Below are 141971 nucleotides of genomic sequence, written 5' to 3'. Positions count from 1 at the left end.
ATCCCAATTTTCACGTGGGACAACAAAATCACAAATCTAAAACCACACAAAAAATAGTTTGTAAATAATAAAAATGATAATGGCATATTGACATATTATTAACACCACATATACCTGTCTCATTTGTTTAATTGTTGTTGTCAATTTCGGCCCTTTTATTGCCGAAAATTTTCTCGCCATTGAAGAAAAATCATGTTCACACCTTACTACTTGTGTTAGTGATATACGTTAATCACTGTAAATTTTTTAAAAATTATGCTTAATTGTTCCAGGTACACAAGTCAATTAAGATATATTTACTCCACATTTTCACACATATACTAAAGTTGTAAATGTTGTAAATTGACATGCACATACATATTTACAGATACTAGATTAACATAACCTAATGAAGAGTTTTGAACAACACTGTGTTTCTTATTGACAAATATTTAAAAAAAAACAATATCTTATCATCATAACCAACATTCCCAACAATGTAAATTAACAAAATCTTGGCCAATAGTGTAAATTTACCAAGATCTTGTAAACAAAAACCTAAAAATCCCAAATTTCAAAATCACGAAAAACCCTAAAAACTCTAAATATATGAAAAGCTAGATCTGTAAATATACATCATCTTAAGCCAACAATACAAATTTACCCAAATATTGTAGTTAACCTTTGCAATCAAAAGCCAAAAACCCAAATTTCTTGAATCGCGATAATAAAGCGTTAAAATCGAGAAAAAATTGAAAATCCCAAAAACTAAGAATCAACAACACAAATATATAGTCAAGAACACACATTTCAATTTACAAGAGCAACAAATTAACAAACTTTTTTTTTTATTTACACATGCATTCAAAAACCCAGAAAAACCAAGAATTAATATCCAAAACACGAATCAAAACAAAAAAAAAATATCGAAACAATGTTAATCCAAAAACTAATGCACCTTATAAATGTAAATATATTAAAAAAAAAAAACGCACCTTTTAGTCGACAATATGTGCTTCATATCTTAAGTTCGCCGCTGGTTCTATTTTTTCTCTCTTTCGCTTCGTTTTTTTATTCTGTTTCCAGAATGTATAAATGTTTGCATATGTAATTGTTACTGTGTTCAGCATATATGCCTTGATTCTCGCGATTTTTAATTAATACGATATTTGATTTTTTTTCCTATGAAATTTGGGGTAAAGAGTGGGTGGGAAATTTTGTTGGGTATTTACGTCATTTTAGCGGTGTAAATAAAAGGTGGTGGCTATTTACAAAAAATTAACGAAAGATAAACTATTTTACAAAATCGTGGATGTTAGGTGGCTACATACCTAAAAGCCCCTATTAAATATAACAGATATTGACATGTCCAAATTTGAATGGTGGTCTGCCAAGGTATCAGCTTTTGGCTTGACTTGACTTAATACAACGCTGTGTAATTACCATTCCTCTCTTTGACTATAACAGCTCATCGTCTTCATCCATGTCCTCTCTCATGGAAAAAATGATTATTCTCATCTCCTCGGTAATGATCCTCGCTGTCGCCTTAGGACAGACGACACTGCCTCGCCGTAAGGATCGAGGCTTTCTCGGAGCGATCAGGAATGGAAGGTCGGCGACAACATTTTGCTGTTCTCACCACGCAATGGCTGGAATGCCAAGTCGTCGACGGTACTCACAGCCAACGACATCGACAGAAACATGGACGTGCCTTACCGAAGCGCTCGGGTGTCCGCCTTCGAGTTTTGCTACATGGTCCGGGTCGTGTCAGGCCCAAAGATCATCCGCCTCCACTTCTACGCGGTCAGACTGAACGCATCAATGGCGTTCTCGGTGAGGACCGGGGAGTAGGACCTCCTTTTCAACTTCACCGGCTCTCCAGCAACGGTGAAGACAGTGGTGAAGGAGTATATTCATCGTTTTCACTCCGGTCTCGGGGGGCTCCGCATTTGTCAACGGGATTGAAGTCGTGTACATGCCTTCTGTTAGGAATCCCACATTGAAAGTGAATGGGAACTAACAAGAGGTTATAAAGGTCATGGGTTATTCCTCTCATTACCAATTGGTTTTGAGATGGAACCTCATGATACTTTCACATGGTATCAGAGCCCATTAAGCCCAAACGGGTATCCGATCCAATCGTTGGGATTCGGCCCAAGATGAGCGAACGCAAAGAGCCGCTATCTTGAGGGGGCGTGTTAGGTATCTCACATTGAAAGTGAATAGGAACTAACAAGAGGTTATAAAGGTCATGGGTTACTCCTCTCATTACAAATTGGTTTTGAGATGGAACCTCATGATACTTTCACACCTTCCGATCTCTAATACACCGCCGACGCGGCCTTAGAGGGCCTCAAATGGGTTGGCCAGTAAAGCGCCTAATTTCCGAGGAACAACACAACACTGGAGGTGATGTACAGGGTCGACGTGGGAGCAGAGATAAAGACTCCGCCAGAGAAAGACACAGGAATGTTTCGGTCCTGGGAAAATAGTCTCCGTACTTGACTATTTCCGGATACAACATCACATATGTTATACAGAACAACATGCACGTTAAATTCTCTACAATCCCTAACTACACCGCACCAGAAACCGTCTACAAGACCGCCCGATCACTACGAAACCCACTTGATGCTACTTTGCACAGGAGGTACAACCTGACATGGGAGTTTCCGATGGATCCTTGCTTCACCTACATGCTCAGGATTCACTTCTGCGAGATCACCAAAGACATTAACCGAGATCCCTACAGGATTTTTATGATCTTCATAGCCAACCGGACTGCAGCAGATCAAGCTAACGTCATGGCCTGGATGAAAGAGAAGTACATTCCATATTTCAGGGACTACGTGGTAGCCATAGTCAAGGTCGGAAATCAGAACCTCACCCTCACTCTTCACTCAAGATCTTACACCTTATACAAGAACGCCATTCTCAACAGCCTCGAGATCTTCAAGTTGAGTGACAGCACTCGTAACCTCGGCCGTGTCAATCCTAATTTTGCTTCTTCGGTTGCAGTTGGCAAAGACCCACCAAATAGGAAGAACCGTAGAAAACCAGCAATGATTGGCATCATCGCCAGAGTCGCTTTTTGCGTTATTCTGATGGCCTTCGTTGTGGCGTTGTTCCTCCGACGGGGCAGGAAGATTAAGGAAAAATCTCGTTATCTCGTGCCATCGACCCTCTCTGCGGACATCTGTCGATGCTTCTCGCTGGCCGAGATAAACAAACACGACCAAAGGCTTCAACTGCATGCATGTCAATCATCGGTCACGGCGGGTTTGGAAACGTCTACAAGGGCTACAATGATGATGGGACGACCCCCACCCCAGTGGCAATCAAACAGCTAAAGCCAGAGTCCTCTCAAGGGGCCCATGAGTTCAAGACGGAGATCGAGACATTGTTGCACCTCCTACACAACAACCTCGTGTCCGTTATCGGATATTGCCACGACCGCGGCGAGATGATTCTCGTCTACGAGTACATGCCTCAGGGCACGCTCCAGGACAACCTCTACGAGTAAAAAAACCCGCCATTGACGTGGCAACGCCGCCTCGAGGCATGCATCAGTGCCGCCCGTGGGATCAACTACCTCCATTCCAATGCCAAACATGTCTTCATTCACCAAGATGTCAAGACTGTTAGGAATATTGCCCACTAGAAGATGATATTTACTAAATAAGATAAAAAGTTACTATATTAGCATCATATGATTAGTGGGTTGAGGTCTGATAACATTCATAATCAATAACAACTATCATTCATAGTCTCCGTATCAAACCGAATCGCATGCACTACTACAAAATACCTATTAGAAGTCGCTATATTTGCGTCGGGTACATTTTTTAGCGACACATAACCTTATTTTTTGGAGCTCGTTTGACGTGGAAAAGATTAAATTAATGCATTTTAATTTGATTGGGCCATGTGGCCTGGCGTCGCTCGCTTTTTGAGCGACGCCAGGCCACGTGGCATGGGGCGTCGCTCGCTTTTTGAGAGACGCCATGTACACGTGGCGTGGCGTCGCTCAAAAAGCGAGTGACGCCCCTCCCTTTTTAAAAAAAAAATGCATAAGTCGAGATTTCGCACAACAGTTATCACTTTCATCTTCTTCCTTCGACATTGTCTCTCCAAAAACCCCAAAATCCTCCATTGAAGGGCGTCGCTCAAAAAACGAGCGACGCCAGCTCTCTGAGCGACGCCATGTACACGTGGCGTGGCGTCGCTCAAAAAGCGAGCGACGCCCCTCCCTTTTTTTTATAAAAAAAATGCATAAGTCGAGATTTCGCACAACAATTATCACTTTCATCTTCTTCCTTCGACATTGTCTCTTCAAAAACTCCAAAATCCTCCATTGAAACCCTCCTCCACCACCATTACACATCTCCACCGACCACCTCCACCACCATTACACATCTCTAGCACTTTACTCCGTCCGGAGTCGTGGTTTTGGTGAACGTTTTCGGTCGTGACGCACGGGTAAGAGAATAGTTTTAGGGTTTTTAAAAAAAAAAATTTGTTTTTTGTTGTTTTTTTTTTATTTTTTTTATTCTATTTCATGATGTTTTGAGTAAAGATTCTTAGGTTTGTTTTTATTGATTTCGGTGTGAAGGATGTACATTTGTTGTTATTTACCGCCGTCCCCGCGCCCGTAGTCGCCGCCGGTCCCTCCGCCCCTCTTTCGTTCGGTCGCCGTCGTCGGGCTTAGGTAGAGGTTTTTTTTTATATATATAAACATTTTATTAGATTTGTTGTTACATATTTTCAGCCTCTCATTAGCTTGTGGGACGTCTTTAATCCCGTTTTCACTCGCCGTCGCCGCCGCCGCCCGTGTTAGCATCCAAGTAAGTTTTTTATTTTATTTTATAAAATGTCAAATTTTTTTGTACATATTATATATATTGAGCGTCGCTTGAAAATTATGTGTCACTAGATAATATAAAATGATTATTATTTTTTTTTTTTGTGTTTTTGATATATGTATCAATATGTTATGTTTCCTAGTAGTTTATAGACTTTAGACGTCGCTTTTTCTTTGTTGGACATGAATTGTGTGTGAATTTTGTTGTTATGTAATGATTAAATAAGTTATGTTTAGCTAGTAGTTTAGACTTTAGATGTCGCTTTTTTTTTTGTTGCACGTGAATTGTGTTTGATTTTGTTGTGTTGAGATGATCAAATATGTTATGTTTACTAGTAGTTTCGATGTCTTTTTGTTTTTTTTTTTTAAATCGGGTTTAATTTTTTTGTATAGCTTTATTATGGATAAGTTATGGATGTCGGCTCGTAGAGATTCAAACCAATATGTGGATGGTGTGAGAAAGTTCTTGGACCATTGTCTTAGTGTATGTGATAACATAGAGAGAATTCCATGTCCGTGTGTCAAATGTGGGAATTTAAGCTTTGGTAACATTACTACCCTAAAAGAACATTTGATATGTAAGGGTATCGATCAAAGCTATAAGATATGGATACACCATGGGGAAAATTATGTGGCAGAACATAATGTTGTCGTTCAAGATAATTCCGATGAAGAAGACGTTGATGCCCCTTACATCGCTGAGATGGTTAATGATTTGCAAGATGAACTTCAAGACAATCCCGACGAGCTTTATTCTCTTTTAAGTGGCGCCGAAACTCCTCTATATTCTGGTTGTGTCAAGTTCACCAAACTTTCAACCTTAATAAGGTTATTCAACTTAAAAGCCAAATACGGATCGAGCGATGTTATGTTCTCAGAACTTCTTGGCTTGCTAAGAGATATATTACCAGAAAATAATCAGATACCATCGTCTGTATATGTGGCAAAAAAAACTCTAGCGGCTATTGGTTTGGGATATAAAATTATTATCGATTAATAATTATTGATTGTTTATGCAGGTTTAAAATGTCCGACAATGAAGCATCCAGTTCCGATGATGCTGCACCTAGTGAGAGAGCAAAAAGAGATCCAACGAAACTCCCGGCAATAGTACATGCGAGGAGTCAAGGAACTAGACTCGGAGTTGACGTGGACGAGTATGGAGCGCCTATCGGTGATAAGGCAAGAAGCTTTGCAAGCTTTTTGGGTGTTCAAGCTAGAAGAGTGTCCATTCTTTACGATGATTGGCGCGAAGTTCCTCTCCACCTTAAGAATATAATGTGGAACTATATTTATGTAAGTTTTTCCTTTAGTATAAAACTATTTGTATGATGTTTATATAATTGTTTAGTATCTAACACTCATTTTTCAGACAACTTTTGAAATCGACGTTATTTACCGACATGAGGCAATGAAAAAAATTGGAAAAATGTGGCGTAATTTCAAGAATAGGTTGACACGCGAGATCTACAATAACGTTAAAGAAGACATTAATCCGGAAAGTTTCGCAGAGTATCACGAAGATGAGTACGGTATTCCAAAAGATGATTGGATCAAATATGTGAAGAAGCGGCTAAGTTCGGAATTTGCGGTAAGTTATTATGTAACCATTTTTCTTAAATACAATCTAGTTCTAACAATTTACGTTTTGACTTAGTTCTAACAATTTACGTTTTGACTTAATACATGAGGTATATACACTAAAAAAATTATTTATTTTAATTACGGAAAATCGTATATAACTTGTTCATTGATTAGGGACTTGTACGCGAATAATCGACAAGCCGAATATCGATTTGTGAACCCGGAGGAAGTTGCAATCGATGTTAGACCTAAGAGCTTCGATGATCGAGTGAATCATATTGCATCTCGGTTGGATGCTTTGAGAGGAACACAAATGTTGCTTATGCCATGGAACTATTCGTAAGTTCGTTAATGACTTATTATATTTTTTTTTCAAATTGTTTATAAGTTAAGAATTTTTTTATTTAGGAGGCATTGGATACTTTTGGTCATGGACGGAGATGGTCATGTGTACCATTTTGATCCTCTTCATCATGCTATTCAGAGTGATCTAAAATCCGTCCTCTCAACGTAAGTAGTAACTTTTTTTTTATCGATGACATTATACAACTACAATTATATTGTGCATTTAGACTTATTAAACTTATCTTATGTAGAGCGTTTGGAAGATATTTTAACGTGCCGTTGAAGGTCACTTGGCATAAGGAAAAGGTACTATAAAACATACATAATTTTAATATAAACATGTTCATAAAAATGATGTATTTTATCATAGGGCCCGAAACAACCTTCAAGTACGGAGTGCGGATATTTTGTCTTACTCTGATGAGAGATTTGTTTAGAGGGAGATCATTCTGTGATACCCTCGCACATGTAAGTATCTAATTAATAGAGTTTCTTAGTATGTTATGTATGTTTATTAATATGCTTCTTTATTTTGATTTCAGTTGCGATCGTTGCAAACTTACAGTGATACCGCGATGGACGAACTTCGACAAGATTATGCTAGAATTATTGTGGATGGTATGTTGATGTCTTTATATTGAACTATGATGCGTTAAGATATTAAAAGGGTAAAATAATTGTAAAAACTGCGTTAACTGTTATTTTGTTATGTTAAAAAACTTGATTATGAAATTTAGCACGAAAAATTTGAGCTGCTTTTATCTGTTTTCTAGTTGGTTTGAGTATTGTTTCGTCTGTTTTGTTGCAGGAAAATTATAGTGGGAAAACGTATTTTTTAAATTGAAAAAAAAAAGATTTATGGCGTCGCTCAAATAAAAAGCAACGCCAGCCCGGAGTCGCTCAATTTTTGAGCGATGCCAGCCTGGAGTAGCTCAATTTTCGAGCGACGCCAGCCTGGAGTTGCTCAGAAATTGAGCGACTCTAAAAACCCTGGAGTCGGTCAATTTCTGAGCGACTCCAGGCTGGCGTCGCTCAATTTCTGAGCGACTCCAGGCTGGCGTCGCTCGAAAATTGAGCGACTCCTGGTTATAAAGCGACACAAATAAATAGAGCGACGCCCAATTAAAAAAACCCGCCAATCCAACGTGGCGCTTACGTGGAGCGTCACTCGGTCATAAGCGATGCCCAAACCTTTGGGCGTCACTAACATATGCGTCGCTCAAAAAGCGACGCCCAAAATATAACGCGTCGCTTTTTGAGCGACTCTAAAAGGGTATTTTGTAGTAGTGATGCTAGGCATCCGAGATCGGGCGGTGAACTAAAACTTGGTCGATGACTGATATACGCCTGAAAAGCCTTATCTAAAGTCATATATGTGGAACATGAGTGAGGGTTGATCCCTCAGTGGGAGCATTATACATTTGCAGAAGGTACGATCTGGACAGGCTTTGGTTTGGATAGATGCATCATTTAAGGACCATTACGACACAGTAGCCAGGGTCACAAATGATGGTCACAGTGACGCTTGATCTTAATGTTGAAGTGATCACGGACTTCTAGGTCGTGTTACCGGGTTCTTTGATTCATCACGTTAAAGGCAAATGAAGGTTGAATAAATGGATGTTTTGGGAACTCGGGACATGATCGTAGAATGGAAGTGTTTCACAAATACAGAATCCAGCCTTCCTTAAAGAAGGTTAATATTCTTTCACCTAAGGGTTGATTCCAGAACTGATTGATTGTGCACACTTCCGATGTTGGCTTACGTTCGGTTGAATCTTTCGCTGAGGAAGCAACGATGCTTAGGGCTTATATGTAACAAGAAAGGTATAACGGAACAAATTGACCTATCTCGATACGGGCAGAACCTGGAGGGTCATGCTCACGAACTGACTAAATCAGTGGACACTCGTTACAATGAGTAAATATAATTCTAGTAATAAAGGAGAGTGCAGTCTTAGCTTACACGTGGAGTATTGACTAAGATTAGACACATTGATCGAAAAAGAGCAATGACTATTTCGTCTTTTAATCGAATTTGTTAACATTCAACTACTAGGTCCATAGTCACCGATTCGGCTTCGATAAAGGCGGATAAGAACGTTAACGACGACGGGTGAATATGTTTTGTCGTATTTACATATTTAATATTTATAGTTTTTACATGATTCGTGCAGTCATATATTCCATCGAAGTAAAATCGATTTCGCAAATTCACTTAATATTATTCAAGAAGGATCCATTTTTATTTATACTATCGTGAAAGAAAGAACAAAAAAAGATAAAAACATCATCAAATAAAGTTATATTTTTATTCTAATTTGTGGGTTTATGATCAACTTGATAAATTATGGACAAAAATACCGTAAATTGATATATACTAAACCCAATATTTTTAATCTTAGGAAGTATGTGCATCAAATTTTAACATAATACTAAAAGTTTTGTGATTGCTCCTTTGACAATCATGCGCGGGCGGATGTATGTTATTGTATTTACATCATTAATTTTTTTTTTTAATGATCCATATCATCAAGAATTCAAATAATTCGATTTATGTTCTTGTAATTTTTTGTTGGTTTTTAGATGTTACGTGCACAATGAGCGTGATAGCCACTTGCCCCTCTTTAAATATTACGGGTTTACTGCAAAGAGACATTCCTAGTCTCCTACGAAATTTTAGTTTAAAAAATCTTAGGATTTTGTGTGAGTACCTTGCTACCATTTGTGTCAATCATCCCAAAAACATTAATTATCTCAAATTTTGAAGGTAAATGAGAAAGAAAGTGAGTTTTACATGGTGATGGCACAAATATGAGTCCAATCGATGTTGTTAACATGAAGTAATGACTCTAAAGTTATGTTTCAAGTGACGCATTAAACGCATTGATTAGAAAACAATTCATGTGATTATCTAACCATATGAACAACGATAAGATAGAATGGGAGTCTCTTCAATGTCATTCCTACTTAAAGTCATAAAATCTCTTCCATGGGAGTGGTAATTAAACAATTTTGGTTTTTTTTTTTTCGATTCAAACGGAATGATAGAGCCTTAGTGGGAGTCGTATATGGTAACATTGCACGTACAATTTTTGGGGGATCCCATAAAGCTAGCTAGTGTATCGGCCCACCCTATTTGGGGTTATTGAAGCGACTCGCTTTGGTCAATTATCAAGAAGAAAAAAAACACAGTCGAATCGCGCATGTTGGTGTGCCTCGAACCCATGACAATAGAGGAGTGACATTGTTAACCCTTACATAACAAGAGGATTACCCATTACAAAAATTGCGGGTAAAAGAAAAAAAAAAAAAAAAAGATATGATCTCCATAGCAAAAATACAACTAGGGCAAGGGAGTTGTATTAGTGAGATTCAATTAGTATTAGTGAGACGCCCATAAGAGTAGAACAACAGCTCAAAAAGAAAAAAAAAAACGAAGTCCGAAGACCTCAAGTAGCTTATACTACCCCCAATCTATTATCTTGTAGAACTAGTTGTTTCGTTGACCCAATTGCAATCCATTGAAAAAATTATGGAAAATCGTACTCCGTAATGGAATGTTAGTGGATTGAATATTGATCAATATATGTGGTAATCAAATTCAGAAATATTGACTTGTATAGGGTACATGTTGAAGCCAACGGTGGACAAAATAATTTCACTATTTTAAAGCAGGAGGATTATACTTTTGAAAAACCTTCCAAACCATTACGTATTCATTTAGATTCGTCGGTACCAACATGTTTTTAGGAAGTACCAAACCATTATGTATACAGTTTCTATAAGTTGGGAATAGATTGTAGTAAATAAGGCATAGGTAACATCATACGCTTCATATCCTCATTAAATTGCTGTGAACTTTGCCCACATTCCTTGATGACCAAATCCGATCATAGGGTTTCGATAAACTTCTCCACCTTTGACTTTTTTCCACCTATATCAAAATAAAAATTGATTAATAATTTAATGGAAATGATGAGTATGTGAATAATATAAGTTGTATATACGTACGTATATTTGGTTACTAAGACATGCAGAAATGTGGACAAGAATACTCTTGCATATTCTGATCCCGGGCATTGTCTCGCCCCTCGACCAAATGGCATGAAATTCTTCGAAACTGCTTCTGAATCAAGTGCCTATTTTTCATTCAAACAACACCACAAAATTCATATAGTAAACTACCGAGTTTGTTTGTTGTAAATGAATTGATTTGTTTTTATAACAGAAACAGATCGATTACCTTCCAACGCCATGGATCAAATTTGAGGGGATGAGTGAAAGTATTGGAACTTAAATGTTGAGAAGAAGTTACTAGCATGATAGTCCACCCAGCGGGGATTATAAAACCTAAAAAATATTTTTATTCAGCTGTAAATTTTTGTTTTCTCAAGTTGATGATGTTGTGAGAACAATACAGGTTGGAAAACTAATAAATTACTTCCTATTACATTTTGTAACAATATACTAACTTTTTACGACTTAAGTCAACTTTGTAAATACATAATTCGATACCAACTTGGCAATTTGCCCAAAATTTGCTGGATATTATTATATGCATTGTTAAATAATTATATATATATATATATATATATATATATGTGTGTGTGTGTGTGTGTGTGTGTGTGTGTGTGTGTGTGTGTGTGTGTCCGTAGAGAGAGATTATTATATTGCATGTCAGGTATGTAGAGTGGAGTATTCCAATGAAGAGAAATAATGGAAAGATATTTCACTAAATTAATCAAGTTATTTTTGAGCTGCATAAATCAAGTTAAGGATTATATATCAATGCCTTTTATTGGGATATCTTTCACCGCTCTACGCAGTAATCCGGGTAGAATATTTGTCAGCCTCAGTGTTTCATTGATAACCTATAAATGAAATATATATCATATGTAAACGTAAAGTTGTAGCATAAATATATAAAAACAAAAAATTGATTTTGATTGTGACTAACTTGATGTGTAAAAGTCAAGGATTTGTATTCATCCCATGAGAGCGAGGAATTTGGGTCAACTCTTTGGTTCACAACTGATTCATGCTCAGCCTGGTAGTTATTAGAAACTTATATTAGTATATTAATTATTTTTTACAAAAAAAAATATAAACAATTTATTTTACCTTCAACTCTTGTAACGCCAAGGGGTTTTCTTCGAGAAATTTTAGGAGCAACGGAACGACGGCTAAAATTGTGTCGGTGGAGGCGAAAAGCGTGACATAAACGAAGTGGAGAACGAAATTTTCCGATAGAAATTTCTGCGAATCCATGTCCTTGCTGAGCTGGTCAAGAATATCTTCTTCGTCTTTCTTTACCATTTCTTTGCGTCTCTCCGTAATCATATCCCTCAGCAGCTTAAATACTTTTTCTTTGCCCTGCACATATATTATGTTTATACGTACACATTAATATGTCATAAATCGAATTTGGTTTTATTAAGCGCGCGACCATAGAATTATGTTGTTAAAATTGAATATAATTACATTGGTGATGAATTTATAACGTTAACTAACCATTTTACCATAAGATAATAAAATCACTTAAGACGTATGATTTTACCGGAAAATGTATGCATTTCTTATCAGAAAATTTGATGAAGATATTAGGAAATATGGTCATATGCGTCAAATTTTAAAGCTTAAGAACTACTTATACCGGGGGGAAAAATTAAGACCAATCCGTAACACTCAAATAATATACTCTTTCCCTGATTTCTATATAATTATTATTATCTTATTTGTTTTTATTGATATTGCTGATCTGATATAATTATACTGTTCTTTTTGTTCTTTTTTTTTTTTTTTTTTGTTTTAAATAGATCGGCTATAATTGAACTAACTTTAAATTCACTCAATAAACATAACATTTACATGCAAGTAGCATAACTACATGGCTTCGGAATGTGTGAACAAACCTCTAAAAACTAAAAGTCACTCTTTGAAAAGGGAAAACAAAAAAATAAATAGTTGTTTATCATCTTTTTATTCGAATGACGACACCGTTTATTATTCTATATACTTCTCTATATGTTGCCATTTTTTTTCCGATCAGCTAATTTGACTCTGTAATCAGATTGATCAAACTTTGGTCTCAATTTGCAATATTTAGGGAGTTTAAAACTAACATCACGAGCTATATGACATCAACTAGATTTACTGGGAATAAAATAAGTAAATTAAAACTGATTTTTCTTCGTCTCCCATGTCAATACCCAGGTTTTCTTGCAATAGAATATATAGTTTACTATGAATAGAAAAATTATTTTCAAATAATATCTATGGATCGACCGCGTACACTTAAAAGTACGCATAAAATTTTACATTATGGTGGTAAAACTTCTACGAAATCCATTACTTTAAATAGGTCATGAATTTTATTTTTTGAACTTTTATTTGCCATAAAAGATTTCATTGTTTCCAAAGCTGTTGACGAGAAGGAAAAAAAAAGACGAAATTTCACAAAGGTTTAACAGCACTAAAACGACTAGACCAACTAAATATGATATCATAAAAAAACCCATGAGACCTAAGCGCAAAGCTGAACTTACTCGAAATTTCGAAATTTTTCGATTGTTTTATATATCTCCAAATCTCAAATAAACTCCCACACAAGTAAAGATGACACCAGGAATCATTAACCAAACAACCACCGGCCAAAAAACGCATTAAACATATCTACCTCGTGCTTTATAAATAAGTTATTTAAAAGTTATAGATTATAATGTAATGAAACATATCATATCTAGAGTCTAGACACAAATTTATAACATTAAATTGATCGTGACCTTATTTGGTTCTTATTCTCTTTCATGAATTACATAAATCATAATTGATTTAGAATATAATATTTTCTCAATTGGAAATATTCTTACACTCTTTTTGGTTTGAAGTGCTATGCTTTTTTTATTTTTTATTTTTTATTTTTTTATTTTTTATTTTAATATCACAAGAGGTTATTATTTTTATTTCCTACTCAGTTGTTGTGGCCAGTGCTGGTTGTGGCAATAAGATCTTCACTCTCGTCCATTTGAAGCTCGATTATCTTTATTGTTTATTAATAAGAAAATAATAAAATTATGAAGCATGTTGAGATTTTGTCTTGATTCCCTGGGAGCACATTATGTCATCCAATGCGTTGGCAGATTGGCCCTCTAATAATTATAAATCCTACCGTTTTACGATCGAATTAATTATCATTCAGCGAAACAAAATAATAATAATAATAATAATAATAATAATAATAATAATAATAAATGGGGTACGTACTTGATCTAGCATTCTTTGGGTGCATGATTGATCAATGATGTCTCAGCTTACCTACTCTAACAAAATTGAATCAAATTGCGCATAACCAATTATGAACCATGTTCAGATTGCGTTTTTGACGTGCTTCTTTAATGCACCTGATCACAATAGAAAAAAAAAAGAATAAAAATATCTAACAATAAAACACATAACCAATTCATTAAGTGTTAATCTTTGAATTAAAGTATTGTATTTAAATTTTTTAATTACATTTTTATTGATATATAGTAATATATTAATTAAGAACAGTATTACATTTCGATATTCTAGATAGTGGTATGGGTGATATTCAGTCTTATATGGATTTCTTTGATTACATAAACCAATATCAAGAGGTTTCATTTAAATTAGGAATATATATCAAGGTATAAATATAAATCGAACAGTTTTAATTGTTTTCACAAAAAATATTCTTAGACTACGATTAGTTATATGTTCCTAATAATTCAAGTTTAACTTATTAATTACTAGCATATTTTCTTTAAGAATTAAATAAAAAAAAATAGAGTGTTTAAGCCAATCTCATTGAATACGTTAATTTAAAAAGGGTTAAAAAATGTTAGACCAAATAAAACTACAAAACAAGAAAATCTGCTTAGATAGAAAGATCAGGGAGTTTTAATAATCAACTCTTTGAACTTCCGAGACAAAGATTAGACATTCGCAAGTTCAATCAATCATTAGGGATTATAACATGTCATGTCATCAAAGTGCTCGTGTGTCGGTTGAAAAGTCGCCACACAATCGAATGATAAGCTTTTCCATTCAAGAATCATGCCTAAATATGGTACCTGGACCAATCTTTACGATTTGATTTGAAGAGCATCGTCCTAATTAAGAATAATAGAAGGAAGTTCGATCTAGTTGTGGTGAAAATTTCAAATGACCACCCTCAAAGAAAAACTAAAAGTAGTCCCGAGAATCTAGTTTTCATGAACAATCGCTTCGATGAAAACTCGATGATATTTCTTGAAGGACAACAAACGAAAATCTCAAAATCCCTTAGCTAAAACGCCATAAAAATTGTTCCCATAGGAGACAACAAAGCGAAGTACCGAAAATCTGGCCACAACTAATTGCAAAGTCACCCGGTGTTACAAAATAATCCAAAGCTTCTTGGAAGGGATATTTTGGTATTTTATTTTCTAGCTACAACCACAAGTATTATTTAGCCTTGCAATCTATAAATTTTAAATATATATGTTTATTTTTTTCAAGCTTAGTTATTAGTAACTGCCTGACAGTTATTAATAACAGTGTAGGTCCCTGATTGCAGAACGTACGATCTTTTCTTTTATTCTCATCAACAAGAATACTCCAGACTCTCAGGCAAACTGCAATTGGAAGACCACCATTCTTTTGTATTTTCAATCCATGGATTCAGGTACGCTTCCGCTATTAAGATTTATGGTTTGGTTTCTCTTTAATTGAATTATGATTACTTTAGGGATTTAAAATTCCTAACAATTGGTGGTAATGTTGACGTGGCATAAAATGAGTGGAGGAAGATAAGGCAAGAGATAAGACTAATAAAGCATATCTTCGAGAATTACAATCCATGCCTTCTTTATAAATTCTTTTCAAATAGATCCTGAAAATTGTTACAATTATATCCTTCATCGCCTAATTATATAATTAAATCCGTAACTGATCGGACTTTTAATTATATGCTTCAAACCGAGAATTTTCTCGTTCGTTCTCGATTAATTCAAATATATTCAAGGTTTCTCAGAATTAATTATCGTCATTGAGAATTTATTTTCTTAAATTAAATTCCGGAATATCTCCTCGGAAAATAATTTATTATTCGAGACGAACTCGATAATTCCTTTATTTAGTCCGAGATTTCTCCTTAATAAACTTATTATTCCAAACCCAAGATTATGGAAATAATTCTTAGAAAATTAATTACATAATTTTCTCGTCTTTTTGATGAACTTAATTAATTTACAACATTAATCTTAAAATTTCGAGTCGTTACAGGTAACATCATACGCTTCATCCTCATTCAATTGCTGGAACTTTGCCCGCATTCCTTGATGACCAAATCCGATCATAGGGTTTCGATAAACTTCTCCCCCTTTGACTTTTTTCCACCTATATCAAAATAAAAATTGCTTAATAATTTAATGGAAATGATGAGTATGTGAATAATATAAGTTGTATATACGTACGTATATTTGGTTACTAAGACATGCAGAAATGTGGACAAGAATACTCTTGCATATTCTGATCCCGGGCATTGTCTCGCCCCTCGACCAAATGGCATGAAATTCTTCGAAACTACTTCTGAATCAAGTGCCTATTTTTCATTCAAACAACACCACAAAATTCATATAATAAATTACCGATTTTGTTTGTTGTAAATGAAGTGATTTGTTTTTATAATAGAAACAGATCGATTACCTTCCAACGCCATGGATCAAATTTGAGGGGATGAGTGAAAGTATTGGAACTTAAATGTTGAGAAGAAGTTACTAGCATGATAGTCCACCCAGCGGGGATTATAAAACCTAAAAAATATTTTTATTCAGCTGTAAATTTTTGTTTTCTCAAGTTGATGATGTTGTGAGAACAATACAGGTTGGAAAACTAATAAATTACTTCCTATTACATTTTGTAACAATATACTAACTTTTTACGACTTAAGTCAACTTTGTAAATACATAATTCGATACCAACTTGGCAATTTGCCCAAAATTTGCTGGATATTATTATATGCATTGTTAAATAATTATATATATATATATATATATATATATATATGTGTGTGTGTGTGTGTGTGTGTGTGTGTGTGTGTGTGTGTGTCCGTAGAGAGAGATTATTATATTGCATGTCATGTATGTACAGTGGAGTATTCCAATGAAGAGAAATAATGGAAAGATATTTCACTAAATTAATCAAGTTATTTTTGAGCTGCATAAATCAAGTTAAGGATTATATATCAATGCCTTTTATTGGGATATCTTTCACCGCTCTACGCAGTAATCCGGGTAGAATATTTGTCAGCCTCAGTGTTTCATTGATAACCTATAAATGAAATACATATCATATGTAAACGTAAAGTTGTAGCATAAATATATAAAAACAAAAAATTGATTTTGATTGTGACTAACTTGATGAGTAAAGGTCAAGGATTTGTATTCATCCCATGAGAGCGAGGAATTCGGGTCAACTCTTTGGTTCACAACTGATTCATGCTCAGCCTGGTAGTTATTAGAAACTTATATTAGTATATTAATTCTTTTTTACAAAAAAAAATATAAACAATTTATTTTACCTTCAACTCTTGTAACGCCAAGGGGTTTTCTTCGAGAAATTTTAGGAGTAACGGAACGACGGCTAAAATTGTGTCGGTGGAGGCGAAAAGGGTGACATAAACGAAGTGGAGAACGAAATTTTCCGATAGAAATTTCTGCGAATCCATGTCCTTGCTGAGCTGGTCAAGAATATCTTCTTCGTCTTTCTTTGCCATTTCTTTGCGTCTCTCCATAATCATATCCCTCAGCATCTTAAATACTTTTTCTTTGCCCTGCACATATTATGTTTATACGTACACATTAATATGTCACAAATCGAATTTGGTGTTATTATTAATAGAACAGTAAATTATCTTATTTATTTGTAATCACCTTTACACATCTATTGTAGGCTGTGCCGGGAAAATTGAAGGGAAACGAAACAAAACCATCCGTGACATTAGAAAATATCTCGCTTAGGTTTTCAGGTGATTTTTCTGGCTCATATCCGATCAGCCTCTTTGCGATAAAATTTATGAGCACCTACATTTTCATCAAAATTAAATGAATGTTAAAAAAGTACTATATGCACGCATCACGAAATTAATTTCATCAAAATTAAAAAAAGGACTTACAACAAGAAGGGCTTGTCTGATTTCAACGGAGTTGTGAGTGTCATCATCAATATTAGACCAAGAATTTAGGGTGTCTTTTACAATATGTTCAATTTGAGGGAGCAACTTTTGCTTGATGGTCTCAGCCCCAAAGAGTTTGAGCAAAGTGTTCCTTGTGTACTTGTGAATGGCTCCAAGTGAGTTCATTTGAGTTTCGCTGTCCAAACCAATGATCTTCGAGAACGTGTCAAAGTACCAAAGCTCCACCAGATTTCCTTCTTGATTAAGGATGTAATGGTTCACTTCTGGATCTGTCGACACCACAATTGGCTGCCCAATTATACTTGTGCGAAATATTGGTCCATATCTGTTTAAACAACCATTGGGTTTGTGAGAAAAAACGTGTTATTCTTTAGGGTATATTATTTAGCACTAACACAACTATATATATATATATATATATATATATATATATATATACAGGAATGTATTGATCTAACCTTCGGACTCTAGTTGTGATGAAAGGGTGAGAATCAAGAGAGTAACTTTTGACAATGAGACCAAGAGCCTCTCCGATGAAAGGCAAACCCATCGAACCAGGTGGCAATAATAATAGTTGATCTCCATCACTTCTCAACTTTGGAACTCTTCTTGAAAACCAAATCTTCCTTATCATCTCAACGAAGCATGTTACACTTAAGCCTACCACAACCATAGCCAATGTGTTTGTCCACATTTTGAGTAATTGGTGTCTTTTTTTTCTGTTTCTTTTCTGTCAGAAGTAATATTCGATGTCTTTCTAACCAAGTAGTTGCGGCTTTATTTATAATGCATGTGCGAGTATCGGTTTGAATTGGTGGGGTTCACATCTTAATTATTGCCTTTGTTTGTATTAGCATATATATATATATATATATATATATATATATTAATAATTATTATTATATATATTTATTTAGGATCATTTATGGGGGACATGCATGAGCATGGCCAGGCTTTTTTTTTTACATCAAGTCAGAATATCAGATAACATTTTGTTTTCAACCAAAATCCAAAAATGGCATTCCTTTCACAACTGTCTGGCTATAATGAAATTATAGGTAACATGATTTAGAAAAAAATACTTATATAATCATTTAAACCATCGCGGATCATCACAAATTAACAAAAAAAAGATTTAAGTACTTTCAGGGACATTTTTATAATAAAAAAATAGGTAAAAGTCTAATTTGTCTCACCCAGAACGGGGACCATCCAAACGCTATTATTTATAATGCTATTAGGGTTATAATGCTATTAATTATTTATAATGCTATTAATTATTTATAATGCTATTAGGGTTATATATACTCATACTAACTGTTAATGCCTGAAAATGGATCAACACGAAAACCAGTCCGCGGTTCGGTCTAGGGCCGGACCCTATGACCGCGCGGTGGTCGAACAGAGAAGTTGTCTAGGCACTTGTCGTCTCCGCCGCATCGGAAAATGGGTTTCCGACGACTCTTCACCTGAAAAAGAGAGAAACGTGAGCTAAAGAACTCCGGAGGGTTTTCCTCCGGCGGATACTTCGACGCTCAACATTAATACAAGTGTCTTGCTTCGAGGTTCTAGAGAGAGAAAGTCTCAGATGAGAGAGAAGCAGAGGTTTTGTAAGTTATGAGAGAACTTACCTCCAAATGGGAAAATTGGAGGTACTTATAGATGTGATGTTGAGTCGGGGTAAAACCGTCATTTACTCGGGCTCCCCCTTCAGACATGGGGTAGAGGTCACCCCTGTTCACCATGAGGGTGGAGGTCGACCCTGACATCCGAGGGTGGAAGTCGACCCTGGCTGCTATGAGTGTGGAGGTCGACCCTGACATCCGAGGGTGGAGGTCGACCCTGGTCGCTGTCAGTGCGGAGGTCGATACTGACATCCAAGGGTGGAGGTCGACCCTGGTCACCATGAGGGTGGAAGTCGACCTTGATCTCTGAGGCTGATGAGGGTAGAGGTCGACCCTGGCCGCTATGAGTGTGGAGGTCGACCCTGACCTCCGAGGCTGATGAGGGTAGAGGTCGACCCTGGTCGCTATGAGTGCGGAGGTCGACCCTGACCTCCGAGGCTGGCGAGGGTAGAGGTCGACCCTGACCTCCAAGGCTGGCGAGGGTAGAGGTCGACCCTAGACGCTATGACCATGGGGTCGGCCCTTGTCGCTGAGGTGAGATGCCATGGAAGGGTGTCCCCTTGGAGGCGAGCCGGTCTTGTTCTCAATTCCGGGCTCTACTCCTTGGACCGGGCTCGCCTTGCTTTCTCGCTCAGGTTGGGCCTTAATGTTTTTTGGATGGGGAAAAATCCCTCATAACATTAACCCCCCAGTTTCTTGGAGGACTTAGTCGTTCAAGAAACTTCACGTGTCCCCGAGGTGGGTTGGTGCCTGCCCGGTTTTATCCCGAATGCCTTTGATTTATAGTTCGAGTGCGTTGATGATGAGCGCTCTCCTTCCGCCTTTCCTTGTTGTTCCCTTTTTATTTATTATTTTTTTTCAGCTTCTTAAGCTTGATTTAACTTTTCTTTTGGTATAGCGCGGTTTGTTTTGCGCCTAGTTAGACAACGACTTTTGGGGACGGTGCAGTCGATTGTGCACCTAGTTGGATATTTACTCCAAATCTCTTTTGTGGTGTTCAGACGGTGGAATGAGAGTTTTCTTTATCCTTTATTTTTGGATGTCATCATACCGTGCTGAATATATTGCTTGCAGTAACATGTTTTTTGGTCGTCCCTCTGCCGTTCCAACTTAGTCTCTCGGTCTTCCTATTCGAAAATTTCTCTTTGTAAAGGTGTTTTTTAGACGTGACCCTTCTTGTTGGGCTGAGCATCTTTGATTTCTGGGGTCCTTATTTTGTGTGAGTGTCATGTGGGTACCTCGCCGCTTTCCTCGTTGTCGGGCTGGGCATCTTGATGCCTCGAGTCCCTGTTCGCGTGAGTGCCTCGTGATGACTCGCCGCCTTCCTCGCCATCGGGCTGGGCATCTTTGATGCCTTGAGTCCCTGTTCGCGTGAGTGCCTCGTGGACGCCTCGCCGCCTTTCTTGCTGTTAGGTTGGACGTACTTGACGTCTCTAACCCGCGTGAGTGCCCCGGAGGATGCCTCGCCGCCTTCCTCGCTGTTGGGTTGGACGTACTTGACGTCTCTAACCCGCGTGAGTGCCCCGGAGGGCGCCTCGCCGCCTTCCTCGCTGTTGGGTTGGACGTACTTGACGTCTTTGACCCGCGTGAGTGCCTCGAAGGGCGCCTCGCCGCCTTCGGACGTACTTTACATCTCTGACCCGCATGAGTGCCCCGGAGGGCACCTCGCCGTCTTCCTCGCTGTTGGGTTGGACGTACTTGACATCTCTGACCCGCGTGAGTGCCCGAGAGGGCGCCTCGCCGCCTTCCTAGCTGTTGGGCTGGACGTTTTTTATGTCTGTAGTCCATGTTCATCATCAACCCCCCAGTTTCTTGTGGAATCTTGCAGAGATTGCGGAAGAAACTCTATGAGGCTGACTTCACCGTCGTTCACGTGGTTAACTACAACAACATTTTTGCTTTGCGTTTTGCTGCAAGATATTGAGTGGGGTCCTTACCGCCTTCCCTCGGTCGCCCTTGCGGATAGTGGTGACCTTCGTGTTTTCAAGTTGTCGTTGTTCGACGGTCTGGGGTCGCCAACTAGCTGGGCTCCCTTGGAAGTTACCATCTGTAAGATGAATTCTTTAAGCTGACCTCCTTGTATGAGGTCATCGATTTATCTTCTCAGTTGGAGGCACTCGATTTGTCGCTCAGAGCTCCCGCATCTCCCTCTGAAACTATGCACAAAATTCATTAGCTCGCCGTCGGGGATAAGCGGTATCGCCGCGGGGGGCGGCGCAACCACCCGTCCTGTGTCCCTAACTGCCTGGCTTGTTGGCACGTCTCGATGGGGGAGCGGGTTCTCAAGGGGTGTTCCCGCGTAGTTCGTGGATTCCGCCCTCCTCGGGGGAGATTGGGGTCGTGGTATGTAGCGACTCGAAGTTTTAAGATTAATCTTGTAAATTAAGTTAATCAAAAGGATGAGAAAATTATGTAAATTAATTTTCTAAGAAGTTTTTCCAGTATTTTTGGATTTGAAATATATTAAGGTAAGGAGAAATCTCGGAATAAAATAAAGGATTTATCGAGTTCGTCGTGAATAATAAATTATTTTCCGATGAGATATTCCGGAATTTGATTTAAGAAAATAAATTCTCAAGGACGAGAATTATTTCCGAGAAACCTTAAATATATTTGAATTAATCGAGAACGAACGGGAAAATTCTCGGTTTGAATCATTTAATTAAAAGTTCGATCGGTTATAGTTGAAGTCACAAAATTTTGTGACAATGACGTGATTGTAAGGTTTTTCTGGACTAAATTGAAATAAAAAGCTTGAGTTGGGGTTGGTTTACAAGCGGTGGAGCTAAGAGGGATTTATTTGCAAGAATTTGAAGAAATTCTTCTACACTCTTCTTCTCCTTTTCCTTTTCTTCTTCTTCTCTTCATTTTCGCTCGGCCACCAGTTCCAGCCCGAGACCGCGCGCGCCCCGCCGAGGAAAGGAAATCGCCGCGAGCTCGCCGTGGCCGCCGCCTGAGAAAGAACCGCCCGGAAGGTGAGGGGACACTCCGAGAAGATTGAATCTCCCGAAAATAAGGTAAAGGAACTCAAACTCGAAATGGAATTTTGAGTGAATTAGGGTTTGAAATCTAATTTGGGAATTTTGATTTCAATAAGAAATTTCGGGAATTGATTGACATTGATTGATTGTTTAAGCTTGGTTGTGATGTTGAGTACTCGAATTGTGAATTGAGTTTGGTTGATTGGATTTATTTCTTGAATTTTTGGCCGAATTTCAAACGAGTTAGGGTTTGTTCATATGGTAATTTGGGGGTTTTGATTGTTGAGTGAGATTTGATGATTTTGGACTGAGATTGTGCTACAATTTATGTTTGTGATGGATTATTTTCGGATTTGTGGATGACTGGTTTCGGTTTTGGATTTGGCCGTGTGTATATTCTTTGGCCGTGTGAATTTAAGTCTTGGCCGTGTATACCAGCTTTGGCCATGTGATGTTTGATTTGAAATTATGGTTTTTGGTGATTACTGATTTGAGATACTTGAGATAAGTTATTGACAGTTCTGAATTTGGATAAGAAAAGAATGATACTTGTTTCGGTAGAATTATTTTCATATTTCATTATGGAAATGAAATTAGACTCGTTCAAGGAATGCGAGTTTTGGATTTTATGGTTAGAAATGTTTTTGGATCCTACGATTTTTAAATCGTACGTTTGAATTTGAGTATTATGGATTACTCATAAAATTCTGATTCAGGATCGGTTTGATTTACCGTGATAGGACTCAAGACTGAAAGTCGTTTAGATGGTTCACGGAGTAAGTGAACATTTGGATTCTCAGTTTTAGTGAACGATCAGGTTCACAGGACGAGCAACAGAGACGCTTATTCTCGAGGTAGGTTATTATAACATTTCTCTCCTAATTTTATGGTTTGGCCTCAAGTATATATTATTTTCGAAATGAAAATGTTTGTGAACGTGCCACGAAACCCAGAACCGTTTTTAGAAAATGTGGCGGAACTTCAATTCGATATATCCGATAATGAAGTTGAGAATATTTTCGATATTATACATATATCCCGTATTTACGAAAGGAAATGTTTCGTATATCCTGGACAAGCCGGTTTCACATACACACACATGTTTACGGCGCAGAGATTGCACCTTGCTCTGATCAGAGGACTGCCACGGGTTAAGTTGGCAGGCGGCTCAGGAGATAGTACACGTTTTAGAAGTATCTAGGGACACATTTAAATTTCTGTCATTTATATTTCTGCAATTTACTTTTCTGCAAGGTATACTTGTACGTGTATGGTGATTTACACGTGACAAGAATAGTAATATTATAAAGCTAAGTATTATTTTCGAAAATCTTTTTAAAATCAAACCATTATTATAGCACCTACTGGGCCTCAGGCTCACCCCTATTTCCTCAAATTTTTCTTATACTCAGGAAACGAGAAGAAGGGTTAGGACGACCTCGGAGTTTTTACGTCGTCAAGTTTTTTTGAAGTTTCAGTTTCGTTATCTAGCAGGTCTGTATATAAGCTTTTGCTTATAAAAGTTGTTATATTTTCGCATTCTGTTTTGTTTATCTTTGGATCTGTAAAGTGAATGACTGAGTATGCAATGTGGTATGTTTAGTTACTCTTTTAGTGTTTAATAAAGTATGTTTAATATCGCTTATCTTCACTTAGTTCACGTCTCGGTTTTCGGGGCGTGACATGGTATCTCCCATTGTCGGTTTAGACGGTGCCTAAGGTCTTCGTCCCTGCCCTCTCGCCTGGGACGTTGACGCGGCGGGGCTAGTGGAATCGGCGGGAGTCGCCGCTGTCTGCCACTTCTTCCCTGCCTACGAGGCGGGTGAAGGCCGACTGTCGGGACGCGTCGGTGTACGCGACGGAGTGCGCGCGTGTGTTTTGGGGAGGCGGGTTCTCGCGGGGCACCTAGTTGAAATGTCAGGGTAGTGCCGCGCGCGCTGAGTGCACTCGCGATCGACATCCCGGAGACTTGGGTCGGGAGCGTCTTGCTGGTATGTCTGGGCGGTGTGGCGCGCATTGGGTACGCTCGCGTTCGGCACCCTGGAAGCTTGGGTCGAGGGCGTCTTTGCTTTCGTCGGGCCTAGGATCACGCCATTCGCGGACGGGGTTGGAGGTCACGCTCGCTTGGGGGGCGTTTTGAGCTTGATGTTGGCGGGCTTGGACTTGAGCCCGAGTGTTGTGCGCGATGCTCCTTGCGGGGCGAAGGGCAGCGTTTTCGGAGACGCTCACGCGTTTGGCCATCTTGCGTGACGAGTTTCCAGCCACGCTCTTAGGGTACCTAAGGTGGTTGATTCCTCAAAGTCGCGGAAAATGGATTTGCCGGTGGGATCTCGTGGTTGTTTCTCGAAGCCCTACTTCTAGCGCCAAAATGTTAATGGCTGAAAATGGATCAACACGAAAACCGGTCCGCGGTTTAGTCTAGGGCCGGACCCTATGACCGCGCGGTGGTCGAACGGGGAAGTTGTCTAGGCACTTGTCGTCTCCGCCGCGTCGGAAATGGGTTTCCGACGACTCTTCACCTGAAAAAGAGAGAAACGTGAGCTAAAGAACCCCGGAGGGGTTTTCTCTAGCGGGCAATCCGACGCTCAACATTAGTACAAGTGTCTTGCTTCGAGTTTCTAGAGAGAGAAAGTCTCATATGAGAAAGAAACAGAGGTTTTGTAAGTTATGAGAGAACTTACCTCTAAATGGGAAAATTGGAGGTATTTATAGATGTGATGTTGAGTCGGGGTAAAACCGTCATTTACTCGGGCTCCCCCTTCAGACATGGGGTAGAGGTCGTCCCTGTTCACCATGAGGGTGGAGGTCGACCCTGACATCCGAGGGTGGAGGTCGACCGTGGCTGCTATGAGTGTGGAGGTCGACCCTGGCTGCTATGAGTGTGGAGGTCGACCCTGACATCCAAGGGTGGAGGTCGACCCTGGTCGCTGTGAGTGCGGAGGTCGACCCTGACATCCGAGGGTGGAGGTCGACCCTGGTCACCATGAGGGTGGAAGTCGACCTTGATCTCTGAGGCTGACGATGTTAGAGGTCGACCCTAGCTGCTGTGTATGTGGAGGTCGACCCTGACCTCCGAGGCTGATGAGGGTAGAGGTCGACCCTGGCCGTTATGAGTGTGGAGGTCGACCCTGACCTCCGAGGATGATGAGGGTAGAGGTCGACTCTGGCCGCTATGAGTGCGGAGGTCGACCCTGACCTTCGAGGCTGGCGAGGGTAGAGGTCGACCCTGACCCCTACGAGTGTGGAGGTCGACCCTGACCTCCAAGGCTGGCGAGGGTAGAGGTCGACCCTGGACGCTATGAGCGTGGGGCTCGGCCCTTGTCCCTGAGGTGAGATGCCATGGAGGGGTGTCACCTTGGAGGCGAGCCGGTCTTGTTCTCAATTCCGGGCTCTACTCCTTGGACCGGGCTCGCCTTGCTTTCTCGCTCGGGTTGAGCCTTAATGTTTTTTGGATGGGGAAAAATCCCTCATAACACTAAGTTGCGGCTTTATTTATAATGCATGTGCGAGTGTCGGTTTAAATTGGGGGGTTCACATCTTAATTATTGCCTTTGTTTGTATTAGCATATATATATATATATATATATATATATATATATATATATATATATATATATATATATTAATCATTATTATTATATTTATTTAGGATTATTTCTTTTTTCCTTTATTTTCTTTTTTTTGTTGTATTAGGGTTATATATACTCATACTATTATATTTATCTTTAATGCATTACCATTCAGATTATCTCTTTTATTTTCGTAATCCCTAAATTTTCATAGTATCAGAGCCCTAAAATCGATTTTTCACATTCGTTCACCGTTAAATTGTCACGAAATTTTCACGGAATGTTCCTGACACATATTCTTTCATTCCGAATGGTTGGATTGTTGTTTTGAGTATTTTAGGTTTTTCTGTCGAGTGAAGAGATGAATCGCGAATTGGTGTCTTTTTTTGTGTCAGAAGTAATATTCGATGTCTTTCTAACTAGGTAGTTGTGGCTTTTGTATAGGTCCATTAGGTAAATAATCACATTTACGGTTTGGCATTACTAAATAGTAAACGTTTCATAAATGTTAGACAAATAGCTACTTTTATATATTTTCAGACGTAAATTTTAGGTAAAGGACCACTTTTATTTATAGATCACGTCATTTTTATGACTATTTACTTAAAATTTATTAAACATTGATTATATTATAATTTCAAACGTTTTAATTGATTAGTTACCTAACACGTTACACGTTGATATTTATAATGCATGCAGGAGTGTGACTTTAAATTGGTGGGGCTCGCATCTTAATTATTGCCTTTGTTTTTTTTTCTTTTTTTGTATAAGTTATATACCTATATGGTCTATCGGAGTTTTTTGAAATTATGGGTGTAGATTGGTGGGGCTCACATCTTAATTACTGCCTTTGTTTGTCTTTTTGTTTGTATGAATTATATACTTATATGGTCTATTGGAGTTCGTTGAAATTCTTGGTGTAGGTGTAGGTTTTGAGGAGAGAGGTTCTTAATTTGGTCTAATGCCTTTTTTTTTTAGTTTATGCATGTGTCTTTGTTTATTGGTTTGGTTAGTAATAAACTATTATAGTTAATTTCTGATTTAATACCGTATTTTGAATTGATGTAGATTTTATATCTGGTTTGTGGCCTGATCAATTGAATAATTTGGTGCATGTGAGTATGTTTTATGCAAAAAATAAGATGATATACCATAGAAATATAAAGTTAAATTATTATTGAGAGTTTGTTAGTGTTAGTGTATATATTTATAATTTATTCATGTAATGTTTATCGTAATTCCTTTTACAGATAAAAGAAGATGAAGACATGATTAAAAGCCAAACAGTTTAATTAACTATTTGAATATTATGTGGCGTAAACATAAGAGAGCAACAAGCACATATTTCTTACTTGTGAGGTCTTTTCCTGCAATTGTGAAACTCCAAAATATTTTTAAATATTGTTGAAATTTCCGTTTTAGTATTTTAGTAGTTTTAAATTATATATCTTCTATTTATTTATATATATATATATATATATATATATATATATATATATATATAAAGATGGTGTGCGTGTGACAAGTTTATATGTCTTTTATTTATTTATATATAGTTTTTTTTTTGCAATTACTAAATCACTCTCTCTCTCTCTCTCTCTCTCTCTCTCTCTCTCTCTCTCTCTCTCTTCCGTGGATTTATTTTTCTGGTTTTTTTTTAATCAAAATTTCAAAAATCCATATCTTTCTCATATGAACTCGAAATTGAGTTATTCCAAATCCTAAAGATTCGTGGCGACGAGAGCCTTCAAAACTATACTCGTTATTTTGGATGAAAGGTCATGTCAGCAGTCATAGAATTTCATCGTAATACACCATTGGTACATTTTCCGATCGTCGGTGAGAGGTGGTCTTCACTGTCGATCTAAACATAAAATTTACGATTAGGGTGACTAACGCCCTCATATATATATATATATATATATATATATATATATATATATATATATCTCCTTTTCTTATTTTGAACCATATTTTTCTCTCTTACATGCTCTCGAACGCCGATTATGTGTTCCTTTGATCCGCGTTTTTTAGGCCAAGGCATAATAAAACTTCAAGGTCGTCATTATCGATGTCCTTTCTTCTTAGTGCTGCACGGCTCAGATACTCCAAGCTCTGTCTATGAAAAAAATAAAAATTTCTGTTATTTTTTCCTGGAAATAATTGGAAATTTTTTGATATGTTCTGGAAATAAATGAAAATTTAATGAATATTTTTGGAAATAACTAGAAAAAAATTGATGAAGCATATTTCTTAAATCGTGTTTAATTTTTCATCTTTTTCGCTCAATTTTTTAAGTTATTTCTAGATTTTTGGTTTTACAGAGAAAAAGCGTAGAAACAAATTTATGGAAAATTTATTTTTAATTAAGAAAGTAGGTTGAAAGTTTTCTAGAAATTCGGAACCCATAACCTTGTCATCAATTGTTGAATTTTTCGTTATTTATGTTTTATTTTTTTAATTATAGCACGTTTAATATGAGGATATTTAAGTCAAATATAATTTTCATTGACTATTTTAACGTTTGCAAATGTTAGCTACATCCAAATTTTGAAAGTTATTTTTTCCTACAAGTCTAGAAGGCTCATAAAATAACTTTGCGTGAATTGATTTATGACACAAATAGAAATGTCATTTGAGTATTTTGTATTTTTGATTATGTATTTCTTGTATCTTTCTTTAAAATGAAAAAAAAAATCATTTTTTTCTCAAGTTGATTTTACTAGATTTGTTTTTTGGTCCATTAGGAAAACATTTGACATTGTTAAATAGTCAACATTTGATAAATTTTAGGTAAATAGCACTTTCAGACGTAAATCTTGGGTAAATAGCCATTTTTTATATATCAAACGTTGGCTATTTATCTAAAATTTACGTATGAAGTGGCGCTATTTATCTAAGATTTATCAAACGTTGTTTATTTAGCAATGTCAAATGTTTAAATTGGCTATTTTCTTAATTTTTTTGTTTTTTTTTTTCTTGAGGATTTCCTTTTCTTACTAGGGTTATCATTGTTTGTGTTCATCATATCAATGTTCTATTTACATATCGCTTTCATATTGACACCTTAGTTTTCAAATTCTCTTTTTATGCATTTTTTTATTAGTTCGGTTTATTGGATTTTCATTGTTCATGTTCACTATATGAATTTGTTATTTTTTTATATTGACACCTTTTTGTTCTTATTTTCAAATGATTTTAATGGGTGTGTACCACAGCTTAGTTTGTTTCGTATTCAAATTATTATTTTGGGTATATTTTAAGGTTTTTTTTTTATGAACTAACCATTCCAAATTTAGTGTTTAGCCAAATGGTCAAGGTTTCACAAGTTGATTTGATGCATTTTAATCACTTATAATGTAAATAAAAGTACTAATATACCTTTAACTATTTTCAATATAATTAAACTAAGTTTCTAAAATTTTAATCCATTCCACTTTCTGTATTAATCCACTCTTCGATAAACAAAAAAAAAAGAAGATGTCAAAAACTTTAATCCTAATTTTAAAAAAATTAATCCACTATTCGATAAATCAGAAGAAAAAAAAAGACGAAAAAGATGTCAAAAAATTAAATCTTGCTTTCACAAAATTTAATCCACTCTTCAATAAACCAAAAGAAGAAGTATAAGAAGAAGAAGATGGTGATGATGACGATCGACGATAAAACCAGCTTTCGATCGTTAATCGGAGCCTTTCAAGCCGCTCTTCTCGTTCTCATATTTTTCGATCAAATCCTATCTTAATCAAACCCTAAGTCAATCCATCATTGAACCACCACCACCGCCGCTGGCCGTCGCTCTCGCCGGAAGATGCGAGCAACGCCGACGAATCTCCGGACGAGGCTCGACTCTCCATGGACGCCTCATATTTGAATCAGAACCCTAAAAAAGCTTCAAGCAAAGAGGATTCTCCGAGATCGGAAGCTTCTCACCGACGCTAACACTGTGGCTTGGATGCGATTAGAGGCCTCGTCGTAGCTCGCCATCGAAGAAGATACACGCAGGTTTGACTCTGACTAGTCTCGAGGAGCCAGGATGATTCCGATGCCAAATATTTTGCCGGCGATGGAGTCGCCAATGTCTCGGATAGTACGATATAAGTTGCTAGGAGAGAGAGCGAGGAAGAGAAAGCTATGGTTTTTTGGGAGTTTTTAAAATAAAAAATTTAGCAATATAAGCCACATAAACATAAGTGTTTGTGTTTTAGCCAACGTTTTGTAAATTTTTTGTAAATAGCCAAAAACTGTTGGAAATATTTCGTAAATAATCATATTTACTATAAATTTACTCTGCATTTTTTTTTATAGCGTAAATAGATTTATGTGGCTATTTACAAAAAACTAACAAAACGTTGGCTATTTCAAAATTCTAACATTTCATGTGGCTAGATAGCCAATGGACCCTTTTAAAATTTTGGTTATTTTGTCTTAATTTTAGAAAATTGGGCTATCTTACCAAACTTGAATTTAAGAATGATTAGATAGCCGCAACACCCATATTTTAATTCATTCCTGGACGCTCACTGAGTGTCTTCATCTCATATTAATTTAATTACATATTTTGTTGATGTTTATTAAATTATTATTTCTTGGTATTTTGCGCCTGTTTAGTTCTCATGTAGATTTTCACTTTATGTGTTCATCGTATCATTTTGATATTTACGGCGTCATTTTCATATTGATAAATACTTGTCAAAATTAATGAGTTTCTATATATGCACATTGGCTTTTTTTATTTTTTATTTATTTATGATGATTCTTGCAGAGAGAATGAGAGATAAATGGAAAATGAGAGTTTCAGTGATTAGTTATTAAATTCTGAGTTTATCTTGCGTTCTAATTAAATTCTGAGTTTATTGTTGTTCAATATTTAGCTATTTTGTTCGATTAATTGAAATTTTGACTAATTTTCTAAACATATCTTTACTACATATATTAACTAGATAACCCATGAAACATTACTCAGAATTTTGAGTTTTCACAGGAGCAAAAGCGTTTGTCCAAACGTGGGGCCAATCTCTACCAAGCTATTTATTTGTACAAATTTACATATAAGGTAATTGATAAAGATTGTTAGGTCGAGTATAAATTATTGAAACAAAATTTTTGTTGATGGTCCACCTACGTAGATATTACTATAAACGTACTAATTGCTTATGGTCCAAATGCATTTATAAATTCTGCCTAATTTTGTTGAAAGTTTTTCTGGCCCTTTGCTAATCGGGGCTAAAACTCCGGAAATTAAAAATGCAAAAATAGGAATACAACTTGATATTATCATAAACGCTCAGAAAATATCATATTCGTAAAGCAAAAACATAAACGTACTCCCATTCCCATTAATGTAGAAAATATATCGAATTAGTCAATCCGAATTGGAATTAATTGTCAAGTTATCCATAACTCTTTAGAAAAAACCCCTTTATTTTCATCGACTCCTTTAGTTTGTCCACGGTTCGGTTCGGTCCGATCTAAAATCGGTCAGAAAATCAAATTGAATCGGTCTAAACGGTTTTAAAAAATTAAACTGGATCAGATCAAACTGGTTAAAAATTTAAACCGTTTCAGACCGTTTTAAATCGGACCGTTTAATTTTGACCTATTTTTATTTATATTTTTCTTAATAGTAACTGATCCGGTCCATTTTTTGACATTTTAGATCGGACCGTATTAGACTAGAACGTTTTATACCTAGTTTTTATTATTTATTTTTAAAATACTAACTGGTCCTATCTGGTCTATACCGCGATTTAATAAATTTTTACTGGACAGACCGTTTAAAAATACTTACCGGACTGGACCGGTGAAATTTTAAACCGTTTAAAATCGGAATGTTGATCTAAAAATCAATGGTCCGATCCGGCTTACAATTTCACCGATTTTTTACGCCACCCTATAATTTTGTACTAAAATATATAACAAATTGACTAAAGAGACATAAAATTAATTGAAATTTTAATTAAAGCTAATTTCATAGAGCCTATTACATACAACAGCAAAAAAAAAAATAGTTTGCAAAACGACATAAAATGCCTAGACTTTCTTGTAAAACGATATAGATATATATGTATGTATGTATATATATATATGTATGTATGTATGCATATATATATGCACGAAAAACAGTTGGATGAGATCGAGAAATGAGGATGTTTAGCCTTTGTTTATCCAAAAATCTGTTATTTCAATAAAAAGAAATCCAACGGAAATGTTTGTCTTTGGAGCTTCGTGAAAAAGATCACTTAGTCTCGACTTCTTAATTATTATTAATGAAATCTAGCTCGGCAGTTCGTCACCTCGCTAGTCTGTCACCTCACCTAAGCCACCTCGTCTAAGCTTCACATCGTCGCGCCGTCACTTTGCATTTCCTCTTGACATGCGTGTCTCGGGAACCCTCACTTCTTGGAACTCATCTCACTTGGGAAAAATGTTGCATTTATTGGTCATTATATTTTCTATGTCTTGTTCTGTGTGTAATATTTATTATTCTCTATTTCCTAGACGTAATTATTACACGTATTTATTACACTCTCATGTATCTAGTCTATTCTAATGTATCCACCATATGTATAAATAGGTGATACAATTTCATATCAGAAATAAGAAATAACATTCAAAGTCTAAGAACACTCTCTCTCATTTCCGACTCTTCTCTCTTTATTTCTACATGGCATCAGAGCTCAGAAATTCAATCATCATGAACTCCTTCGAAAACTCATCCGCCCTCAACACCACTTCGACCACCTCGCAGACCTCGCCCACTCAGTCTCACTCTGAATCCTTTTCCCAACATATCACGAGCCACAAACTCAATATGGCCACAACTTCCTACAGTGGTCTCAATCCGTGTTCATGTTCATATCGGGACGAGGTAAAGATGACTACCTCACAGGCGTGGCTACATCTCCGAAGATCGAAGATCCGGCGTTTAAGAGTTGGAAGGCAGAAAATAACATGGTGATGTCCTGGCTCATAAACTCTATGCATCTCGAAATCGGAAAACCTTCCTCTTTACCCAACGGTAGCGGAAATCTGGCAAGCAGCTAGAGAAATCTTCTCAAACTCCGAAGATGTGTCCGAGCTGTTTGAGACTGAGAACACTCTCCACGACCTACGTCAAGGAGAGATGTCTGTTACTCAGTTCTTCAGCTCGCTCACACATCTATGGCAGAAGATCGACCTCTGCGAACATCATCACCAGTGGACCTGCCCCGAAGACTCGAAACTCTACCGCAGGATAGTGGAGACCAAACGTGTGTTTAAACTATTATCCGGACTCAACCAAGACCTCGACGAGGTCAGAGGTCGGATACTCAGTACAAAACCACTACCATCTCTCCGTGAAGCCTTCTCCGCGGTCAGACATGAGGAAATTAGAAGGAAACTCATGCTTGGAGTTATCCAATCGAGCTCAATTTCGGGTTCATCCTCAGGCTCGTCTACCCTCACCACGCATGGAGACGAAGCACTTGCAGCTCGCGTCTCAACAGAGAGACCTCACAAACCTCGCCCCTACTGCGATCATTGCAGACGACCTGGACACCTTCGAGAAACCTGCTGGAAGCTGCATGGGAAACCACCAAGCTCGAAGTCAACCCGACACACTAAGGATCCGAACTCAGTCAGAAACTTAGTATCTACCTCGACCGCTGCCTCGACCTCGACCTCGGACTCCTCTCCCTTCAGCAACGATCAGCTCGCTATTCTCCAGATGCTTATCCAACAAGTCCAACTCAGTGGAGAACGCTCGGGCATTGGTCCTCTAAGTAACTCCCCTAGAGCCTTCCCTCCATGTAAGCTCAGAAAATCCCTCAGCATGGATTGTCGACTCCGGTGCCTCTGATCACATGACTGGTAATCGAAGTCTATTCACAACTTACTCTGTTTGTAATAGAAGCATATCAGTCACCATCGCCAACGGAGCCAAAACTCAAGTCACTGGTATTGGCACCGTGGTCTTGACGAAGTCCATGAGGCTAGAATCGGTGTTCTTTGTTCCTCAACTACAGTGCAATCTCCTATTTGTGCATAAGATCAACAAAGACTCTAAGTGCCGAACTATTTTTTTTTTAAGTTCATGTGTGTTTTAGGAAGAGGTCACGGGGAGACAGATTGGTAGTGCCGAGCTAAGTACCGGACTCTATGTCATCAAGCCATATCAGCCCGTCATGTGTCAACTAGCCCAATATTCACCCCAGTATAAAGAGATCATGCTCAATCACCTTAGACTAGGACATCCAAATTTCATGTATCTCAAAAGACTGTTTCCTTCTTTGTTTATCAATAAAAATATCAATTTCATTCAGTGTGACATGTGTGAGTTCGCTAAACATACTCGAAGTTCATATCACTCCACCTCGTACAAACCATCTCGCCTATTTGCCACAATTCACAGTGATATATGGGGTCCTTCAAAAGTTCCCAATGTCACTGGAATTCGATGGAATCTTCTCTTTGTTGACGACCACACGAGACTCAGTTGGATATACATGATTAAACAAAAATCCGAAACATCCAACCTATTCAGAATCTTTCACAAAATGGTCCAAACACAGTTTGACACCTCCATTCAAATTGTCCACATTGACAACGCTCGAGATTACTTTAACTCTGAGCTCGATGATTTCTTCAAAAAAAACATGGCATAATTCACTCAAGCTCGTGCGTTCACACCCCGCAACAAAATGGGGTAGCCGAGCGAAAAATCAACACATTCTCGAGGTCGCCTGAGCTATCATGTTCTCCTCAAACGTCTCATCTCATTTTTGGGGAGAAGCAGTCCTCACAGCCACCTACCTCATAAACAGAATGCCATCTCGCATCCTTGGCTACAAAATCCCAGCACGAGTCCTTCTCAAGACATATCCTCATTCTCGTCTCATCTCCACACTACCTGCGAAAGTATTCGGCTGTACAGTCTTCACCCATTCTTATAACCAAGGTAAACTAGAACCAAAATCACTTAAGTGCATCTTCCTTGGCTATTCAGCTACTCAGAAAGGCTACAAACGCTATGAACCCCGGTCACGAAAATTCATAGTATCCATGGATGTATCTTTTCATGAGTTAAGTCCTTACTTCGCCAACTCAGCTTGTTAGGGTTAGAATAATGAAAATGACTTCCCAAATTGGCTCATCATAAACCCATAATTTACCTCACCTCATAGCCCACCCAGGTCGCCACTTCCCACGAACACAGTTCTCCCAAGTCCGATCTTGCTTCCCTCGCCCAGTCCGCCTCTGATTCCCAGCTCGCAAACCTCTTAATCTTCTCCATGCGAACTGAACACCTCCCAGAGTCCGATACAAGCTCGCGAACAGGATGTCTCTCCGAACATGAATCGCGACACTATTGAACAAGGTATAACACTTCATCTCCGGACTTACCTATTGCATTGAGAAAACCTGCTCGGTCGTGTAGTCATTACGGAATGGAGAATTATGTGTACTATGAGAACCTATCTACGGGCTACCAAGCCTACGTGGCGAAGCTAGACGAAGTAAAAGTGTCACAAGCCATCGAGGAAGCCCTTCAGATTCCAGAGTGACGAGATGCTAGTCATGCCGAGATCCAAGCCCTCGAACATAATGATATGTGGGATATCGTCAAGCTGCCACCAGGCAAGTGAACTGTTGGATGTAGATGGCTCTTCACCATCAAACACAACCCAGATGACACAGTGGAGAGATTCAAAGCTCGTCTTGTCGCAAAAGGATACACTCGGGCATATGGCATCGACTATCAAGAGACGTTCACTCCAGTCGCGAAGTTCAATACCATCAGGATCATTCTTTCACTAGAAGCCAACTTAGATTGGTCTCTCATTCAGCTCGATGTGAAGAATGCTTTTCAGAATGGCGAACTAGAAGAGGAAGTCTACATGCAAATCCCACAGGGATTCAACAATGATCAAGGTACCAACAAAGTCTGCAAACTCAAAAAATCTCTATATGGACTAAAACAGTCCCCTCGAGCGTGGTTCGGAAAATTCATCAATGTGCTCAAGCGTTGCGACTATGAGCAGAGTCAAGCAGATCCGACACTCTTCTCAAAGATCTCCACACAAGGCAAGCACACCATCCTTAATGTGTATGTGGACGATATAGTAATCATCGGAGACGATCTAGAAGAGATCAAGAGACTGAAGCAAACTTTGTCATCTGAGTTCGAAGTCAAGGACCTCGGCAACCTACAATACTTCCTCGACACGGAGGTATTTTGATCTGAAAAGGGCATCTCTGTTTCCCAGCGCAAGTACACTTTGATCTCCTCAAAGAGGGTGCCCGGTCGGCCAACGGGACCGATAGCGTTGCCGGATCGCGCCGGGCCGGTGAAATTGGAGTTGATCAATATTTCTTTTTGAATAAATCCCATTTTTACCCCCACTGACTTGTACCTTTTTTTTCTCAAGGAAATTTTTCCATTCGAGTTCTAGAACTATCGGAATGGTATCCGGGATCCGGAATCCAAAATTTTAAGAAAATTTTTATTTTCCGCCGCTTGCTCGAAGTGTTAAATCTTTTCTTAACCCTAGATCCATTCCAACAGGGACCTCCCACTTAAATTTTCAAGAGTAGTAAATTTTTAATATAAGTGATATAGATATAGTTTTGAAAACATTTTGAAAAACATATTTGATTTGGATGACAAAACATTTTCAAGTTTGAAAGTCGAAACAACTTTTCAAAATTCAAACTAGTTGTTATAAAATCTCAATTTCAAGTAAATATTTAAAATATCAAAAAATTTCAATCTTACACATTATGTTTATTATACACGATACATTTCGCCCTCTGGATTCGAAAATGTTGCAAAACTCAACTCAGAACTCCGACACGTGTTACAAGGTCCCATTTCCGTCAGTATTTGGACGTTAAGTTGTCACGTGTTTATCACGTGTGTGGAGTTTAAAGGGTATAAGAGTATTTTTGTTTATAATGAATATTTTTAATATTTAAATATTGTTATCAAATTTATTAATGGTTACCGAATGTAAGACAGAGTGCTGAAGTGGCTATGACATCTCAACAATCCACGTGAAGTCTATTAGAAGTAGTGGTAGTTTTGTAATATTGTATTAGCGTTGGTTCAAGCTTGTTAGCCTTAACCAAAGTCTGTTAGACAATGTATTAAGAGTTTAAAAGACAGTTAGTTAACTTGTTCAAGCCAATAAAGAATTTGTTGATTTCAATGTCATCTCTCTCGTTTCTTCGTTCTCTCTCGTTTCTTCATTCCCAAATCTCAACATCGTATCAGAGAGGGAAAATCCCCAAATTTTCTCCGACGATAGCTCCCTCAACAACGCGGCGACGCTTCAGAAGCTTGACCGTAACAATTTATTGTCTTGGCGAAAACAAGTCCTTTTGGAGATCAAAAGACATCGACTTCAGAAGTTAATCTCCATCATGATCCGTCCGCCGATGAAGTTTATGATTCACGAGGATGAGATCACCGATAACATCAGCACCGAATTTCTCGATTGGGAACAACAAGATTAGTTGATTCGGTCTTGGCTATTTTTCTCAATGACCGATAACCTAGTTTCTAGGTTTCTGATTTTCGAAACCACATCACAGTTGATCTTATCGCTAGAGCTGATCTACGGCTCTCAGGTCCGTGCGAATGTGTCTCAGTACAAATTGGCGCTACAAAATGCGAAGAAGCATAGTCTCTCCATCAGCGATTTTCTCTTGAAGGTCCGTAATTTCGTTGATCTTCTTTTTCTCGTGGGTCACAAAACTACAGAGAAAGAACACATCGACGCCGTGCTCAATGGCCTCCTTGAAGATTAAGAGATGTTCGTGACGTCAATCAATCTCCGCACGGAGCCCTACACCATCTCGGATCTTGAATCTCTCCTTCTTAATCATGAGGTTATGTTGGAGAGAAAAAATAGAACAAGAATGATGTTCTTCGTCTATCCGCAATGACAAATCTTGCCAGGACCAACTTTCAACCTCACCGCCCCTACAACAACAATCAATCCTCGTCTGCAAATTTCAGTCAGCAACAACGTTCAGATCATTCAAACCAGAGCTTCAACAACAACAATGGCAGAGGCGGCTACTCAAATAGAGGTATCCATAACAGCGAGGAAGAGGTCGAGCGAGCAACTAGACGACTGGAAATGGATTTTGGCAACACAATCATGTTCAATGTCAAGTGTGCGGAAATATTGGACATATAGCAACACAATGTTTCTATTAGTTCGATCGATCCTTCGGTGGACCTAGGGAATTGAAAAATACAAGCCTCTCAACCCCCATCTAAGGCAACATAGCACATCTCAGTCAGGGTCAATGAGCTCCAATGTCTTCTTCTCCTTATCCCGATTCGAGCTATCAAAGTAAAGACTTCTTTCAAGATCAAGGACTCTATGATATGCCTGCAACTACTTCAAGTTTCCAAGAACAAGGCTGATACACACCAAAAGACAATGAGTGGTATCCAGATTCCGGCGCTACAAACCACATCACCGTGGATCTTGGCAACACACAACAAATAGTGTGTTTCAAGGAGCTGAACAAGTCCACATGGGAAATGATAAGGGTGTTAGCATTCTTATTATTGGTTATTCTTGTTTTCAGTCTCCATATGTGCATAACAAGTTTCTCTACCTAAAACAACTCATTCATGTCCCACAAATAACTAAGAATCTCATGTCAGTCTCTAATTGAATATAATTGTTTTTTCTCTGCTCGCTCATCGCCGATGGCCTCATAAACCAATAAATGTAATTTGTAACCGATAGAATCAAATCATTGGTGTCAAGTGATAAGAAAAGGATTACCTTAGAAAAAAAAATTAAGTTACTGATTCTGGCATCGATAATCACGATTGGAAACTCGAGAATTTCGAACATGCCCTATAAATCCAACATAATAAATTAATCATAATCTTTTAAATACATTTGCTAATGAGAGATTAATTTGAAGATCCCACAAGCAGTTACGTTGAACTTAGCGAAGTGAAAAGATCACCAATATACTAAAAAAATGTGTATAACAGTGACTTTATTCTTACTGATTTTGTTTTAACTCTAATCACATTAGTTTCTTGACTACAAAATAACCATATCCACGACCAAAAAAAAATCCATCACCAATCAGTATACGAGACTAAGATGAGTATCTTGGTTTAGACATTACATCAAACAATTCGCGTGCATAGAGAAATGATGAGCTTTACCCTTACTGTTCCTTGAGTGAAGTACAAACACATGGGTTTCCAACTATTCTCTCAGGACTTCGAAAAAGATGACAAGGCTGATATCTTTCATTCCCAACAAAGAGTTGATCGAATGAAAGCATGTCTCTTCAGGTTCATAGAGTGCAATGGCACAGCCCTTCAAATCCTGCCTAACTCGGCCAAAGCTATTGAAGAACTTTTTGACTTGCTGGATGAATTGACATGTCTTTTTTGTTAGCAATATTAGAATAATATTTATGGGATAAACAGACAAATTGCAAGAAACCAAGTAAAAATAATTTTAAAAAAACTAATAAATTTCATTTGAGAAAAAATAAAAATAAAAATAGACAAAAGGAAACAAGATGTAAAACCGGATAAACCTTAACCGGTATAAGGACAAGAAGAAGAATCGGAAATCAGAAAGCATCAAGGCCCGTTGGACTTTTTTTTTTAAGCTTTTTATCACCCTCCACTGGTGCTGGATTACTTGAGCGAAATCCGCCTTAGGATACAAGAACAATTAGATGAGCTTAGTAGCACTCGGCTTAACTACGACGAACAAGAACCAAAGTGCTAGAAGCTATCAGCTACAAAAGAAAGCAAACAATTTCAGAGAGAGAGGGGGGAGAGCTATGAAACTTATTGATTTCGGTGTTTCTAGAATGAAAATTCAAGCCTCCCTTTATAGGCAAGACTAGCACGGTTTCAAGCTAAGAACATTAAGACTCACCTTAATTGAGCATTAAAACAGATGTTACAATCGTTGGGAATCAAATGCTCTGAATACAAACCGCTCAAGATAAATGCAGAATGAATGCACGGTTATAACCATGTAAAACTGTTCAAAAATGCTTTTAAATACCAATTAATATTTATTTATTAAAATAAATAAACATTACGGAATGAAAAAAAAAATTAGGCCCAATCCAACCAGCTGGCTCGGCCCGCCCGGATGCGACGCAAGTGGTGGACATGGGCTTCCCTAAGACATTTCCCCTCTACAAAACTGGGTAACCTTTGGGAATCCAAACTCTTTTCTACAAAATGCGTATATAAACACAACAAAATCCATATCTCTTCCATGTGGGACTTTTGTATGTACATACACAACCACAACACATTCAATTTCTTTCACAAATATTGGTATTTTCCAACACAGGTATGTACACACACAACCACAACACATTCAATTTCTTTCACAAATATTGGTATTTTTCAACACAGTTTGAACATCAATTTCTCATTCTATGTAGCATTTGAAAGTCCAGATCTATTGTGTAACCTGTCTTGTTAGATGTTGTTAGGAACAACTAAAAGAACAACAAACTACAAGTAATGAAAGCAAGTAAACAACACTAGGAATGGTAACCCAGTTCGGCCTCAACTGCCTACTCTGGGGGGATTTAGATCCCAATAAAAGAGTAACTCCACTAGACAATAGAATGAGTACACACATGAATACAATGGATGATCACCTTCCACTATTCCTAACTCCAAGCTATTTCTATGGAGTCACTAACCTAGACTCCCCCTAGATTTGAGCTCCCCTCACTTTTCACTCTTACACTCTCCCAGTGTTTTATTTCATTACGATAACACTCCCCCTAGATCAAACACTAGGACAGATGGCACACATCAGGACGAGAACGGACAAAAAGCTGTCAGGAAGGCCACGTCGTATCCTGGCATAAAGAGACAAAGGATGTTCTCTGTGATGCAAGAGACAACACTCGGAACAATAGGGCTGCCTGAACCAAAACGCCAACCTCAAAGTAACAACAACATTGATTTTGGAAAATAAATATTCAATCTTATACTCGTCGCAACGAAGAATAAAAATATGCTGGAATTAATCAATTCCGATGAGTGAACCCCACTCAAATCTTAGTCACAAATCAGCCACTCACATGTTAATAAATACCCTTTATTAACAATATCTCCAACATTTCTTTGCACATGCTGGGCTATTACTTGCTTTGTACCAAATTATTCCTTTTTAATACAAATTTAATTTCTGAGCAAGAGAATTATCGTACCAACCTGGATTTCAAACTTTGAATTAGCTGATACTTCTTTACTTTACTTGCTTCTTCTTCTTCTTTTTCGCAGCGCTTATTACCTTGCCTCGCCATCTTTACTTCGATTCACCGCAGTCTTGGCTTGGATTCGCTGATCGCCGAGTGTTGATTTGTGTGCTAGATTGCTTCGATTCAAATTGTTGCTTTAACCCAATTGTTTGTTGCCGATGGATTTGGGCTCTTCGCCTCCAACGAATATGCAAAGAAGAATACGATGTAAAGTAAAAAATTTGATACGCGGCTTGAATATTTTTTGCCAACAAAGTTCTATTGAACAGCCATTGAAAGTGTGTCACACCCGTATGCATATTCAACATGCAAAATAAAGATCTATCAATTCGAATATATTTGATTATATTGGCGAGATATGTTAGTTGGTATCGTGTGTATTACTTGTCTCATAGTTATTTGGCTGAACAAATAATGTGTCAACATTATAGCTATTTTGACTGAACAGACAATGTGTCAACATTTGATTGGCTAAGCTCTTATGAACAGTAAATTACGATACATATATACACTATTAAGGTAAATATATATAAATAAAGAAGCAAGAATGCTTGTAGGTTCTTATAGATGTGCAAGGTATCGTGGAATCAAGGCTAAAATCTCAACAAGGCTGAATCAAACTCTTATTTCGCTGTGTCACACGGCCTTAGTCTTCAATCCTTGCGAAAGAAATTGAGCCAATAAGAATTAAGCACACAATTAATTCATTGAATTATCACTTAATAATATAATTCAATAAAATGAAATATGTGTAAATTCAATCTTGACCGAAACGGCATATGCCACGTAAGAGATGCGCGGCCATGTTGAATCCTTGCTATGTTTTCATCTATCAATCACAATTTTACGCTTAATTAATCACATTTAATTAGTTCAACTATTGTAAAATCAATATTTAAACTTGTGTTATTTCTCATTAAATTCCACGGCCATGTTCATTAGTATAACCTATGGTATTTATTTCCTTTGACATCATATGATAAACATCAACATCATATTTTTAGAACGTCCAAAATATTTCCAGAATTTTTTTCATTTTATTTACACGAATATACTGTAAATATGCTTTGTATTTACAATGAATATACTGTATATAAGCTTTGTATTTACACGGATATACTGTAAATATACTTTGTATTTACACGAATATACTGTAAATATGCTTTGTATTTACACGAATATACACCATCTGAACAAAAACGAATCATCCTATTCTGTACAACCAAATAACCATTGAAACTCATCTTCCTCGTCACGCAAATCACCGACCATCTTCCTTGGGCGTCGGAGCCTTCTCGCAGGCTTTTGCAATCCCGACCATGTAACAACCTCGAATCATGGTGTTCCACATGTAGGCGTTGGGGCTGTGGACACCAACTTTTTCCCTTCGATTTTGAAATGCAGTTCATCTCTTTTTCCCGGATTGTGAACCTAATTTCAACGGAAAAAACCATCTCATATTGGAAGAAGAACAACCCATAAACAAAAAAAAATCATGTACAAACACACCCCTATGAGAAAATCGTGTTAACTGTGAATTAAATCGGCTACAAGCATACCTTTTCTCGTTGATTTCGTTAGTCGTCATCGTTCGTCCGATGATTCCATTTTTTTCCTCGTCTTCCTCTCTTTTTTTCTCTCGGCTTCTTTTTTTTTTGGGTAAACAAAATGAAGAAAAGTGGCGTGTTCAAATGGGTATATTCGGTTAATCCACAACCTTTCCTTGATTTCCGGGAATAGTTATGGCCGAATATTTTGGTTTAATTTTTTTAATATTTGGTGTGTAAATGGGTGGGAATTATGTGAGGACATTTTGGTATTTTATTAGGCCGTAAATAGGTTGTTGTGGCTATTAACAGGAAATTAACAAAACGTTGGCCAAATCCAAAATCTCTATAGCCGTGTGGCTATATAGCTATATATTAGTTAATTCAACATATCTTAATTCTTTGGCTAGATGGAGAAACTTTATGGGCACATATGAACAAAGTTTAAGATCAAATCATTGGACTAAAAAATTCACAATTTATTTTTCTAATATTCATTCATAATGTAAATTGACTTCACTAAAGAATTGATACTGAAAATATCTCAGTTCATATGTTTTAGTTTTCTTCTATGCACTACTAGCTACTATAATACATTTGGATCCATTGAATATCTTTCAAGTTACAGTTTATCCTTCATATATATCATTAACTATATGAGATTTATAAAATTACTATTTTACCCTTCTAAAAAATTCACAATTTATTTTTCTAATATTCATTCATAATGTAAATTGACTTCACTAAAGAATTGATACTGAAAATATCTCAGTTCATATGTTTTAGTTTTCTTCTATGCACTACTAGCTACTATAATACATTTGGATCCATTGAATATCTTTCAAGTTACAGTTTATCCTTCATATATATCATTAACTATATGAGATTTATAAAATTACTATTTTACCTTTCTAGTTATTATTTCATTCAACTCATTTGCTTGTGAACAAATATATCACAATGCTTGATTCAATTAGTTCTCTCAATTGAATACTAGGCCTAGTTAATTTATTCAGACTACAGGTGATATATATTGCAATTCAACAATCTTATTCATGAATTCCATATCAATGAGAACTCATAACTCCAACATGACTAAGTCGTTTCACCAACCACATACTCATAAGTTCTTAATTAATGAGGTACCTTGATCATTGGCTCATCAAATAAAGATGACTAATCATAAGTGATTACGTCTCATTTAACGATTTAGGTATGCTTGAGTGTATTCATACATAGTGACTCTAAAAGTTAAATAGCTTTGGATTTTGGTCTTAAAAAGTGCTCTAGTCTTATTCAATATCTGCATAACATATCTAAGAAAAATTATAGAGTCTCGTAATCTATATGGTTCGTAACTAAACATGCATGAGTTCTACTGACAATTACCTATTTGAATCAATTGTCTAATCGCTCCTAATATTGTGAATATTACTCTCAAACAACTATTAGAAGAGATAGTATGCAAATGTGAATCTTTTCGTGTGTCGTGAGTTGTTTGATGACAAAGACTAATATCTCATATCACATATTTAAATAGAATGAATGTGTTCCTTTTAATGATTTAATTTTAACTTTACATCAAATTGCATTTGAAAATACGTAGTTATTATAACATCTACTTGTGGGCTTGCATTTAAAAAGACACATTACATTCAAGTAAAAAGACCAATCGCATCTACTTGTGGGTAAATAAACCCAATAGTTTATCTTAGTGCAAGACATTGTTTTAGCAACCGTTGTGTAAGCTCCGTAGTATAAGTCTAGCATTAGTAACCATCATCGGTTGATCACATATTCAGAGGAATTTTTACCGTATCTTTCCACATACCATAGCTTATATTTTTGTGAATTTGACGTGCATTCCATCGCGATCGAATCCGATGGTAGGGTCTCTGTAAACATTTCCCCCTTTTGTTTTAGTCCACCTAAGTGACACCAACAATTTGAAAATAAATTATTTTAATAAACTTAATTTATATATATATATATATATATATAAATATATATATATATATATATATATAGTGTATAAGACTATTAATACGTACGTATATTTGGTTACTAAGACGTGTAGAAATGTGGCAATGAACACTCTCGCATATTCCGATCCCGGGCATTGCCTCACCCCTAGACCAAATGGCATGAAATTTTTCGAAACGGTTTCCGAATCTAGTTTCTATTTTTTCATCAACACAAAACAAAAAAAAAGATATGAAACTTTTTATTAGTTATACATGAAATTTCTAATCTAATTATTAAAATAAATAAAACTAATTACCTTCCAACGCCATGGGTCAAACTTGAGGGGATCAGCGAAAGTGTCGGAACTTAAATGCAGAGACGAAGTAACGACCATGATACTCCACCCAGCTGGAATTACAAAACCTGCAATATATATATAGTATAATGTTTATTTTCTACAATTTAAGTTGCTCTATAGGTAAAATTCAATTGATGTATCATATGTTATAATAATAGAAAATGTTATATGATGATCATTGCCTTTTATTGGGATATCTTTCAGCGCTCTCCGCATTAGTCCAGGTAGAATGTTTGTCACTCTCAGAGTTTCATTGATAACCTATTCAAAACACACACATTTTTTTTTTAAGTAAATACAGATAACTACGTATAATTAATTATATCATCAGAAAATCAAAATATATTATTTTCATAGATATAATTAATTTCTAGGCCAACTATCTTAATCAAGAAAATTGTACAACCAAGGCAAGACATATGGCATGAGCTGATATTTTGGCTAAATGTTTATGAAATTGAGTTATAATTTTAATTCATGATATTGAAGTATTTCAAACAGTTTCTTATACGTATATTTTCATGGTTAGAAAAATAACAAAAAAAAATATATAGTTTTGACTAACATGCTGAGTAAAAGCTAGCGATTTGTATTCGTCCCACGTGAGAGATGAATTCGAGTTACTTCTGCGGTTCACAAGTGATTCATGCTCAGCCTGAAAATACAATGTAATATTAACTGAGAATATATGTTATATGTATGTAATTATTATATGTAATAATAATAATAATACCTTTAATTCTTGTAACACCAAGGGGTTTTCTTCGATAAATAAAAGGAGTAATGGAAGGACAGCTAAAATTGTGTCGTTGGTGGCGAAAATAATGGCATAGATGAAGTTGAGAATGAATTCCTCAGTTACGAATTTCTGAGAACCCACCATTTCGTTTATGAGTTGGCCAAGACAATCTTCCACTTCTTTATTTGTCCTTTCGTTGCGTCTCTCTTTTATCATTTCCCTCATCATCTTAAAGAATCTTTCTTTACCCTGCAGAATTTAATATATATGCATAAATATCATTGTTGGTTTTTTTATGTTTGAACCATTTGATCCAATAATTATTAAAAAAAAATAATAAAAAAAAACTAAACACTTGAAGTTCTATAATAGTTAATTGATTTTAGAAAATAAAATTTTGATGATGATGTATTCAAGTAGTCGATGTTTGGGAAGTATTAATCATTTTAGTATAATCTTGATTTGGTGTAAGGAAGGAACTTTCAATCATTTTTATAGGGTTTAATACACGTAATTTTTTCTTAATTGATGCGGTTTTGGCCATGTTAAACTTTAACATCATGTATCGTATTTATTTATGCCTATATTTCTGTGTGAACATTAAATTATTCAATCACAATCAGCTAACTTAAGTATAACTAAACTAAATCTATGATACATGAAGTATATATGCGTAAAGAGTTCGTTATGAGCAGCCTTAGGTTCTGTTATATTACTATTCAGAATATTAAGACTTGATAAAATAAATAATTAAAAAAAGAAAATCAAGGGTTTAGGTTTGACCTAGTGTTATGAGACTTAGTTACCTTCATACATTTATTGTACGCTGTACCTGGGATATTTAGAGGAAGTGAAACAAAACCCTTCATAACATGAGCAAATATCTCGCCCAGGTTTTCAGATGATTTTGCTCTATCATATCCGATCAGCCTCTTTGCAATAAAATTTACTTGCACCTACATTTTTGAACCACAGAAAAATAAAAGGTGTTAGCATGGAAATGAGTGTCTTTATATATATGATTAGAATATGGCTTATTTGTATAAGAGATCCTTCCATTTTAAGTATCTTAAAAAAATTGGTAATATTTTTTTTCTTGGCATCAATAATCTCTATAATTCTTAAATTTTGCCTTACATGATCCTTATATAAAATTTTCGTAATTGTTTTTTATAGAATTTTCGACGATGTCTAAAATGTATGACCACGTATTTAAAACGTCTTATTCAATTGTGGTTTTTCCCCATAGAATGGCCATTTTACCATAGAAAAAAAAAAATACTAACATCACGTAGGTCACGCACTAGAGACTCCGTCTAAAAAATTTGCATGTGCCAAAATATTTAATTTCAATGACTAGTGGTAAAGGAAAAAAAGAAAAGACAAATATATGCAAAATCTATAAAAATTGAGAGTCGGCGAGTGCAAAGACGTGTTAGAATATTTAGGACTTACATCGACAAGGGCGTTTCTGATGTCAACGGATGAGTTTCCATGATGAGTTGACCAAGTATTAAGGGTATCTTTTATAATGTCTTCCATCTGAAAAAGTAAATTTTTCTTGAGGGTCTCGGCCCCCATGTGCTTGAGCAAAATGTTCCTCGCGTATTTGTGAACTCCGAATGAGTTTATTTGACCTTCGCTTTCGAAGCTTAGGATCTTTGATAGCGTTTCGAAGTACCAAAGCTCCACCAGATTTCCTTCTTGATGAAGAATGTAATGGTTCACTTCTGGATCTACCGACACGACAACTCGTTGACCAAATATTCTTGTGCGGAAAATGGGTCCGTATCTGTTTTATCATAAAACATGAGTTTCACAAGCAGTTACAATTTTAGAAGAAAATGAAAATTCCGTTTATAATTTTAGGTTCTAGCCATAAATTGTTTTATCATGTAAATGGTGCCAAATTGTTATTATTATTACCATACAAATTTATATAAGGGTAATTATCTTATATAACTATGGGAAAGGTGATATTGAGAGTGTCAAATTTTGGCTATTTTACTATAAAAAAAATTACAAACTATAAACTTTTACTAGTTTGTATGTCAATTAGGTTTGAAAGAATTTTTGCCTATTTTTCCATATTAAGTTGGCTAATATGTAGGAGGATATCCATATTCAATCATTACGCATTACTTTTACATTTAGTAATAAATAAACAAAAATTGTACATTTAATTCGAAGATATCTGTGTTTCTAATATATATATATATATCAAATTAGGTTTATACCAATTCTCTTACTATTTTTAAATTTTATTGCAAAAGGCTTTTTACAGTTTGATAAAAATATACATATAAACATATATTAAATATAAAAAGTCGAAGCTTGTGACTCTAGTTGTGATAAAACGTGGAGGATCAAAGGTAGGGCTTCTGAAAACAAGACCAAGAGCCTCTCCAATGAAAGGCAAACCCATCGAGCCAGGTGGCAATAATAATTGTTGATCTCTTTTTCTTGATAACCACCTTTTCCTTATCATCATCTCAACGCACCATATCACACCTAAACTCAGCCCCAAGACCATTGCAATTGCACTAGTCCACATTTTGATCATTGTTCTTTGATAATATCTCTCTTTGGTTTGGAATTGTGTTTGCAATCAGTGTATATATAGACATATTTATGAGCCAGAGACGTGCTTTCTTTGCTTGGCCGTTTTGCAAGTGGAATGGGATATGACACGTATAGCTGATAAGTCAAAATGAAACTACTTCTTTTGTACACATTTCATGACTAGTCAAAGTCGAAGTCTCCTTGTTTTGTCCGAATCCAAAAACACTACATTGACGACTATGCATATATACCATGTAATTAGAATTGGAGAAATCTTCTTCTTCTACTTCTTTTTTGCTTTTTTCTTTTTTTGCGATAGGGAATCCGATGAGTTCGGCGTCGAACTTTGGATATGAGAATTAACTTTAAGCCCACACTTTAGTGATAAGTGGTTTAGAAAATCAATTTCTAGTCTTTTAGTTTCACTTGAGCCCACACTCAAAATCTTACTTAAATATCTTTAAGTTTGGTTACTTGATGTTAGCAATATTGTATTAATATTGATGGAAAAATAAGACAATTTGCATGGGAAGAAAAAACACGTAAAACCAATTACATATAAACCGGAAAAACAAATCGGAAAAGTAGTCGAGGCCCGTTGGACGGTCTCCTTGAAGCTTTTTATCGCTCTCCCACGGATGCTGGACTAAACGAGCGAAAGCCTCCCAGGATACAACGACTTCAGAGGCAAGCTTCGCACCAAAAGACTTGACTCTCGGCGAACTGGAACCTGTGCGAAAATATCACCACGACAAAGAAAAAAAAATCTGGGAGAGAGGGAACAGTAGGAGATTGTGTTTGTTGGTGTGTCTTCTGAATGAGAGCTGAAGCCTCTTTATATAGGCCAAGGCATTTAACGCAGGCTATTACATCCAGCCATTTAACTCACCGTTTTTGTAATCAAACCATGCGAACCGTCCAGCCATTATAATCCCACCGAGTAAAGGTGGTAATTAACCCAATGTTTAATTCCCAACGTAACCAAACTTATGGAATTAAAACAAAATTGGAAGTGAACTTTGCAATAAAAAGAAAGCCCGAGACCGAGACAATTCCCGAAACCCGAGCCCGGCCCGGCCCGGCTCGGCGGCGGCGGCGCGCGTGTGTGTGCGCGAGGGGTGAAGAGATAACCCACCCACACTCTCCTCTCTTGCACTTGCTCGACCACTAAAGAAAGAGGATAGTATTTAAGCACTACCACAACACACATCCCCAACCAATGTGGGACTCTTGGTTTTCACTTCCACAACACAACAACAATTGTGTTTCTTTAGCCTACTTTGAGCATCAATTTCTCATTCATCTTAGGTCCGATTTTGGCAAACAAATATTCAATTTTATAGCCCTCGTTACGAGGAATCCGTATCACTTGGAATTATTCAATTCCGATGAGTGGAACCCACTCAAATTGTTGCCACAAATCAGCCATCCACATGTTAATAAATAATATTCATTAACTTTATTCCAACAATCCCCCACATGAATGAAATTGAGACGACAATTATAAAGACATGACTCGATGTGGTGATAAATTCTACGGTCAATACCAGTATAGGATAGGTAGGCAGAGCCTTTGAACCTTCCCTCGGAAAGATATGCCATCTTTACTGACTACTCAGTAGACACGTTATCCTTGAACTGTTAGTCGTTTTGTATAAACGATAAACATATCCCCCACAGATATCTCCCTGACACAGGTTCAGTTCTCATGGTTATGTTCATTTTGGCCCTGAACATCAGCCTGGTTCTGCAAGAGTTTCTAAAGAATTAAGCCCAATTAATTCTCTTTCGAAGCGGCCACACTTCTCTCTCACATAGGTGATTCTTCTATCAAGAGTAATCCCGCATTACTCATTCGGAATCTCAACAATCCGATTTCACAGAATCATTAAAAGCTCTAAGCTTAACCTCGTACGGGAGTCACTGTTTTAATATAGGAATAGGACTTGGGGTTTTCCCCCACAGTGACCTCACATAGCCTTTGACAATTAGGTTGTCCCTTTGAACCAAGATCTTGGGATCTCCAGTCATCATGCTTGGGTTTCCTTTGCCTTGGCTTTATTTTCCATGGGCTTTAGCCCCATTCCTTTGGATGTCTTCTCTACTTGGTCCCTATTTAACCCTTTGGTTAGCGGATACGCAATATTCTCTTTGGACCTAACATAGTCAATACTAATGACTCCAGATGAGAGAAGTTGTCTAATGGTATTATGTCGTCGACGGATATGTCTAGACTTACCATTATACATCACATTATGTGCCCTAGCTACCAATAGCAGATTGGTTATCACAATATACAGATATTGCAGGCATAGGTTTTGTCCAATTAGGAATATCCTCCACAAAGTTCCTTAGCCATTCAGCTTCTTCTCCACATTTATCCAATGCAACAAACTCAGATTCCATCGTGGATCTTGTTATCACAGTTTGTTTGGAGGATTTCCAAGATATAGCTGCACCTCACAGAGTAAATACATAACCACTCGTGGCTTTTGAATCTTGAATATCAGATATCCAACTTGCATCAGTGTACCCTTCAATTACTTCAGGATATCTTGTGTAGTGTAGACCATAATCACGAGTGAATCGTAGATACCTCAATACTCTTACGATTGCTTTCCAGTGTTCAGCACTTGGATTACTCGTATATCGAGCTAGTCTACTCACGGTATAGGCTAAATCCGGTCTCGTGCAACTCATCAAGTACATGAGACTGCTTATCCCTCTAGCATATTCAATCTGAGAGATGCTTTCACCTTTATTCTTAGATAAGTGTTGACTAATGTCTATGGGAGTTCTCGAGACTCCAGAATCGTCATTTCCAAACTTGTCTAGAATTTTATCAACATAGTGTGTTTGATCCAGTACAATCCCATTGGGTGTTCGGGTAATCTTGATCCCCATAATTACATCAGCAATTCCCAGATCTTTCATATCAAACCTTGCGTTCAATATATCTTTTGTGGATTGGACCATACGATCATTACTCCCCACTATGAGCATGTCATCTACATATAAACACAGAATCACATATCCATGTTCAGTGGTTTTAATGTACACACATGTGTCACACTCGTTGATCTTAAATCCATTTGACATCATAACGTTGTCAAATTTCTCATGACATTGTTTTGGGGCTTGTTTAAGGTCATAAAGCGACTTGACTAGTTTACAGACTTTCTTTTCTTGTCCAGGTGCAATACAACCCTCAGGTTGATTCATATAGATCTCTTCTTCGAGATCTCCATTAAGAAAGGCTGTTTTTACATCCATTTGATGAATTTCAAGATTGCGTAATGCAGCAACTGCAATTATCAATCTAATAGAAGTTATTCTCGTCACAGGAGAATATGTATCAAAGTAATCAACACCCTCTTGTTGTTTATACCCTTTGATTACCAGTCGAGCCTTATATTTATCAATTGAGCCATAGACTTTCATCTTCCTCGTAAAGATCCACTTAGATCCAAGTGTTTTACTTCCAGGAGGAAGATCAACCAACTCCCAAGTGTGGTTTTGCATGATAGAGTCTATTTCACTTCTTATGGCTTCTTTCCATAAGTGACCCTCAACAGAGTTCACTGCCTCTTTATAATTTAGAGGTGGAGCCTCCAACATATAGGTGGAAAAATAAGAACCAAAAGATTTTTCTACCCTCGCTCGCTTGCTTCGTCTAAGTCCCTCAGACTCTATCTCTTCTTCAGACTCTTCATCATTATCTTGAGTTATTTCCTTAATATCCTCAAGAGATTGGTTTGATGAACTCGGTTCAACTTCCTTAGACTTATAAGGAAATACATGTTCAAAGAACGAAGCATTTTTAGATTCCATAATTGAATCGTTGTGTATATCGGGGTTTTTCGAGTCATACACAAGGAATCTATATGCATTACTATGGTGTGAGTACCCAATGAAGATACAATCTACAGTTTTTGGTCCTATCTTCATTTTCTTTGGAGCGGGAGCCATTACTTTGGCCAAGCACCCCCACATTCGCAAGTATTTATAGGAAGGTCTCTTTCCCATAAATAGTTCAGACGGAGACTTATCCTCCTTCTTTCAGGGTATCTTGTTCAGAAGGTAATTTGCAGACAAGATCGCTTCCCCCCACATTTCTTGGGGTAACCCAGAACTTAACAACATCGCATTCATCATCTCCTTGAGAGTGCGATTCTTACGTTCGGCCACGCCGTTTGATTGAGGAGAATAAGGTGGAGTGACTTCGTGAATAATTCCATGTTGTGCACAAAAGGCACCAAATGGTTCAACATATTCACCTCATCGATCACTTCGCACTTTCTTAATCTTCTTATTAAGTTGATTATCAACTTCTAATTTGTATATGGCAAATTTCTCAATTGCTTCATCTTTGCTTTTAAGCAAATATACATAACAATATTTTGTACAATCGTCAATAAAAGTCACAAAATATTTATTACCACCTCTCGTAGGCATGAACTTTAAATCACATAAATCGGTATGGATTAAGTCGAGAGATTCATTACTTCTTTCAACACTATGAAAGGATGTTCTCGTTAGTTTTGCTTCAACACAAATTTCACATTTATGATTTGAGTCAATATTAAACTTTGGAATACATTCCAAATTAATCAATTTCCTCAGTGTGTCATAATTTACATGACCTAGTCTACCATGCCATAAATTAGATGACTCAATCATATAAACGGAAGAAGAAGTTTTATTCATTTCTTTTGCCTTGATGGTCATTACATTCATTTTGACCATGCCATTCTTGACATAGCCCTTGCCCATATACATACCATTTTTAGACAATACAAGTTTTTGAGACTCTAAAACCATCCTAAATCCATGGTTATCCAGCACAGTCCCAGAGATAAGATTCTTCCGCATATCAGGCACGTAGAGAACTTTGGTGAGCTTCATCTCCTTCCCAGAGGTCATCTTCAAAAAGACTTCACCTTCCCCCTTGACTTCAGAGGTAGCAGAGTTGCCCATGAACAACTTTTCTCCATCTCCTAGCAGCTCAAGGGTGGAGAAGGAGTTCTTGTCAGCGCAGATGTGGCGGGTTGCTCCAGTGTCCAGCCACCACTCCTTCGGGTTCGAGTCAATCATGTTGACCTCGGAGACCACAGCGACGAGGAGGTCATTATCATCCTCCACGACATTGGCCTCCTTTTTCTTCTTTGGCTTTCTACAATCGGCAGCTCGGTGACCAACTTTGTCGCAATTGTAGCATTTACCAACAATCTTTTGTTGGTACTTCTTCTTGAACGTCCCTCCCTTGACTCCAAGCTTGTGGGCGTGCTTCTTCCCCTTCGAGTTCTCGCCATGTTCGACGACATTGGCTCGCTCGGAGACGGTTCTCAGTCTTTTATCGGAGCCACGGTTGTCTTCCTCGATTCGGAGGCGAACAACCAAGTCTTCAAGACTCATCTCATTTCGCTTGTGCTTGAGGTAGTTCTTGAACTCCTTCAACCCCGGTGGCAATTTCTCAATTACGGAGGCAACTTGGAAAGACTCGCTAATGGTCATTCCCTCGGCTTGAACCTCATGGAAAATGAGTTGAACTTCTTGCACTTGACTCACAACGGTCTTCGTGTCCACCATTTTGTACTCTAGGAAGCGACCCACAATGTACTTCTTAGAGCCCGCATCCTCGGTTTTGTACTTTCGATCCAACGAATCCCAAAGCTCTTTAGACGAGGCTTTTGAGCTATACACGTTGTATAAAGAGTCGGCGAGACAATTTAACACGTGGTTACGACAAAGGTAGTCGGATTCGTTCCACCCCACATAGGCCCGAAGCACTTGTGGGTCGGCTTCACCCTCATGAGGAGTGACTGGAGGATCTTCGGTCAAAAACCGAGCAAGTCCTATGGTCGTCAGGAAGAAGACCATCTTTTGTTGCCAACGTTTGAAGTTGAGCCTGTCAAATTTCCCCGGCCTCTCGGCCGACATCACCGTGGGAGGCCCTCGAGCCACATCCATGTTTGGAGCATCTAGACCCAAACCCGCTATCGGTTGAACGAGACCCGCGGGTCCGTTCCCGGCCGTAGCCGCCACCAAGCCTTGTCCCAAAGCCACGGGGATTCGACCAACGTTGATCAAGTTTGGCGGGTTGTTCACCAAGGCAGGATTGTCACCGACGTTCCCTCCAACCTTCACGTTCATCGAGTCGTTCACGTTAGCCATATTTCTACAAAAAGAAATCCAGAATTTAGTAACCTTCAAAACAAATCCGAAAATAATGAAAAATCAATTTTTTTTCCTTCCTCGCAACCTGTCTCAAACTAGTTAAAAAAGCTTCAAGATTGTTAGCAATATTGTATTAATATTGATGGAAAAGTAAGACAATTTGCATGGGAAGAAAAAACACGTAAAACCAATTACATATAAACCGGAAAAACAAATCGGAAAAGTAGTCGAGGCCCGTTGGACGGTCTCCTTGAAGCTTTTTATCGCTCTCCCACGGATGCTGGACTAAACGAGCGAAAGCCTCCCAGGATACAACGACTTCAGAGGCAAGCTTCGCACCAAAAGACTTGACTCTCGGCGAACTGGAACCTGTGCGAAAATATCACCACGACAAAGAAAAAAAAAATCTGGGAGAGAGGGAACAGTAGGAGATTGTGTTTGTTGGTGTGTCTTCTGAATGAGAGCTGAAGCCTCTTTATATAGGCCAAGGCATTTAACGCAGGCTATTACATCCAGCCATTTAACTCACCGTTTTTGTATTCAAACCATGCGAACCGTCCATGCAACGTTTTGCATTAATCCCACCGAGTAAAGGTGGTAATTAACCCAATGTTTAATTCCCAACGTAACCAAACTTATGGAATTAAAACAAAATTGGAAGTGAACTTTGCAATAAAAAGAAAGCCCGAGACCGAGACAATTCTCGAAACCCGAGCCCGGCCCGGCTCGGCGGCGGCGGCGCGCGTGTGTGTGCGCGAGGGGTGAAGAGATAACCCACCCACACTCTCCTCTCTTGCACTTGCTCGACCACTAAAGAAAGATGATAGTATTTAAGCACTACCACAACACACATCCCCAACCAATGTGGGACTCTTGGTTTTCACTTCCACAACACAACAACAATTGTGTTTCTTTAGCCTACTTTGAGCATCAATTTCTCATCCATCTTAGGTCCGATTTTGGCAAACAAATATTCAATTTTATAGCCCTCGTTACGAGGAATCCGTATCACTTGGAATTATTCAATTCCGATGAGTGAAACCCACTCAAATTGTTGCCACAAATCAGCCATCCACATGTTAATAAATAATATTCATTAACTTTATTCCAACACTTGATATTCTTCAAGAATTCAAGGGAAACAAATATTGGAACGAAGAAGATACACCTTCCTCAAGATATTCCTCGTTGAGGTTAGTGATGTTCTTGTTTTACTCGGTATGTTCAAACTTGCATCTATTCTTTGTAGATTGTTCAAAAGGTGCTTGATGAATATAAAGTTGAATTTTTTTTTTTATAAATTATGTCACGTTGGTCACGATTTTAGTTCTTATAAATCCATAATACACGTTCCAACACTATCTTACTGACATGCCTTCACTAAACACTTCCAATTGCACATTTACGTCATTCGTGAGTCAGTAGCCTTACAAATTCCAATTTAATGGTGGGCATGATTGATATGGTCCTTCCTTTGGATGTTGAGTGGGTACAAATACAATGCAAATAGTGACTAATCCACCGCCCATTGCCATTCCAATTTCATGCAAACCTTTGTGTTACCTTAAACGACAATTGTTAAACAATCGCATAAGCTCCGTAATGTATGTCAGAATCTCTAGTAGTGCGACGTCAATGATTTATTGAAAGTGTTAAATTATGACTATTTTACAATAAAAGAAAATACAACTTTAGTTATTTTAATTAGAACTTATTAAACCTTTTACTATTTTATTTATCAATTAGTTTTGAATGACTATTTTGTTTATTTTGTTTTTTCATAATAAGTTGGCTAACTTTAAAAAAAAAAAATCTTGATTTGTTCGTTTAACTTGAGGGAAAAAAAATCAATTGGAGGATCCGTATTTAATCATCGAGAATGTTTATGAAACTTACTCTTACCTTTACTAATATGCAAAAATTCTGCATTTAACTCGAAGACTTTAGTGACTCTCATAATAGATTATATTAGGTTTATACCAATTTTTAATATGAGCTTAAATGATTTGTAAAAAGTTTTTATAGTTTTATCAATATATCTGTTGTTACGTTTGTGTTAGCTTATTTTTCTACTGTAAATTATTTTGGAAAGATGTCGGTTAATATGCTACAAGATATATTGAGACATCTTGCCCTCTGAGCGCAGACTGTATTTCTGGAAAATTTCTTATTTTACCATAATGTTTTGCGGGAATCTTTACTCGATGGTTCTTCACGTGTGTATGAGTAAGGAAACCCTAGATTGGCCTCATGCCTTGCTTGATTACTATAAAAGCCGTGCGCCTCTCTCATAGTTGTTCTAGATGCACACATCAAACTTTTAGGGTTTTAGACGTGCAAGATTGGCAGACTAAGAAGCTAATCGTTTGATTCGTGTGGTATAAATCTCTAAACATTTTTCCAGAGATCTGAATGTTTGCGAGAGTTTGGGTTTGTGATTGCAATTGAAATCTTCACGTGGATTGATATTGAAGGTGACCAAACATCGGGAGCGTGTTTGAAGAAAGGAATTGAGAGGGGCCTCAAATCCAAGGGAGCCTTGTTTTGGTATTCACAGGTAGTAATAGTAAAATGGCATTGAGTCTGGTGTTGTTCATATAAGTAATTGGTTGTACTATTGACTACTTACTGTTTTAGTGAATTCCTTTCCATTGGACTGAGAGCCCCCAAGAGTAGGTGACGTTGCACCGAACTGAATTATCATTCATTGTGTCATTTCTTTTAACGCATTGTTATTTATTATCCATCGCTTGCTTCAAAACAAGTTGTCGAACACATTGATTCTGCATTGTGTGTGACATCTTTCTCTATCTAAATAGAATTTCAATATCATAAAAAATGTATAAAAAAAAAAAAACTATTGAGCACTATAATATACATACAAACATGTACATAAAAAAAGTGTAACCTTGTGACTCTTGGTTGTGATAAAAGGGTGAAGAGTAAAAGAGAAAGTTGTGAAGTTGAGGAGCATTACGGAAAGAGTGTGGCAGCAAAAATCCCAAGAAGCGTGGCTTCTAAAAGTTGATGGGAAGAATTATTTTTTTCATACACCGACAATCATTCGGGGTAAGTAAAAATTCATCGGAACTTTGAAGTTAAAAGATGGGTCATGGATTGATTCGAGATCCTCAAATTGGTTGGTATTTGGAGAGGAAATTTGGTGAGCTCGTCAAATCTTCCCGAGCCGAAGTTTCATGCAGAGTCAAAGGGGCCTTGTTGAGTCAATAGTATGGGATAGAGATAATGAGTTGTTTGAAGCTGTCTCTTTCGATGGAGAAATAATGAGAACAGTGTGTGCGATATATGATCTTAAAGTCCCGGGGCCGGATGGTCTCCAGGGGATCTTCTACAAGTGTTTTTTGGCTAATAGTGAAAAGCCCTTTAGTGAAGTGTGTGAGTGAGTTTCTTTTCCCTATCAAGACGCTTAAGGAGTCCATAAGCTTTGCTCACATGGCTCTTATTTTCAACACCAGAGGGCCCGACACCTTCTATAAATCCAAGTCGATAAGCCTTTGTAACTTTGCATTCAAAGTTATCAAAAAGATTAATACATTTAGGTTAAGGAAGCATCATGACGCTATGATCTATCCCTTTCAACGGCTTTCGTTCCGGGTCAGTGAATAGCTAAGAACACTATCCTTGCTTAAGAAGGGGTAAACAAAATGAGAATGAAGAATGGTTACGGAGGTCTCTTGGAAATCAAGATTAATATGAGCAAGACGTATGACAAGATAGAGTATTCTTAAATTTCTGGAGTGTTTTGGATCATAGATTTTTTAAAAGACTATTAAAAAGATGTATTCACACAGCCTTTAGGTCCATTTTGTTTTATGGGATCCCTTTTATGAAAACTTAACCTCAGATGGGTTTTAGGCAAGAATATCATCTCTCCCCTTAACTATTAGGCCAAGTGAGTTCTTATTACACCCCACTTTTCGGGACGTGACAGCTCTAATTATAATCCTACATTGTAGGTCGGTATACACCTTGCTTGATATATTAACTTTGATCCAAATATATAAATATGCTAAGATATTGTAATTTTCAACTTGCTATTTGGGGAAACTCGGCCAAAATCTCTCTCTCTCTCTCTCTCTCTCTCTCTCTCTCTCTCTCTAGATGCAGGCCGAGACTATCTACGTGGTTTTATGGTTTGAAAAATTGATTTCGAAACATAGAGTTCACATGAGCCCACATTTGAAATTCACAACTAAAACTCCCGCGTGGTTAGCTTAGTGTTCATAAACCTTTATCTTCTTGAGGTTATCTTGGTCTTCACTAAAAGTTTAAGGGACTTAGAGAAAAGTACGAGCAACTTGAAGATCTAATCCAAGACGTGCATCAAATCCAAAGCCATCACTCAAGATTGGTACTTTCTATTAAAATTCTAAAGTGATCACCTGAATTTAAGGCTTACATATTTAAAAGATTGATTTTTAGTTCATTTGTAGAAAGTATTTTTTTTGCGGAAATCACGTTCAAAATATTTTACAAAATCATATAATACCTTCATACATGTCCGGGTATCCAGTCTGGATGACAGCCCGCGCGAATTGCAGACATACTTCAGACAATCCAGCTAGTCGAATCAGATGTCGGGTCCAAATTTAAATAAGTCCACTCTTCTATGAGACTCGTTTCTTTGTTAACTGTCATATAAAGCTTAAGCTTGGGATCACAAAACTTACGAACCGAGTTTGGCATACGTTAGCCGAGCTCAATGTTCGAATCGAATTAGGCTTTAAATGTCTCTTGTGCTCGAGCTCGAGGGCTAGGTTTCACATGTTTGGGCTAAAAATTCAAGAGTTCAAGGTCCAATTTTTTTTTTTTTTTTTCTGAAAAGAGGACGAAGTCCGAAGGTGACAAGCAGAGTCGTTTTCTTCATTCATTGACAACCATTCAGCGTAACTGAGAAATTTCATCAAAACTTTGAAGTTAGAAGATGGGTTGTGGATTGATTCAGGATCCTCAAATTGGTAGGTATTTGGAAATAAAGTTTGGTGATTTCTTCAAATCTTCCAAGCCAAAGTTTCCCGCGGAGTTAAGAGGTCTCATTGAGCCGATCATAGAGGTAGATATAATGAGCTACTTAAATCTATTATTTTCGAGGTGAAAATAAAGACAACAATGTAGGCAAAGCATAATCTTAAAGTCCCGGGTCGGATGGTATCCAAGGGATCTTCTACAAGCCTTTTTTTATGCTGTAAGTGGGAAGCTCTTTAGTGAAGTGTATAAGTGAGTTTTTTTTTTTTTTGGTACTAGGACACCTGAGGAGTCCATGAGCTTTTTTCACGTGCTTTTTATTCCAAGGACCGGAGGGACCGACACCTTTGAGAAATCTCAGTCAATAATTTTATGTTAAAAGTTATTACAAGGATTAATACCTCTAAGTTGAGGAGACACCTGGAAACTATGATCTCCCTTTCAATCGGCTTTCGTTCCACGCCAGTGAATAGCCGAGAACAAGATCTTTGCTCGAGAAAGTGGTGGGCAAGATGAGAAGGAAGAATGGGTAAGGTGGTCCCTTGAAAATCAAAACCGATATAAGCAAGACGTATGACAATGTGGATGACAGCCCAGGCGAAAATTACAGACCTCGGACAGTCAACCTGAGCGAGTCAGGTGTCGACTCCAAGCCCACTCTTTTGTGAGACTCACTCTTTTTTTTTACCGTCATCTAAATCTTGAGTTTGGGATCTCGAGACTCCCTCTTTTTTTAACCGAGTTTGGCTTACGTTGGCTAAGCTCAATCTTTTCATCGAATTCAAGGTTTAACATTTTTCTTTTACTCTAGCTCATGGGCCAGGTTCCACATGTTTGGGCTAAAAATTCAAGAATTCAAGATGTTATATTACCTTTAATTTTATATAATAAAAAATAGATTAATATTTGTTATGCCGTTATTTTCACATAGTGTAAATAACACCCCGAGAGCAAAAAAAATGAAACATCAAGCCCATACACAAGGCCCAAGCCCACAAGGAAATTCACGCGCCAAGCTCCGAGTCAACAATCATAAAATGTCTTTCAAAAGAGACTCTCAAAGAATGTTTTCAAGTGAGACTTCTTGACAAATCTTCAAGACAAAACCACAAAAATGACCACCCGGTCGGTCAAAAAAGAAGACCATCCGGTCATCTTCACTCGCCCAAGACCACCCGGTCATTTTCACTCGGCCAATATCACCCGGTCATCTTCACTCGGTCAAGACCACCCGGTCATCTTCACTCGGTCAAGACCACCTGGTCATCTTCACTCGGCCAAGATCACCCGGTCATCTTCACTCGGCCAAGATCACCCGGTCGTCTTCACTCGGCCAAGATCACCCGGTCGTCTTCACTCGGTCAAGACCACCCGGCCATCTCCACCATCCAATCAAGTACTTTTCACCAAACTCTTGGCTCCTATAAATACCTCACTCATTCACAACACAAGGTAAGTTTATCTCAACTTGTCAAAACTCTACAAAAATCACACCACCACTTTCTCTCTCTAGAAAACATAGAGACAAGTACAAATCGTTTACCAAAAACACAATACAACACGACTAATGTTGAGCGTCGGAGAACGAGCCGAGGGAAAACCCTCCGCGTCCCTCTAGATTCACATTTCATTTGTGGTTAGGTGAAGGTGCAAGGATTCGAAGACCCGGCGAAGAACACGAAGAACGTAGAAGATCCGAAGACCCGGAGACTTGAAGATCCGAAGACCCGGACACTCGAAGACCCGAAGATTCGAATAACACGAATACGACAAGAAGAAAAGAACTTCACCAAACTCAGCCTACGTGCGGTCATAGGGTCCGGTCCTAGATCGAATCACGGACGATTCTTAATGCTAATCCAAAAACGCGATTAACAATATTTTTAATTCCATAGAATTACTTACAGTTTGTTCTAGATCTTTAGTTCGTAAAACCTTAATTTATATATAATATACTCTTATCCGGTCCCCTGATTATTATTTTGTTGCCAAAATTTTTGTTTTTTAAACTTGTTTAATTTGTAACAAATTAGGATGAAATTAAAAAAAAAAAAAAAAAAAACAAAAAAAAATTAAAATTAATGACAAAATTGTTCAAATTCAATACTTGTATGTAATAATTGTTCCTAGTATTAGAAAGATAGTAATAACAGTTTAGATTTTATAAAGAGATTAAGAATATTTAGTGAAGTTTGATAGACTACTGACCTGAGAAGACAGCGAATCGAAGCGAGAGAGAGAGAGACCGTTGGAATGAGAATGAGAACAAGAATTTGACGAGGAAGATAAAAAATAATCCCAACTCTCAGTCTCAAAGAACACTAATTTTATTTTTCAAATTTTGAAATCAGCTCAGAAACATCACTCACATCCCATCATTTGATGCCTCTCTTTCCTTGCGAGTATATAATTATTCGCATATCTATTGTGTTTATCCTCCACCAATTCCTAGATCCTCTTTCGTCTTCTTCTTCTCCGATTCGCTTGTCACAGTAAGTGTTTTTTTTTCTTTTTCAATGTTCTTGATCGTCCGTTAGATTTCCTCTTTATTAGATCCTAGACTTGCTAAGTATAGTTCTTCGCTTTACTCTTTCGCTTCTGTTCTTGGTGATTACACAATGTGAACTATAAACTAGTAGTTGACAGTGCTGAATTGGATTACTTGCAAAATGTTGGCGTTTGATTTGATTTGATATTCATGAAATGTCTTGGCGTGTTTAACTAGTAGATTGATTATAGGTAAACTAATATGACTCACCCGAACTCGGATGATGATGATGATCCTATGCCGCTGAAACCGGAAAAGAATCGCAAATCGAAACTGAAGAGATCGCCTCTGTCGAAAAAGAGGAGGAGATTCCAGAGGAGACGCGATTCCGAGGGAGAAAATGAGCGAAAGAAGAAGATGAAGAAGAAGAAAGCGAGTTCGTCGGAGATCGATGAAGCTGCTCGGCTGCAGAGAAGAACGAGGTATCTTCTGATCAAGATGAAGCTTGATCAGAATCTCATCGATGCTTATTCCGCCGAAGGTTGGAAAGGTCAGAGGTAATACAAGATTGATCTTTTTATTTAACAAGTTTAAATATATATGTGTTTTTCGAAACTATCTTATGTTCTGTATCACTTGAGATCGTATAAGGTTCGAAAAGGAGCTTCAAAGAGCGAAGAAGCTTCTTATCTAATACCTGTTCTGTTCGTACTTTGGTTTTCTCGGTCTCGTGATTCTTTATGTGTTGAGTCGATTTTTGTTCGAACAATTTCGAAAACTTATTGTCGATGTACACCAAAGAAGTTGGGGCTTATTATTTTGGGTACTGTAGTCGAGAAAAGATTAGGCCCGAAAAGGAGCTTCAAAGAGCGGAGAAGCAGATTTTGGAGTGCAAGCTCGGGATCCGAGACGTAGTTCGGCAGTTGGATTTGCTCGGCTCAATGGGAAGCATTGAACATTCTTTGATGAACCCGGACGGCTCTATTCACCATGAACACGTATGTAAATCCACCTCGCCGATTTCAAGAACTAGAGACATGTCAAAAAATGGAATGTGTTTGAAATATAAATAATTGGTTGTTGAGAAACACTTACATCATTGAATGGACATCTTTGTAGATATTTTGTGCGAAGTGCAAGTCAACCGAAGCATTCCCGGATAATGACATCATACTCTGCGACGGGACTTGCAATTCTGCTTTCCACCAAAAATGTCTCGACCCTCCGTTGGACACCGAGAACAGTAAGTTTTTTTTTTGTTTTTTTTCTCTTAATCACCGAAAAATGTCTCTCGGTTTTTAACCGTGAAATCGGCAATTTCTTACAGTTCCCCCCGAAGATCAAGATTGGCTTTGCAGATACTGCGAGTGTAGAGTAGAAATCCTCGAAACGCTTAACGCTCATCTCGGGACCCATTTTTCTATGAGCAATAGTTGGGAGGTTAGTCTCTCTGTGCTTTCCGATCTGTCGTGATCAAAACAATGATTTTTTTATTATGGAAAAAAGGACATTTTCGAAGAAGAAGCTTCGATTCCGGAAGGTGGAAATGCTTCCCTGAACCCGGATGACGAGTGGCCTTCGGATGATTCAGAAGATATCGATTACAATCCCGAGAAGAAAGAAAATAGCGGCGCCGCCGAGACCGACGATAATGCGGCGTCGGAAGATGAATGTTCATCTTACTGCTACGCCTCCGACGAATCGAGCGATGGAGAAATAATGTGTGGCCGAAGGCAACGCCGAAGTATTGATTACGTCAAGTTACATGACGTAAGCGGTGAAATGAGATAAAGTAGGTAGTTCTATTTTCAATTTTGTCTGATTTTTTTTTTTTTTGGTATCGTAAAAGGAAATGTTTGGAAAGGACGCGGAGCCGTACGAGCAAATGATGAGCGAAGACGAAGATTGGGGTCCCACGAAAACGAGAAAGCGAAAAGCCAACGACGCGGCTCATACTCTGATGACTCTCCACGAGACCGAAAAAAACAGTTCAGACAACGGAAACGGAGAAGAAGACACCAAGACGGAACTTCCTCTCGATTCGCAGGCTAGGAAGTCTTTTTTCCGAATTCCCGGGTCTGCTGTGAAAGTACACGCTTAAATCATAAGTCTCTTTTGTCACACACTTTCATTAAAATTATTAGATTATTTATTTACTTATTTATTTATTTTTTTGGGGTGTCAGAGGCTACGCGAAGTCTTTGCGGAGAACGAACTTCCGTCGAGAGATGTGAAGGAGAGCGTTTCAAAGGAGTTAGGCCTTGACCCCGAGAAGGTACGTTTCCAATTTTTTTTTTACTTCCCCGTTTCAGCATATTGACTCTTTGATGATGTGGTGATCTTTCAGGTTAGCAAATGGTTCAAAAACGCTCGTTACCTAGCTTTGAAAACCAGAAAGGTGAGTGATCCACTACATCAATATTATTATTATTGTTGTTATTAATATATCTGTTTTCTGATCGTTGCGATGCCATTTTTCTTTTTTGGGCCGAAAGTCAACTGTTCAGGCGGAGAAGGAGAACGAGGCTCCAGCTCCGGTGAAAAAAGACGGCGATGATGTCATGATGATATCAGAGAACTTCCAATCCAAAACTGTGGTTAAGAAGAAGCCAAACCAGAGAAACCAAACTAATTCATGGATTATGGCCTCTCACAAGACCGTCAAGGTATAAACAGCCTTTTAGGCTCATTATTTATACCCAATATTTTAAATGTATATTTCCGAGTTTTGAGTATCTTCTTCTTGAATTCAATTACAAAACTAAATAGATAAAAGAGAGAATAATAATTTTGGCTAGTTTTTAGAAAAATCGTTATCTATTTTTTCTCAACTGTTTTAGTCATTTAGACTAACACTCTATGTATAGATCGAATTCGAAATTATATAATCAGGCTTGTATGTAACGAAGAATTTACTCAGCAACAAGTGCGTGTTGATCGGTCAATCGTAATGAACTTTTCTTGATATTGGTTCAGGATTCGACTGAGCTCGGCGAGGACGTCACGTTGAAGAAGCTTTTGAAGGAACGAGTCAAAGAGAAAAAGAAAACGGTCGAAGTCAACTGTGGTTGCAGAGAAGCGGAAGCGGAAATGGAGAGACTGTGCAGAGCAAAAGAAAGAGTGGAAAATATTAAGCAGAGATTAATGAGATTCCAAAATGGGAAGGCTAAGCAAAAACCAGACGGGTGTGTTATTTATGTTCCAGTTGCAGAATTGCATGAAAAGCCTTGATCTTTGCTCTTCTCTTAGTATATGTATATATATATATGAACAAACAATGTGATGTTTGAATTAGCTTTTTGTATAGCATAGTTATATAGGTTCATATCAAGCATGGAAAACATTGGGTTTTCCCTTTTTGGCAAATGCCGTTATTGCTTCCTAACTTAAATTGTAAGAAAGAAAAAAAAACAAAAAAAACAAAAAAACGCTTTTGTCTTTGCTTCTGCTTCCAGTCTTTGTTCTATTCAGTATCTATTTTGAAAGGTACTTGTTATGCCGTTATTTTCACATGGTATAAATAACATCCCAAGAGCAAAAAAACGAAACATCAAGCTCATACACAAGGTCCAAGCCCACAAGCAAATTCACGCGCCAAGCTCCTAGTCAACACTCATAAAATGTCTTTCAAAAGAGATTCTCAAAGAATGTTTTCAAACTAGACTTATTGACAAATCTTCAAGACAAAGTCACAAAAATGACCACCCGGATGGTCAAAGAAAATGATCACCCGGATGGCCAAAGAAAATGACCACCCGGTCGGCCAAAAAAGAAGATCATCTGACCATCTTCACACCCGGTCGTCTTCACTCGGCCAAGACCACCCGGTCGTCTTCACTCGGCCAAGACCACCCGGCCATCTCCACCAAACCAAGTACTTTTCACCAAACGTCTTGGCTCCTATAAATACCCCATCCATTCACAACACAAGGGAAGTTTCTCTCAACTTGTCAAAACTCTACAAAAATCACACTACAACTCTTTCTCTCTCTAGAAAACATAGAGACGAGTACAAATCGTTCACCAAAAACACAATACAACACGACTAATGTTGAGCGTCGGAGCACGCGCCGAGGGAAAACCATTCGCGTCTCTCTAGATTCGCATTTTCTTGTAATTAGGTGAAGGTGTAAAGGTTTTGAAGACCCGAATACTCGAAGATCCGAAGACCCGGACACTCGATGAACGCGAAGAACACGAACACGTGAAAAACACGGAGAACGCGAGATTCAAAGGGTTGAAGACTCAAATAAGCAAAGACTAAAGAACTCAACGAAGAACGCGAAGAACACGATGAACGCGGAAGATCCAAAGACCCGGAAACTCAAGGACCCGGAGACCCAAATATCTGAATAACACAAACACGACGAGAATAGAAGAACTTCACCAAACCCAACTTACGTGCGGTCATAGGGTCCGGTCCTAGATCGAACCACGGACGATTCTTAGTGCTAATCCAAAAACGCGATTAACAGTACTTCTTTATACTTTCTTTTCTTCTATTAGGAAGATAAATAGTAATGAGAATTTGGAATGTGTGACTAATAAGCTATTTGTATTTGTTGTATTTTTCGGGTCAAATTTGGCAAATTCAACTTAAACCATGGCCCTTGTAATATTAAAGAAAATTACATTTGTATATTGGATGATTGGTAACTATATATTCTAAAAATATTATCCAATGAAATTATTCATGTCTACCTATTCGTAAAACAAACAATTAAAAAATAGGCTTCAATGAAAATTTTGTCATGATACTATTCTAGGAACTAAAATATATTCCGATTCATAATGGAACCGTAACAAAATTTCGATTTCTGATTTTTTTACTACCGTGAAACCGAAGTTTTGGTGGAATAAAATGCAATATTTTTAACAAAAAATTGGCCATATAAGCCACATTAACGTTGGTAATTGTGTTTTAGCCAACATTTGGTTAATTTTTTGTTAATAGCCAATACGCCTACGTGGCAGGATATTAACTGTTTTTTTGTTACTTATTTGCCCTTATTAATTATCATCACTCATTATATGCGGGAGTTTTTTTTTAATTTTAAAAAAAAAACTGAATTGGAAAGTAGTTATATAGGAAAGTAGTCATGTAAATTGACTCAATAAAATCGCATTAATTATGACGCTGGTTTTTTTTTTAAATTTGGTATAAACTGAATTGAATAGCATTTATTGTATTCCCAAAATATTTTGACTTGGTTTGAGAAAATTATGCGAGCTTATTTACACATTATCTGATGTTAATTGATTTGACAGCTTATTTACATGACTAATAAACTGTAAATAAATTTTGTATTTATTGTCTGTTAACAGACTTCTGCAGATTGTAAAATAAACCAGTATATTTCACATGACATCAATTTACATATAAATTAATCAATTTACAGTGAATATACTGTAAATAAGCTACGTATTTACACGAATATACTGTAAATATGATTTCTATTTACACGAACATACTGTAAATAGGCTATCTATTTACACGAACATACTGTATTAAAAAAAAAACCATAAACTTCTCTCAGCAAGAAATTGTCGATTTGCACAATTTACAATCCAGTACAAATTATTGATTAAAACAGCAGTACAAGGAAACAATCAACAATATTTCATCAAAAATCAAATAAAAAAAATAAATTCTGAAACTCCAAATCATCACAATCCAGATCGTAAATGGAAAATATTTCATCAAAAATCAAATCAAAAAAATAAATTCTGAAGCTCCAAATCATCACAATCCAGATCGTAAATGGAAAGCTGAAATTTCATCCAGATCTGATACCTCTGCCACACGAACATCGTCCTTCTCGAAATCATCGAGACATAAATCAAAATCTCGATTTGGAGTGAGACCTCAAAGGTGGGGTCTAAGCAGAGGAAGAAGAGGTCAGAGAAGGTGGAGATAGGAGGCGGAGACTTTCCGATTTAGAACCCAAATCTTGAGCACCTCAGTTTCTCGCGAGACTTTCCCTACCTCTCGGCCGCGGCGGCGATGGCGAGATCTTCCCCTCGTCGTCGTCGTTTCACATAAAAAGAAGAAGAAAAACAAGTGCACGCAATGGCGGGGAAATCGGCGGTACGTGATCGCCGCCTTCAACAGCCAGCTTCCGGGGACGGTGTTCATTCCGCTCACGCTTTTCGCCGCCTCGCCGCCGGTTCCGGACCACGTTCTTACCCAGGCGTTCCAGATCGGGACGAAAGAGGTTCATCCAGAGACTCGTCTCTCGCGGAGGCCTCCATCGCCGCCGCTTCGTCCACGATCGAGTTCCACAGCGCAGCCTCCTCGGCCTCCCGATCCGTCGCCTCCGAGCGTCCTCAGTCCGCCTCTGAAGGCACGATGTCGCCATGGATCCCGGCCATCCGATGCAGATGTCTTCTGGTTCCGCTCTTTTTTTTTTTTTGGGATTTCGTTTTGAATTTGTGGTTGAATGAGAGAGAATATTTCGTGTATCTTTGGTATTAATTAAGGAAGAGCGTAATGATGGCCGCGATAACCGCGGTAGTTATTAGCCGAAATATTGATTTAATTAATTTATTTTGTAGGCTGGGCGGGAACGGTTATGAGGACATTTTGGTATATTTGTAAGTGTAAATAAATTGGGCTGGCCATTTACCCAAAATTAACAGAATGTTGGCCATATCCAAAACTGTATATTTATATGAGGCTATTTAGCTATATTACCCTATTTTTAAATTAGTGGCTATTTTAATTTTTTTTTTTCAAAAATAGTGTTTCACAATAATAAAAATTATTTGATATAATTTTTCATATAAATGGAACTAAGTACACATTTTGTTTATTAAACCTCTAAACATGAAACAAAATATTTTTTTGACAAACTTGAAAAAGAGTCGCCCATTTGCAATATTGCAATCTATTTCTAAAAACAAAATAAAAACAAAACCTCCTTTGACTCGCTCAATTCACGCCCATTTGAAGACGAATTTGAGTGAAACGGCAAAGCACGCAGAGTCAACCGCCGGTCAACCCTTTCTCCGCCGCCGCTAGTCCCTTCGCAGGAGCAAGAGAAGCTTAATCAGGTACAAATACTATATTTAGGGTTTTATGACCGTTTTAGGACCTTCAATGATTCTTATTACCATCGTTTTCGGTGGTGACCTTGATTTCAGGTCTCTCTCAGATATGGCAAACGACGCTCTCGGCTTTATGGCTCTTGCAATTCAACAGGTCACTCCGAAGATCGCTTCAATTTTTTTTTTTTTTTTTTTTTTGCCTTCTCTTTTTATAATTAATCAGAGAATAATCTGGTACACAATACAACAGGGTCAACTCGCCATGGACGACCTGGAAGTGCCTGTGGGTTGTGTGATCGTCGAGGACGGTATCGTCATTGCCTCCGGTAGAAATCGCACCACCGAGACCAGAAATGTTAGTCCATAAATCATATGATTGTTCGTCTCTAGAGAAGCTATCGTATTTTGAATGTTGTTCGATATATGTGTGTGTATATATATAGGCCACGAGGCACGCGGAGATGGAAGCCATAGACGAGCTTCTGGGCCGGTGGAGAAGCACGGAAAAGCTATCGGAGTCGGAGATTGCAGAGAAGCTCTCGAATTGCGATCTCTATGTCACGTGCGAGCCTTGTATCATGTGCGCCTCCGCTTTGTCCATTCTCGGTAACTCTCTCTCTCTCTCATATCTCCGATCAGAGCTCAAGCGTTTCGGATTTTTGTTTCATCGACTTCAAATAACGAAGATTTGTGTGTGCTACAAATCGATGACAAGTAAAAGAAAGATACGATGAAGAAGAACACGGAGATTTAACGTGGAAACCATTTGGGTGTATTTTTTTCATATCTCCGATGAGAGCTCAAGCGTTTCGAATAAATGAAGATTTTGCGTGTGTTTTTTTTTTTTTTGTAGGTATAAAAGAAGTTTTTTATGGATGTGCGAACGATAAATTTGGCGGTTGTGGATCCATATTGTCGCTGCATTCAACTAAGTCTATCGGGTAAATACATACATAAATGTTTATCGTATTTTTTTATGTTGATTTTCTTATTATTTATTGAAGCGATTTGTGATGTTTATAGTGGGAAGAGTTTCAAGTGCAGCGGAGGAATAATGGCAGACGAAGCGGTGTCTCTTTTTCGGAGTTTCTACGAGCAAGGCAATCCAAATGGTAACATGCTTTTTTTTACTTTGATGAGGTTATTAGTTTTGAGTTTAAAGGCTCTGAAACTAGAGATTAGAAATCTCGTTTGATTAGGAGGTTATTACTTGTGTTAGAAAAACTAAGTGGAAAAACACAGTTTGACATAAGTTGTATCGGAAGCCAGATTTAACACAAAACCAGAAATAACTTGCGCATGAAGTTATCTCGTAGTTTAGGCGCCAAGAACACGCGATTTATCCTTGGCTTAGGTTAAAACATAGCTCTCATAACTTTGTGGTTAGTTTCTATTATTGCTTGTGCAATGTGGATACTTCTCTTCTCAATTTATTTGATAATTGATCGAAATATTTTGGATTATTTTTTTTGTCTAACGAGATAATTACTTGATCTATTTCTCTTCTCACAGCTCCGAAGCCTCACAGGCCCGTTGTGCGATGAAAAAGGCACACAATGTCTTATAACTTCCAATGTTATCAAAGCTAATCGTGAGTAACATTTATTTTGATTATGCAATTCTATTTATATTGATTGGTTTTATTATGATGGAAAGTAAATACAATCAAATTTAATATATATATTGATATGGTTCTATGGGATGTTATTTATGTTAAAGATAGAATAGAGAATCCAATCAATAGAACCTTGGATTAAAGAATATGATATCATGAGGCAAGTTTATATGATAAACGTGAGTAAAAAATTTAATATATTGTAATATCAGTCTATAAATTTAATGATTTAATTGGGGGTTAAATTTTATTTATTTATTTATTTTCTGTTATAGGTTCATGTTTGATAATGATGTCTAAGCTCTAAATCTCTGTTCTGTAAATGCGAGTCTTAAGTATTGAATCTGATTTTAATATGAATAAACATGTTGATAAACGATCAAATCAATGAATGTAGGTGAAAAAAGAGTGTTGAAAAGAAGAACAAAAAAAAAACAAAATTCAGGCGAATCATGTATTGAATTTGCTTGTGATATTTAGCAACTATATCTCTCGCATACAACAAAATTTCCCTTTTCCTACGAAAAAACTAGAAACTATGGCTTAAGCTCTAATAGGCTCCAAAAAACAAAAAAAAAACCCTCCTCCGTTTTCTTCTAGCTAGCTAGTCTTTCATCTATTGGCTCCCTCATTGGCTTTAAATTTAATATTGCAAAATAATAATAAAAAATAGGAAACAAAAAAGTGGGGCCCTCAATGATCTCAATAAAAAAAGTGAGAGAAAAGTAGTAATTTATTCCGAACCAGCTTTTTTAGCTGTCAAACCGTTAATCATGCTTCGAATTTGGCCTCCTCACAAAACGCCCCTGAAAATCACAAAACTACACATTAATTTTTATAAAAAAAAAAAAAAAAAAAAAACGACATGCTTATCATATCATACTACAGAGACTAGAGAGAGAATCTGAAGAAGAAAACAAGAAATGGATATTCTCTGCCGCTCTCAAAATAAATCCAATATTTGTTAGATCATGAGTGATGATTGATTAGAGTATAAATTCATTTTTTATTCGTAAAACAATCCACACGTCAGTCATTAAATAATCGGTTGAAAAAAATAAAAATAAATCCAATATTTGTTAGATCATGAGTGATGCACTTTTAAACACAAAACGATTTTTGAATAATAAAATAAATCTAGATGAAAAATAAAAATAAAACCATGATTGAGTGTAAGACTAAGACTCCAATTCTTGCCGTTAAAAGAAATTAATTTTGGGGAAAAAATACAAGCTATGTAGTACTCTTGCAGCAACTAACAAAATTGTTGTTTTCAATTACAATTCAAATATAAGATTCTATTTTTTTTTATATCATTTAAGAACTATACAGTTAATAAATCATCCAGTAAACTAATAGATATGTATTCTAACTATTTACTTAATTAACATTTACTAATTAAACAAATGCTATAAGGCCTCTTAAAGCTTATTAATTAATCTGACAATTTTAGTATCAAAAGTGGTTAATTTTGATTAATTTTGTTTATTATTAATTAAGTATTTGTTAAAATGAAATCCATAGGTGTTGTGTAATTTAGCTATTTATAATTTTGATTTATAGGAGAAAGAAAGAAAACATTATCTAAATTCTAAAATGTGATACCCTTTTGTAAAGTAACCCCTAAGGTGTCAGTAAACAGAAGGAGAGATAAAACTAAAAGTGAGTGAGTCAGGGAGAGTGGGACCCACTCCCACAAGCAAAAAAAAAGAGAAAGAAAAAAAAAAGGCTGACCTTCATTCTGGGCCGTCGATCTGCGTTGACCTTTCTGACTTGGTATCGGATGATCTTCTTGGAGAAGAGTCTGGTCCGGCGTTTCTCTTTGTACCTCAGAACGCTCGCCTCTCTCACTCCTCTCCTCTCCCCCGGAAACAGCTCTATCTCCGCCGCCCGAGCCTGCGCGCGTTCACACCAGCTACGATTCAGTGTTTCGCGGCACACGATACCAGACCAATAAAATAGAGACAGCTGTCGAATTGACTTCATTTATCCGCTTTCATTGAGCGTTTTCTTTATTCTTTTTCTGGTGACGACAATTGAATATTCTCTTTTTAAGTCGTATATAGTTTGTAAAAACCGAATTAGATTGGGACTATAAAACAATTAGAAAACGCAAGAAAGAATGTGGAATGTAATTTTTTTTTTTTTTTGGCCCGACATTTTCTATATCTAGTGGGTCGTACCACGACACGAGTAAGTTAACATTAAACTCAAATTTTAAGTGTTTTTTTTTTCAAACTTATTATTCTGTGTTTTCTTTTAGTAATGTTAGCGCTAGAGCGGTTTTTCTGAAAAGAAAAGAAAATTAGTGTTAGAGTGAGAGTGTTAAAATTGAAAAATAGACGAATTATTGAATTGGAGAGTTTCATAATCTGAAATGAATACGAGAAAAAACCAAAAAAAAAAAAACCAAAATCTTATTTTAACCTAATCTAATAGTAATCTAGTAACTTAAAAACTTTTACTCAATTTATTTCAATTTCAAAATTGATTTCATTTTCTTCGACTTTGATGACTTCCTTGATGATGTCAAAGTGGGACCTACAGCGACATCGTCGTCGTTCAAGGTTCCTCCGGCGAGCCCTTCGTCGGAGAACGCCGAACCTTTTCCGGACCACGCTCTCAGCACTGCGTCGTAATTCAGGTTCAGCGACAGCCCTACTCCGGCGCCAATCCCCTCCTCCGCCGCCGTCTCCACCTTCGCCGCCTTGGCCTTCTTCATCTTCTTCTGCTTCGCCGGCGGCGGCGGCGGAGGAGGAGGAGCGCGATTCAACCGCGGAGAGAGCTCGAGCATATCCACCGCCGGGAAGCACCACCAGTTCGCCGCCTCGCCGCGGAAGAAATCGCGCCGCAGCGCCGCCGCAAACCCTAACCCTAGCGGCCGCGGCGGAGAATCGTCCTCTTCTTCGTCGTCGTTTGCGGCGGCGAGGTCTCCCATGATGGTGTCGATTCCCCGCCCGGCGTCGGCGGAGGAGTCGTCGTCGAGGAGCGACTCGGCGTCGAAGTCGGAGTCCGGATCCGTGGCGGCGGCGGCGGCGAAATCGAGGCAGTCGGAGGAGGAGTAATCGGAGCGTGGGAGGAGGCAGCGCGTGGGCGGCGGTGGCGAGAACAAGAGGTGGTCGTCCTCGCCGCAGCGGCGGAGGAGGAGGAAGGGGATTCCGGTGCCAGCGTGGCACTTCGGCGAATCGAAGAGGTTGGGATACGAGGCGGAGAGAAGCGCCGCCGCCTCGTTGTAGGTCTGGTTGGGCCGTTTCCGTGGAGTCCTCGGCTTCCTCGTCGCCGCCACAGAGCACGGCGAGGATGACGTGGAAAGCGTCGACGCGGCGGAGGACGAGGATGACGTGGACAACTCGACGGCGTAGGCCGCTTTTCCTCCGCCGCCGCCGCCGCCGGAGAGGCAGGTGGACAGGTGGAGGTGGTGGTGATTCCGTGGGAGCAACATTATGTCTTTCATTTTTTTTTTTTTTTTTCCTAATTTCAATGGTCAAAGAACAGAATAAAAATAATAATTCATTATTGCTCTCTCACACTCGGATTAGTAAAACCCTAGCCTGGACAGAGAAGACTCTAAACCCTTGTATAGAATATAATAGAGGAAAAACAGAATCGGAGCGACTAGAATGTTTTAGAGGTTTTATAAATAGAAGAGAAAAAGGAGAGCGATTTTTTTTATCTTTTTTTGAGTGAAGAGTATGTGAAGTATGAAAATGAAGAAAGAAAAGAATAGACAGAGAACAGAGGAAGAGACAATTCTAAGCCTCAGAGTCTCTGCTTCTTGTGAGGACCACCACTCTCTGTTTATTCATTGTTTATTTCATTTACCACTTCTCTCTCTTCTCTTTTTTTCGATGTCAAGCGGTTATATAAATTAGTCAAAATAAGATTAATTTAAGCTCGATTAAATTTAATTTCAACGAACTATAAAGAGATAACGTAAATTTTATGAAAACTAAATTAAAATTAATCGAGACATGATTAAATTTAATAAAAATCTGTATTTTCAATTGACTATTTTGTTATACCTAATGAAATTATGGTTATTTTACAAAAGTGCTACTTCATACCTTTTTTCAATTATTATTGGGGTTTTAATTTTACCGCTTTGCCTCTTCTTTCTTCCGTTTTCTTTTTTTCTTCATCCCATAATGAAGAGAACTGGAATCTGATATCTGAATATTGACCGTCTGTTTTTTCTTTACCGCGAGTTAAAATAAATATTAAAAAAAAAAGGTTACTTTATTTTTATTTGTATTCACGTATTGATTATTATGGCTTTGTTTAGTTAAACTCACGCACTCGAAATTCATGCGTATCTATTTGTAATTTGTTTTTGTTATTCATCAGTTTAGATACGCGAAAATGGATCAAGACAAAAGGAAACTCCTAGTACTATTTCGAATCAAATATCCCTTTTATGATAAAAAAAAAAATGGCAAATAAACACAAATTAGTGATATTTTGATTGCATTGTTTCAAGTTTCAACAAGTATGACCATTATATCGACGTAGTATTACATTTGTATCCCAATAATATTTACATTTCTCATTAAATACTTGTATGGTATCCAATAAAAAGAAAAAAAAATTTAAAAACTTTCACTATGTTATATTAATATATTCAACTAATTAGGACTTCACTAGTTATTATTATTAATTTCCCCGTGAAGAATTGCGACAAAAAGGCAAATAGTTCGAGTTGTTTGTCTTAAGAGTTCGTACTAGTGGCAATATACGTAAATAGTGGAGCGTGAGAAGGGCAAATCGGTAAGAAAAGAGTAATAATGTATGGATGGGTCCGATGAGATTAGTCCAAGTGTGTCACCCATACCACCTGCAAAGCCGATTTCATGGGAAACAAAGACCCTCTTATCTGATGACGTGGAACCCTCCCATTGGACGCCTCAGATATAGGGCTGACGTGGCGTCATGTTGATGATATTCACGTGCACCAAGGTGAGATTAAATCTAAAAAAATATAGAAAAAAAAGGGGTAAGATTTTTGTAATACTACTAGAGGTATCGATCCCCCTATTATTTGAATTTTGAGGACATTTTTTTTTTTAAAGGAAAAGGAAAAAAAATGAATTTTGATTATATTATATATGGCGTGTGTGTCCTTTTGCCTTATTAATATGTGTGGCAGATGGGAATCATACGTTGAGCTTATTAGCTTCAATGATTTGTGATTACAAAAGATATGATCATATGGCCCTCTTATACCACTTGTGATTACACCAAGAAGATAATAGATTTTCTCAAACTATTTTTGGTACAAGAAACAAAACTTCTCTTTGCTACCCCATTGGTATGAATTGCCTTTACAATAGTAAGATAATATAGAAAATAGTATTAAGTATAACACGCGTACTTATATAATAGGGTCCAGTGACTATTTAATCATCCGTTAGAAATTTTGAAATAACCAACGTTTCGTTAATTTTTTATAAATAGCCACGTAAATTTATTTACGGTATCAAAATAATAAAAAAAACGCAGAGTAAATTTCTAATAAATATGACTATTTACGAAATATTTACAATAGTTTTTGCTATTTACGAAAAATTTACAAAACGTTGGCTAAAATACAAACGCTTATGTTTATGTGGCTTATATCGCTAAATTTTTGTATATAATATGTATTGTTATTCTCTTTTTTTTTTAAAGATAAATTAGCTAAAATAATTGTTTTAATATCTCATTATAATAAAAACTACATAAACACCTTCAAATCTTAAATCATCCACTACCGAAACGGTTTCAGATGCCAATTGTATTGTCCATCACATAGACATCTTCAAATCTTAGATATCTTCCACTACACTTGTGAAGACCGCTAAGAAGTGGAACCATAAAATCCAACCAAACTCCCTAAATTTGAAAAAAAAAAAAAAAAAATCATTTTCTATTAAACATAATTATGAACATGTATATAAAAAATTACAAGTTGAAATATAACGACTTTGAAAAACCGTTTGTTAAAAATTACACCCTCAAAATATTCAATGTTCATTTCTCTTTTGTGATATTTAAATCGTTCGTTTTACTGCAGACAATCCTCTATGAATTTATGGTACGGGTAAAGAAAATTCTCTCAAGATTGTTCTGTATATTAGAGAGAATATTTTACCATAACTACAATAAAACATCATTAATACACCAATCAAAACAGTAATAACTACATTTTGTTCCTATTTTTTTCCTAAATTTTTTTTATAAAATATATTTATATATTAGAGAGAATATTTTACCATAACTACAATAAAACATCATTAATACACCAATCAAAACAGTAATAACTTCATTTTGTTTCTATTTTTTTCCTAAATTTTTTTTATAAAATATATTTATGTTGTGAATTGCAATTTGGATATATATAGTATAAACCAAGAATCGATATTCTGCGGATTCGGCACGAAACGGTGTGAAATTCCGTGACCCGCATCCTAGGGCGGGCTAAACAAAATCCCTAACTTTGACAAAAATTGTGGAAAAATCATTACAAAAAAATGTATTAAAATTTAACTTAATTAATTTTAATTTTTATATACAAAATATTTATGCAGTACGCGTAATAAAATCACAATAAGGTGGGTAAACGATTATTCAATTTAACATGATTGTCAAAAATTGATAAAAAAAAATTTTACGATTTAGGAGGTCCATTAAGTAGACACACCCTTTCAAATTTCAAAGGAACAATGAAATAACAAAAACAAGTAAAGCCATATATGCTTTGCACTTTTCCGGTTTCATAGATATTTTTCCCAAAATGTATCCAGTAATTTCACCGTCATTTGGTAGTATTATAACGTCTCTCTGCGAGACTGTGACTTCATTTTAAACTATATCCATAAATAATAATAAATTAATAAAAATTATATCTATATATAAATATCATAAATATCAAATACATACATGAAAAGTATATGCAGATTTGGTTAAAGGATATAAGCAGTAGATAATTACATTTATTATTTACTACAAATATGTTATTATAAATTAACACATTTTATTCTCAATGATTTTGATGAACTAAAATTTTAAATATTATTCAATTAAATAATTATACAATGAAGTGAAGGGCGAAATTGTCAATTGGTTATTATGGAGTGAATTTGTGGGTAAGGTTACCTATAAGTTAAAGTCATAGCCACAATATGAAATCCTTCAATATTGTCCACATGAGAGTGACCATATATAACAACAATAATAATAATGCCTTATCTTTACACGGTGAGCTGGGAATTCCTCAGCCTTTGGATTTGGATAAACACAGATCATTCAGAAATATGTATTTTTGGAATCAGAAATTCCATTTGCTCATACTAACCTCGCATCATTTGGCACGTCATTTCTAATTCTTCAATCATCGATTAGATCACCTTTTGTTGGGATAGTTCTAGACTCAGATAGCTGTTTCATTGACGATTCAGAGCAAAAAAATAAAAATAAAAATAAAAAAAAAAATTAAAAAATAAACTTGCTTCATTGACAACTAAACCACCAGTGTAACATGTATCTCTTTCTTTCTTTTTATTTTGAAAAAAAAAAATATTTAGAACACTATAATTCGATTTTTTTTTTTTTTTTAGGAAAAGCTCAGTAAGCATTCTATTAGAAAATGAGTAAGATACCCACAGATACAGATTTGGAATCTCTTGATACAAAGTACATCAACGATCTAGATCGAAAAAGATCTAACTCTAAATGCAATTTATCGCCCATTTTGTGCGCACGTTCGAAACGAGGAAGAACAAGAGGCACAAGAAACTTCGAGCATATCTTCGGCTCTTTCAATAAGACCTTCATTGTTGATGGAGAAATCCAACTAATCGTAGTTCGAATAGACAAAAATCTAACAGAATTTTCCAAACGAAAAAGTGGACGACAGCTAATCTGTCTCCAATACAAAATGAAACAAACCTGATACAAAAGCTACAAGCAAATTTGATAATCAACTGAAAAACCTAAAACGATTTTATTGGTAACTAAACAAAATGATCCAGATTTACACACCAGCTTAGCACCAACAAATACCCAGATGTCACTCTCAAATCAAAACAGTACCGACGACCTGAGGCCGGACCACAGGAGAGAAAAGTAGTGCTCATCTAGACTTTTTTCGACCTCACCGGATAGAGATGTTAAAACCGGGATCGACGGGGCGTCGATCTGAAAATATAATAGATAATGCCATGTAACATATATGACAAAATAGTAGAGCAATTCCTGACGAATGTTATAATTTAAGTTAAGAGTACTCCTAATTTTTATTTATTATAATATAATAATTCGGTTACAGAAATATATAGTCTTTTACATTTTTGTGTGACTTATATCGTGATAAGCATGTAATGAAACATTGAAACACTAGCCCATAAAAAAATGCAATAAAATACCAGCTCAAGCTAATTAACCACTATCACCGCTGATTTTGTGAAAATTAATCAAAGTTTCAAGAAGTCGAACGAATTAGGTAAATATAACGTAAAAAAAAAAAAGTACATGTTATATGAATACATTTTATTTTCAATGGGGATTGGGATTTTAGAGTGAAGACATTTGGTTTTCAATTCACTGCGAAATGGGAAAACTCGATCTCTTTATATATATTTAACCTACTAGATAAAACGTAATAATGTCATATTAGACAAGATCAAACAGTTCTAATTTTATTTTAAGGAACCGCTTCTATGTCTTATCTTTAATCATAGCGATCACGACAAAGCAGCAGGACTTAAACAACAATTTGCTGATCTCGCATAGTGAGCGTTGACTTGGGATTCGGCAAAGTGATTGACACCAAAATTAACAAAAATGCACTTGAGAACATAATTTTAACCACACTAAACTATAATGAATCATAATCACTCTTAAGCCATAATACTGGCTAATTACAAAAATGTTTATAGAATTTAGCAAGTGTCAAATCTCATTTAAGGGACAATTAAATCAATAACTCAATAGTCCATCATCCTTTTAAAAATAGTCAAATTTCATTTTATAAAAAAAAAATCCACCATGTCGAAGTTAATTAACTGAATAATTAATTTAATTAATTTCGGTCTGGTGAACAATTTTCTTAATAAAATGAAAATTGAGTTAGATCTTTAAAAAGAAATAGATGATCGACTAATAATTGCAACAAAATACTTATTTATTTAATAAGTGACAACTATCGAAAAGTACTTTTTTACTAAACATGAGTGTATATGTATGAGTGAAAATTTAAACAGTTGGCATACTTTACTTATTCACCAGTAAAATATTGTGCAAATACAGACAATATTGTTGCGTTGATAATCAGAAGATTGAGACATGCTTGAAAGTGAAACAGTGAACATTATTATCTCATCCAAACAAGCCAATATGTGCTCTCTGCTCTCTCACACAAATTATGGGCTACGGCCCATCTTAAAATAGAAATAAATGAAACCTTTGGCTGAACCAAATAAAATAAAATTATAAATAAAAAAATTGTATCAAAATATCCATTCAATATATTTCTTGTGCATGGCGGATATTTTACCAAAATGCAAAGAAAGAGATGGAAGAAAAGAATGGGCCAATGAAATTAAAGTACTGCCAAATTAAATAAAAAATGAAAAGAAAGGGTTCAATTTATGCAATCCAAACCAAAGATATTGTGCATATCCAGGGACCATAGATACACCCATCCTTAAAGCATGGGAAAGACTTAGAGTTAGAGTTAGTCATACTTTAGGTTCAATCTTTGGAACTTCTCCTTAAACAATGAGCAACAAAAATTCAGACTCAAAATATATACCAAAAATATGCTCAAATTTGAACATTTTAAACCGCTGCATGCCTAGGGGTTTAATCGAATTGTGTTAAACAGATTTTTCATCTGCTATTAACTCAAACCGCTAAAATAAAATTTTAATGTTTACAATCCAAACCAATCCAACTGAAAGATAAAATCAAACCAACCCAAATAAAAAATAATCGGATTGGTTCAGGTTAGCTGTTTCGAATTATCTATCTCATAATATAATTATATAGCTTGCATAAAATAATCATATATACTATACCTAATATGCTATATTAAGTAAAATCAAAGTCTTATTTATCTTGAGAAATTCTACATATTAAAATAAAATTACTGATACTCGTAATAACCAAATATACATAAACTCTCAATCAGTAAAGTATAATGAATATTATTTCATTTGATAATGCCACATTAATATTATTAAAAAAATATAGATATTATTATGTTTCCGGCAATAAAAAATAGTTCACATAAAATATTTGCTATCGTAAAAATAAAATTAAAGGATTAATGTCATCGGGTTGGTTTGATTCAACCCGACTGCAAAAACCAAACCAACCCAAAAAACTTACGGTTTGGGTTGGTAACAACCCAAACATTTTCGGATTTTAGTGGGACAGTTTAAAAAGTAATGCGGTTTGTTTTGAATGTTCAAGTTGTTTGGTTTGACAGTTTTCATGAACACCCTTACCAACTTAGATATATTCACACAAAAAACTATATATATATATATATATATACATATATATATATATATATATATATATATATATATATATGTTCCAGTCGGGGATTGTCACGATGTGCGAGTATTTTGTAACAACAACGCAGGGCCGGTCTAACTATAAGCTCAAGTATGTAATTCTTTTTTTTCCTTATTTAAAATATTTATGTATATATATGTATATATATATAAATATTTAGGCCTAAATTTTAACTTTTTATAATAAAAAATGGCCTAATTTTATAGTTTTTCTTCAAAAAAAAATCTAAGGATAAGTTTGACATATGGCTACTTTAGACCTCTAATGTTAAAATTCTAATCTAATCATCTAATAATTAAGAAAAATAATCCAAATTAAGACAAGATACATGCGCTCATGGAGCTATACTCCAAACTTAAGGGGGTTAAAGTAATTTTTTTAGGGAGGCTAATTTGTAACTTTTATGGTAAAAATAAAAGAAAAATTAAATTTAGATAAAACATGTTAAAAAAAATTGGGGGAAGGGGCTTAAACTTCTTATGGGCCTATATAAAATATATGCATGAATTGTGTTGTTATTTTTGTATGGCATAGTTTATTTGGCAAAACAAATTGTAACAGAGTTGTTCAAGCCGGAGTGTCTACAAGTTGTTCAAGCAACTTATGCAACATGTAGTCAGGGCAGTTGCGTCTTTTTCCTTGCGCGAAAAACATGTAACTACCACGTTGGTTAGTTATCCAAATTACTTGGAGATGTAATCTCGGATCTTTAGGGATTCGATTGATATTGTTTACGTGTAGGATTTCAGAACCTAACCATACATAAACCCACAAAGGGTTTGTATCTTTGGTCAACGAGGTTCTTCGACTGTTTGGCTATTCACGAAACCGTATTTTCTTTGTCTGCCTTCTCATTCCAGAGAACTTCATCGACAACAGGCATTGATTAACTCAGAGCTTTTGTATCGTCATACTAAGCTTGAGATCGTGTGTTGCATAGATGTGCTATTGCTCTTCGGTGCAAGATCAGGGTAAAACATGGAGAGAAGTCTTCGGTTTAAGGTGGACTTGTATCCATACCCACTGTAGATAACCATTGAATGGATGTGTTAGCAAAGAGGAGTTTTGTCTAACTTAATATTCCTATAGTCGTGGTTGATGGAGATAGTGGATTGCTTTTACCCGGATGTCGCAGTCCCCTTGAGTAGGTCGTTATACCGACCATGGTTACCAATTTGTCTGTGTCTTTTACTGCTTTCTATTTGATTGTTTTGTCTCCATAGCATTGCATCCAATCTGCTACAAACAATTAGTTGTTCTACAAGTTGCTTAACCTAAAACTTGAACAACCATCTTAATAGCGTTAGTTAATATCGATTGGTATAAGCGGTCACTCTAGCATATTGAGTGTTTTTCCTGGAATTTTACTAACGTTTGTTGCTTGATAAGATGAACACGAAAGAAGGATACAATATAGGACGTCCTCCTCTGTTGGGTGGATCCAACCATTCCTATTGGAAAGCGAGGATGAGTACGTTTTTGAAGACCATTGACGAGAGTGCCTGGCAGGCTGTTGAACAGGGATAAAAACCCTTACCATCGTTATCGATAACAAAATTGTTGCTCTGCCTCTTGACAAGTGGCATATATGCATCGCAGAGACGCCATCGGGAACTCTAAGGCAATGAATGTTATTTTCTCTGCAGTTGATGAAAACGTCTTCAAACTGATCTCTAACTGTGATATTGCTAAGGAGGCATGAGACATTCTCACTGTTGCTCACCAATGTACCAAAAAGGTTAGAGAAGAATGCATTCGTCAACTTATTACTATGCTTGAGAATATCTCTATGAAAGATGAGGAGACCATGGCATAATACAGTGCTAGAATTTATGATATCTCCAAGGAATCTTATTCTCTTTGAGAGACAACTAACAATGCCATGTTTATAAGCAAAGTGCTCAGAACTCTTCCCGAAAGGTTCACCATGAAGGCTCTTGCTATAGAAGAAACCCATGATTTGACTACCATGAAGCTTGATGAGTTGTTAAGATCTCTCAGAACATATGAGATGAACCTTAGGGAGAAAGAACATAAGTCAGATAAGAAGACTAAATGAATCACATTGAAGACTGAAGCTACTCCAGAAAAAGAGAAGGAATTCACATATCAGATGGCGTTTCTTGCAAGAAACATTGAGAAATTCATGAGGAAGATGAGGCAGACAAATGGCGGTCAAGGGAAACAGTATACGTCTGGCTCTCATGACAAAAGATAAGGAAAACTCCAAAAGAAGATTCATGGTGGTGAAGGAAGCGACAACAACCAAGGAAACAAGACCATGAGGATTCAGTGCCATGAATGTGAAGGTTTTGGGAATATAGCAGCTGAGTGTGCTAACACTGTAAAGAAGAACAACAAGTCATTTGTTACAAGCTGGAGTGACAGTGATTCGGAGTCCAGTAAGGCTGAGGAAGATGTGAGCTTCATAGCTCTTAATGTGGTGTCAAGTATAAAATCTGATGACAGCACGCACAAGCAGATGATTGAACAAGATGTTAACTTATGGAGCAATGGCGATGATATTGAAGTGACTGATGAAGAGATAGTTAAGAACTACCACCTACTGAACGAAAAGTGGCTTGTCGTGATCGAGCGTAACAAGATGCTTAATCAGAACATTACTGGGTTAAAGCTTGAGAAAAACGAACTGGAAAAGAAAATTCTTGAGCTCTCTACCAAGAATGAACAACTGGTTACCACAGTCGAGAACTTAAAGGAACAAGTGAAGAGTAAACAGAAGGCTTTCTTAGAATTGAACCAACTTAAGAAAAATGTGAAGATGCTTAATTCTGGTACCAGTGACCTGGATTCTATTCTAGCAACTCAGATATGCAACGATGTAAAGAAGACATCCCAGGTTCTTGTCTCCCAACGTCCTACCCATTTCTAGAAGAAGGAAGAAGTGGATTTGTCACTACTGCAATCGCGCTGGTCACATCAAACCCTGTTGTTTCAGGTATCTAGCATATCTTAGATTAAACAAGATAGAGAAGCCTGTGTTTGCCTAACTACTTACTCATATCCTTCGAGAATGGAGAGTCAAGAAGCAGGTGATGTGTTTTGTGGCATAAGTTAGGAATTCTTGCCCACGAGAATATATTATTTGTAATTTCTCGCTGAAATATTTAATAAAATAAAGTTTTGACATTTATTATCTTTTTTAGTTCAAAGCGATAGTATCTTAATCCAAATATTTATCAAACATTTATCATTCCATAGTCTCTGTAGTAAACTGAGTCGCATGCTAGGCATTTGAGTTCGGGCGATGAACCAAAACATGATTGATGACTGATATGCACCTGAAAAGCCATCTCTAAAGTCATGTATGTGGAACATGAGTGAATGTTGATCACTAAGTGGGAGCATTCTACACTTGAAGAAGGTGTACGACCTGGACAGAGTTTGGTTTGGATAGATGCGTCGTTTAAGGACCGTTACGATTCACTAGCCGAGGTCGCTTGACACTTGATCTAAATTCTGAAGTAATCATGGACTTCTAGATCATGTTACCGGGTTCTTTGATTCACCATGTTAAAGGCTAATGAAACGCTGACTAAATATGTGTTTTGGGAGGTCGCGACATGGTCGTTGGGGGAAGTGATTTACAAATACGGAATCCAACCTACCTAAAAGAAGGTAAATGTTCTCTCACCTAAGGGTTGATTTCAGAACCGATTGATTGCGCGCACTTTCGAAGCTGGCTTATGTTCGGAAAAATCTTTCGCTGGGAAAACAACTGTGCTTAGGGTAGATATGTAACGAGAAAGGTATAACAGAACAATATGACCTATCTTGATACAGGTTGAACTTAGAGGATCATGTTCACGTACTGACTAAATCAGCGGACACTCGTCACGATCAGTAAATATAATTCTAGTATTAAATGAGAGTGCAGTCTTGGCTTACACGGTGAGGGTACTGACCAAGATTAGACAAATCGATACGTAAAAGAGAAATGACTATTTCGTCTTTTGATCGAGATTGTTAAGCTTCAAATACTAGGTCCATCGTCCCCTATTCGACTTCGATAAAGGCGAATAAGAACTTTTTAATAATAATGATTTCATTATTATTATCTCATAAAGCTGTAATGGTGATTGACATCATTAATTATGAAAAATGGGTATTTACGGAATTAAATAAATATTTACAGTAGTATTGTTTATTTATTTTTGGATCAAGTAAATAAACTATTTATTTATTGTTGGACAAGTAAATAAGAGTTAAATGCGTTTAAAGCAATTGGACCTTGCACTGAGCAAATTTCGGCCTCCCAATACTGCTTGTTGGCCGATTATATCACTTAGGCAAAAAGCCAAATTTTTATCTTTGTTGTTCCTTAAATAAATGATAGATAGAATAATATATATGGAAATAAGATTGTCCTATATTCTCTCCTTATTTTTAGGAGAATATTTAAGAGAAATATTTTCCTATATTCTCTTAACAAATAAAATATTTTATTTTTTTCATATAAAATAAAATCCTAGATACTGATCTGATCGATGAGAGAAAAAGTTGGATTCATGAGATGAGATCCAAGGGTTGAGATTAAATCTAGGTGATGGGGGAAATGGTGAAGTTGTTGGCAAATGAATTCTTAATCTGAAAGGTGTTCCCCAGCTTGAAGATGTCCTCCATGTTAATGGTCTAAAAGCTAATTTGCTGAGTATAAGTCAATTGTGTGACAAGTACCACAATGTTATGTTCACCAGTGAGGGATGTAGGGTTCTTGATAAGGGTGACTCATGTGTTATGACATGAAGGAATTCTTCTAACAATCGTTACCTTCTAAGAGATAAAGGATCAACGTCTCGATCAAGGTGTATGGTCAGTAAATCTGATGAGATGAACTTGTGGCATAAGAGGATGAGGCATCTAAATTACAAGTCTATGAAGAAGATTACAACTGGTGGATTTGTCAGAGGAATCCCTGAGCTTAAGGGAGATGAGTCTCTGGTTCAAAGCACACTTGAATTCATACCCACTTGAGATAACCATTGAAGAGATGTGTTAGCAAAGAAGAGTTTTTTTTTTTTTAACTTAATATTCATATAGTCGTGGTTGATTGAGATAGTGGATTGCTTTTACCGGGACGTCGAAGTCCCTCTGAGTAGGTTGTTATACCGAACAGGGTTACCGATTTGTCTGTGTCCTTTACTGCTTTCTGTTTGATTGTTTTGTCTCCATAGCATTGCATCAAATCTGCTAAAAACAATCAATTGTTCTACAAGTTGCTTAACTTAAAACTTGAACAACTATCTTAATAGCGTTAGTTAATTTCAAATTGTGTTGTATTCTTATTATTTTAATAATTAGAGTATCATTTTAGTTGGGGTGGTCATTCAAGTGTTGGATGTAGTTTCTTGAAATCCTCTAATTTTAGTGCCTAATACATGGACAACATCACATTAGTGTGCATCACACGTTACATTAGTGGGTATCACCTTACACAAACTTTCTCCAATGTTCATTCCTAATGTCAATTGAATTCACTAAAAATCTCTTGTCTCATATGTTTTACATTTTACTCTATGTATTCAAACATAACATATTAGGAATATCCACTCATGTTTACTCTTCATGAATGTCATTAACTAGATGATGATTACGAAATAATCATTATACTCTTCTAGCTATTATTTTCATCAATCGTTTGTTGTTTGTGAATAAGCACAAACATTTTTAGCGAGTTTAAGTCATCGTGTCACAATGCTTGATTCAATGATTAATATCAATTGAATACTAGGTCTAGTTAATATATATATTTTTACAATAAAATCTCAAAACTTAAGAAAAGAAAAAGTAGAAAAAATAAACAAGGAATTCAATAACGCGGCTGACAATTATATAATCAGAGAAATACCAAAATTTACCATAACACCAAAATTTGTGATCCCTAAAAGTGTTCTTCTCTATCCCTAAAATTGTTCCACTATAATGAAAGAAAAATAGATACAATCGTACATGTATATATGTATCTATGTTAGACTATTTATTTAATTAAATACAATTTAGGCTAATATTTTGAGGTAAGACAAAATATTGGCTAATTAACATAGATTCTTCTTATAAAAAGGTTTTTAATTTTAAATTTAATATGTAGTACTAAAGCTAAACTAATAGTGAGCAATTGGTAAATGTTCTTATTAGACTTGTACGATAAAGAAATTAGCCAAGAAAAGGATAGTATTTTTGCTTGCCGAGCGAAAAGCCCTAAAAATCACCGAAGAAGAGAACCCTAACAATGGCGAGCGATCCGAACGAGGGTGAGCAAGCGCCGGCGAGCTCGGCGGCGGCGGAGACGGAGGCGGAGAAGTGGCCGGGGTGGCCGGGGCACTGCGTGTTCCGGGCGATAGTTCCGGTGGCGAAGGTGGGGTCCATCATCGGCCGGAAAGGCGAGCTGATCAAGAAGATGTGCGAAGAAACCGGCGCAAGAATCCGAGTTCTTGACGGTCCGATCGGAAACCCCGACCGCGTGGTCCTCATCTCCGGCAAGGAAGATCCTCTCCTCCCTCTCTCCCCCGCCATGGACGCCGTCATCCGAGTCTTCCGCCGCGTCTCCGACGACTCTTCCGCCGCCGCGTCGTTCCGGCTGCTGGTGGCGTCGACGCAGGCCATCAATCTCATCGGAAAGCAGGGCTCGGTCATCAAGGCAATCCAGGTACTCCATGAACCACTTTTTCAATTTCTTTTTTTTTTCTTTAATTTTATTTATTTGTTTTCGCAACTTTGATTGATTAGTGTTTACAATAAAATTAACAGTCGATAGATAATATATCAGTGTGATAGCTCAAATGGATTCGAGTCTCAATTGAGATAACATTCCTCCTAAAAAAATCAATTAGCCTTTTGGAAGTAGAATAACATTGATCTTATTGCACAATGATAGTGATACATTATTTAGGAAGCATAACTTATTTTGGTAGATTGGAATTTTTGGTGGCGATCCGAATCCATGTCCTTGTTCGGGGGTGGAGCTAGCCCTATCCTCGGCATTGATTTTATCAACATTTACAACAATTGATGGTTCTTAAATTTCTCTATAAAATTGCTTTTATCAAAATCTCTATAATCACAAATTTCAGTATAAAAACTATGTTAAACTCTTCTTTAGTGGATATTTAAAAAAAAAAAAAAAAACTACGGTATCCGGGTTAGACCCGACCCCACGAGGCCGTGACATTATCGGCGGAGCGATTATCCACACATCCCAACATTATCTCTGCATAATCGAATTTTGACCCCTCTCCTAAATTAACCCAAGCAAGGTTTATTTATGTAGGAATCGACGGGGTCGTCGGTGCGGGTCTTGTCTTCGGAGGAGGCTCCGATGTACGCTTCGGCGGAGGAGAGAGTGGTTGAGCTTCAGGGCGAGTCTTCAAAGGTCGCCATGGCCATCGAGGCCGTCGTCTCTCACCTCCGCAAGTTCCTCGTCGACCAAACCGTTCTCCCTCTCTTCGAGAAATCCGTAACCACTCTCCCAAAGATTTCGCCTTTGTTCTGTTCATAATATTCATATTCATTTTCACACGTAAATTTCTCGGCTTTTTTTTTTTTTGGAAACTTTTTTTGCAGTACAACGCCGCCGCGGCCCCAGCTCCGGCCATGGCGGCGGTCCAGCAAGGCGACCCGTTTGCAGCGCCGTCGGCGTTCAATCCTCAGAACGGTCTCGGGTTTCCTCTCGGGCCGAAGAGGGAAACCGGGCCGCCTCAGTCCATGTACTTTGAGCGCGAAGCCCAGATGGATCCTCAGTCCGGAATCTCCTTGTACGGCCAAGACCCGACTCTCGCCGGAATTCGCGCCGCCGCCGCCGGAGCCGCAGCGGGGCTCAGCCGCGTCGGAGGTCCCTTTGTCACTCAGGTCTGCTTTTTTTTTTAAATGAAAACGAAACTCGATGAGAAAGACTGACTAAGAGTGTGTGTGTGTTTTGGCAGGTTGTGCAGACGATGCAAATACCGTTGTCGTACGCGGAGGACATAATCGGAATCGAAGGGTCGAACATTGCGTACATTCGGCGCAGCAGCGGGGCGATCCTGACCGTCCAAGAGAGCCGAGGCCATCCCGAAGAGATCATCGTCGAGATCAAAGGCACATCCACCCAAGTCCGCATGGCTGAGCAGCTCATTCAGGTACCGGATTCTTTAGCTTCACTTTCGTGCCAATGCTTTGTTTGTAAAACCTAGAATAGGGCTTTAGACTTGCTTGCGATATCACTAGGAAAAGGAGAGTATCGGTAATTTAGAGTATCTAGAGGCTTCTAACGCCTACGATTTATTAAACCTAGTATAAAGGACTTTAGAATTGCTTGCAATCCAGGGAAATTACCTCGGAAGGATTAGCCTTAAGAAAAAAAAAAAAAAAAATTAGGTGACTCGCCAACTAAAACGTTTGAGATTGTTATGTAGCCGACGTTTCGTAAATCTTAGTTAAATAGTCATAAAGATGACGTGGCATTCCCGGTTTGCCCTTTCATTGAAATGTAAGGATGATATATTTACATCAATTTACACGTATAAATACATGGAGACGTGACTATTTATCTAAGATTTACGAAACGTTGGTTATATAGCAATGTGAAACTATAAATATTGGTTATATACCTAATGAACAAAAAAAAAAGGGCTTCTTTCTATCATTTAGAAGGATATGATGATAGGAGACAGGATAGTTAAGAACGTCAATCAGTGTTGAGAATCGAGGGTCTAAAATTCGAGAGATAGTCCAATATCTTTGTTGTCTAGAATTGCTTCCACTCCTGGGAAATTACTTTTGAAAGATTAGGCTAAAGACATCTGCTATAATCTCTGCCTAATCTAGTATGGGAGGTATCGGAAGTTTTTTTTTCTTCGTGTAGTTTGTAACTCAAGACGGATTAGATAATTGAATAGACGAGTAGACACTGTACCAGTCTGACATATTCATTTATACCAAAACGTGATTAAATGCCTGATTATCGGATTTGGAGAAAAGACTCGCTATATCATCTTTTCCTATTGGTTTTTGGCCATGTTGGTGATATATATTTGAATTGAATGTTTATAGGATGTGATGAGGAATCAGAACAGCAAAGAATATGGGCGATCTTCGTACCCACAAATGAGCGCTCCTCCGGCGGCGGCTCCGACGTACCCGCCTTCTTCTTCGATGCCATATCCCATTCCCGGCGCAGCCTATCCTAACTCCGCTGGGCTCTCCGGCGCCGGATATGCTACCTTCAGGCTTTGACTCCACCGCTGCTCGGTTTTGTTTTATTTATTTATTTATGACTTAGTGGTGTATCTGATCATCGTAGGCTGTACGAGGAAAGATAAAAAACAAAACGAAAAAAAAAATTGAAATTTGCAAGGAATAGAGGAATGTTATGTGGTAGTTGGTTGGTTAGGCTTTTATGCTTCATGAATTTTGTACAATAAAAAAATAGTGTTGTATTTATTTTGCTCACAAAGACAATGTTCAATAATATCTCGTCGTACCACTCTCTGATGCTTTGATTTATGGTTTTTGACTTATTTCAGAGTGTGATGATAATTATATTCGATAAAGTTAACTTAAAAAAAAATTAATTAATCAACTATTTATTATTGCCATAGAGTTTTTCATTCACTGTTTGTCTACAATTGACTAAACTAAAATATAATTAAAATGCACGAACGTATTATTATTAAAAAAAAGAGATGATTTATTAAATGAAACTCCAAAAAAAAAAAAAAAAAAAACTTTTGTGTGAAAATGTAATGTTTAATTAGCCTTATATATTTGGGTTTGAATCCCTTGTTAGTATATCAAACACAAAATATCGGAGGATAAGAAAGGAAGGAACAGAAAATGCCGACTCTGAATGTATTCACAAACGTGCCAGTCGACTCAGTCACGACCTCTGACATTCTCAGAGACGCCACTAAAGCTCTCTCTAAGATCATCGGAAAACCAGAATCTGTAATCTTCATACCTCTCTCGCATTGCCCACATAATGTTCGATGAAAGTCCAACGTTTAATATATTATCATTACTTTTTTTTTTTCTGTATCTGTGTGGTTGAGTTCAGTATGTGATGGTTTTGATAAACGGCGGAGTTCCGGTGGCTTTCGGGGGAACGGAAGAGCCGGCGGCGTTTGCGGAGCTGATTTCCATCGGAGGTCTCGGCCCGAGTGTGAACGCAAAGCTGAGCTCCGCTCTCGCCGAGATTCTCCAAACCAAACTCGCAGTGCCCGCTTCTCGATTCTACGTCAATTTCTACGACGCTCCGGTACCTTCTTTTCCTTCTCGAAAAAAAAAAACACTATAATATAGCGAAAAACGGTACACTATAGCATTTTTTTCGAGAAACTAATAGCGTGTCTAAAATTTTTATCGTGAAAATAATTTTTTTCAAGTCGTAAATAATTATTTAATTTTTTTTTTTATGTTTATGTATATATTTTTAAGTATTTATAATTTTATCGATAAGGTAAATAATTCAAAGTAATTGTTCGAATTTGAAAATTATTTTTTAAAAAATTACTATTTTGAAAATGTTACACTTTAAAGATAGTGTTCCTACTACGTATATTGTTACGAGAATCTTAGGCTCTTTTGAGCTCGCTCACTCTTGAAGCGGATTTAATTATGTTTTTCAGGCTTAGTGTCTGTTTAACATTTTGAGCTATGATAGCATAGTAGTTAAGTGTCATAAGAGACAATCTTGATAACAATTGACAACAAATAATTTATAATAATATCATAAGCTTTAACAATGATTTTGGCTGCAGAGATCTTTCTTCGGGTACAATGGGTCAACTTTTTGAGCAAACTTTTCTCTTTCTGGTGGAATTGGAAGCTTGAATTGAGAAGTGAATATGAGGTTTATAAGCTTGAAATGAATGATTTCTCATTAGAGGTTTAAAAGATCCTCTCCACATTTTATATCCCCTCATTTGGTTTTTTTTGACAATCTCATTTGGTTATTGACATCCTATTATATATAGGAAAATGTTGTTCATCAGTTCACTTGTATCTATCTTATTGTAATGATAACACAATCATTAATTTAGACCTTAATTTTTTATTTTTATTTTTAGCAGTTAGATGCGTTAAGCACATTTTTCATAAATAAATAAAAACGACGAGAAATATTTGTATCAATTTACTTCTCACAGTGTTTTATTTTCAAAAATAGAAACAAAACCATCTAATTTCCCATATATGAATTTTCGAAAATTTGTGTGTCATTATCAAGCCGGACTACACGGTTTTAAACAATTTGGAAAAATCTATTTGACCGGACCAAATAAAAAGAAAAGAAAAAAAAATCAAATCAGATGTAATCGCTTTAGATTGATTCAGTTTAAATTGTTTTAAACAACAATATCTTTTAATTTAAATTTTTACTACAAAAAATATAAAATAACAATATTATCATAAGTATTCATATAACACGCTAAAAGTTAACCGTATTCGGCTCAAACTTTATATGCTTGCCTCAAATTACAAAGTTCAATTGCTCTAAAGTTACAAAAATATAAAAAAAAAAAATTAGATTTAGTCTCAACTCCAATCTAAAACCGCAATTTCAATATATTAAATCGGATCAGACTGCGATCGTTTGAAATCGATATAAAAATCAGACTAGACTTCTTGGAAGAAAGTTTCAAACAAGACAAATGATCTAGTTTACAAGTTTTCGGTTTTTCCAAATACCCCTCAAGAAGAAGACATAATTTCAAGAATTAGGGCAAGCCATTCATTTTTTTTTCCCTCCGGGTCTCTTTCGTTTGGATTTGATAATTTAAATGAAAAAGAATGAGAGAATTATCGATTTATTTTTAGTTACAAAGGTAATTTGTCCTAGAACTTCTTTGGTGGTTAAGTGTTTTTATTATTTGATGAAAAAAAATAAGTGTATTGAATGAGAAATTTTAGGAGCTTATATACACTAGTATTTGGTTTTTTTTTTTTTTTTTTTTTTTTTTGAAACAAGTATATGGTAACTCAAAAAGTTACTGTTTTATAACCTTTGTATCTATTAAAATATAATAAGCGTAAATGCAAAAACACTGTTCGTTTATCCAATTAAAACATGCCACGTCAGCCAACTCCTTATGGTACTGTTCACAAGCCGAGATTTGAGCCACCTTTTCGCCCAAGCCGACATCCGAGTCACCTTTTCGTCCAGCTGATATATATGAGCCATCTTTTCATTGATAAAACCGATTAATACTTTTCTTCTTCGGTGCCTATTCATTTCCCTCTTCTCTCACTCACTCCCCAGTTTTACTAATTTCTCTCTTCGGCCATTTCTTCAAGCTCTCTTTTTTATGCTCTCCTGCAAAGCTCCGCACACTTCTACTTGATCTCTTATGTCCGCCCTCAAACACGATCCAGGTTTTCTCTCTCTCTCTCTCTCTCTCTCTCTCTAAACACGCCGATTCATTGTTTCTCAATCGATGCATCTTTTCACTTGAAAAAATAAAAACCGTTGTTGGGATATAAAGAAACTTAACAATTTGTTGCTTGACACATTTAATATCGACGGAAACTCAAGTGATTTTTGAATATTTAATTCTCAGGTTTCTCTTGATTGATCGTTCCTCGGCTGTGAAGACGGCGACGAAACCGACATCCAGGGAATCGGAGACGACGACGAGGAGGAAGAGGGGGTCTCGATCAGGATCATCGGCGCGTCGGAGCACGAAAGAGATAGCTCCGGAAACCGGACCGGAAAAGCCGGAACGAGTAACGGTGGCGCCGGGAACGGAGTCGCTGGAGACTCGGTGGCGGAACGAGGGAGTCTTCATAACAGAGATAGGATACTCTGCTTCTTCTGTCGTTGGAATTGTGCGAAAGTAGCCTCTACGCCAGAAAATCCGGAGACATAAACGAACCCTAAAATGTTTCGTCTGACAAAGGCCCTATTCCTTCCTCGCTCCTCCCCTGTGAAAGCGTTTGTTACTGAACACGAATTTTGTATTCTACATGAACATTTTTTTTTTATATAGAAATGGGGGATTTTGAAATTGTGTGTTTGATTTTGGGGTTCTTTTGCTCTCTGTTTGGATCCGAAATTGAAATTATAATTTGAGTCTTTTCACGTGTGCTAGGTTTGAAATTGCTACAGCGTTGCATACTTCCAGGTTCTCTAGCAGGTTGTGCAGAACAACTGTGTATTATTACTACAGCTTTGCATACTTGCAGGTTCTCTAGCTTTGGAGGCGACAAGAACTGAGGAAATAATTTTTTCACATCTACCTTCAAATATGATACCCACTCTTTTGTAAGTCTGCTTGTTTGTTATTTTTAATTTGGCTTATGTAATCACTGTATGGTTTACTTTTTTTTTTTTTGAATTTCTTTTAATTGCCCTATTCTGCAAAGTTTTTTCACTGTTTGTTGAAATGCCTCTGTCAAGGGTTTTTTTTTTTTTTTTTTTTCCTTTTTCTTTGGTCAAAATTACCAATCCTTCGTGTTCCAATTTATCACCCCAAACTTCCAAGACGACATTTAAACCCTAATCCTCAATTTGGCTCATGAGAATACGTTGCTTTTTTTTATATATATAATTCAACGAAATGGTGCACTGCATATATATTTTTCTTAGCCTTTGGTCGATTTGCATTAGTATTTAGTCAGTTAGAGCAGAATACTCTGTATTCTGAAATCAATGATTATCGCATGTTGTAGTTAGTGGATGAAATTACAATGTGTTCTCTCTTTTTTTTATTATTAATTAGCTTAATTTGTAATTATGCAGGACCATTTAGTTTTGAAGAAGGAAAGCCAAAAGGGAGTCTGCTAAATTGCATCTTAATCCACATTTTTTCCCAGGTTTCAAGTATCATATATTTGGATACTCCTGTTGGCATTGGCTATTCTTACTCAAGACGCCGAACCAAACAATCCTTGATTAAGAGAAGCCACATGCAAGCCTTGGTCCCACCACGAGACGTCAGCTCACAGGCTCCCAATCTCTCTCTCATTTTCTAATTTTGATTTCATGTTGTAATTTTCCTCTTTTCTTTTAGATTGTAGGATCTTGGGGTTTGTACAAACACCTAAAGTATTTTGGTTGTGAATTCGTGCGCGGCCTTGCCTTTGTCCAAAATCAATTAGGAAGTTATGAATTCGTCCTTATTCTGATTGGCCATTGTTCTATGGTTTGTTCGTTAGACTTGTACACGCTTTTGTATCAGACCATATAAAATTGAGGATTGTTTCTTCTGTTGAATTTATAGTTTGGGTTCTTAAAGAAAACATATTCAATCTATTTGATTCTTTGGGCTTTACTCTTTTAAAATGTTTATCATCAGGTGGAGGACAATGTTTGGTATCCCAGCTATTCCTCTATTTTGTTGGCTCTTTCAGGTTTTCGTATTTAATTAAGCTCTCGACACAATTCGTTCTGAATATGATTGATTTGTTTGCTTTAATATCATAATGACAAATATATGTCCACTTTTCTTTCAGCAAGAGAAGATTCCTCAAGCCGAAAAGGCCATCAAAATATTGTATGGAAAAGAATATGAGGTCATCGCTTATTTATCATCTGCAGGCCAAGGCTCCACTGATCCCGATGCGCACTGGTTTGATCTGTTTAGTACCCGCTTATGGAAAGGTATATTGATCTCATGTCTAGCTAGGGATATTATTTCGTGTGGGCTACTTTTTGGAAAAGCTTCGTATCATGGTCGGGTGGTTCTTGGTTATGTCCAGTCTTCTAACCGAACTAAACAGGACCAAATAAATGAAAGAAAAAAAAAACAGATTGAAAGTGTTCTGGTTACACTGATGGAATACTTTGTAGGTTACGCATTCAGTTCATTTTGAAACAACATCTCTCACATGCGTGTATGTACTTTGTAGGGTACGCATTCAGTTCATTTTGACGGATGGCTCAGAGAAGTTCGAAGCTGCGTGCTTTGGTTACACTGCTGAAAATATCTTTTCATACAAGGCTTCACAGATATCCAAAATTTTGGAGCAGGTTAATCAATAAATGGAAATGTGTACTGCTTATCTAAATTATTTTGAATAATTTACAAAATTAATTCACATTTGCTAAAACAGGCTACGCAAAAAGATTCTTTGAAACCAATATTCAAGGCCAAAGAAGCTATCACAAAAGCGTTCTATGTTCAAGACACTAGAATTCTAAATTCAAGAGGAATGTAACACCAATTCACCGTTAGCTAAGTTTACAATCTCTCCGAGCTTAATTGTATCGACCAAGAATTGGAGAACGAAGATGATGATCTCTCCCCTGCAACATCCACCGCCAACAGAAAACCTAGGCTGTGATTGAACTATTTTTTTTTTTATTTTAAAAGAACATCATGCATTTTCTATGCTTTTCTTTTTTTCTTCCATACGTTATCGTTGCGTTTTGGGATTGCGTGTGTTGATTGAAAAACTATGGAAAATATTAGTTTTATTTATTTGTTTGTGAATACGATATTTGCTTTTATATTTCTTATTATCACAAAATTCAAATGGCTTCAGTATTAAGTGTATCATCCACGTAAGTATTCAGTTTAGAGATCTCACTTGAATTGGTTATTGTTGAACTATCTCTTGAATATTTTAATTATGTTCCTATTAGCTTCGGATCTGCTAATATGGTTATATACAATTTGTGGTTCCAGCTACCTTTTTTAAACCAAATGTTAACGTAGTTACAATGGATGGAGTAACTCTGTAACGTAGATAGCAAAAAATGGACACTGTGTGTTCACGAGCCTGCTACAAATTGTACGAGCTATGGCAGGTACTTGAGCCAATGATTTCTCGGGAAAATAAATCAGAGCACCCTGAATAAACAAATAAATTCCCTTTTAGTGAAATCAAATCGTAAGCTTATTGGGAATAGCCTAATATGATCATAGAAGCTAAGTAAGAGCACGAAGATAACCGATGAGAATTCAATCACGTTCGCTTCTCAGCAAATTCAATTGAAACTATAAATGAATCTTCTCTTTTTTAAGCTCTTCTTAGGCTCAAAGCTTTATACTTTTATATCCGCTTTTCGATCCAAATTAAATGCTTGTAAATGGTTTGACAAAATCATTTAAAAATTAAGTGATTAGACGAAATCTCACGAAATCGGAAAAACGCTGAGACGAATACAACGAGGAGCAAGTGCTTAGTGAAGAAAGGGATCTTCGTCCGAACCTGTAAAAATTAGAAAAATGTGGCCTGTTTGACCAAATACCATTATCGATTATGAAAATGCTATGTTTTGCCACATATGGCTGGCTGCACTGGTATTTTATTTTTTTGCTTCCGGCTACAGCCATATGTGGCTATACGCTGTATTTTCTTAGTCATTAAGGATTTCGGACCAAAGATTCATATGTTTCAAATATTTGACAAGTAAAAAAGAAAAGATATCATACGAGTCTCCAGATAGTTCAAGAAAAGTGATTCTTGGAATGCAAGAACTAAGCTATTCAGGCTGATATCATACGAATCAAATCTCTCGGATATTATTAAATATTATCATAATTTATAAATAATGTATATTGCTGATTTTTTTTCTTTCATTGTTTTGGTTCTGCAAAAATAAAAGGGTGAGATTGTATTCGGGGTCACGGCGGATCAAAGAGAGGATTAGCAAAGCTCTTAGACTTGAAGTTCTCAAATTCAAGACTCTTAGAATTGAAGTCTTGATTTCTTCACTACCAATGTTGAGTAAATATTGTATCAAGCTAATTTGATATTCTTGTTAAAAATTCTCACAACTATGTTCATTGATAAATTTGTTTTGATATGGTAAATTAGGGGAAAAATCGGGACAACTATTTTAGCTAAAGCGACGAGTACGATTTGAGTTCGGATTCCAAATCGAAGCTCTCAGTTATTACTAAATGTTTTCGTGATTTTATAAAAAATGTATAATGCTGATCATTGTTTATTTTTTTCTCTTGTGTATTGGGTTGTGAACAAATTAAATGTGGGATTTCATTCGGGTCCTGAAATATCCTCGAACCTTTTGATTTCTTAAAATAAGTATTATTGTCCCTTTGCATGGCTATTTTTATTGTGGTTCTGATTTGTTATCCATATGAAGTAGAAATTTATTTACAGAAATTGAATTTTCAATTCATTGTCATTTAAATGTAAGTACTTACTTGTGATCAATGATTTTTTTTGTCCTTAATCTTTTGAATATCAATCGGGTGTGAGTAATTTATTTAAAAAGATCATTCTTTATTCTTCCAACTCATTTCACTATCATGCTTAGAATCTTAATAATAAATTCATTGAGTTTGCGAGTATATATGTTTCCTGCCATGACTTTTTATGCTACACTTTTTGTTTATGTGACTTGGCCATTCCTTGATACTTAGAACTAATAAGAGCCTTATTTGTTTATACTGCGAAAGAAATCTTACTTATTGGTCGAACATTAATCTTTTTCAAAGTCGCACTGCTCGACTGAACTAGATAGTACTTCTGATCGTGATGTTTATGTTGAGATTAATTTAACGAGCTCAAGTATTTTTATATTTGTTAATTTATATTTTCGAAACATGTTAGGGAAAACATCCTCGAATACTAAAGCAAATTATATTTTGTGCATTATGGTTTTAGATTATGGGTAAATCATTGAAATATTATATATTTTTTTTCTTATGAACTTGAGCATTGAGAGATGTGACTGATTAGCATAAGAGATTCGATATGGATGAGAGCAACGAAGACATGGACGATGGACCCATGTGAGATCGTTCTCGGTGTCCATGATGACCATCACTTTCGGCTGCCCAATCGAACTGTCACGATATAATTCAGAATGTGGAGCTTGATATAAAAGAAGAGGAGGAAGAGAACAACATAGTGGAGTTTGACATTGAGCTTGAAGGCAACAATGTTTGACCGTGATAGTATTTTCAAATTGTCCCGATTTTAGACTAAAAGGCTCAAGACAATGTAAAAAAAAAGGAACAAATAAATAAGGTGAGCTATATGTATTACCCGATGATGCTCAATTTGTTTGTAGTTTAGAGGGTCGAAGATCAAAACCAACTTGAATAAAAATGTTGGGGTTAAGTGGAGTCTAATTGTACCAATAAACAATGATGTTGATTTTTTTTTTTTTAACTCTTTTTCTTCTTCTTCTTTGAGAGTTAGAATCTCATTTTCATGGCTCAAGACTACAATCTTTTTCACCTATCTTTGTTTTGTTCTATTTTTATATCAAATCTTTATTTTGGTTGTAGTTAATTTATCTTTTGCATTTAGTGTGAGCTTGTGCAGTGTGTTTATTCGAAATTTAATTATAATTTTGTAAAAGATATATATCCAGACATGATTAGATATCCTTGTATAATCTGATTAATTTTAAATTCTTTCTTTTCAAATATGACTATAATAACCACGTGCGTAGCACGTGTTACTATCTAGTATAGTGAAATTTGTGATTGAATATGTGAGAATGTACTTTGAAAACAAAAAAATAGAGGAACTTCCGTGGCAAGCTATACACGAAATAAAGAAATCATGTCGTCGACGAAGCTGAGCGTCGTCTGTAGCCTCTTGGAGTGGATGCACCGGAGCAAGTCGCCGGCGAAGAAGCGCTCCAAGTTCCGGCGATTCCTCGACAACTTCTGCTCCGCCGACGACTACTTCTCCGCCATCCGTCTCCTCCTTCCGGCGCTGGACCGCCACCGCGGATCGTACGGCCTCAAGGAGTCCGCCCTCGCCGGAGCCCTCGTGGACGCCCTCGCGCTCTCCCGCGACTCCGGCGACGCTCGCCGCCTCCTCCAATGGCGGAAGGACTCCTCCGCCGCCAACGCCGGCAACTTCTCCCTCGTCGCCGCCGAAGTCCTCGACCGCCGCCAGCGCTCCTCCCCCGGCGACCTCACCGTCGGCGACCTCAACGCCCTCCTCGACCGCCTCGCCGCCGCCGATTCCCGCCATGACAAGTCCTCCGTCCTCCAGGCTATCATCGCCCGCACCAACGCCCGCGAGATGAAGTGGATCCTCATGATCATCCTCAAAGGTATAACAATCCAAACTCCTAGGGTTTCGAATCTGCTTCATCGATTGATTCTCTCTCTCTCTCTCTCTCTCTCTGTAGACTTGAAATTGGGGATCAGCGAGAAGAGCATTTTCCACGAGTTTCATCCTGACGCAGAGGACCTCTTCAATGTCACCTGCGACTTGAAATTGGTCTGCGATAAGCTCCGCGATCGAAGTCAACGTCACAAGCGTCAGGTCAAACCTCTCTCTCTCTCTCTCTCTCTCTCTCTCTCGTTTAGGCATTTTGACTGTGATTTTGGTTACTATATTAGGATATCGAGGTCGGAAAAGCTGTTCGTCCCCAACTGGCTATGAGAGTCGCCGATGCAGCAACGGCTTGGAAAAAGGTGTGTTTCTTTGGACCCGAACTTTCGAGATGAATCTATTTTGGTTCTGTAATAGATGGTTGCTTATGTGTGGCGTTTTTGTTTTTGTGATCCGATATTGTAGCTTCACGGCAAGGAAGTCGTGATCGAGTGCAAACTCGATGGTGACCGAATTCAGATTCATAAGAACGGAACTGATATAAACTACTTCTCGAGGTACGAGTTTCTGATTCATAATGGTTCTCTATTCCATTCTAATTAATCAATTTGCTCTTTGTCTTATGGTGCAGGAATTTTATTGATCACTCCGAATATTCGCATGGAATGTCGGATGTTATTGTACAGAATGTTCAGGCTGATAGGTACACATTAACAAATTCACCATTTCCATTTTGTCTAAAGGCTGATTTTTTATTTTTCCCGCTCAATCACTTTGAATTATTTGCTATATTCATAGAAACACTAATACTTTTGTTTTATACAAGTGTATCAATCAATTTTAACAATATTAGAGCACATATTTCTCCATGTGAACATGTAAAAAGTCTTGTATTGATCAGTCATTGTAAGCACATTCATGTAATTGATTTCGGCGTAAAGAAACGATCTTTAATGTTTCTGTCACATTTGAATGAGATAATATATGTAATTATTTACATTGTCCACTGCTAAGTTTTATTGGTAATATTTCTAGATGTATACTTGATGGAGAAATGTTGGTGTGGGACACATCGCTGAACCGCTTTGCTGAGTTTGGTTCAAATCAAGAGATAGGTACATTCTCAGTACCTTCTCCAATTTATAATTTTTACTAGTCACCGATACATATGTGAATATGAAGATGTTACTTTGTTGGGAACCTAGGGGTAGTACTGTAATTAGTATTAGTAGTTAGGTTCTTATAATACTAATATATGTCTTGCTCCTTTACAGCCAAGGCTGCAAGAGAGGGATTTGATAGCGATCGACAGGTTTATTTCTGTCTTATGCTACTAAATTTAAGCGTAACTCAGATTTATGTCTTTTCTAATGATTTGCGGTTTTCTCTTCTGCAGTTATGTTGTATCCTTTTTAATTAAGTTCCAATAAAAAAAAGGAAATAAGAAATTAATCCAGCTTATCTATGGCCTTTTTGGAACCCTTAACATGCGGCGAATAGATGTTGCTTTTGATATTCTTTATGTTGGAGACACGAGTGTAATTCACCGAAGCTTGAAAGAACGACACGAGCTTCTTCAGAAAGTTGTAAAGCCAGTGAAGGGGCGTCTAGAGATATTAATACCCAACGGTGGTCTCAATAGTCATCGTTCTCCAGGTAAAAAATAAAGATTAGATGAATCTTCTTAATTGGATTACTTGGTCAATTATCAAAGAGTGTTCCTTAATCGAAATACCATGTAGTGAGAGTTCACAATCCTGGTTTCATAACTTTTGTTGGTGGGTGTGGAAGATGATACTTGTTTATCTGTTTTTTTTTTCTTTGGGTAGATGAGTAACAGAGTTAAGTATTGCTATTTATTTTTGCTATAGATTCTATTCTCATTGTTCTTTTGACTTGTTCTGTTGCATAATCCACGGAAATGATGGCATAGCAAACATTGACACATTTGTATTTTGTCAGTTAAACAGCTTTCTTACTTTCGGGATATTTGCAGGTGAACCATGTTGTTCCCTCATTGCGCATAGTGTGGATGAGGTTGAAAGATTTTTCAAGGAAACCATTGATAACAGGTAACATTTTTTTCCTTGATTTCTGTTGTGGATAGTAGATATAAGGAGGGGTTAGTTATTAATAGATAGTTATCGGGTTAATAGGGTATAATCACAAGTTGTAATAGATTATAAATAGAAGGGAAGTACTAGGAGAATGTATATTGTCATTTTGGTATTGCTTGTGTAAGAGAATATTTGGGAGGTTCTCTATAACCTCTTGTGCTCTTTGTAATACCGTTCTCAAGATCAATACGATTATTCTCTTTGGTTATCGCGTTCTTGAGTAGCTTGTTGTGGATCCAATTATCTCGGTTCATAGCAATTTCTTGTTTCTAAAATTTACATTGACACAATTGTAAATTGAAGTTCTTCGCACAATGCTGGGAACATAGTATCTTAAGCGATGAGTTTTTGAATGAGAATTCAACGGTTTGCTGCTGGGCACTGATTTTGGTAGTTATTCACGATTCTTTAGTCTGCATTATATAAGATTGTGTATACGAGTGTTCCAGGGTGGCATATTCTAAAAATACCAAGAGTTTCCAAATTTGAGGACTAGCTAATTTAAGTAATCTCCAAACCAGTCATATTAAAATGCACAATATCCAAGAAAGTAGATAAATTTCTCCTTTGATATTTTTGTTTGAAAGGTGAATAGTCCTGAAACACAAAAAATACATTGGTACTTCCTTTAATCTTGAAGTAGCATTTGCAAGTGGTTTTCTATGTTAAATTCCACTACGTTGATAGCTTGATTTGTACTTTAGAACATTCACAGTACAGCTAAACTGTGGGTGTTATTTTGGTTGCTATCAATGTTTAATTTACTGGTAAAGCATTAGCTTAAGATAATTTGAGTGCTGCAGAGAAGAAGGGATTGTTCTGAAGGATCTCGGTTCAAAATGGGAGCCCAGTGATCGAAGTGGAAAGTGGTTGAAATTGAAGCCTGATTATGTTCGTGCTGGTTCTGACTTAGACGTTCTCATCATAGGTGTGAAATCTCTTTCAGTTGTCTCCACAACAACCAGAGCATCATATAATTGTGCAATATATATTTTTATGTTTTTTTTTTTAAATTGTATTTTCTATTCTTAGGAGGATATTACGGCTCTGGGCGCCGAGGAGGGGAGGTCAATTTCAGCTGCTTTTGTATTTATTATTTCACTTGCTATATTGTGTGGATGCTCTGTAACCAATGTCTTGACTATTACAGATATCTCAGTTCTTGGTTGGCCTTGCAGAACGTCCGACACCAAATGCATATCCAAGACGGTAAAACTATGCGAATTCTCGCCTGAAAAAAATGAATTGATTTTCTATGCACCAAATAAAATGGGATAAGTAAGAATATAAGCATAAAGATATATAGTACTTTTTTCTTGGAATACATCTTCTTTATAATGTCAATTGTGTTGTCTTTTAGTCTTAGATAGAATACAAGAAAGAGGATGCTATGGCTTTTAATTTTACAAGACAAGTACATAATAGCTACCAGCAATTGAATGATAAACCTTGTTTTAGTTTCTCCTTTCAAATTCCACTGAACTAATTTTTTTATTTTTTTGGGTGTAGATTTTTATCTTTTTGCAGAGTTGGTACTGGGCTTTCTGACGAGGAGCTAGATGCTGTTGTAAACAAGTTAAAGCCTTATTTCAGGTAGTTGTCAGATATCGGTCTCGTTTTCTTTTATCTTTCAGCTTTCACAAAGAGGGTAAACATATTAAAATTCAGGATATTTCTGGAGGCTTGCGTAGTTGACAAAGCTTGTGAAATTTATCAAATTATGCGTCGTCCTAAAAATACTTTGGAGTCGAGATGAAATACTTGGGATATGTTTCAATTTTCCTCGTTTTGAAAAAAAAAAGTGACTTTCTCTCTATATGCTGTGTCAGGAAATACGAGTATCCCAAGAAGACTCCTCCAAGTTTTTATCAAGTGACAAACAATTCCAAAGAGAGGCCAGATGTCTGGATTGACAGCCCCGAGAAGTTAAAAAAGTTTATACTCGTCCTAAAAAGTTCCAAATGAATAAATCATTCACCAACTCTTGTATTTCAGGTCAATTATACTTGCCATTACTAGCGACATCCGGACTATAAGGTCTGAGGTATGATATGGATTTAAAAGCCTTCTTATATTATAATGTCCCTTTATACTCTGCAAGCACCAAAAAAAATCTTTTTCGTTTTCGTAGGTTTTTGCTGCCCCGTACAGTTTGAGATTTCCACGTATTGACCAAGTTAGATATGACAAGCCATGGCATGAATGCCTTGATGTGCAATGTAAGAGGGCTTCCCTGTTTTTTCTTGTATCTTTTGGCTTCTTGGGTAGTCTAAGATATCAGGCTTCACATTTCAGCAATATCAATAGCTAAAATAAAGGTTATTCCGTGCGTTTTTTTCTTACGTTTCAACGGCAGCGTTCGTAGAGCTAGTGCAGACAAGCAACGGCACAACCCAAAGAGGGAAAGACTCTGTGGGAGGACAGAGTAAGCAGAAGCGGACAAGGTCCTCCGCAAAAGAAGAGAAAAAGAACCTGTCTGTTGTTCCTTCACATATGGTTCGTACAGATATCTCTGGCGTTAAAGGAGATACCTTAATATTCTCAGGCATCATGTTCTGTATCCTTCTATAGGTTCCTCAAATTCCAAAAGTTTAAAGAAATCACAAACTGTCTGCGTGGTTTGAATCTTATATTCTTGTCACCGGAGTTGCGTGTTATTGCATTCATTTTCTTATCTGGGTAGGTTTAATTTTTCCCTCTCATTAAAAGTTGGTTATTTTTCTTGTTTACCGACTGCGTGTTCATTCTTTTTTTAGTTTTTTTTATTTTATTTTAATTTTTATTTTATTTTTAATAAAAGCTAGTGAAAATTCACCGTGATCATAAATTCATGAGTAAAGAAACTGGCACCCGGTTCGTTTTGGAGTGTGCGTGTTGCCACGTTATATGTTTATTTATATATTATTAAATGTAGGACTTTCTGCGTGGTTATTTCTACATTCGGGTTCTTCAGATGTACTTAAATTTTCCTTGACAAGTTCAGACTTTGTTAATGTGCCTCCAACACATTCACTTGATTCACTGCACAAGATTGTTGCCGAAAATGGAGGCAATTTCTCGATGAATCTCAACAGCTCAGTCACCCATTGTGTTGCAGCCGAAAGCAGGGGTCTCTCTCTCTCTCTCTCTCTCTCTCTCTCTCTATATATATATATATATATATATATATATATATAGTTGGTGGACCGGTGGTATAATCAAGGAAATTAAAAAAAAAAAAATATTGGCAGGGATTAAATATCAGGCAGCTATACGCCAAGGAGATGTTATTCATTACTCGTGGGTACTGGATTGTTGTTCCCAAAAGAAGCTTCTTCCTCTACAGCCCAAGTCAGTTATTTGATAGAATATTTTCCAGTTTTCAATGTTTCAATCCTATACTTCTCTCTTTCTCAATGCTTATTGATTTGTTTCAAGGTATTTCCTCTTCCTGTCTGATGCTTCAAAGAAGAAATTACATGAAGAAATTGATGAATTTTCTGACTCATACTATTGGGATCTGGATCTTGCTGACATCAAGCAGGTATATACCTATGTTCTTTTCTTTCATTTGTGTAAATGGTGACCTAAATGCCTGAAAAAATCATAGTAACAGTAGAAGAATACAAGAAATAAATTCAATCCTTTGCTGCTTGTGGGTAATTTCTAGTTGGTTTATTATTGGTAAGCATTACGATGCCTTTGAAGAAGACAAGTTTGCACCTGATTTTATCTTCAGTTACTGAGCAACATTGACAAAGTAGAAGATGCGAAAGTTATTGATCACTACAAGGAAAAGTACGGACCGCTCAAGTGGTCCCATTTCCATGGCTGCTCTATTTACTTGCACGCTTCCTTACAGTCTTTGTAAGACTTATCTCCGATCCATCCTTTATTTTTTACTGTCTGTTCTCGGGACGATGACCTTCTTTTTCTTTATTAAAGGAAACCGGATTTGGAAGCCTTATTTGGGCTTACTCTAAGAAGATTGAAAGTTGAAGTTAAAATGAATGGTGGCAAAGTCACGGGGAGTCTCTTTCAGGCTACCCATCTCGTAGTCTTGTGGGTTCCTGGATTCACCGTGGACTTGGAAAACGTACTGAAAAGGTAACATGTAATTTGTTGTGCGTATATATTATTATTCGGAAATATTTATTGATGCTGCCCCACCAACTTAATTCTTTGTCCTGATAATTTACCCAACGATCTCCTAATTTCTTTTGCTCTTGAACAAAAGCTTGCTGTTGAACAATTTTTTTCGTATTTGGTTTGAATAAAGGCATGGTCTTATATCCGCATCTAAAAGTTTGAGATGGTATGACAAATAATGCAGAGAAAGCAAGAGCATAATATATAAAAGAGGCGGTGGTATGAAGTTAGGTCTGTTATTATGGTTCTAATTTAATTTTTGATGATTTTGTATGAGCAGTTTTACCGTGCGGGAAAAACGTTTTCTGTTGAAGGGAATGTTGCACGTTGTCCAATCTCAGTGGTTGGAAGATTCTCTGGAAAGAAATCTGAGGTTGCCAGAAGAAACATATAGCTTAAAGCCTATGCTAGAGCAGTTGAATATTGAAGAAGACGGGTCAGTCGAAATCACATACACAACATGGCCAAATACTGTTATTCTGTGGATTCTGTTTTCCGACTAGATTATGGGACTGTTGGTTTTGCATATTTTTCAGCGAAGAAGACCTGGATGTGAAAGCCTCATCACCGCTAGATTATGGGGAGAACCAAGAATTAGCATTATCAATCTCGCCCAACAAAGAAAGAAACGAAGCCTTGGAAGAAAGCAGCTCAAGAAGCCTGGCTGCTCCAAAACCAAGGAAACGAGGACGACCTAATAGCACCAAGGGAAACGCATTGGCCTATCAAACTCGAAAAACACGAGCTCGTATTGGAAGAAAGCCAGCTAAGATCTCTGCTAACGAATCGGACGGCGAAGAAGAGAAGAAACTTGTAAAGAGAGGAACACAGGGTCATATCGGAGACGAAAAGGCTGCTAAATTATTGAGCGACGATGATTCAAATCCAACGGAGGAAAAATATGGGAAATTAGAAGACGACGCTTCGCTGGAGACCGAAAGAGGGGAAGATTTGGGGTCGCCACAAAGAGATGTTCGGCATTGGTTCCGTAAAAGTCCCGAAGCAAAAATGGCCGAAAACCCCGTCGTTGAAGATGGTAGTAAGAATGCTTTGACACACGAGAAGATAGAAATAATGACCGATCCGGATCCGGTTCATGCTATGTTGTTGGACATGATTCCGAGCCTCAGAAAGGACAAAACCGAACCTGCAAGCACTAGTACCACAAGTACTAGCGTAGTCGTAAAAGATGCGGCGGAGGCGGATCCAACGAAGAAGAAGAAAGTTAGCTACAAGGATCTTGCTAATCAATTTCTCAATGATTTCTAATTTGGTTTGTTTGTATGTATTCATGTAAAAAAAAAAAAATTACTTAATTATCTAGAAAGATAGGTTGTGTGTGGTTTGGTGTTGTTTGTTACATGCTAATAACTTATAATTAATCAAAATTTTATACCTCATCTGTTTTAAGTAATTATTTTTATCTTCTTTATCTCTGTTGCAATAAGGGCAAAATCATTGACTTCAATTAAGTTTACAAGGAGAGAAGTGAAGTGAGAGAGAGAGGCATCAAAAGAAAAAGGAAATATATCCACAGTTCACTAACTAATCTCAACCATTGTATTTGTATTACACAACGAGCTCATCAAAGCTGAAATTCTTTTACTGAGAGGGCAAATCAGAGAAAGGTTTAAAGGCTGTGGTGTTGTACAAAGAAATGTGTTTGTCACCAACCATACTTGGCTTGTGTCTCGGCTTTGGTGAGAAAGCCTTTGGAGCGCCGTTCTGCAAGTTCCGACTCTTTCTGTCTCATATCGAAATACAAGGACCCGATTTGATGCTTCCTCTTGTGCAGCTTTGTTGGCTTTCCCTTTGCCGAAACAGCCTGTGCACAAAAAATAACCAGACTCATTAACACCAAACAAAACATCTTACGAAATCACCTAAACTTGTTAATCCACTGTTTCAGTGGCTGATTCAGCTGTGAGACATAACAAGTGAAATCCATCAATGATTTGTTCTTGTTCATTCACATTCACTACCAAACACCCTAACTCCCTAACGACGTTACTAATATTCCAACTCTCCACACAATAAAAAGTTCCCAACTTTGCACACATGTACTAAACCACCCAAGGTAAAGTTCCTATCTTTTCACACACACACACACACACACACACACACACACACACATGTATGAATATCATGAAACAACACCATGTAAAGTTGCAATCTTTGCACATAAGCACATACATGATGAGAGAGAGAGAGAGAGAGAGCCAGACAAAGTTGCAGGTGGCATATTGTTTCAGTGGCCAATTCAGCGAGACATAACAAAAAGTGAAAGAACATCAACGATTTGTTCTTGTTCATTCACATTCACTATAATTCCAACTCTCTGCACACAATATTAAGTCAAATGTCTTTTCACAAACACACACATATGTTTCCATATTATGAAACAACACAACGTAAAGTCGCAATCTTTACACAATTTGATGATGATGATGATACGAGAGGGAGAGAGAAAGATGAATAGGGGCAAAGCGGATAAGCAGTTGAATATATAAACACAATGTAAAGTTGCAATCTTTACACAATGAACAATAAAACGTGCCCATCTTTTCACATATGTATCCATATTATGTAGAGAGTTCATAGAAGACCCTATCAACTCAAAGACAGTAAAGTTGCAATCTTTGCACAAACAAACAAGTATGATGATATACATATATATATATATATATATATAGAGAGAGAGAGAGAGAGAGGCAAACCGGGTAAGCAGGGCCGAAGGAGGTGGGGGTGGGGTCTTGACGGGGACGGTTCTTCATGAGCTCGTCTTGCTTGACTTCAACGATCTTAGCTTTGCCTCCTCTCCGACCCATCTCCCGACCCATCTCTTCTATACCCACCGACTCAGCTTCCACATAGCCCGAGTACACATTGCCACCATAATTCACTGGGCTCGGCTCCAGATCCTCTGACGGCGGTGGCGGCGGCGGCGGAGGCGGCGGAGAAGGGGCTTTGGGGACGGAGAGTCGGCGCGCCGAGGAAGAGGAGCCGAGGGAGAGGGAGTTTTTGGGGGCGGGGATCATAGACAGCACAGACTTTCCCGACGGCACGGCCTGCGATTGCGACTCTCTCCGCCGCTTTCGCTCCCTCTGCTTCTCTGCTTCTTCTTCGCCGTCGTCGTCGTCGTCGTTTTCGATGTCGTTTCTGGGGAGGAGAGAGATTGGGGGTTTGAATTGGACGATCCTTCTGCTTTGCTGCGATTTCGGCGGAGGGAGGCTCAACAGCGACGCTTTCGGGAGTCTTTGTTGTTCTTCTTCGTCGTCGTCTTCGATGTCGTTTCTGGGGAGGAGAGAGATTGGGGGTTTGAATTGGACGACCCTTTTGCTTTGCTGCGATTTCGGCGGAGGGAGGTTCAACAGCGACGCTTTCGGGAGTCTTTGTTGTTGTTCTTCTTCTTCGTCGGAGGACGCGTAGTTGGCCACCAGAGACTCCATGCCCGTGAGAGAGACTGAGTGGAATCCAAACCCCCAAACTAATTTATAAGAAAAGTCGAGAAATACCAAAATATACCTGCTCTTTTTCTAAATTCGAATCCTGCCCATTTTCTCCAGGGAAAAAAAGAGAGGTACAATATGATAGGACTGTTATGAAAACCAAATGAATAACTTGAATTGAATACTCTTCAAACACTAATATGGTGAGAATTTAGAAGAGGAGAATATGAAGAGTAGAGAGAAAATAAGAGAGGAATTGTAGGAATTTTAGGGATGGATTTTTCATTCACCATCCTCATGTATTTATAGTGAAAATTTGTGTACATTAGTCAAAAGTTAGGTGTAGGGTAATTAATTATCTACTCCATATTTTTGACTTTATTTACCCTATATTTTTGACCTATATGAGCATACCAATTTATTTACAACACTCCCCCTTTGGGATGCTCATTGATACATTTACATGGTCAGCTGCCTCATTAAAAACCTTACTAGGAAAAACCCAGTGGGATAAAAACCTCAGTAAGGAAAAAAGAGTACAGCTATGCAAAGCTCCCCCTGATGCAGACGTTGGTGCGGTCTTTCTACAAATCTTGCAATTTACGCATTCCAATGTCATGAACATGTTTTCTGAAAGTTGAAGTGGGGAGCGCTTTTGTGAGGAGATCAGATGAGTTATCACAAGAACGAACATACTGGATGTTGATAACATTGTTCTTCTCTAGTTCTTGGGTGAACGAAAAGAACTTCGGAGGGATGTGTTTTGTTCTGTCGCTCTTGATGAACCCTTCCTTCATTTGAGCAACACATGCGGCATTATCTTCATAAAGTGTGATGGGGTCTTCGATTGTTGGAAGACCACTGGTGGCTCTGATATGTTGCGTCATTGATCTCAGCCATACACATTCACGACTTGCTTCATGTAGTGCTATAATCTCCGCATGATTTGATGATGTAGCAACGAGCGTTTGCTTTTGAGAACGCCAAGAAATTGCAGTCCCTCCATACGTAAACACGTATCCAGTCTGAGATCTCCCTTTGTGTGGATCTGATAAGTAACCTGCATCTGCATAACCAATCAAAGCTGGTTTTGTCTTGTTAGGATAAAATAATCATAAATCTATCGTTCCTTGAAGATAACAAAGCACATGTTTGACACCATTCCAGTGTCTCTTTGTATGAGCTGAGCTGAATCTTGCTAATAGATTAACTGCAAAAGCTATATCTGGTCGTGTGCAATTAGCAAGGTACATAAGGGCTCCAATCGCACTGAAATATGGTACTTCAGGACCAAGAATCTGTTCAGATTCCTCACATGGACGAAATGAGTCTTTTACCACATCTAGGGATCTGACAACCATTGGAGTACTTAAAGGATTTGACTTATCCATATAGAAGCGTTTTATCACTTTTTTCGTGTAATTTGACTGATGCACAAATATTCCATTTTTCACGTGCTCAATCTGTAAGCCAAGACAATATTTTGTCTTCCCAAGATCTTTCATTTCAAATTCTTGCTTTAAGTAAGAGATTACTTCTTTAATCTCTTCATCAGTCCCAATGATGTTTAAATCATCAACATAAACAGCGATGATCACACATCCGGATGTTGTTTTCTTAATGAATACGCATGGACACAGAGAGTTATTGACATAACCTTTCTGTATTAAATATTCACTTAAGCGATTAAACCACATTCGTCCGGATTGCTTTAACCCATATAAAGATCTTTGTAATTTAATGGAATATTTTTCTCTAGGCTTCGAACTAGATGCTTCAGGCATCTTGAATCCTTCAGGGATCTTCATATATATTTGAGTATCTAGCGATCCGTATAAATAAGCTGTGACAACATCCATGAGATGCATATTTAGTTTCTCATGCACTGCTAGGCTGATCAAGTATCTGAATGTAATTCCATCCATTACAGGGGAATATGTTTCTTCAAAATCAATTCCGGGCCTTTGAGAAAAACCTTGGGCAACAAGTCGAGCCTTGTATCTCACAATCTCGTTTTTCTCATTTCTCTTTCGCACAAATACCCATTTGTATCCAACAGGTCTCACATCTACAGGTGTGAGTACTATAGGTCCAAAGACCTTGCGCTTGTTAAGCGAGTCAAGTTCGGCTTGAATTGCATTTTTCCATTCCCCCCAATCGTGTCTATTTTTACATTCAGTAACAGACCTTGGTTCGGGATCCCCATCATTTTCATTCATGACATCGCATGCCAGACTATATGAGAATGCATCATCGATTTCATCATTTCGGTTCCATTGTATACCTGTATTGGCATAATTAATTGAAATTTCTCGATTTTCCTCGTTTTGTATTTCTGGAATACATTCCTCCATTTTGTGGTCATTTTGTCTCTCTGCTCCTTTTCTTTTCCGAGGATTTTTATCTTTGGAACCAAATGGTCTTCCACGCTTCAGACGTGTTGTGACTTCATGAGTGACTTTATTTTCAACATGTCCTTTTGGAATATCAATTTGCGCAGGAGCATTTGCAGCTGGAATGTATGATTTAGTCACTCTTTTAGTGTCTGTAAACGCATCAGGAAGTTGATTTGCAATACTTTGCAAATGTACAATCTTTTCCACTTCTCCTTCACAATCTTTTGTGTAAGGGTCAAGATGCAATAATGTTGGTACAGACCAAGTAATTTCCCTTTCCAGCTGTTTTCTTTCTCCCCCTAATATTGAGAAATTTTCCTCATCAAAATGGCAATCAGCAAACCGTGCTGTAAAAACATCACCAGTTTGAGGTTCTAGATACCTAACAATAGATGAACTTTCATATCCTACATAAATTCCAAGCCTTCTTTGAGGTCCCATCTTTGTTCTTTGAGGTGGTGCTATAGGCACATAAACAGCACATCCAAAAATTCTCAGATGAGATATATTTGGTACTTGGCCAAATGCAAGTTGCAGAGGGGAATATTTATGATATGCACTCGGTCGGATGCGAATTAATGCAGCAGCATGTAATATTGCATGACCCCATATTGAAGCAGGGAGCTTTGTTCTCATTATCAATGGTCTAGCAATAAGCTGGAGGCGCTTGATTAGCGATTCAGCTAGACCATTTTGTCACTAGTACAAAAAACAGCATTGGGTGCGACTTTTTTCGCACCTAAAGGTCGAAAGTCGCACCCATTGATACCTTTAGGTGCGACTTTGTCGCACCCGAAAGTTCGCACCTAAAGGTCATGGGTGCGACTAGTCGCACCCGAAGGTCATGATTTTTAGGTGTGACTCTTAGGTGCGAATATTCGCACCCATCTTCGCACCCATAAGTCAGAAAAAATGTGCGAAAAAATTGGCGCGAAGGCCATTGGGTGCGACTAGTCGCACCCAAAGACTTGGCGCGTAGACCAACGGGTGCGACTAGTCGCACCCACAGGCCTTCGCGCCAAGGCTTTGGGTGCGACTAGTCGCACCCGTTGGCCTACCCGCCAAATTTATGGGTGCGACTAGTCGCACCCGATAGTTGTTTTTAAGTTTTTTTATTTATTTATTATTTAATATTTATTAATTAGAAATTCATTAATTACGAATTCTATAATTGTAATCAAATAACTAAATAGTTTATTAATTAGAAAATTCATTAATTAATATTTATAATCATAATAAAAACTAACCATTTGTTGTTCGATTACAATAATTATTATAATGTACGACAAATAATTAAAATAAATGTTCATTCTTTTCCTTTTCCTTTTCCTCGGTTTGTAAACCAATCCTTGAACATTTTACTCCCTCTTCCGCCAAATCTTCCTCCAGAACTGCTGCTACCTCCTCGTCCACTTCCGCTCGTACGCTCACTGCCGCTCGTACGCTCTCGCTGGTAATCTGCTGAACCTGGCGGCGTCGTCTGAGCATCTGCAATTGAAACTGATGGCGGCGTTGTCTGATGCATAGGGTGCATCTGAGGCGGCGGCGACGTCTGAGGCATCTGTGGCATCATGCCGGGCGACATCTGAGGCATCTGTGGCATCGTGCCGGGCGACATCTGAGGCATCTGTGGCATCGTGCCGGACGACATCTGAGGCAAGGGCGAAAACTGCTGCGTGAACGCGAACATTTGTCGCTGCATCTCCTCCATCTGCTGTTGTTGTGCCGCCATAGCGAGTTGTTGTGCCGCCACCTGAGCTTGGAGCTCGCCAACCACTGGATCTGGAACGCGGCGCCGCGACGAGCCTGAGCCTGAAGACGAGCTTTCGTCCTGAGCCTGAGCAATAGCCCAAGATGTTCTCGGGACCGTTGGACCTATTCCAACGTACCAATCTTGACGGTTCCCGAGAATTTCTAGCATCGCGTGCTCCTCTGCGGCGTCCTGGTCAAAGACTACGCCTTGCTCTTCTGCTTGTCGCTGAAGATCCGCCAGTAGAGTAACTATCCGCGCCTTTACACATAAAAAAATTATTAAAAATTAATTATTATGTAAGTAACGTACTCTTAATTATAACATATGACTTACATGTGCTCGTCTCGCCCAATCTGTCGTCCATTCACCTTTTCTATTATGGTGTTTTTGCTCCCACGTCGTTAACGCGGAGCCCAAAGTCCCATCATCCTTACTCTGTAATTGTTATGAAAATATAAGTACTGAATTTATTTCAAATTAAGTACTTCAAAATTAGAATAACTTACGTTCAAATGACGATGAGCCAAGAAAGAAAGAGATCCTTGAGTCGACCTCGTCTTCTTCTTCTTCGAATTCTCCTTGTTGCGAGTAGATTTTTTCTGCAAATAATTAATTTTGTCATTATTCAATCTGATAAAGATATTGTGATTTATTACAATCATACATTACGTACCTTCCAATCGTCAGTCGCGAACTCGTCTACCACCGCCTCCCAATCCTCTTTCTTATATCCCGGTGGTGTTTCCGCCTTAGCGTTTTCTGTGCTCCCACAAAACTCCAATCTGAACTTCTCTGATAGCTTGGACTTCTGGTTGCGTCGCCTGATCTTGGCATTTCGAATGATAGCCTGATCAATCGTATTCTGAAAGCAATCCGCAGGCAGATCCTTGCCGGTGTCAAGATCCGTGTACACAAATCTGAACTCGGAATGAAGTGCGCTCAAAATAGCAGCCAACATCTGTGGCGTCACTTCACTCCAATCACGAGTCGTAGGCGGGATATGTGCTTTCACCAAAGCACCGAGGCGGTTGTTAAATAGTCCAACCTTTTTATTTTCTTTCCTTATCTCTTGATAGAATGTTTGGTTTATTGGGTCCCACTTGACCACCTTCGCACCCGGTACACCCTGCGTTGCTCGCGCCGACGTCGAGCCGGTTGTTGGTCCCCTTGATTTCTTAGGACCTTGGGAATCAGATTCCTGTGGCGGACCTTGAGAATCCGGTCTCTGTGGCGAATCTCCACCAGAACCTGAAGCGGTCGACATCCTATAAAATGAAACCAACATTTGTAAATTGTCATCGTATAAAATAAAACAACATTTGTGAACATACATCACAAAACAAAAGGAAACAACATCATACAAAAACGTGGGTGACACCACGGATATATTTTATTATAAAACCTCACATATGGCGGAGGAAAACCGTGGTTACATAGATAGTTCTCATTCATCGTCATCACTACCTATATCAACATCAACATCAACATCAACATCAACATCAACATCTTCTCCCTCAAAAACGATGCATTCCTCATGATCATCATCGTCTTCCTCACCATCGTCAACGATATTTACTAGCTCAGCATCTTCGATTTCATGTCGATGATTCAGACGATCGATGTTTGACAATTCTATTGTCAACGGAATCGAGGCTGAGGTGGTGGGGTCGACTTCAGGAACGTCCCAAATCCCTCGATGATTGAATTCCTGAACGATTTCCCAGTTACCACCTAAAACAAGATCTTTGATGTAAAAGACTTGTTTCGCTTGAGTTGCGAGTATGTACGGCTCCTCTGTAAACCACTGTTTCGCTGTAAAAGCACTCGTTTCTCCAGTAGTCTTATCGTTGTGAACTAGTCGCCGAGCATCGTGCTTGTCACCATACCATATACATTTGAATAATACAACACGACAGTCGTACCTATAATTCAGCACTATGACGTCTTCCATACGACCGTAGTAAGTGAAATCATCCACAGGCACACATACACCGCTATTTTGAGTGACTCGTTGATTATCGCGACGATGAGTAATGAACTTCACGCCGTTAACAAAGCAGCATGGATATTGATAAGCGACTTGAAGGGAACCGATAGAAAGCGAGTAGATCTCGTCAGACACGTCAGACCCACTAGCTTTCATTTCAAAAATCTGGTTATTACGAAACAAAGTATTGGTTAGCACCTGTGTGTTTATAAAAAACCGAGTTATTGTGTTATTACCTTGTTCGCAAACCAATCTTTGAATCTCTTTCTATGCTCCGCTTCAATATCGCGAACTCCAGATTCGTTCAGGAAATCCAAATGCTCGTTCTTGCATGTTTAAAACATTGCGTAAAGAAAATACACCAAAGAAAATAAGTTAGAGAAGCAAGTGGATCGATTACTTACACCAAATACGGATCCACTTCAGGACAGTTGGTATAGATGTACCACTCCGCTTTTTCTCTTTGCTCATCGTCTAATACTATCGCGTTCATCATCCCATAAGGCACACACATCTCGGATCGAAAAACGGAGAGCTCTCGCACTTGAACTTCTTCAACTACCTTCTTATCTTCAATATACCTTGCAATGAACGTTAGAGCTTCTTCTACAACATAAGCTTCAGCAATAGAGCCTTCTGGTCTAGCTCTATTTTTGACAAAATGTTTTAACGTCCCAAGGTATCTCTCAAAAGGGTACATCCACCGCATATGCACCGGGCCGCCATGCAACGCTTCCTCTGGTAGATGGATCGCCACGTGAACCATGATCGTGAAAAAAGCAGGTGGAAATATCATCTCAAGCTTACATAAGATCTCGACGATAGACTCTTGCGCTCTTTCCAGATCTTCAACTCTTAATGTTCTCGAACTTATCAACTTGAAAAAGTTGCAAAGCTCAGTGATCGTATCATGTATTGGTTGTGGCACAAAAGGACGAATACCAACAGCCAACAATCTTTGCAAGATCACGTGGCAATCATGCGACTTCAAACCTGTGAGCTTCCCATCAGTTGTCACATTTTTTTTTAAATTCCCAGCGAGACCATCGGGAAATTTGACAGATTTTAAGTACTCTGTAAATCGCTGTCTCTGCTCAAGGGTCAAAACGTACGACGCTCGCGGTTTGTAATACCCACCCCCATTTGGTTCCAAGTGCAAAGCGGTCTTGATGCCCAAGTCCATCAAGTCAAGCCTCGCCTTCTCGGTGTCATAGTTCTTCTTTTCCAAGCTGAGCATCGTCCCGAGAAGATTCTCACACACGTTCTTCTCTACGTGCATCACGTCCATGTTGTGTTTCAACTGCGACTCAGACCAGTACGGCAACTCGTAAAAGATGCTTTTCTTGGTCCAATTCAGTTCGCTCTCAGCTCGCTTTCGTTTTTTGCCTACAGAGGCAGCGTGTTTGCCAGTAGTCGTGCAAGAAACACCAGCCAACTGAGCGAGTATGTCTTGCGAAGTCAACTTCTCGGGTTTATTTCGTTTCTCGTGTTTATCTTTGTAGTGATCGTTACTTTTCCTCAATCGGTGACGCCTTTTTAAGAACCGACGATGGTCGTAGTAGACGATCCTGTTTCTGACTTTTAGGGACGGCGTGTCAAAGTTGCACGTAGGGCAAGCGAGATACCCCTGGCCGCTCCATCCCGATAAATACGATCTAGCCGGAAAATCGTTTATCGTCCAAAGTAACGCGGCACGCAATCGAAACACTTCATCTCTGGCTCCATCACGAACGCGGACTCCATTCTCCCACAGTTCTTTCAACTCTTCAACCACAGGCTGCAAAAAAACGTCCATGTCTTTTCCTGGTGAATGGGGCCCCGGGATCAGAAGCGTTAGCATCAGGTACTCTTTCTTCATGCACAACCAAGGCGGCAAGTTGTACGTCGTAAATACTACAGGCCACATGCTGTATGATAGGCTCATATCCCCAAACGGGTTGAATCCATCCGCAGCTAGCCCAAGCCGCACGTTCCGAGGCTCTGCAGCAAAACCTGGGTATCTCTCGTCCAAATTCTTCCACGCGGTACCATCAGCAGGATGTCGTAGAACGCCAGCTTCCCTGACGCGATCTCTTTCGTGCCACTCCATATGAAGCGCCGTGTGTCGAGATGCGTACAGTCGCTTCAATCGATCTTTCAAGGGAAAATATCGCAATATCTTCTGCGGTATCTTCTTACCAGTTGGCTTCCATCTACTCTCGTTACATATCGGACACACGTCGACGTTCGCGAGATGTTTTCGGAATAGGACACAGTCATTAATGCACGCGTCGATCATCTCGTATCCCATGCCAAAACGCTTCAGCTTCGCTTTTGCCTCGTAGTGCTTCTCCGGTATTCGATTACCGGCTGGATGAGACTTCCTCAAAAGCTGCAGCAGTTCTGTGAACGACTTGTTCGTCCAATGGTTCGTGACTTTAAGGTGCATCAACTGAACCAAGAATGACAACGACGAAAACTCCTTGCATCCAGGGTACAATTCCGCTTCCAACTCAGCGAACAAGTCTTCCACTTGCTCCTCCGCACGCACATCGCTCGGAGCCGGCTCCGTAACACCATCGAAATCATCGTGATCTCTTATATCCTCCACAGCAGCATGTATTCCTCCTACTCCTCTCTGGGCTGTTTCTCCGATGGGGACTTCTTCAAGATGACCGACGGAACGCACGAACTCGCCATGATGATACCATTCTGTGTAGCCCGGGGTAAACCCTTTGTTTAGCAGATGATGCCTTACAACCCCAATGTCGTGCCATCTCACGTTGTTGCAAGGCTTGCATGGACATCGATATTCGTAATTATCGTTCGGAAATCTTCTTGCAGCGCGGATAAATTCATTAACTCCGAGTTTATACTGCAAGGACAACCGATTGTTCTCGGTGATCCAATCTCTACTTGGATTGGACATTGATTTCGCTAAACGAAAGAGAAAATTAACAATTATTAATAGTTGTTGCTAAGGGACGAAGACGACTGAAATCGATTACTTATGTTGGCGCTGATGCCGAATAGTACGGCTTAAGGGTTATTACTAATTAAGGGACGAAGAACTATAAAGGTGAAATTATGAATTTTATTTTATTTGAAGTCGAATTACATAAAACATTTTACCAATTTTACTAATTATATCAAATAATTCAATTACATAATTAACAATTTTTATAATTGTATCAAATTAATTTCAATTACATAATTAACAATTTTACCAATTATATAAAATTAATTTCAATTACATAATTAACAATTTTTATAATTATATCAAATTAATTTCGATTTCAAAATTAACAATTTTATCATACTAACTACATTATTAATACATATATACGTATAAAAAACTATTTAATTACCTAATTAATTAACAATTAGACTAATTATACTAATTACAATTAATCTAAAGTAATTAAAAACACAATTAAAAAGACTACGAGAGGCTAACCTATAGAGTACGACGAGGCTGCGAGAGGCACGACGGTGCTGCGACGGGGAGTTGAAGCGCGCGGGTCTCGAGCACAGCTTGGCGGGACAGCGGCGATGCTGCGACTTCTTGGCTGATCGAGAGACTCACGGCCGGACTGAGACTTCTTCGCTGAGAGACTCACGGCCGGACACACATAAACACACACCACACACATACACAACATACATAAACACACACCACACACATAAACACACACACACATACCTAAACACGCCGAGCTGAGAGACTTGATCTTGGCTGAGAGACTCACGGCCGGACTTCGACGGGTCGCGCGAGGAAGAGCGAGGCTTCAACCTGGACAAATGGAGATAGGGCTCAAATTAGATCATCCTTCAAGTGGTATTCTTCTTAATCTTACAGTTTTTAATTCTTGTTCAATTTTCTTGAGGGTTGAAATTATATCTATTCATAATCTCAAAGCTAAACATGACTTCACTGATTATTCAAAAAAAAAAAAAAACTATTTTTTGTGTAAAAACCATGCTACTTTAGTTAAAAAGTGCATTTTTTTTTACCAATTAGGCTGTTAAGCTATTTTTTTTTTTGTAAAAGTCGATTAAAATAAACAGAACATAGTTACGATCCATATTTAGTCCCAAATATCTGGTTTCGTCCCTGCGCGCATATATTTCATTCTAATTCCATGGCAGTAGAAAAAAAAGATATAGTAAGATATTTGATTTTTGAGCTGAAGCCATGATTTGTTTTTTGTGAAAAAAGAAAAGAAAAGAATAAGCTATGATTTGTTTGTCCTCATGCTGTCCGATTGTACTCTGATTCATCACTGTCTTCTAATGAATGAAGCACAAGAGCAAGTACTGGAATCATTTGCTGAATTGTTATCAAATTCAAGAATTATGGAGGCTCTAAAAAAAACAAACAGCACACACATAAACACACACCGGTACATAAACACACACCACACGGCCGGGAACACACATAAACGAACACACACAGTTTATCATTAATCACGAAACACCAGTTTATCATTAATCACAGACACCAGTTTATCATTAATCACGAATCACAAAATACAAAATAAAATCATAGCCTCAGAAGGAAGGCAGTAGGTATGAAATAATCACGAGTTTATCATTAATCACGAAACACCAGTTTCCTCATCATGGACTGCTGTGAGCAAATTAAGATACTAAATAACAATCAATAAAAATAAATAAGGCCTCATAGAGAAGATTAGGTTTGTCTACACAATATTTCGGACATATGCTTGTCAAAAATCGATTAATCATAGGCCAATTAAAAACTAACATTCAAAGACATTTGTAGCTAATATTATACTCGAAACATGGAAACATGAATTATGTTTGTGATAAAAACAAGAGTGATACCTGAGAGACTCACGGCCGGACTTCTTGGCTGAGGCTTCGACGGGTCGCGCCGGTTCAGACCGAGTCTGGCGCGAGGAAGAACGACGCCGGCCGGTTCAGATCGAGTCTGGCGCGAGGAATGAGCGGTCCGAGGCTGAGAAGTGGTGGCGGTCGGAGGCTGAGAGAGAGAGCGGTGGCGGTCGGAGGCTGGGAAGAGAGAGAGAGAGCGGTGGCGGTCGAAGAGAGAGAGAGAGAGAGAGAGAGAGAGAGAGAGAGCGGTGGAAGAGAGAGAGAGAGATCGGTGGCGGTCGGAGGCGGTCGGTGGCGGCGACAGGGGTGGGAGAGAAGAGAAATCGGGGAGAGAGAGTTTTTTTTTAGGTTTGGCTCGGATAAAATGAAAACCCGAGCGGCTGTATAATTTATACAGAGTTTTGAATTTGGGTGCGACTTTGTCGCACCCATTGGCACCTTTGGGTGCGACTTTCTCGCACCCAATGACCTGTTTTAGTGGTTTCGGGTGCGACTTTGTCGCACCCATTGACATTTTCTAAATAAAGGGGGAAGTTTTGGCCGCCGAAAATTTTAGATCATGTAGGTGCGACTGAGTCGCACCCAATACTTTAGAGAAAGTATTGGGTGCGACTAAGTCGCACCCAATAGTGTCACCACACTTTTGGGTGCGACTAGTCGCACCCAAAGTCAAAAAATTTCGCGAAAATTTTCCAGCGCTTAATTGATTTTTGGGTCCGACTATTCGCACCTGAAAGTCTTATTGGTGCGACTTTTAGGTGCGAATAGTCGCACCCAAAAGTTATCCGCACCGGAAAACTGTTTTTGTAGTAGTGTGTGTATGTACATGAGCAACAGGATGCTCAACATCAATCCCAACTGACATACAATAATCATCGAATGTTTGGGATGTAAATTCACCGGCATTATCAAGCCTGATTTTCTTAATTGTATGATCAGGAAATTGAGCTTGTAATTTAATTATTTGAGCAAGTAATTTCGCAAATGCCATATTGCGAGTTGATAACAGACAAACATGCGACCACTTGCTAGAGGCATCTATCAATACCATGAAGTATCGAAATGGACCAGATGGTGGGTGAATAGGCCCACATATGTCACCTTGAATACGTTCAAGGAACGTAGGTGATTCTGTTTCAACCTTTCCCGGTGAAGTCCTTATGATAAGCTTTCCAAGAGAACAAGCTTTACATGGGAAAATATTACCTTGAGGGATCTTCTGGCCCTTCAATGGATGCCCATGTGTATTTTCAATAATTCTTCGCATCATAATAGAACCAGGATGACCCAAACGATTATGCCATGTCGTTAAAATTGAAGACTCAATGACTACCAAATTTGATTCTATCGCATTTATATATGTGTAGTGCAATCCAGTAGGGAGCATAGGTAGTTTTTCTAAAATTTGTTTCTTTCCGAATTTGGATGTCGTAAGACACATATATTTCATGGTGCCTTCAGTTATAGACTGAGTATTAAATCCATGAGAATATATGTCATTAAAACTCAACAAGTTTCGTTTGGATCTCGGTGAAAATAAAGCATTATTTATATTGAATTCTGTTCCATTTGGCAGTGTGAAATTTGCCTTACCAATACCTTCAATCAGATCTACAGGACCTGATATTGTATTCACAAAATTTTTCGTTGGTTTTATCATTGAGAAAAACCTTTTATCATTCAAAATAGTATGCGTTGTTCCACTATCCGGTATGCAAATTTCTCCAGTACCAACCATTTGGTTCGCCTCACAATTTGCTTTTTCCATATGATAACTTCAGATCAAAACAAAAATAAAGTTAATGAGAAAGACGTACTTATATTATATAATACTAATGTGTTACAGAGTCTTGAAAAATATTACACATATTATACATAATTATATTTAAGTAACTAGGTGAAATACTGGACTTTACTTCATTCCCAAGCATGGGAAAAACATACATGCATCATTAATCTAGAAGTCTTCTGTGAAAACAGCAGAATCAGCAACAATGTGCGCAAGATCACCATCGAAGTCGGAAGCATTAAGATGAGTGGAGTCATCTAAAGGTTCTTGGTCAATAAAGTTGACCTCTCTTTCTTTCCCCTTCAAGGATGCTTTATATAGATTGCACAAATGTTGAGGAACACGGCAAAGTCTAGACCAGTGTCCTTTTGTGCCACATCTATGACAAACATCTTCACTACCCTTGGAAGTACTTGGGTATTTTCCTTTTTTGTGTGGATAATCGTTATTCTTTTCATCTTGCTGCTTCTTATGATAATCTTTCGTGGTATTATTGTAAGAATGGTTATGATTATAACCACTTCGACCACGTCCGTATCCACGTCCGCGACCATGACCACGACCACGACCACGACCACGACCTCGACCTCGTCCTCGACCCGGAATATAGTTCCGTTGTTCAGTTTCTTCGGAGTTGACAGCGTTTACTTCAGGTAACGCTTTTGAACCTGTCGGACGGGATTGATGATTCTTTATCAGTGGTGAACGTCTTTTCCAGCATGTCATGATCTGTCTTTTGGTCTCCACAAAATCTTAGATGAGATACTATTCGGAACATCGCAGAGTTATATTCGCTGACCTTTTTGAAATCTTGGAACCGTAAAGCGTTCCATTGATCACGGTATACTGGAAGCATGATCTCCTTTTGGTGAAAATATCTGTCCCTCAACTCCTTCCAGAGTAAACTTGGATCTCTGGTGGTGATGTATTCACTTTTCAATCCCTCGTCAAGATGTCGACGAAGGAAAATTGAAGATTTTGCCTTGTCTATATTTGACGAGGTATTTTCTTCAGAAAGTGTTTCCAGTAAACCCAAAGATTCCAGATGCATTTCTACATCCACCTTCCAAGGCATGTAGTTTTGGCCTGTGATGTCTAGAGGACTGAAATCGAGCTTGACGAGATTTGCCATGATGATAACTATTATGAAATATAAAATTTCTTAGATTAATAATTAAAGACATATAAGTCTACAAGAATTGTAAGGAATAAAAATAAATACATGAATCCAAACATTACTACAACGAAATAAAATTCTTTCGGTGGAATTTCTATGGTAGAAATATAAGCATTAAACATTACAATAAATATGGCAATAAAGACTAGTAGTAAGCGAGACATTTTGAGCTTGTACCGAAAAAATAGTAGGAGAAGAGAAAAATATGTATGAGGTAGAAAAATTTGAGATTTTTGTGTGGTTAAAAATGAGTTGAATAGATATGTATTTATAAGGTAAAATATAGCCGTTTATAGCCGTTATATTACCGTTGGTATTTATTAATTTTGTGATAAAAATTATTGTATTTAAGCATAACAATGTGTAATAAACAATATGTATATGTACGAGTATTGAAAAGATATAGCCAATCAAAGTAAAATATTAATTAGAGCATAAATTTGCAATTAATAGCATTTTTCTATAAGGTGGCAGAGCCTCCTGTATATAGAAAATTGATATTAATTACAAGTAAGATGTAGTTCACATCACTTTACTATAAGGAGGCAGAGCCTTCCATATGTATAGTACTATGATGTTATACATTAACAAAGTTAAAATATTGTAAATCACATCATATTACCATAAGGTGGCAGAGCCTCCTGTGTATAGTAATCTGGCGTTATACAATAAATAATAGTTATACGAGTTTTAGTGTTTAGAGTATTATACCTCCGAATCGATCTTGACGAGAGTGATCGTGCTGATAACGTGTTATGAAAACCAAATGAATAACTTGAATTGAATACTCTTCAAACACTAATATGGTGAGAATTTAGAAGAGGAGAATATGAAGAGTAGAGAGAAAATGGGAGAGGAATTGTAGGAATTTTAGGGATGGATTTTTCATTCACCATCCTCATGTATTTATAGTGAAAATTTGTGTACATTAGTCAAAAGTTAGGTGTAGGGTAATTAATTATCTACATCATATTTTTGACTTTATTTACCCTATATTTTTGACCTATATGAGCATACCAATTTATTTACAACAATGACCAATATATACATACATATATATATATATATACATACATATATATATATATATATATATATATATATATATATTAACATAGAAATTGTTATTCTGCCCGTCAAATAAATTTTAAATCGAGACGTTTGATTTGGATTTCTTTTTAGATTAAGCCTTTTGAATTCTCGTCCAATAGAATTTTTTTTTTTGTTTTGAAAAATTGTGGACTAGACTTCATTCCACATCAGTGCAAAACAAAGGTTTGTCTATAATAATTGCAGAGATTACATGAGGTGGGGCATTGTTGTCCCAAATAGCAATATTATTAAAATTTAAAGCAAATTGAGCAAGAATGTGAGTTAGGACATTCGTCGAATGAGGGGAGAAAAGGAAGTTACAAGCTGCAAAAGTGGCTGAGAGATCGAGAATGTCGTCGATGACTAGATCAAGTTCAATGCACGACGAAGTCGTAGACGACAGAAACTGAACGATAGCAAGACAGTCAGAGATGATAGTGACCTGGTGGAGATCGCGTTCTTTTGCAAGATGGAGACCTTCGAGGATTGCCTTGGCTTCTGCTATGCCCGGAGCAAGGAGGGTGTGGATAGGCGCTATGCAGGAGGCGAGTACTAATCCCGTAGTGGTCCGGATAAATACTCCTATGCCACAGCGATGGGCGGAGGTTCTGATCGTTGCGTCGACAGTGATGATGGTGTTGGAGGCAGATTGACAAGCGCGGCTGAAGGAGTTCGTGGGAGCTCTTGCAAGGGGAGGGATGTCTGCAGTGGAGGGATCTCGAGATCGGGACTGGAGACCATCTAAGAGACGGGAGGTCCAATCTAAGAGAAACTGGGGATCGAGGCGAGGTTTGTTTACTTGATTGCGGTACGTCCATCGTGACCAAGCCAGGGCCACAAAGAAACGAAAGGCGTCGGGGCTGAGAGTCGTAGCTGCGTCGAAGAGGAAACCTAAACAGTCCGAGGTAAAGCGGGGATCTATAACATGGTCTAGATCCCAGCTTTGCCAAAGAGCATAGGCATCAGGGCACGTCCAAATTGCATGAGTTACCGTCTCGTGAGCCGATCTACAAAACAAACAAACAGGGTTAGAAATAATTTTCCTCCTCGTGAGGGTGTCATTGGTTGGTAGCCATTTATGGATGAGTCTCCAAAGGAGGTTTTTATTTATTTTAGGTGTAAGATTGAGTTTCCAAAGACACTTCCACCATGACGCCGAAGAATTGGAGCTTGACGAGGCAGTGGTTATCTGAGGGTAGAAAGCTTGGTAACATCCTCTCTTGACATTGTACTCCCCGTATTTTGAATAGTGCCACCTAAGACGATCCTCAACATCACGGGAGCTTATGGGAATGTCGAGAATAAGGGCAGCATCCCTGGGGTTGAAGACAACCTTAATGAAATTAGAGTCCCAATCTCTATTGCCTAGACGGAGATCAGTCACCATTGTGTCATCCGGGATGTACGGTTTTTCGATGGGGGAGAAAGAGGTGGGCCGGGGCAGCCATTTGTCGTGAAGAACTCGAATGTTCTAACCATTCTCTACCCGCCATCGAGCCCCGGAGAGAGCAAGTTCACGTCCCCATAGGAGACCTCGCCAGAAAAAGGAACATCGGTTTGGGATTTTGGCCTTTATGAAGGTAGTGTTGCGGTGGTAGCAAGCTTTTAGGACTTGGGCTGTGAGGGAATTTGGATTGCGAATGATTCACCACCATCCGATTTACTTTTACAAAGGCGTTGCCAAGTGCACCAATGTGTTTTCTTTTTTTCCTCGGCTGAGTCCCACCAAAATCGTGCTAAGAGCCTATGAATTTCGTTGATCAACTGTTTCGGGAGGCGGAAACGGCTCATGGCGTAGCTAGGGATGGCTTGAACGATAGATTAAGTATATTGAAACTTGTTTTTGAATGTGGTCGAATCACAATTGCAAAGAAGAAAATTTTAGGTTTATGCATGTATAAAGAAAATTGATACATTCTTATTGTAATTGAAATGATTTTTTTTTATACGAAGTCAAACAAGCTTCGAGCAAAGATCTGGGCTCCGCATGCATATTTAAACAAAAATGTGTTTTATAAAAAATTGTTAGACTGAATTCAACATGGTCTCACTCTTCGCTTATTCGCTTGAACCTTGCGGTTGTGATATATATTGTAATCTATTGATCGACAATCCATTCTTGATCTAATTATGGTCTTACTTCTATATATATTGTAATCTATGCATCAAACAGTGCCGAGAAAAGATTAATTAGATAGCAACTTTCTTTCAATAATGCTAAACTATCGTAAATTTCTTTTCATTGACCATGAAGACCTTGCCTTTTTTTTTTTGGATTAATTACAAAAAATCCCCCCCAACTCTGGAGTCGGTAACAAACTGCCCCCTCAATTCGAAAAAGCCACAAAAAATTATCTGAACTTTGGTTTTCATCGAGTTTTGCCCATTCCGTCAATATTCGGCAGTTAAATCTATCTCCGAGACACGTTTTAGTCACGTGAGAACTTATTTGAGGTTATAATTGTATTTTTACCATATCTATTTTATTTATGGGATTATTTTATTTCTAAACAATTTTTTATATAAACCCTCGCCCAACTCCACGCTCTCAACCCTCGCCGCCGAGTTCTTCACCATCGCCGCCGAACCACACTCTCGTCATTAATCCGACACTCTCGTCCAATCAACCGTCCTCCTCCCCCAATCCGCCACCAAACCCACTCCAAAATCCTAATCTCCGTCCCCAAACAAAAACCCCCAATCAGAACAATTAAATCCCAATCCAACGACAAAAATTCCTCCGCCTCGCCGGCGACTGAGTACTCTCTGCCGTCTGCAACCTTTACCTTATCTTCGATGGAGTCCAGTACGGAAAGTTTCCCTCTCATCGACTTACTCGTCTTCCTCTCTCTCTCTACTTCGTCGTCGTTCAAAGTCAAGATATTGTCGAAGCCAGACGACACCGATGAGCCTAGTGTCTCCAAACTCGCAGACCATCTCCGACCCAGAAAGCCCTTCAAAGCAACCAAATTCTTCTCCCTTTCATCACCCAATTTCTTTGTTTCACTTTCTGTGAATATAAACGTATATTGGAATTTCCTGCGCCACCCCCATTTTGTTTCACTTTCGTTATTATGTACTTTGCGTTCAAAAGGGGCTTTCTTGAGAGATGTTCAACGTGTTGTTGGGAACAGGTTTGTGGCGACGGAGGAAAAAGACAAACCGGTGAATGAAGTTATGATGTGCAGAAGCCGGATAATAACACTGGTAATTCTGAGACTTTACAGCACTGGGCTCGTTCCAAATGAAGTGGCCTTGCAAAGAAGTCGAACAACAACCCTAACTCCCTAGCGCAGCAGACCCGCCGCGATTTGACAGTTTCTTCGCCTGAGAATAACCATAGTGGACCCGAGAACATATTTTATGAAGCCCAAGAGAGGCACGTGGTCGAGAAAGACGAGACATGGAGTTCCTTGGCCGAGAGGTCTCTAACCCCAATGAACCTCCGTTGAGGAAAGAAAGAACTCCGCGCATGCTCAAGTCTGCTTCCTTTTCTACACTTGTCCTGGATCCTATTTATTATGTTGAAATGAAGGGTAAAAAGATAATTTCCCTCATTTTAATTGCTAACGTGCATAAAAAGTGCACATTTATTAGACGGTAACTGAGAAATGTTGACGGAAGGGGCAAAAATCGAAAAAAATCAAAGTTAAGATAATTTTTTGTGGCTTTTTCGAATTGAGGGGGCAGTTTGTTACCGACTCCAGAGTTGGGGGGGATTTTTTGTAATTAATCCTTTTTTTTTTGAAAAGTAATAAGATGCTACTTTTTAGGGATAGCAATCTTTTTAATGTTGGACCTATTATTTCTCAAAGCCCATTACGTGGGGTTTGTAAGTGGGAAAGAATTGTGGCCCAAGTGTATTTACTTATTAGTTTAATAATAATAATGAGATAATTCTTATTGGTTAATTAATTGAAGGTAAATTTCTATTATACCCTGATGGTGAGTCTATATAAAGAGAAACCCTAGGGATTGGTCCTCTCTCACCCTATTACGTAGTTTTCCTCTGTCATCAAAAGAAAACTCTGAAGTCTAAAGATGTCAAGAGAGAGAAACCAATTCCGGTGATCATCCGCTGCCGTCACCGTCACTCTCGTCATGGATCGAGGTAGGTTTTTCTCAATCTCTAATGGTCTGTGAAAATCATATAGTTCTAAGATCTTGGTTTATTAAGATCGTTAAAATTATGCTTACATGTGGTATCAGAGCCTTGCTTATAAAACTTGTGATTTTCCGTTTATGAATTATTTTATTTTGCTATTACTGGATGAAATTATGTTGGTCCATATGTGTTTGCGCTCATGTTTATGTCTCGGATTTATGGATATGATCGAGGCATACGCGATCTCATTATTATACCTGCTACAGCTTTGGTACGTTCAATTAATAATTTGAATCAACTGCTATTACGAATTCTTATTGTCATGTGTTCATTGTTTGAATTATCAGAAGCTTTCACCGATTATGTTAATTGATTGGGTCCAAATATAATGGGTATTGATATTCAGTGACTTGAGGAAAAGGTTTTATATGCATGTGTAGTCTTAGAAATTCACATTGACTCTATATCTACACATGGAGTGTAATATGATGCATCAAGTTTGTTTTTCCTTTATGCATGTCTCTGATGATGTTTTGTAGATGTTCATAGTGGGATAGATGCTTTTGTTTTTACGGTTGTCAATGCTCATATTTTTTTTTCTTTCATGTTTTTCTTGTTTTGTTGATGTGCATTACAAAGAAAGTACCCGTGCAAAAGTAGATATTCAATATGCGTATCTTCAATTTATGTATATTAATGATGAGGGTACGTATTACGTTTTCCTTTTATTGAAATTGAATTTTAAGGCTAATTAGTTTATTGCCTATTAAGAATAACAGATTCCTTTTAAGTGAATATCAGGATTTGACATATTTTGATTATCTTTTATTCATGAAGTTTGATTTTTTCTTATGCATATTACATCATTTTTTTTTTCTTAATGACCTGGCAAATTGAAATTATTTTATTGTTTAAACCTGATCACCAAAGTGATATGGTTTTATAAAGTCTTATATTGCCAAAGGATAATAATTATAGAATAATGTTTTATAAAATTATTTTATTTTGATATCCATATTATGATCAATTTGTTAGTCACCAAAGTGACCGAATTGTAAAGTTTTTTTGGGTGTCAATGAAAATAAATTCAATTACTCGTGTTTATGTGATGCTCTCAAGTTAAATGACATTATGAAATCTTAAAGTTTCTTCATGGGTAAATTGAAGTTCATGGTTATAAAATATTTTCGGATCGCCCAAAGGTCGATTATTCATTTTATAATTTATGAACATTATCGTGGTAAATTGATATGCTTGGTTAGGTATGTTTAGTATATCCAAAGATTGCAAATATATCTAATTCAAGTATGTCAATAACCTATTATGAAAAATATTTTATTTTTAGCATCATTTATGTATACCTTATTGTATATATTGTTGTTCTGCCCAAAGGTGACTTCAATATGTACCTCATGTTTATTTTACGTGTTCTGAATCTGTATTATAGATTAGGTTTATTACTCAAAGCATTAATGTGTTAGCATATATTATTTAATTTTGCAGCCTCTTTTCCTGTTTCTCTTCAGTCGCAAGCCACGTCTGTTATTACGTTCAATGGTCTTAATTTCTCTGAATGGTTTGAACAAGTTCAGTTTCACCTCGGTGTTCTGGATCTTGATTCGGCACTCTTAAGTGAGAAACCCGCTGCTCTAACTAATGCTAGCAGCGCTGACCAAAGATCATTCCATAAAGCTTGGGAAAGATCTAACAGACTGAGCCTAATGTTCATGCGAATGACTGTAGAAGACAACATCAAGTCCACATTTAAGAAAACTGAAAATGCTAAGGAATTTATGAAGTTTGTGGAAGAAAGCTCTGAGTCCGACTCGGCTGATAAGTCACGGGCTGGGGCACTAATGGGTAGGTTAACCACCATGAAGTTTGATGGTTCTCGTCGAAATAAAGAACATTGCAGCAAGACTGAAGACCATGGGAATGGAAGTGAATGAAAATTTCCTAGTAACGTTCATCCTCAATTCTTTACCTCCTGAGTATGGCACATTTCACGTGCATTACAACACTCTGAAGGATAAATGGAATGTGCATGAATTACAAAGTATGCTCATTCAAGAGGAAGCGAGGCTTAAGAAATCGGAAAATCATTCTGCCAATCTCGTTGGTCATAAAGGAGCTAGAAAGAAACCATGGAAGACTGAAAATGGCAAGCAAGGACTATCAAAGCTTAATGAGTCATCTGTCCAAATCCACAAGAAGGAACTAAGCAAAGATGCGTGCCGGTTCTGTAAAAAGACTGGGCACTGGCAGAAAGATTGCCCAAAACGTAAGGCATGGTTCGAAAGAAAGAGGATTTCTTACGACCCAAACCATAAGCCAAAATGAAAAATTCATCCTCATGGGAAACAGAGCCAAAGTCCAAGTTGAAGCCATTGGAACCTATCGTTTAGTTCTAGACACTGGGCATCATTTAGACCTTTTTCAAACCTTTTATGTTTCTTCTGTTTCTCGCAATTTGGTTTCCATATCTAAACTCGATAAAGCTGGGTATTCTTTTAATTTTGAGAATGGATGTTTCAGTTTATTCAAACAAAATCTTTTCTTGGGTTCTGGTATTCTTTGTGATGGTTTGTACAAACTAAAGCTTGATACCCTTTTTGCTGAAACTCTTTTAACCGTGCATCATAATGTTGGTACTAAACGTGGTTTATCTAATGAATCGTCTGCTTACTTGTGGCATAAACGTTTGGGTCATATATCCAAAAAAAGAATCGAAAGGTTGGTAAAGAATGATATCCTACCTAATTTGGATTTTACCGATCTTGGAGTTTGTGTTGAGTGCATTAAGGGAAAGCACACAAGACAGACACTTAAGAAATCAGCCACACGAAGCTCACATCTCCTTGAAATTTTACATACCGATATATGTGGGTCATTTGACGTTCCATTACTTGGTGGAGAAAGGTATTTCATCACTTTTATCAACGACTTTTCACGTTATGGATATGTCTATTTGTTGCATGAAAAATCTCAATCGGTAGATACCCTAGAGGTGTTTTTCAATGAAGTTGAAAGACAATTAGATAGAAAGGTGAAAATTGTCAGGTCTGACGGAGGTGGTGAATACTATGGGAGATTTAATGAAAGTGGACAGTGCCCTGGTCCATTTGCTAAGTTCCTAGAAAGCCGTGGCATCTGTGCTCAATACACTATGCCAGGAACACCACAACAAAATGGTGTAGCAGCAAGGCGTAATCGTACTTTAATAGATATGGTTAGGAGTATGTTAAGCAATTCTTCTTTACCCAAATCTTTGTGGATGCATGCTTTTAAGACCGCTGTATATTTATTGAACAGGGTTCCCAGTAAGGCAGTTCCTAAGACACCTTTTGAACTGTGGACGGGAAGAAAACCTAGTTTAAGGCACCTGCATGTTTTTGGTTGCCCAGCAGAAGTAAGAATTTATAATCCACATGAAAGGAAACTGGACTCAAGAACAATCAGTGGTTTCTTCATTGGTTATCCAGAAAAATCTAAAGGGTATCGATTATATTGTCCTAACCATAGTACGAGAATTGTTGAAACTGGTAATGCTAGGTTCATCGAAAATGGTGAAGTCAGTGGGAGTTTGGAACCACGTAATGTGGAAATCCAAGAAGTTAGAGTGCAAGTACCTTTGCATCTACCTTCTTCTCAAGTTGTTGTTCCTATTCATGTTGACCATGATAATGATTAGCAAGAACAACAAATTAACGACCAAGCATCATTGAATGATGTCGTACCAAATGAACCTATCATAGATGAACCACAAGAAATCGCATTAAGAAGATCTGTAAGAGGACGAAAATCCGTTATTTCTGATGATTATGTGGTTTATCTACAAGAGTCGGAATACGACTTAGGAATTGATAATGATCCAGTTTCGTTTTCACAAGCCATAGAAAGTGAGAATTCTATTAAGTGGTTAGACGCCATGAAAGAATAGCTAAAATCAATGGATCACAACGAAGTTTGAGACCTTGTTGAATTGCCTGAAGGTTGTAAAAGAGTAGGGTGCAAGTGGGTCTTCAAGACCAAGCTCGACTCAAATGGTAATATCGAAAGACACAAGGCTCGACTCGTTGCCAAAGGTTTTACTCAGAAAAATAGTGTTGATTACAAAGAGACTTTTTCACCTGTCTCTAAAAAGGACTCTCTGAGGATTGTTATGGCTATGGTAGCTCATTATGATTTAGAGCTCCATCAAATGAATGTGAAAACTGTCTTTCTGAATGGGAATTTAGATGAAGAAGTGTTCATGGATCAGACTGAAGGTTTTGAGGTTGACGGAAAGGAACATATGGTATGTAAATTGAAGAAGTCAATATACAGACTTAAACAAGCTTCCCGACAATGGTATCTCAAGTTCAACGATACTGTCATATCTTTTGGATTTAAAGAAAACATCGTTGACCGATGTATATATCTGAAGATCAGTGAGAGTAAGTTTATAATTTTGGTTTTGTATGTTGACGACATCTTGCTTGCAACTAATGATCTTGGTTTATTACGTCAAACCAAGGAGTTTAGAGATATCTCGTGATAGATCACAAGGATGGTTGGGATTGTCTCAGAAAGCATACATTAAAAAGTTCTTGAGAGATTCAAAAGGGACAAATGCTCTGCAGGTGTTGTCCAAAAAATGAATTGGAACGCAAACAAATGGAACAAATTCCTTATGCATCTATTGTTGGAAGCTTGATGTATGCACAGACTTGTACCAGGCCAGACATCAGTTTTGTTGTCGGAATGCTGGACAGGTATCAAAGTAATCCAGGAATAGATCATTGGAAAGCTGCAAAGAAAGTGCTGAGATATCTACAAGGAATGAAGGATCGTATACTCACTTATAGGAGATCTGATCACCTTGATGTGATTGGATATTTAGATTAAGATTTTGCCGGATGTGTGGATTACAGAAAATCCACTTTTGGCTATTTGTTCTTTTAACAAAATTAGTGATTTCATGTAAGTGTAAAGCAGTTTGTCATTGCTGCATCCACTATTGAAGCTGAATTCGTAGTATGCTTTGAGGCTACGACTTATGGTTTATGGCTGCGGAACTTTATTTCAGGACTTGGAATTGTCGACATTATCGCCAAGCCGCTGAAAATTTACTGTGATAATTCCGCAGCAGTCTTCTTTTCTAAGAAAGACAAGTATTCGAAAGGTGCTAAGCTTATAGAATTGGAATACTATGTCGATTAAAGAAGAAATTCGGAAACAAAAATGTGTCAATCAACCACATTAGCACAAAACTTATGGTTGCAGATCCATTAACGAAAGGATTGCCCCCTAAGGTATTTATTGATCATGTCGAATGAATGGGGATCCTTGGATGTCATCCTTGATGCAATTTATGTTTTATGTGATTGACACTTTGAGCTCGTTTATTTTGTTTCTGACATGAAGTAATGAATCTTGTTTTCTATTATGATTAGTATATACATGAATGCATTATATGGTCAAGATTCGGACCATTATGAATACCTTATTACGTGTCATGTTAGGTGTGAAGCTAGTATTGTGATACATGGAAGGGACTATGTAGATAAATTGACGTACAACCGCTATGATCGTTATTAGTTCTCATGCTTGATAATGACTTTATGATGTAACCGATATTATGATGGATTTATCTTATACTATGTGCACTTATGTTTTATTATTAAGATACATGGTATGCAATGACACATGGGCCAAGTGGGAGAATGTTGGACCTATTATTTCTCAAAGCCCATTACGTGGGGTTTGTAAGTGGGAAAGAATTGCGGCCCAAGTGTATTTACTTATTGGTTTAATAATAATAATGAGATAATTCCTATTGGTTAATTAATTGAAGGTAAATTCCTATTATACCCTGATGGTGGGTCTATATAAAGAGAAACCCTAGGGATTGGTCCTCTCTCAACCTATTACGTAGTTTTCCTCTGCCATCAAAAGAAAACTCTGAAGTCTAAAGAGGTCAAGAGAGAGAAACCAATTCCGGTGATCATCCGCTGCCGTCATCGTCACTCTCGTCATATTTCGAGGTAGGTTTTTCTCAATCCCTAATGGTCTGTGAAAATCATCTAGTTCTAAGATCTTGGCTGATTAAGATCGTTAAAATTATGCTTACATTTAATCCATCTCAACTTAATCTCTATAGAAAGATGATAAAAATTATCATAGCAAGTTATTGTCTCCAGAAGGAATTTTTTTTTTTTTTTTTTTGGGTGCATAATTGAATAGAGTTGTTTTGAAAGAGAAATTTCATTTTCTAGACCTAAAAGTTATGGAAATATCTCAATTAGACCCGTTAATTAAAAAATATCCAAAATTGGACTTTTGTACCAATTTTGGACAAAAATACCCTCAATTCAAAATAAACCTCATCTTCATCTCTTTCGTTCTCACTCTCTCACTTTCTCTCACTTTCTTAATGGTTTTAATGGTTTTGTCATGGTTTGAATAGTGTAGGATTGATAGGATATAAGATTAGAGTGGTTTTTAGTTATTTAGTGTTGATTTGAATAATGGAAGATAGGTGGATTTTTTTTTTTTTAAATCTGGGTATTATGTGTCGGATCCCGTCGGATTTCATCGGATTCGGTCGGATCCGACCGAATCCGATGGAATCCGACGGGATCCGACACAATCCGATGATCTTCAAAGAGAGGGGATTAATTTTTTTTTTTTTTAAATCTGGGATGGGATCCGACGGGGTCCAATTTTTTTTTTTTTTTAACTGGGTATTTTTCCCGACCGGATCCAACGGGATCCGATGGATTCTGACACGTTCCGATGAGATTCATGGATTTTTCCAAGTTTTTGAAAAAAAACTCACTATGGAATTTTTTCCAAAAACGATGCGAAACCCTCAAAATCGAAGCTGAACATATACCCAAAATCGACCACCGAAAATTCTAATCCTAGCGCAACCAATTCGAAGGTGACAAGAATTGTGATGAAGATGATTTGAAAATGAGAGAAAAATATGAGTTATTTGAATTTCAAGGGTATTTTTCGTCCAAAATTGGTACAAAAATCCAATTTTGTATATTTTTTAACTAACGGGTCTAATTGAGATATTTCCATAACTTTTGGGTCTAGAAAATGAAATTTCTCTTTTGAAATATGTTCTTCATGAAGTGATATAGTGATACTGAAGATATCTCTGAACTTCATAGTTATATCATATTTTCTTTCGTAATAATGGAAACCATATCATAAACTCCCAAAGAAGTCAAACAAATCTATATATTTATATATATGGTCTTCTTCATCAAGGAAAACACTGAGATCAATCTAGAAACCCCAACGAAGAGTGATCATCATGAAATGAGATTTAGTGTATCTGAACAAGAACACTATGATGATTTTAACCATAAATATACATAATAATAAACTGTGAAAATAATATATATATCTCAAATGCTCATTGGACTTAATGGATCATTTAGAGCTGCAATGGCCGTCTGTATCTTTATCTTCAAAAGATCTTTTTCTTCTTCATCCGCCTACCCAAAAAAAAAAAAAAAAAAATCAAATCAATATACTTATGTCAAACCTAACAACTTTTGTATAATTATTATATTCCTATAAACAATATATAGAGCGATTTCTTCTATTTGGGGAAATAGATATTTTGTATTAGAATATTGTGAACGAGCTCCACGAGTACACCAAGCAAATTCATATTTGTGTTTTTTTAATACATATAAATGAAACAATGACATATATTTATTGAATTAAAAGAAGGAAATCATGATAGTGATATGTAGGGTCTGGTTATAATAAGATAATTATGGGGGGTCATCGTGGCATTAGCATTTAGAGCCAGACAAATATGGAGAATAGTAAGTTGGACCAAAATTGAAAAATATTTTATTTAACCCCTCGTATAAATTTTATTGCTAGATAGTCGATGAGGATTAGTTATTTAGTAAAATATTCAAAATTTGTCTAAAATTAACAAAATAGCTACATGTTATTAAAAAAAATCGTAAATAATATCACGTGTCAGTAATTTTTTTGAAGTAAATCTTTTACAGATGTGTACGTTTTTTTTTATTTTTTTTTATTTTTTTTATTGATAGTGTTACTATTTATATAAAAAACTGACAAACTTTTACTAAAATATAAACTTATAATATAGACTATTTATCAAAGTGAAATTTTGCGTATAGAGACGGCCAATATGTCTAAATACAATTGTTTGCCGATACAGAAATACGTACACGCAAGCTATGAGTGTCCCATAATTAATATAATCCATAAAATTGTGAACACGAATAAACGCGTGGAAAAATGACTCGTGTATAAACTCTATCTCATTTAAACACGTGTATTTTATTTTTCTCGTTTTCTTGTTTCCAAATGGGTTACTAGTTTTCTCATGAACTTTCCGTGTGTTTTACGATTTATTGGCCAGAGATATTATACACATATTGATATATAGAGTTTCAAATAATGCATTTCCTGGGAATATCTACAAGATAGAAACAAAGAAAGTGTGATACATATGGAAAACATGTGTATTCGCACTACTGTAACAAAGAATAAATGAAAGTCACATTAAAGGACTTAATTAGTTGTTTCCATTAATTAGGACAATTATATTGCTATGAAGCCTTAATTAGTTGTTTTCATAGACTAACTGTGCCTCTGGATGCCTCAGCATAGCATTAACTGCCTTTTTTTTTCCTATCAATTAATATTGTATTAAAAGTACAAAACAAGCTAAAAATATCGTTGAAACTTGAAAACTCATGCTCAGTTTCATTTGGTCATGTTAGCCATTTTGACTTTTTAGAGTAGTACACGAGCTATAGTAGTTCATTGACTAACTGTGTCTCTCTCATTGAATAAGTGGGGGTTATATAATCAAAATATACATAAATGTGTCTCTCAAAATCTCGTGTTTCACAAAGATTCAAACTTCAATTTCATGCAGCTAATGATAATACATTCACGAAAATTGTAAATAATACAACCATAAAAGAAAGGGGGGAAAAAAACTGTAAGTAAAACATTTTTTTGTTGGTTGGATATGTACAAACAAATCCAGTTTGGTGATTTCGTTTTTTGTTTATTTTGACATCATAATATAATGATGGATGTCATCTAATCTCATAGACATATTAAACCAAAACTTTTGTCACACTTAATGGATTGTCCACTTTTTTAATTTTTATTTTCTTTACTTTTTTTTTATTTTTTTATTTTTTATTTTCCTTTCCATTCTTTCAAAGTGATTTCCAACTCATTAGATCCCCCACCATTTATACCTTTTGTTTTCTTTTTCAGGCCAAAAAAATCAAGAATTTATATGTTCTATGTTTGATATTGATTGAATGCTTCACTTGGAATAGGTATATAATAGAGAAATTGTCACATTTGCCATCAATTTCATAACATTTTCACACTTTCCATCAAAAGACTAATTTAGTCTAAAATATCACCATTTTTGTCAACAATATTAATATCTATTTTTGTCTTTTACTATATGTCAACATTGTTGACATAGATATCAACAGTGTTTATTATTTTATTTATTTAGGACGCTTTTGGGTTTTATTTATTTATTATTTTTTTTTTGGAAAACACTGACCAGGTGTCGGTGGGACCCACTTTAAATCAGTTTACAAATTATTGGTTGCATATTCATAAACGTAAAAAAAAAAAAAGCTGATTATATATCATAGACTAATAGAAAGTGATTTAATTAAAGAAAGAAAAATGTGATAAGTTTTTTTTTTTTTTAAGAAGTAAAAGTGAAAGTTGAGAGAGGAGAGAGACTAACCTCAATGAAGACTGTCTTAAAAAGCCTCCCAGAGAAAGCAGAGATATTAGCTGTGATTATCTTAAGCTTTAGAGACTCAAACACTTGACACAATTTCACCATTGTGTCTCTTCTCTTACTACACGTCAGACTCACCACCAAAGTCTTCTCTCCCATGTACGTCACTCTTAGCTGATCACACCCATTTTTTCAATTCAAACTCTACTAAATAAATATTAATTATCACTCCCTAATCTAACCTAATAGATATCTGTTTCTAATTAATTAATTAATTATGGAGATAGAGAAAGAGAGACTAACTTCAAGAACTTCAATCGGTGAAATCGAGCCGGAGCTCGATCCCGCTGAATCGTACATCGGTTGATTCGTCATCTTTTTCTTCTTCTTCTTCGACGTCAACAAAATTGACAAATCTTGGTGATCAAAATACCCATCATTAAAAACCGAATTATTATTATTGTTTATTATTAGCTTATTGCTTGACTCAAGCTCCATAATCTCAGATTGGATTCTTCTCTCTTGCTCGTGCAGCTCTTGGATGTACTCAATCGCGTCCTTGATTATCGAAGCTTTGTCCATCTAAAATTATTTTTTTGTATGTTTTAAATAAATTAAAAAAAAATTGAGAATATTATAATTGACGTAAATGCTACGATAAAGGACAAGAAAAAAAAATTTAGTGGCGTGGATAATAGCGCCTTCTTATTTTATACAAATACAATAGTTAATCAGAGGCGAATTAAATAGAATAATATTATATTGCGTAAAGCAGTAACCACTTATTGTTGTTTTGTTAATAATAATAATAGAGTGATTAAGATTAATCAATTGACCTTGCTAATATTGGGGACCACGGCTCTTAAGGCGAAGAGCCTCTCGTTGAGCTTCTTCCTCCGATTCCGTTCCGACACGATGTTCTTCGACGCCGCTGACGTGGACGCCGCTCCGTCCGGCGAGCTCGAGTAGTACCCCGAAAACGCCTCATCCAACCCCCAGCTGCCACGTGGCACACCCATTATTGGTTATCATGTATTGAATCACAGCGTATCGTAGCGTACATACCTGTCCAGCTCTTCGGTTTGGAGGAACATATTGGTCTCCCAGTAGTGCTTGTACTCTTCACCAATGTTGTCCATGGCTTGTGGTTTTAATTATGAAAAGAAAAAAGAAAAAGAAAAAGAGAAAAAAGAAAATGATATAATTGTGCTTTTCTTCACTGGGATGAGTCTGTTTTTATAGCTGCCCGGGCTCACCAGATTACTATTTTCTTTGGAGATCCCAATACTTTCCTGAATTTGCAAAATAGTATTCAATCACGTGGTGACTTGTGTTTAGTTGTTCCATTGATTTCAAATTTTTTTTTTTTTTTTAAATTTCTATGGCCCGGGAAGAAAATGGAATATAGGATAAACTGGGTCATGACAATTGTACACGCCCTTGGAGATTATGAAATTGATTTATATGCATCTAGTTCTCCAAAGTATTTCAACTATTGCCCGGGACAGAGCCACTTTGGGCCCACGAGGGACAGATGTCCCCTGAACTTTTAAAAAATTACAATATTTTTCCTAAATTTTTTAGTAATTTTTATATTTTGGCTCAAATTTATTTGATTTTTTCAAATTTACATCCCTGAATTGCTTTTTCAAATTTGCCCCTATTTGAATTTCTGACTCTGCCACTGGCCGGTAGAGGACCATATCCCTCATTATTATTATTATTATTATTATTATTATTATTATTATTTTACTTTATACACTACATTTGATATTATTTTATGGCTTAATCATTGGCCACGCTAAGTTTAATTATACTCAATGGGAATATAATTAAATGTTAATATCTTAATGTAAAGTTGAGATACTACTATTTGATTTTAAAAATTGTTTAAGAGATACAAAACTTTCATGTTTCCGTTGAAATTAAACAAATTATATGAACTATTTCTCTTATTCAAGTCACTATTAAGAAAAATATTTTGATCTAAAAAATGTAAACCTTTAGTCTATTTTATATTTTAAATAATTTGTTTATTGACGACTATTCTATTTGCAAGTGTTAGCATATGTCATTATTATAGCCTTTAAAGAGATTAGTCTTTTATCGTTCACTTTGTTTTTCATAGCATACAAACCTCTCCTATCAGGTCTAATTTTCTTATTATCAAGTCGAAATCTCTAGCGTTGTCCCTTAATCTTCATTGTATCAAGTTTAAAAGTTGTCCATGTAATTTTCTTCTATAGAGTTGCAATTTTTTTGTTCATTGTGATTCGTTTTTTATTGCACCGTTTGAGTTTGATGCTCTCTAATCGAAGTTTTGTTGATTATTTGAGGATCCTGAATTCGGTTGATTTCATTATTTCTTTTTTTTTTCGTTGGGGATTTTAAGTTGCCTTGATTTGATTGCTTATGGATTTTGTGCTTGTCATAAGGATGATCAAATTTAGTCAATTAATGATAAATTAATAATTAACATGTTGGATTGGATCACATCTGGCCTAAATATGATTAACATATTATTATTTCAATTCTAATTCAGATAAAATTAATTATTAAGTGCATAAAAGAATCATAATAATTATACTCAACTTAATAACGAATTAATTAACAATGTAGGATCATGATTTCCACAAATCGTAAAATATTCTTACTCCGCCTACTTAGTAGACTTTCCAATCGTAGAAGGATTATCATAACACTTACATTGCAAATTATTCCATATATTGTTTTTAGTTTCGAGATATTTGGAAATACAATAAGATTTGGTTTTCCGATATATTCATTTGGAGAAGATTCTGTTATCGACTTTAACAAAATGCGTCTAGGATTTTTTTATTTTTATTTTTATTTTTTATAAAGGCACGAGTTTTCTTTAGTTGCACACAATTGACTTATCTCTCTCGTCTTCTCTTTTGG

At 37.2% G+C, this 141971-nt stretch overlaps 12 protein-coding genes, 1 long non-coding RNA gene and 1 other non-coding gene across 18 annotated transcripts; 6 read left to right on the top strand and 8 right to left on the bottom strand.

The window, feature by feature from the left end:
- Window positions 1–10608: 10608 nt before the first annotated feature.
- LOC149394648 (cucurbitadienol 11-hydroxylase-like) lies at window positions 10609–12389 on the bottom strand. The gene is made up of 7 exons (XM_089615267.1): window positions 12330–12389; window positions 11894–12145; window positions 11730–11819; window positions 11565–11643; window positions 11016–11122; window positions 10784–10911; window positions 10609–10706 (listed from the first exon to the last, which is right to left on the bottom strand). Exons 1-7 carry the CDS (start codon window positions 12387–12389, stop codon window positions 10616–10618), a joined length of 807 nt encoding a protein of 268 aa, XP_089471393.1. The 3' UTR covers window positions 10609–10615.
- Window positions 12390–15857: 3468 nt separating this feature from the next.
- On the bottom strand, window positions 15858–18717 carry LOC149394647 (cucurbitadienol 11-hydroxylase-like). Its single transcript, XM_089615527.1, has 9 exons — window positions 18428–18717; window positions 17949–18294; window positions 17707–17856; window positions 17355–17606; window positions 17191–17280; window positions 17026–17104; window positions 16481–16587; window positions 16249–16376; window positions 15858–16171 (listed from the first exon to the last, which is right to left on the bottom strand). Exons 1-9 carry the CDS (start codon window positions 18661–18663, stop codon window positions 16036–16038), a joined length of 1524 nt encoding a protein of 507 aa, XP_089471653.1. The 5' UTR covers window positions 18664–18717; the 3' UTR covers window positions 15858–16035.
- Window positions 18718–44589: 25872 nt separating this feature from the next.
- Window positions 44590–47861, bottom strand: LOC149394646 (cucurbitadienol 11-hydroxylase-like). The gene is made up of 8 exons (XM_089615476.1): window positions 47488–47861; window positions 46839–46988; window positions 46027–46281; window positions 45859–45948; window positions 45476–45554; window positions 45252–45358; window positions 45022–45149; window positions 44590–44898 (listed from the first exon to the last, which is right to left on the bottom strand). The coding sequence occupies exons 1-8, from the start codon at window positions 47611–47613 to the stop codon at window positions 44808–44810; spliced, it is 1026 nt and encodes a 341-aa protein (XP_089471602.1). The 5' UTR covers window positions 47614–47861; the 3' UTR covers window positions 44590–44807.
- Window positions 47862–61927: 14066 nt separating this feature from the next.
- Window positions 61928–65686, top strand: PRHA (pathogenesis related homeodomain protein A). Of its 3 annotated transcripts, none has more exons than XM_089615689.1 (11): window positions 61928–62249; window positions 62497–62802; window positions 63078–63243; window positions 63365–63488; window positions 63573–63685; window positions 63752–64015; window positions 64095–64334; window positions 64431–64520; window positions 64593–64643; window positions 64753–64911; window positions 65222–65686. In XM_089615689.1, the coding sequence occupies exons 2-11, from the start codon at window positions 62507–62509 to the stop codon at window positions 65474–65476; spliced, it is 1758 nt and encodes a 585-aa protein (XP_089471815.1). In that variant the 5' UTR covers window positions 61928–62249; window positions 62497–62506; the 3' UTR covers window positions 65477–65686. The 3 variants fall into 3 exon arrangements, with proteins under 3 accessions (XP_089471815.1, XP_089471813.1, XP_089471814.1); XM_089615687.1 differs by having other exon boundaries at window positions 64741–64911; XM_089615688.1 differs by having other exon boundaries at window positions 62486–62802; window positions 64741–64911.
- Window positions 65687–69088: 3402 nt separating this feature from the next.
- Window positions 69089–72600, top strand: EMB2191 (Cytidine/deoxycytidylate deaminase family protein). Of its 2 annotated transcripts, XM_089615074.1 has the most exons (8): window positions 69089–69298; window positions 69389–69446; window positions 69543–69647; window positions 69736–69898; window positions 70146–70233; window positions 70316–70404; window positions 70805–70883; window positions 72525–72600. In XM_089615074.1, the coding sequence occupies exons 2-7, from the start codon at window positions 69402–69404 to the stop codon at window positions 70834–70836; spliced, it is 522 nt and encodes a 173-aa protein (XP_089471200.1). In that variant the 5' UTR covers window positions 69089–69298; window positions 69389–69401; the 3' UTR covers window positions 70837–70883; window positions 72525–72600. The 2 variants fall into 2 exon arrangements, with proteins under 2 accessions (XP_089471200.1, XP_089471199.1); XM_089615073.1 differs by lacking the exon at window positions 72525–72600 and having other exon boundaries at window positions 69090–69298; window positions 70805–71451.
- CIA2 (chloroplast import apparatus 2) lies at window positions 71491–74746 on the bottom strand. The gene is made up of 3 exons (XM_089615072.1): window positions 73453–74746; window positions 72642–72803; window positions 71491–71713 (listed from the first exon to the last, which is right to left on the bottom strand). Exons 1-3 carry the CDS (start codon window positions 74359–74361, stop codon window positions 71675–71677), a joined length of 1110 nt encoding a protein of 369 aa, XP_089471198.1. The 5' UTR covers window positions 74362–74746; the 3' UTR covers window positions 71491–71674.
- Window positions 74747–87586: 12840 nt separating this feature from the next.
- Window positions 87587–90942, top strand: LOC149394642 (RNA-binding KH domain-containing protein PEPPER-like). The gene is made up of 5 exons (XM_089615192.1): window positions 87587–88131; window positions 88753–88938; window positions 89046–89330; window positions 89405–89599; window positions 90513–90942. Exons 1-5 carry the CDS (start codon window positions 87715–87717, stop codon window positions 90693–90695), a joined length of 1266 nt encoding a protein of 421 aa, XP_089471318.1. The 5' UTR covers window positions 87587–87714; the 3' UTR covers window positions 90696–90942.
- A 219-nt stretch (window positions 90943–91161) lies between these two features.
- Window positions 91162–92497, top strand: LOC149394641 (Tautomerase/MIF superfamily protein). The gene is made up of 3 exons (XM_089615193.1): window positions 91162–91406; window positions 91516–91716; window positions 92219–92497. Exons 1-3 carry the CDS (start codon window positions 91296–91298, stop codon window positions 92252–92254), a joined length of 348 nt encoding a protein of 115 aa, XP_089471319.1. The 5' UTR covers window positions 91162–91295; the 3' UTR covers window positions 92255–92497.
- Window positions 92498–93678: 1181 nt separating this feature from the next.
- LOC149394640 (uncharacterized) lies at window positions 93679–96991 on the top strand. The gene is made up of 7 exons (XR_016296922.1): window positions 93679–93830; window positions 94016–94389; window positions 94547–94719; window positions 95197–95807; window positions 95910–96057; window positions 96306–96426; window positions 96510–96991. It is a non-coding gene; the product is annotated as an uncharacterized LOC149394640 (long non-coding RNA).
- Window positions 96992–99880: 2889 nt separating this feature from the next.
- On the top strand, window positions 99881–108129 carry ATLIG4 (DNA ligase IV). 2 transcript variants are annotated; one of them, XM_089614700.1, is made up of 25 exons: window positions 99881–100443; window positions 100522–100658; window positions 100736–100810; window positions 100914–101005; window positions 101080–101151; window positions 101484–101563; window positions 101723–101760; window positions 101845–101851; window positions 101949–102104; window positions 102445–102520; window positions 103369–103493; window positions 103598–103632; window positions 103716–103774; window positions 104075–104158; window positions 104395–104490; window positions 104561–104609; window positions 104697–104784; window positions 104922–105122; window positions 105549–105674; window positions 105796–105895; window positions 105983–106088; window positions 106284–106411; window positions 106490–106651; window positions 106974–107129; window positions 107230–108128. In XM_089614700.1, the coding sequence occupies exons 1-25, from the start codon at window positions 99942–99944 to the stop codon at window positions 107960–107962; spliced, it is 3483 nt and encodes a 1160-aa protein (XP_089470826.1). In that variant the 5' UTR covers window positions 99881–99941; the 3' UTR covers window positions 107963–108128. The 2 variants fall into 2 exon arrangements, with proteins under 2 accessions (XP_089470826.1, XP_089470825.1); XM_089614699.1 differs by having other exon boundaries at window positions 101723–101851; window positions 107230–108129.
- Window positions 108130–110263, bottom strand: LOC149394638 (mitotic checkpoint protein PRCC-carboxy-term protein). The gene is made up of 2 exons (XM_089614701.1): window positions 109411–110263; window positions 108130–108518 (listed from the first exon to the last, which is right to left on the bottom strand). The coding sequence occupies exons 1-2, from the start codon at window positions 110140–110142 to the stop codon at window positions 108360–108362; spliced, it is 891 nt and encodes a 296-aa protein (XP_089470827.1). The 5' UTR covers window positions 110143–110263; the 3' UTR covers window positions 108130–108359.
- Window positions 110264–120804: 10541 nt separating this feature from the next.
- On the bottom strand, window positions 120805–120886 carry LOC149394637 (small nucleolar RNA U83). The gene has a single exon (XR_016297310.1). It is a non-coding gene; the product is annotated as a small nucleolar RNA U83 (small nucleolar RNA).
- Window positions 120887–125329: 4443 nt separating this feature from the next.
- LOC149394636 (uncharacterized) lies at window positions 125330–126559 on the bottom strand. Its single transcript, XM_089615261.1, has one exon. It carries the CDS (start codon window positions 126557–126559, stop codon window positions 125330–125332), a length of 1230 nt encoding a protein of 409 aa, XP_089471387.1.
- A 9933-nt stretch (window positions 126560–136492) lies between these two features.
- LOC149394635 (transcription factor bHLH35-like) lies at window positions 136493–140283 on the bottom strand. Its single transcript, XM_089615117.1, has 5 exons — window positions 140118–140283; window positions 139889–140051; window positions 139356–139634; window positions 139056–139226; window positions 136493–136770 (listed from the first exon to the last, which is right to left on the bottom strand). Exons 1-5 carry the CDS (start codon window positions 140189–140191, stop codon window positions 136681–136683), a joined length of 777 nt encoding a protein of 258 aa, XP_089471243.1. The 5' UTR covers window positions 140192–140283; the 3' UTR covers window positions 136493–136680.
- Window positions 140284–141971: the final 1688 nt, after the last annotated feature.

Source organism: Urtica dioica, chromosome 5 (genome assembly GCF_054948205.1).
Source record: "Urtica dioica subsp. dioica isolate 48M chromosome 5, U.dioica_male_clone48M_v1_H2, whole genome shotgun sequence".
Lineage (NCBI taxonomy): Eukaryota > Viridiplantae > Streptophyta > Magnoliopsida > Rosales > Urticaceae > Urtica > Urtica dioica.
Note: the sequence above shows the minus strand (reverse complement) of the source record. Positions and strands in the feature narration are given on the sequence as shown.

Bases quoted from the DNA above. Each gene is read 5' to 3' on its own strand.
- EMB2191 (XM_089615074.1), top strand. From the start codon at position 69,402: ATGGCAAACGACGCTCTCGGCTTTATGGCTCTTGCAATTCAACAG. The intron at 69,447-69,542 runs GTCACTCCGAAG...ACAATACAACAG, and splicing joins TGGCTCTTGCAATTCAACAG to GGTCAACTCGCCATGGACGA. The intron at 69,899-70,145 runs GTAACTCTCTCT...TTTTTTTTGTAG, and splicing joins CTCCGCTTTGTCCATTCTCG to GTATAAAAGAAGTTTTTTAT.
- LOC149394642 (XM_089615192.1), top strand. From the start codon at position 87,715: ATGGCGAGCGATCCGAACGAGGGTGAGCAAGCGCCGGCGAGCTCGGCG. The intron at 88,939-89,045 runs GTAACCACTCTC...CTTTTTTTGCAG, and splicing joins TCCCTCTCTTCGAGAAATCC to TACAACGCCGCCGCGGCCCC. The intron at 89,331-89,404 runs GTCTGCTTTTTT...GTGTTTTGGCAG, and splicing joins GAGGTCCCTTTGTCACTCAG to GTTGTGCAGACGATGCAAAT.
- LOC149394641 (XM_089615193.1), top strand. From the start codon at position 91,296: ATGCCGACTCTGAATGTATTCACAAACGTGCCAGTCGACTCAGTCACG. The intron at 91,407-91,515 runs GTAATCTTCATA...GGTTGAGTTCAG, and splicing joins TCATCGGAAAACCAGAATCT to TATGTGATGGTTTTGATAAA. The intron at 91,717-92,218 runs GTACCTTCTTTT...TTTTGGCTGCAG, and splicing joins TCAATTTCTACGACGCTCCG to AGATCTTTCTTCGGGTACAA.
- LOC149394638 (XM_089614701.1), bottom strand. From the start codon at position 110,142: ATGGAGTCTCTGGTGGCCAACTACGCGTCCTCCGACGAAGAAGAAGAA. The intron at 108,519-109,410 runs GTTTGCCTCTCT...TTTTGTGCACAG, and splicing joins CCTTCGGCCCTGCTTACCCG to GCTGTTTCGGCAAAGGGAAA.
- LOC149394636 (XM_089615261.1), bottom strand. From the start codon at position 126,559: ATGGTGACTGATCTCCGTCTAGGCAATAGAGATTGGGACTCTAATTTC.
- PRHA (XM_089615687.1), top strand. From the start codon at position 62,507: ATGACTCACCCGAACTCGGATGATGATGATGATCCTATGCCGCTGAAA. The intron at 63,489-63,572 runs GTAAGTTTTTTT...AATTTCTTACAG, and splicing joins TCCGTTGGACACCGAGAACA to TTCCCCCCGAAGATCAAGAT. The intron at 64,016-64,094 runs GTAAGCGGTGAA...GTATCGTAAAAG, and splicing joins ATTACGTCAAGTTACATGAC to GAAATGTTTGGAAAGGACGC.
- LOC149394646 (XM_089615476.1), bottom strand. From the start codon at position 47,613: ATGGGGGCCGAGACCCTCAAGAAAAATTTACTTTTTCAGATGGAAGAC. The intron at 45,555-45,858 runs GTTAGTCAAAAC...TGTTTTGAATAG, and splicing joins CGCTAGCTTTTACTCAGCAT to GTTATCAATGAAACTCTGAG. The intron at 45,359-45,475 runs GCAATGATCATC...TATATATTGCAG, and splicing joins GAAAGATATCCCAATAAAAG to GTTTTGTAATTCCAGCTGGG.
- ATLIG4 (XM_089614699.1), top strand. From the start codon at position 99,942: ATGTCGTCGACGAAGCTGAGCGTCGTCTGTAGCCTCTTGGAGTGGATG. The intron at 105,123-105,548 runs GTATCCTTCTAT...TGACAAGTTCAG, and splicing joins ATTCTCAGGCATCATGTTCT to ACTTTGTTAATGTGCCTCCA. The intron at 107,130-107,229 runs GTCAGTCGAAAT...CATATTTTTCAG, and splicing joins TTGAATATTGAAGAAGACGG to CGAAGAAGACCTGGATGTGA.
- LOC149394648 (XM_089615267.1), bottom strand. From the start codon at position 12,389: ATGACCATATTTCCTAATATCTTCATCAAATTTTCTGATAAGAAATGC. The intron at 12,146-12,329 runs GTAAAATCATAC...ATATATGTGCAG, and splicing joins AGAAATGCATACATTTTCCG to GGCAAAGAAAAAGTATTTAA. The intron at 10,912-11,015 runs GTAATCGATCTG...AATGAAAAATAG, and splicing joins TTGATCCATGGCGTTGGAAG to GCACTTGATTCAGAAGCAGT.
- LOC149394647 (XM_089615527.1), bottom strand. From the start codon at position 18,663: ATGTGGACAAACACATTGGCTATGGTTGTGGTAGGCTTAAGTGTAACA. The intron at 17,105-17,190 runs GTTAGTCACAAT...TTTCATTTATAG, and splicing joins CCTTGACCTTTACTCATCAA to GTTATCAATGAAACACTGAG. The intron at 16,172-16,248 runs GTACGTATATAC...ATTTTGATATAG, and splicing joins GTCTTAGTAACCAAATATAC to GTGGAAAAAAGTCAAAGGGG.
- LOC149394635 (XM_089615117.1), bottom strand. From the start codon at position 140,191: ATGGACAACATTGGTGAAGAGTACAAGCACTACTGGGAGACCAATATG. The intron at 139,635-139,888 runs GTCAATTGATTA...AAATAATTTTAG, and splicing joins TGGTCCCCAATATTAGCAAG to ATGGACAAAGCTTCGATAAT. The intron at 136,771-139,055 runs GTTAGTCTCTCT...TTTTTTGGGTAG, and splicing joins TTAAGACAGTCTTCATTGAG to GCGGATGAAGAAGAAAAAGA.
- CIA2 (XM_089615072.1), bottom strand. From the start codon at position 74,361: ATGAAAGACATAATGTTGCTCCCACGGAATCACCACCACCTCCACCTG. The intron at 72,804-73,452 runs GTAGGTCCCACT...GAACGCGCGCAG, and splicing joins TGAACGACGACGATGTCGCT to GCTCGGGCGGCGGAGATAGA. The intron at 71,714-72,641 runs GTCAGCCTTTTT...TGTGATTTTCAG, and splicing joins ATCGACGGCCCAGAATGAAG to GGGCGTTTTGTGAGGAGGCC.